The sequence below is a fragment of the Schistocerca gregaria genome, chromosome 4 (genome assembly GCF_023897955.1).
Source record: "Schistocerca gregaria isolate iqSchGreg1 chromosome 4, iqSchGreg1.2, whole genome shotgun sequence".
NCBI classification, from domain to species: domain Eukaryota; kingdom Metazoa; phylum Arthropoda; class Insecta; order Orthoptera; family Acrididae; genus Schistocerca; species Schistocerca gregaria.
Genome location: NC_064923.1, coordinates 733,308,211 through 733,452,389, shown reverse-complemented (window position 1 = coordinate 733,452,389; position 144,179 = coordinate 733,308,211).

Sequence of the window (144,179 nt, the reverse complement as noted above, 5' to 3'; positions counted from 1 at the left end):
ATGATGCCGGGTGTTGGCCCTGTGTGCCTCGGTCGTATGCAGTCCTGATTGTGGCGCTCACCTGCACGGCGCCAAACACGCATACGACCATCATTGGCACCAAGGCAGAAGCGACTCTCATCGCTGAAGACGACACGTCTCCATTCGTCCGTCCATTCACGCCTGTCGCGACACCACTGGAGGCGGGCTGCACGATGTTTGGGCGTGAGCGGAAGACGGCCTAACGGTGTGCGGGACCGTAGCCCAGCTTCATGGAGACGGTTGCGAATGGTCCTCGCCGATACCCCAGGAGCAACAGTGTCCCTAATTTGCTGGGAAGTGGCGGTGCGGTCCCCTACGGCACTGCTTAGGATCCTACGGTCTTGGAGTGCATCCGTGCGTCGCTGCGGTCCGGTCCCAGGTCGACGGGCACGTGCACCTTCCGCCGACCACTGGCGACAACATCGATGTACTGTGGAGACCTCACGCCCCACGTGTTGAGCAATTCGGCGGTACGTCCACCCGGCCTCCCGCATGCCCACTATACGCCCTCGCTCAAAGTCCGTCAACTGCACATACGGTTCACTTCCACGCTGTCGCGGCATGCTACCAGTGTTACAGACTGCGATGGAGCTCCGTATGCCACGACAAACTGGCTGACACTGACGGCGGCGGTGCACAAATGCTGCGCAGCTAGCGCCATTCGACGGCCAACACCTGGGTTCCTGGTGTGTCCGCTGTGCCGTGCGTGTGATCATTGCTTGTACAGCCCTCTCGTAGTGTCTGGAGCAAGTATGGTGGGTCTGACACACCGGTGTCAATGTGTTCTTTTTTCCATTTCCAGGAGTGTATGAGTGAAATATGAGAAGACAGAGATATTTACATGTGAAATGAAAGAATGTTATTTGCCATAATCCAGTGTATTGTTAATTGGTGAGAACATAAAAGTTTGTATATGTACTCCACATGTTCCATCGTCAAAAAGCATTAAGAGTGTGGCGACCAGTGAAAAGTCCTCAAAAAACGGGAATTTGGTGAAGACATCAAAGCAGAAGATATGATGTGTTGCTATAGCAACCAGATATAACAAGACAAGAGTACTGTTTCGTGTAATTGTATTAAGTCCAGAAATCAAATGGAAAAATTTGTGGATGCAACAAAAGGATGTAAGAAAGTAATAATGTTAAAAGAACAAAAAAGGGGACCTCGACGTTTTAGACTAAGAAGAGATACGATGAGAATAATTCAACTAAGAAGATTCAGTGGCGGGAGTATACAGCTCTCACACACATCGCGGCGATGAGACCGGCACTAGTTGCGGTTCTCCCGTGCCGACCTGCTCCCACAGCTGCCTATTAATACCGACGTCGACACCAACGTCTGACATTGCTGGCTAACTGTTCACCAGTACTGACTTGCCATCACATCCACTTACCTACGTTGCAAGAATTCTACAACAGGGGAGCGCAAAAGAGAGCTGTGGTACTTTAGCAATAAGTGATACAAACAGTAGAGTGACTTTTATTGGAGTAGTCTCTTTGGGTTTGCTGTCGGATCCTAAAATGAACTTGACTCGATATTTCGGCGATCCAGCTGGTCGTCATCTTAATGAAAATGCTGCTTCTGCTGATGAGTCCCGCTGAGAACTGACGCCAGATTACGAATCGACGTCCTATGTAGGCCACTTCTCAATACATGGCACATGCGCCGCCCATCACGGTTTCTGCCTTTCAAAACAGGGAGGTGGCGCCGCCCTTAGTGAAACACTGGTGGCAGTGATACATCGCAATCAAGGTCGCACTGAAGAACGTTCAATTTTAATGCGAAAATATACAGGATTCCACATTTTGGTAAGAGGAAACTCATTGTCTCTGTTGATTAAATTATCAGCCAATCTAATTTCAATCGCCACTTTATAGACACTGTTAGTAGATATTATACTTACAATTTTTTCAAAATGATTACTAGGTGTAAAGCTAATAAGAAATAAGAATATGGATAACTTAAGACAAATGGAAGAAGCTGAAGAACAGACTATGGTTGTAAGAGTCAGTAGAGAAATGCCAGACTGGACTGAGTTAGTAAATTTAACCTTTCGGCTTTGACCAATGACGTCATACGTTACTCATAGTTATTAATGTCTTCACTTTCAGCCATAGATAAAAAACAGTTCTGTGTTCTATATAAGTGCTATCATTGTACATTAAAATAATTGAATGTGATTTTAAAAGTGATTGCTACATATTGCTCAAATATTCTTCATGTTCATTTATTTAAATAATTGGTTGTTTGCATTTCATTCGGTACTTAATTCCACTCTTACTGATATTGCGGTAATTTGGACTATCTAGGATAATTTATAATTTCTCATTTTCGTTTGTAGGTATGGATTTATCTGTTCTGACGAACCTGGATGATTTGAGAGAGGCTATGGGCGTAGACATGTTGACCACGATTTTTTTTTCAAACGTGTGGTCTCGTTGCCGAGTATGTTTGATGTCGTGAGTGTGGCAAACATATGCTCTCACAAGTACATCTCCTCAATGTACTTACAACTTATTCACATTGCACTGCAGCAAAGAGCAGTTGTTGCAGTCCATTAGATGAGGGATGTGGTCCGAAAACTCTAAGTACGCCTTGAGAGACATTATGAAAATCACGTACTGTTGGTGTTTGAGGTATCCTGTGTGGCTGTGTGTCCATGAATGTCGTGTGAGTAAGCATACAGTTGTGGATTGTTACTCCTTTTGTAGGGAAGTTTGTGGGGAATACATGAAATATATGGGCTATTGGGGGGCCGGGTGTTATGGTCGAAATTGATGAGTCGCATTTTGGCAAAAGGAAGTACAACAGGGGGGAACTCCTGGTGGGATTATGGGTTTGTTGGGCTGTAGTTTCAGGTCAAGAGTGTGACGATGTAGTGTTTTAAAGTAGTACCTAATCGAAGGAAGAAAGTTATGGTCAGCTTAATTGAAGAACACGTTGCAGAGGGTTCCATTGTAATTTCACATGGTTTTTCTTCATATAGAGATTTAAGGAAAAGGGGTTATCAGCATCTCGTAGTAAATCACAATACTGAGTTCACATCATTATCCACAGGGCTTGCACAAATAGCATAGATGGCTATTGGTCAGCTGTGAAATCTCTTGTAGGGAAGGGTAAAGGCCAGATTTCCACACTTCAGAGTCACTTAGACGAATATTCATGGAGTTGTAGTATTCCTCAAACATAGTGCCCGTTTAAATGTTTTGTTAAACGCGGTGGATAGATTTACCTTCCAAAATATGTTGGCTAATTTCACATTAGGGTTGGGGGGACGGGGGTGTGGGTGGTAGGGTGGGTGAATGTGTGATGTGTGTGTGTGTTTCCATAATGTTTTGTTTGTTGTGTATGTGGGTATGTTATTTTTGTTGTTATCTTTCTAGGCGAGCTTCGGTTCTTTTAAGAAGTTCCCATGTGCTAAGTTCAGTTTTCAATTTTTTTCTTTTACTGCATTTGACTGTTTAGACGTATTTAATTGTTGTATTACACCAGTACATATATTTTCGTGTACTTCAGTACGCAATAGAAATTTCAGATCTATCGTTCATTCGTTTCCTGCACTAGTATCAGTACAATTTTTTCGAATCTGTACTAGCAGTATCAGATGCAAAATGCCCGACACAACTAAAATTTCTATCCCGTCCTTCACTTGACCTTTACAATGACACTACCTATTTGTAAAGAACGACATAAGTAAGATTGATGATATTTCCATACATATGTCAAGTGGAGAGCAGGATACAAATGTTCTATATAGATACATAGCTCAACTAAAGAATGTGATACTGCTGTGATCAAAACTATAACCTTCTGTCGATGCTATTAGCATCAAAGTCGATAAACAAAACTGTACCCCATAGTGAAGTACAGGATACAAATTGCATATGTGTCACCTTACTGCCTCTTTACGCAGTTCAACTGAGATACAGGTTGCAAATGTAATGTATGTCCATTTCCACATTTTCATTATATATATATATATATATATATATATATATATATATATATATATATATATATATATATATATCAATGGAAGTATTGGATACAAATATTATGTACGTAGCTCCTTCTGCCATTGGTAGTACTACTATCTATGAAAGAACAGACAATTAGTGGTAGCAGAGGCGAAAGAAACAACACATGCAAAATTTGTATCCCATGCTTCAGTGACCTATATGGTTCAACTGAACAACAGGATATTAATGCTAACGAAAACGAAGAAATCGACATATGCTAAACTTGTACCCCATACTGAATGTAACCAAAACAGTTCGAATGAAGTTCGAGATACAACCCATATATATGTGACATGAGGTATTATGTGCTACCAATATTTCCATCCATTTTTCCCCACCATTTTCCACAAAAATAATACGATACAAACACGCAATATCCTTAACGTGAAAATACTACATGCCTTGATATGTGTAAACAATTTTTTTTGCCTCTCATATTCCTTTGTTTCTGAACACTCTAGTCAGCTGTTACAACTGTGTAATAAATGATCTATGCAAATTCTGATGTCATTGTTCAAAGATGACAGGTTGTATCCCATGCTTCACTAGACCCCCAAATTTCATGAAAGCACAAAGGGCATCTTCAAATGCTTAAACTGCGACTTTAAGCGAAAAACTAGATGCCCAGAGTGCAGCTTTAACTGCTCAATTACATTTGTTAAATGCCAAAGTAGACTCGCAAAGCAAAGAATTTGGTATTCTATGTGAAAGCATGGGGTTTAAAGACTGAATTTGACGATTTAAATAATAAAGTAGAGGATTTGAAATTAGAATTAAAGAATGAAGTAACTAACTCCTTAAGCCTCCAGGTAAATGAACTGTTCACTGACTTTAGTCAGAAACAGAATGATCATATCCAGGATTTGATAAAAAAAGTTCGAATTTGATACTGAAGATAAATGTAATAATGTGGAATCTGAACTTAGTGGTAGGTTAGGATCATTTGAAAATGTATGTAATCTTAAGTTTGATGCTGTAAAACAGAGACTACATACTTTGAAAGGGTGCACCAATAAGAATAGCGAATTAATACCAGTAATCCAATAGCAAATTACAGGTATTAATACAGGAGTAGAAAATGTAGAAGAAAGCTTCCAAGAGAGAACACTTCTCTCTGATACAGTAAATATAAGTAGTCTGGAGGAACAATTTGAAGGAATTATATATCAAAAAGTCACTAATAGAATAACATCCTATTGGTTCTTCAGAACTTTCAGATACTGTACCTGAAAGGCTATAGATGAAATGTGGAAAGAATTTAAAATTATCCAGGATAAAGTAGAGTATAGGGTGACTTCTCCTAACACGATATTGACTAGTGAGGTAATGACAAATTTACAATGGGGAGCCAATTCAAGTTTACCTAGGCAATTCCCTAAGTTTATGCCGGATGGGGACGTACATCTCACTCACTTTCTGAAAAGATTTAACCAACCTCTGCCGAAGAACTGGGAAGATTCCAAAAAGCTTGAATTTGCTGTTGGGTACATTATAGGAAAAGCCTCAGAGTGGGGTACTGTAAATATCGAGAACTTTTCTTCTTGGAAAGACTTGTAGAAGAAATTTAAGGATTTGTAGGAACCAAAGTATTACAATAATACATGGGGAACAGTGAGAAAGTATTTCGAATGGCATGTAACAAGGGCGAAGTACTTACACAAGCCAATGGAAGAAGAGGGGTTACTGAGAATTTTAATAAGACAATTACCCATTTACACGAGAAAAGATATATTATGTAGTGGATGGAAATCAGTAGAAGAGCCGGTTGCAGTGACCATGCGGTTCTGGTGCTGCAGTCCGTAACTGCGGGGCTGCTATGGTCGCAGGTTCAAATCCTGCCTCGGGCATGATTGTGTGTTATGTTCTTAGGTTAGTTAGGTTTAAGTAGTTCGAAGTTCTAGGGGACTTATGACCTAAGATGTTGAGTCCCATAGTGCTCAGAGCCATTTGAACCATCAGTAGAAGACTTGTTGTTCTTTGTTGACACATTGGACACTCTAAATAAAGATCACAATCAAACTTTACATCAAGGAGAAAAAGTGAATTACAAAAAAAAATAGTAGTAATAATTTAAAAAAGCATGAAGTCAACAACATTGCTAAAGTGTATTAGTATAATAAACAAAGTTGTAATGACCATTACCAAAAGAAGCATCCACCTTCGAATTTATGTCCAGTAACTTTGCAGGAATTTCTGCCAAGTAATAATAGAGCACAAAGCGGTAACATAGTACCCCAATTTCGTAACCAGTCAGTGATTGCAAATAATGAGGAAAATACCATGGTTTCTGGATCCAGGGCCAGGGTCCAGGTTATAGAGATGCACTAGGGCGCCTGATTCATAATAAGTGTGTTAATTTTATGTACAAAATTCCTACAAAAGAATGGTTGTTATTGGAAGAATCTAGCTTGACTACCAGTAATCCACAACCAATAGTAACAGGAACTGTGGAGACTTCTGAAGTTAACATTTGTAGACTAAGAGAGTGAGGTGTCACTCATTTCAATTGTGTTCTTTAACACATTACAGACTAAACATTACTTACCACAGTTACCCGTAACTGGATTTTGCGTAGTCGGTATAACTGGAACGTAAAGTAAGGTTGTGAAACACAAAATCAAGTGAACTACCACACTGGAAATACCTCATTTCGTCAAACACTTTTAATAGTAGAAAATATTAATAGGAATTTGTTATTTGGCTTAGATTGGTTATTATAATTTAACTTCTTATTGAATTTTGAGGAAAATCTTCTTTGTGTTGGTAAAGTTGCCAGAAGATGTTGGATAACATTTGTGACCAATAATTAGATTGTAAAACAAACAACTGAGAGTCAATGTTTACGATTAACTGCTACAGCACGAGTGTCACCAGAGATCTATAATATAGAGCATGTATCACATCAAGCTGATATAAAAAACAAAGTAAATGAGTCTCTGACATTGACCACTGAACAAAAACGGGATTTATATAGAATTCTAATGGAATATGAAGTAGTATTTTCCAGTTGTCCCAGTAATATCAGCGATTACATATTTAAGTTTAAAATCAAAGATGACACTCCATTTTTCTGTAAGCCATATCCAATACCAGTAAGTTTGAAAGAAGCAGTTAAGGACGATAGTAACAAAATGATTGACAATAATGTAATGGAATGTAGTTCTAGCGTCATGAATAACCCTTTAGTAGGGGTAAAAAAGGTTACAAGTGGTGTGTGATTAGTCCTAGATGCGCATATATTGAATGAAATAGACCAATTAACACCGATGAATAGCTATCCAAATTTGAGAAATCAAGGTTTTTAGCATGATGGGCCTGATGGGGGATATTGATAAATTAGTCTACATCCTGAATCAAAGAATAAAACAGCATTTCTGTTTGATGGTAAATCGCATCTTTCAATGTGTTACCATTCGGAATAAATATCTCAATATCCACATTTATACATGCCCTGTATAAGGCATTAGGAAGAAATTTATTGAAGGATTTAATAATACATGTAGATTATATCCTCATAATCCAAGGTACATGGGAAGAACATTGTCTGACCTTGAGTACGACCCTGAAAAAAAATTGAAGGAAAAGGTATTACAGTGAAATTGTCAAAATCGCGCTTTGTGCCACAAGAGCTTAAGTTTTCAGGGCATATTGTGTTGGTGCAGCGTGTTTGACTGGATCCTGAGCACATAAAAGCTATTAAGGAATATCCAGCCCCTAGAACCGTAAGACAGTTGAAGGGATTTATAGTAATGGCCAGATATTATAGACACTATATATGAGTTCAAGAACTGAATGACCCAAGAATTTTATGTTTATTAAGAAAGAGAATATCATGGGTTTGGGTTCAAGAAGCAAATGATGTGTTTGAAAATGTGAAAAGAGGACTGGTAGAATCACCTATATTACATCATCCGAGTATGGATGAGCCATTTAAAATTTCAACTGATGCATCTAATTCTGGTATCACAGCTGAACTTTTTCAAGGAGAGTGGGGTCTAGATAATGTAAATCAAAGATCCATAACTTTTGCTAGCCGTAGTCTTAATAGACATGAATTAAACTACACAGCTACTGAAAATAACTATTGGAATTAGTATATAGTATCCAAAAATTCCAAACACTGGTATGGGGGTCAGAAATCCATATCAATACAGATCATCAAGCTCTATCTTTTTTAATGAATAGTCAGTTATTACATAGTAGGTTACTGCAATGTATGTTGTTCCTACAGGAATATGACATTAAGATACATTATGTAAAAGGTTTGGAGAATATTGTACCAGTAGGCATGAAGAGTTAAAACTTATGGAAGAACCTGGTGTATTTTTTCAATTAATTTTATGGCAGTAGAAAATTTGCACATCAGGGCACAAGAGATGGCTCAAAGAATAACAGAAAACATCCATCATGATCCCTATGTTACACAAATGTTGGTATGTGTATCAGGAATTCCTTACCTCCTAATCAAGCAGGAAAGAGGAAAATTATAGGGCATAATTTGTTTTGGAGAGACAGAATAAAATCGCAACGTTGGCACATACGAATTCCGAAATTAATGGAAGACGAAATTGTGTGGTATATTCATACAAGGTATGGACACTTCAGGATAAAAAAGTGTGTAGCTCATGTGAATAAGTTCTATCATTTTAAGAAGCTAGGACATAACATTACAAACTTAATCACGAGATAGTTTCGATAAATTTCGTTGGAAAGGCACAACAAAGAGTGAGTAGGCATAATGAAAAAGCTCTAGAACCACAGTACAAGGTCAGTGACCTAGTCCTTGTAAAACAGCATCTTCAGAGCTCTCCCCTGAATAAAGATACAAACAAGTTTTTTTCAGAAATATGAAAGACCTTACCGAATACAAACGGTAATCCATCCCAAAACATTTATTTTAGTGAATCCTAAAACTGGGTCAGAAAAAGTAAAAATACCATGTGAAGGACATAAAGTTGTATATGACCCAGGGACATTAACACTCTGTGTTAACGGGCAGAGTGACGACCGTTGGATCTCGAGTTGTATTCGATGTTTCTTCAGTAATAAAATTTTCCTGCACCGAATTCCCTTCAGATCTTAAACTATTCTGTGATCTATTCCTAAAATCTTAAACTATCCTATAATGTTAGTACTTAGAAAACTGGATAAGACTATAAGATAAAGACTGGTTTAAAAGAATCATAGATAAACAGTGATCTCTAGATGAAAGAAATGGAATAATATTATGCCTGCGAAGTCTTTCACGATGGAATCCGTGCATAAAAAGTTCTCGGTTTACTTGCCACGTCAAATTTGAATAAAATCACGAGCTTTCGATGGCCGCCTCCATCATCTTCGTCAGGAGTAACACTGACTGTCGTGGACCGGTGAGGCTTCTGCTTTTATAAGCACTGGACGGGTTCTCATTGGCTGGATGACGTCATGGTGAAAACGGCGCATGTGGAGGTGGCGGCCTCTATGTCCATAGATTTTGTTTGCACGCTTTATCCAGCATTGCTTGCAACGCCATCCATCGCAACAGGCGGAGAACTCCGAGGAATGTAAGAAGTCGCCCTCTGCACTCTTTCTTTATCAATTGCGCGCTTCCATGCATTGCTGAGTGCATAACCGGAATCTCTGTTGAAATTATTTTCACAGATTCTAATTTTAACTGCTTACCTGATGACAGAGTCCCAATAGTTTGAAGCGTGAGCCAGTAGTCTTGTTTCATCGAACATAATCTTACGTTTATTTAACAACTGTGGTCAGCCAACGCAGATTTTTCAAGATACCTGTATTTCAGATGACGCTGATGTTCCACATGCGATCGGCAACAGTTCTTATAGACTGGCACACACAACTTTTGCCACACTCACAAGGAATGCTGTAAATTCCCGCTACTCTCAAGCCGAGATTATCTTTCACGGGTCGCAACATTTGCGTAATCTTTTTGGGTGGCCGGAAGACTGGTCTGATTCCCTGCCGACCAAGGACTCTACCGATCTTGCTGGTCGTTGCAGCACAGAATGGTAGCCACACGATGCGTTGGTCCTGTTGATCTGTTCGAACAGCGTCCTTCCTAGGTTTCTTCGCCAGAATAGATCTGATATCACGTTCAGAATATCCATTTTTTTCTGAACACCGCCGTCAGATGGTTAACCTCGGAGCCGAGATGATCCTTGTCTGAAACAGTTCTTGCTCTGTGTACCAAGGTATTCAGCATAGCTGTCTTCTGGGCTGGGTGGTGAAAACTACGCGCGTTTGGATATAAATCTGTATGCGTCGGTTTACTGTACACAGAATGTCCGGGACGTCCATCTGATTTTCGCTCCACCAGCACATCTAAGAAGGGTAACTTCCCATCCTTCTCCACCTCCACTGTAAATCTTATGTTCTGATGTATACCGTTCAAATGATCAACAAACTGGTGCAGTGCCTCTTTGCCATGTGGACAAATTAAAAATGTATCGTCAACATACCTGAAAAAGCAGGATGGACGTAAGGGAGCACTGTCCAACGCTCGTTCATCGAAATCCTACATGAAAAAGTTAGCTATGGCTGGTAACAGTGTCGAACCCATGACTGTTCCGTCAGTCATTTCATAATATTTTGCACCATACAAAAATAGGTGCTCATCAAAGTGTGTCGAAATAACTTCAGTATTTCAGGAGAGAAATGAGCAGCCAACAGTTTTTACGTACATCTACATCTACATCTACACCCATACTCCGCAAGCCACCTGACGGTGTATCTTCGAACGGTACCTTTGTAAACAAGGAGACCACATCTAGGCTGATCATGATGTCATATGGACCTATCCTCATCTGCTTTATGATGTCAATAAACATTTTTGAGTTATTAATATGATGGCTACAGCTATACATGCTAACAATTTGCTACGCAACAGTCGAGCCTCTTAAGTCCAATGTGAGCAAAAAGGAGAAACTGGCATTGAAATGATTGGGGAAGAATGAAGAGTTAGTTGTGCTACCAGCCGAGAAAGGGAATGCCACAGTTATACTCAATGCTGCCAATTATCATAAGAAAGGTGTCCTATTGTTGGAAGATACCATGTACCAGATTCTTAAATGGGCTCCCACAGCAGCACTTAGCAGGAAGACAGGGGAGCTACTGAAGAAGTCTGGCATAACAGAAGAACTAGTCAAGAATCTGTGACCAAGAGCACCACCCAGGTTATACATTCTACCCAAGGTCCATAACGATGGCATCCTGTTGAGACTGATTGTTAGTGCTATTGGGTCTCCTACATATCAGTTGGCAAAATACTTAACCACCACCTACTCCAGTCCAGTCACTAACATCACCTACCCCATCAAAGGCAGGGCTACCTGTAAAACCAGTCATGTGATTTACAAGCTAAGCTGCAATCTCTGTGATGCATTCTGTGTAGGCATAATAACCAACAAGCTGTCTGTCCACATGAATGGCCACTGACAAACTGTGGCCAAGAAACAAGTGGACCACCCTGTTGCTGAACACACTGCCAAACACGATATCCCTCATCTTAATCACTGCTTCACAGCCTATGCCACATGGATCCTTCCCACCAACACCAGCTTTGCTGAATTGCACAGGTAGGAACTTTCCCTGCAATACATCCTATGTTCCCGTAAACCTCCTCAACCTTCATTTGTCACTGTCCTCACCCATCCAGCCCTCTTCCTGTTCCCATTGCAGCACTACACAGCCGTCATTTCACCACCACACGCAGTCTTTTAATTTCTTTTATTTCTCTCCTTTCTGCTACTTACTCTCTCCCCCCTCCACACCTTCTAACTATCCCTTCCCCTTCCCTCCCCAGTCTCCTCCTTACCCCCACCCAGTCGCCACTCCCATCATGCACTGGTGCTGCTGTTTGCAGTGTGGTATCAGCTCTCCGAGACTGCTGATGTGTGTGCAAGTTGTGTTTATTGGAGTGTGTGTGTGTGTGTGTGTGTGTGTGTGTGTGTGTGTGTGTGTGTGTGTGTGTGTGTGTGTGTGCATGTGTGTATGTGTGTCTACTGCTGACAAAGGCCTTAATGGCCGAAAGCTTTAATTGTGTAAATCTTTTTATTGTGCCTATCGCGACTGAGCATCTCTGCTATATGATACTTTAATGAAAGCCACTTAAATGTAAGCAGTAGTAAAACATGTCTCATGGAGATTAACAACAGTAGTTTAAATGATGAAATTAAACTACACATAGGCAATGAATTAGTAAAAAAGAATTTAGTGTAAAATTCCTCAGTTTAACAATTCAAAGAAATCTAAACTGGGACACACATGTTGACACCCCAGCAATTAAGTTGTCTAAGAATATATTTGCAATTAATATGATTAGCAAGTTCCGCAAAGACACTGTTATCCTAAAGACAGCATTCCATGCTCTATTTTCCTCTCACCTGAATTATGAAATAGAAATATGGGGAGTAACAACCGAAGTAAATCTAAATAAGCTATTGCTACTTCAGAAAAGACCTATAAGAATCATATGTGGAGCAAAATATAAGGAATCATGCCATGGATTGTTTCCAAAAACTGGTGCACTTACCGTTTAAACATGTACATTTTAAAAGCCATATTACTTGTTAAAAGGCTGCAACCCAACATTTATTCCAATTTCTATCAGAACAATACCAGAAATAAAAAAAAATTTTACATTTGCAGCCACAGAACAGCAGTCTATGGAAAGGGTCTGTAATATGTACGTTTGAAGATAGCCAATGCACTGCCCAGTAAAGTTATGACCCTACCCACAATAAAGCTTAAATTTCATCATCATCATCGTCATTTAAGACTGATTATGCCTTTCAGCGTTCAGTCTGGAGCATATCCCCCTTATAAAATTCCTCCACAATCCCCTATTCAGTGCTAACTTTGGTGCCTCTTCTGATGTGAAACCTATTACTTCACAATCATTCTTAATCGAATTAAGAATTGTAACCAGTTTTCATACATAGGCAATTAATTATCGATGTTGGTTAAAATATTATTATTATTATTGTTTCTTTCTTATCTCAAACGTTATGTCTGGTCAGAAGTGGAAAGTGACGTGGACCTTGATCAAGTGTGACTTCCTTTTAACTGTACGGTATATGTTATATTGCATTTAGGAACTTTCGGGTAATTGAACATGTATCAATAATTACGGATTTCTGTAGTTGTATATATAAGTTTGGATGTAGCTGTATTGCATTGACTGGTGGATATTGTGTGGTATGACTCCTGTAGTTGATAGTATAATTGGTATAATGTCAACTTTATCCTGATGCCACATATCCTTGACTTCCTCAGCCAGTTGGATGTATTTTTCATTTTTTTCTCCTGTTTTCTTTTATATATTTGTTGTATTGGGTATGGATATTTCGATTAGTTGTGTTAATTTCTTCTTTTTATTGGTGTGTATGATGTCAGGTTTGTTATGTGGTGGTGTTTTATCTGTTATAATGGTTCTGTTCCAGTATAATTTGTATTCATCATTCTCCAGTACATTTTGTGGTGCATACTTGTATTTGGGAACGTGTTGTTTTATATGTAAGGGAAGCTGTTGATGTATTATTTTTGCTACATTGTCATGTCTTCTGGGGTATTCTGTATTTGCAAGTATTGTACATCCGCTTGTGATGTGATCTACGGTTTCTATTTGTTGTTTGCAAAAGTCTGCATTTATCTGTTGTGGTATTGGGATCTTTAATAATATGCTGGTGTTTATTGTTTGAGCCTGTATTGCAATCATGAATCCTTCCATCTCACTGTATATATTGCCTTTTCTTAGCCATGTGTTAGATGCGTCTTGATCGATGTGTGGCGGTGTTAGATGATACGGGTGTTTGCCATGTAGTGTTTTCTTTTTCCAATTTACTTTCTTAGTATCTGTTGATGTTGTGATCTAAAGGGTTGTAGAATTGGTTATGAAATTGCAGTGGTGTAGCCGATGTATTTATATGAGTGATTGTTTTGTGTATTTTGCTAGTTTCTGCTCGTTCTAGAAAGAATTTTCTTAAATTGTCTACCTGTCCATAATGTAGGTTTTTTATGTCGATAAATCCTCTTCCTCCTTCCTTTCTGCTTAATGTGAATCATTCTGTTGCTGAATGTATGTGATGTACTCTATATTTGTGACATTGTGATCGTGTAAGTGTATTGAGTGCTTCTAGGTCTGTGTTACTCCATTTCACTACTCCAAATGAGTAGGCCAATATTGGTATAGCAGAAGTATTTATAGCTTTTGTCTTGTTTCTTGCTGTCAATTCTGTTTTCAGTATTTTTGTTAGTCTTTGTCTATATTTTTCTTTTAGTTCTTCTTTAATATTTATATTATCTATTCCGATCTTTTGTCTGTATCCTAGATATTTATAGGCATCTGTTTTTTCAATCGCTTCTATGCAGTCGCTGTGGTTATCCAATATGTAATCTTCTTGTTTAGAGTGCTTTCCCTTGACTATGCTATTTTTCTTACATTTGTCTGTTCCAAAAGCCATATTTATATCATTGCTGAATACTTGTGTTATCTTTAGTAATTGGTTGAGTTGTTGATTTGTTGCTGCCAGTAGTTTTAGATCATCCATGTATAGCAAATGTGTGATTTTGTGTTGGTATGTTCCAGTAATATTATATCCATAATTTGTATTATTTATCATCTTTGATAGTGGGTTCAGATCAAGGCAGAACCAGAAAGGACTTAATGAGTCTCCTTGGTGTATTCCACACTTAATCTGTATTGGCTGTGATGTGATATTATTTGAATTTGTTTGGATATTAGATGTGGTTTTCCAGTTTTTCATTACTATGTTTAGGAACTGTATCAATTTAGGATCTACTTTGTATATTTCCAATATTTGTAGTAAACATGAGTGGGGTATACTATCAAAAGCTTTTCGGTAATCAATGTATGCGTAGTGTAGCGACCTTTGTTTGGTTTTAGCTTGATATGTCACCTCTGCATCTATTATCAGTTGCTCTTTACATCCTCGTGCTCCTTTGCAACAGCCTTTTTGTTCTTCATTTATAATTTTGTTCTGGCATGTATGTGTCATTAATTTCTGTGTAATGACTGAAGTTAATGTTTTGTATATTGTTGGTAGGCACGTTATGGGGCGGTATTTAGCTGGGTTTACTGTGTCTGCTTGATCTTTAGGTTTCATATAAGTTATTCCATGTGTAAGTGTATCAGGGAATGTGTATGGGTCTGCAATGTAACTGTTAAATAATTTAGTTAGATGTGAATGTGTTGAGGTGAACTGATTTAGCCAGAAATTTGCTATTTTATCTTTTCCAGGGGCTTTCCAATTGTGAGTAGAATTAAGTGCTTTGGTGACTTCGTGTTGCAAAATTATCACTTCAGGCATTTGTGGTATCATCTTGTACGTGTCTGTTTCTGCTTCTATCCACCGTGCACGACTGTTATGTTGTACCGGGTTTTACCATATGTTGCTCCAGAAGTGTTCCATGTCTGTTATGTTTGGTGGACTGTCTATTTTAATGTGTGTGTTATCTATTGTCTGGTAAAATTTCTTTTGATTTGTGTTGAATGTTTGGTTTTGTTTTATTCTCTTTTCACTTTTTTTGTATCTTCTAAGTCGTTTGGCCAATGCTTGTAATTTCTGCTTCTTTTCATCTAATTACTCTATTGCTTCTTGTTGTAAGATTTTACCTAACCTTTTTCGTTTTTTTCCTGACATTTGATGTGTTAGCTGTCCAATGTATTTTCTCAGTTTTTCTATTCTGATCTGTAGCCTGTGTTGCCATGCTGGTTTTGTGGGTTTCTTCTGTGTGTTGGTTGGTTCTGATCTCTGCCTAGTGTGTATATTTAGTGTAGTGAGTGCTCCTATATAAACCAGTAGTTGTAACTCTTCCATAGTTGTGTTTTCATTTATTTTGTTGTGTATGATTGTGTTGATAGTTTTTATTGTTGTTTCGGCTTGTGGGTTATTTGGCGGTCTATGCAAGAATGGTCTAATGTCTGTATTTGTGTCTTTGTATTCTATATATGTCAGCTGAAATTTTTCTTCTATATCTAACATGTGTGTCACTTCGTGTTCTATTTGTACTTGTTCTGGTGGCAGTCTTAACATTTCGTTTTCCTCTGATTGTTTAATTGATGTGTGTTGTTCTTTGTTTGTTTGCTCTGGGACGTTTGAGTCCATTACTGTATTCTCTTCTTCTTCTGATGGCACATTATTTTGTTCCAGTATTTGTTGTACTTGTTGTTTGATGTTTTCTAATTCTGACTGGGGTATCCTGTTATTTTTTATTATTACATGGATCTAATCAGCTAGTTGTTGTTCTGTTAAAAATTTTAATTCTGGGTATCTGGTAATAAATGTTGTGTATACTTGTGATCTGTATCCGGTTGTGTTGATTCCTAGGTTTGTTGCTTGGTAATAACAGAACATGAGGTGTTGATTAACTTCATCTGACCATCTCATCCTCTGTCTTTGTTGGTTACAGTATTATTATTATTATTATTATTATTATTATTATTAAGTAAGAAAGGTCAGTAAAATACAGGAACTGACAGACATGATTAATGCAAAAGATGATTGCATACAAACAAATGTGGTGTAACTGTATTTCATCTAAAGAAATTCCTGTTACAAAATCCATTTCACACATTAGAAGAATACCATACTCACATGCAAAATAAGAAATGCTTCAAAAAAATATGTAAATATTTTTAAGCACACCATGTTATTTGTAATTCAATCATTTGTTAATTCAGAAGAATGTATTATTGTGCTATGTATCAAGAATTGTAACCAGTTTTCATACATAGGCAATTAATTATCGATGCTGGTTAAATTATTATTATTATTATTATTATTATTATTATTATTATTATTATTATTAAGTAAGAAGAGTAAGTAAAATAAATGAACTGACAGACATGATTAATGCAAAAGATAACTGCATACAAACAAATGTGGTGTAACTGTATTGAGGATTTAATTGTGAACTAGACAACACTGGGTACTCTGTGTATTGCGCAATTCATGACACTGAAACTGGGAATGAGAACTTAACAGAAAGAACAGTATTTTAGGGAGGCACAAGTCATATAATGCTGCATTATCAGATCTGTACCTTAACTGAAAACTCATATTTGTGTTCTGAGGAACTATGAGCTTAAAGTGGTGATGCTGGAACAATTTTGCTGATTAAGTGATACCTGTGGTGCTAGACTGATGAGAATATTTCTGACAGGCCAATTATTTGGTAACATTTTGTGATTTTTGTGGAGATTTAATTTTCTTTTTGAATGAGAGTAGTGCTCAGAGTTGAGCAGAGAAGTGGGGTGGTGATTTGGTACAACTTCCATTCCCTTAATTTTGATTTGAATAGGAATTAAGATAAGCAATGCCGATTCTATTCTTTTTTTATAAAGTAATGATTAGTAAATCTATACTACTGTGCATCTTGAGTTTTTGCTGTTTTGCAAATGGGAAAGAGATCCAGTCTTCCTAGTTTAATCAGTTTAGACAGTTATGATTTTGAGTAATGTTATTGTATTGTAATGTAAACTTAACTTAATTTTTTTTAGTCCTCACCTATCGTACTATAGTTTACTGCTAATTGTTGTAATGTTATGAGAACTATATAATACATACGTTTACATCGTTTTTAGTGTGAAACTTTTTTCTTTGACTTAAAAGCAAAAGTAAGTGCACTAAAATAGAATATTTTGTCTAATTTTTTCATGTACTGCACTGGAGGAGAACCACCTCCAAGGGAACTGATAGCGGTGCATTTCCTTGTTAACTGCTACTTGGACTCGTTGAAGGTGTGGGCAACTTGGTGAGAAAATGTGTAAAAGCTCATTAAAAGTGTGAAAGATCTTGTGAAAAACATTGAGCAAGTGAATTTTTTTTAGAACAAAGAGAACTGCAATGTGCAGTGTAATTTAACTTATTGCAACCGATTAGGAGGGTTAAATTTTGTAAGAAAGAGAGGATATGTATCTTTAAATGTAATCTTCACTTGCGCAAAAAGGACATCACATATGATGAAAATGCATAATATTTGTTAAAAGTATAACTTGTGGATTTCTGGGACATCGTACAGTGCACTGTATGTAAATATTTTGTGTGCAGATTTTCGTTTTACTTGTTCATATAAATTACAATTTGAAAAAAATACGTCCTACAGTTTTTGATATGATTTAGAATGTAATATTTTCTGGTGTGCCCAGTTACCTACTTGCAATATCTATCTGGTCAATCCTGTGAGAGGGTGATGTGACAAAGTCATCACAAACTCCACCCTTAGACAAAAGCTCTTTAGGCTACAAGAATTGTAAGAATAATGGAAGGTGTAAAATGGAACAAAACATGTAGACCACTCTTTAAAAAACTAGAAATCGTCCCACTTCCATGTACATATGTGTATGAGATAACCATGTTTCTGAAAAAATACTCAATGGAAAATCCCACTCTCTTCCAGAAAAATGAAAATGTCCACTCCTATAACACCAGTAAAAAAAACTTTCATTTAGACCCGCCAAAACCACCCTGAATAAAAAAGGAAGCCTGTATTATGGGCAAGTTATTTATAATAAACTTCTCTCACAAATTAAATCAATAAAGGACCTGGCTAATTTCATGTCAACTACTAAGACATACTTGACTCATCACTGCTTCTATAGCTTCCTCGATTTCCTTCAGAAAGTTCACTAACAATTTGTGTCTTTACCTTAGTGATGTATCATATAAATGTTACTAGAACTTTAATGATTCACCATGTAAATGTTGCTGTAATACAAATATTTATCTGCAAGTACAGTACATGCTCTTTCTGTTTTAAAATATCTTCTCTTAATTTTTGTACAATATTTGCTTTGTATATTGTAACTCAGTGATCATTTAATGTACAAATAATGAAATTAATGCAAATTTAGTAACATATTTTGTTATACATTGACTTGTCCTACATCAAAATGTACTGTTTGTGTACTGTATCATTACCAGGACCAATAAAACTCTACTCTATTCTACAAGACACTAGGAAAACTGAACACTGACCCAGGCAGAGTCTTCATTCCTGACCAAATCTTATACAACTAGGATGTGGCAGGTGCCCCAAAGGCTGCCTATCAGAGACTGCTTTACCTCAACAGCCTTTCACCTCATCAGCACATGGCATACTTTGAGGTTGCTGCATTTTTTACAGTGTTGTATACCTTTCTTATGGTCAAGATGTTGAAGCAAACGTCCCCATTCTCCAAAACACACAATATTCCAACACCAAGAAACATGATGGTCGGTGAAGCATGCCAAGAGCTTATGTGTAACAAATATCTGGCAGCACTTCCCAGTATCCATCTCAGGCCCCCAAGGTCTCCAAGCATGTACCCAACACACAAATGCTGGTATTCACAACAGAGTGACAAGGTTTGAAGGGCTCAAGAAAAGCAGTGAAGCTCACATAATTCTACGTGCATAAAGCTGGTTGAAACTTGAAAATGATAGCAGTGAGATTTTTGGGGAAAATCTAAGAGTATACCGAAAGTATAGGCAAATGGGAAATGCAGGTGGTGTATTTGTCTGAGTAGACAAGAAACTCAAATCCACCAAGATAGAAATTAAAGCTGCATGTGAGATTGTTTGGGTAACCCTCAATATTGAGGGTGGATGTAGAATGATAACTGAATCTATCTATCGCCCACCCGACTCATCTCCTTATGTAACTGAAAACTTTACAGGAATCCTCAGTTTACTTGTACATAAGTTCCTCAGTCATTGGTGGAGACTTTAATCATCCAACAATTAATTAGGAAAATTACAGTTTTGTTAGTGATTGGTATGATAAGGTATCCTGTTAAACTTTACTAAATGTAAAATATATTGGATCCAATGGCAACGAATAGATGTGGCCTCTTTAAGGATGTCCACATAGAAACTGGTATCAGTGACCATGACACAGGAGTGGCCACAATGACTACCAAATACAAAGGACAAATAAACCACGCATAAAGATATATGTGTTATGCAAACTAGATAAAAACTCAATAGTGTCATGTCTTAATGTGGAATTTGAAACATTCAGCACATGGCAGAAACATGTAGAGGGACTGTGGCTCAAGTTTAAAAGAATAGTTGAGCATGCACTGGACAGATATGTACCTAGTAGAACAGTCCATAATTGGAAGGAACATCCTTCGTATACAGTAACTGTAAGGAAAATTCTAAAAAAAGCAGAGATTACTGCATAACAGGTGTAAAACAAACTGTAGGGATATAGATAGAGAGATGCTGAGCTAAACTTATTTAGCTGTCAAGAGCAATGCATGCTACCTAGAACGGGTACCACAGCAGAATATTGTCAAGTGATTCTTCACAGAACCAAAAGAAATTCTAGTTAAATGTAAAGGGTGTTAGTGGTACCACAGATTATGTACAGTCACTAGAAAACGAGAAAGGAACTGAAACTGAGATTAGCAAAGCAAAAGCTGAGATGCTCAACTCCATTTTCAAGTGTCCCTTTACAAAGGAAAACTCAGGAGGAAATGCCCTATTTAATCTTCATACCACTGGAAAGATGAATGAAATAAATATCAATGTTAGTGGTCTAGAAAAACAGATGCATGTTAGTGGTCTCGAAAAACAGATGCAATCAATGAAACTGAAGGTAGCTCCATGGCATGATGGAATCGCTTGCAGATTCTATATTGAATTTGTGGCGGAGTTAGCCCCTCTTCTAACTATAATCTCTTCTAGAGTTCTTGAACAAAAAACCATGTCCAGTCCTTGGAAAAAAGCACATCATACCTGTGTCCAACAAGGCTAGTAGAAGGGATCCACAAAACTACTCTCCAGTAACCTTGACATAAATTTGTTGTATTATCTTAGAACATATTCTGAGTTCAAACATAATGAGTTATCTTGAGTTGAAGGGCCTCCTCAACGCCAGCAACCATGGTTTTCCAAAAAATCGAAACGTGAAACCCGACTTGCACTCTTGTCACATAACGTACTGAAAGCTTTGGATCAAGGCAATCAGGTAGATACAGCACTTCTTGATTTCCAAAAAAGCATTTGTCTCACTATCGCATCTTTGCTTACTGTCAAGAGTTTAATCATATGGGTTATCAATTGAAATTTGTGACTGGATTGAGGACTGTTTGGTAGAGAGGCACAGCATTTTGTCTTGGAAGGAGAGTCATTGTCAGATGTAGAAGTAACATCTGATGTACCACAAGGAAGTGTGTTGAGACCCTTGATGTTCATGTCGTATATTAATGACCTTGCATACATTATTAATAGTAACATCAGGTTTTCTGCAGGTGATGCAGTTAGCTACGACAAAGTAAAACCAGAAAGAAACTGTGTAAATATAGAGTTAGAGCTTGATAAGATTTCAAAGTGGTGCAGGGATTGGCAACTTGCTCTACATGTTCAGAAATGTTAAACTGTACACTTCACAAAATGAAAAAAAAGTAGTATTTTGTGACTATAATATTAATGAGTCATGTTGGAATTAGCCAACTCATAAAAATCAATACATGAAACACTTTCTATGGACATGAAATGGAACAGGTTCAGTCATGGGTAATGCAGGCTGTAGACTTCAGTTTATTGGTAGAATACTGGTGAAGTCCAAACAGTCTTCAAAGGAGATCGCTTACAAATCACTCATGCGATCCATCCTACACTATTGCTCAAGTGTATGTAACTTGTATTAAGTAGAACTAACAGAGGATATTGAACATATACAGAGAAGGTCAATATGGTTTGTCACAGGTTTTTTTTTAATCTGTGGGAGGGTGTCACAGAGATACTGAAAGAACTGAACTGGAAGACTCTTCAAGACAGACATGAACTGTCCCAAGAAGGTCTATTAACTAACTTTCAAGAACTGGCTTTAAATGGTGACTCTAGGAATATACTATAATCCCCTATGTATCACTCACATTGGGATCATGAGACTAAGATAAGTGTATTTATTGCATCCACAGAGACATTCAAACAATCATTCTTTCCACACTCCATACATTAATGGAACAGGAAGAAACCATAATAACTGATACACTGGAATGTACCCTCTACCACGCACCTAATGGTGGTTGCACAGTAGAGATGTACATGTATATGTAGATGCAACGCAGTTGAAAATATATTGGGTAGATATAGTCAGAACTCCTACCTTGGAAAAAAATGTGTTTGCGCTGGTCAGTCTTTTTGCTTGGCGTTATGATCTTCATTGCTTTCTTTTGTAATAAAAGCACATACTTGCAGCCTGCAGATTGGCCCCACAGTAACAGCCATAGATGATGTGACTGTGGAACATTGTGTAGTACACTGATAATAGGTGCTGGTGACATACAACACTTTTTAGTTTCCTCAACAGGTATGGGGCTCATCATGGTTTGGAACATAACATGATTAGTTTGCTTTTGCCGGTTCACTTGCATCAATAAAAAGCCCAGAAGCTTAACAGGTGCTGTGTCACCCAGTGCTCCAGTATCATCCTGTGTGTTTTGCCTTCATCAATTTTCATCTTTTTAATGATGAACCAGGCCTTGGCCTCACAGAAAAGGACTTCTGCCTGTTGGATAGCTTGAAGTACATTCTCCCCTTTTGAGAACAAAGCGGTGTCATCTGAAAACCGCAAGGTGTACCCATTGGAGCCTACGTCATTAATAAAAATGAAGAACAGCAGGGGCCCTATTATAGATCCCTGTGGCACACCATGTTTTAACTTCATTTCAGCTGAGTCTGCTCCTTGCACTTACACAGTGTGCCATCTGTTATTTAGGTTCTATTTGAGAGCTTGTAGAGCAGCTCTCCCAGTACCATATAATTTTAGCTTGATGAGCAGGGCCTGATGTACAATCAAATGCCTTAATTAGATAACAGAGCAGTAGTGCAATAGACTCCTTGTCTTGAAAACCCTGACTTATATTTGTAACTAAGTCAAGTATTGCTGTTGTAGTTGACTTGCCCTTACAAAAGCCATGCTGTGTATCATAATTTCCATCAAAACAGTTTAATACTTGAACTTTCATTATGGGTTCCATCACCTTAGCTAGACATTGGTATTATGGATATAGGACTGTAGCTTGACACTGCATGTGGATTACCTTTTTTGTAAAGTGGTACTGTGTTTGTTACTTTCAGGAAGTCTCAAAATTCCCTGGCATGGAGGCATTTATTTAGTAATACTGACAGTGGGTGGCAATTTAGCAGACTATACTATTAAATATCGTACAGGACACGCTGTAAACATCAGGGTTCCCTGAATGTTTAGTCTTTTACTATTTTTATTATGTCTTTTGGATGCACTCTCTTCTGCATTACCATGCTGCATTGTAGTGCCTTGAGAATTTCGGGCTTAATTCTATAGACACTCGGCCTTCCATCGCCTTCAACACTCCACAATTTAAGTATGATTGTGGGAGAGTGGAGATGTGTCTACTACACCAGCAGGTTTTTGTGTGTGAAGGATGGACGTGTATCAGGAGAATACTGCAACCGTGGTGGTCGATCGGTGCAGACAAGTTTTTGCCGCTCGTGCCACAGAAGGTGTATGTGACGTACAAGGAGCAAGTACATGTTATTCCTTGATGGTGTAAAGATTGTAATTGTTATAAACAAATGAAATATGATTTGACAAGAGACCCTTAATTCAGGTGTTAGACTTGCTACAAGGAAGAACTGTCTTTGAATTTCTGGTGGTTATTTAACTCGCCATATTGTAAATACAGTTAATTGTATTTGACAGTTAAAGATGCAGTTGACTTGGAAGAATTTGTATACTTATGTGACACTTGTGGAACTGGAAATATACCAGCAATGAATTGAAAGTATAATTAGAGTACCTAGTTGTTTCAAGACCAGAGAGAGAGAGAGAGCGAGAAAGTTTTTGTTTAATCCCTCTAACCAGCATTATTTCTTCAAAGAAGAAGTTGTGGAGATCAACGCAGCCATGTATCCAGAGAAGAGGATTTGCTGAATGTTTCAAGTAAGTCAATTGTAATAAGAGAAAAGGAAAGCGTGCAATTCAGTTTTGCCCCACTTCTCTTGTCACCAAACCTTCATAACGTGGCGACCGACGTGATCAGGACTCAAATAAAGAGGAATTATGAAATGAAATCATGATAACATGAGACTGCGAGTGGCCATAGCAACCAATAGCAACAAGGCAGAGAAATTATTTCGGAGAGTTGGATTCTGCATAAACAGCAAAAAGGGTGGAAGTTGATGAATACCAGACAAAAGAAGAAGTAAGGAAAATCTCAACAGTTTAGACTAAGAAGAGTTACGACGAGATCTATTCGAAGACGAGGATCTAGTGTGGAGAGTAAGCAGCCCTCATACACATCATGGGGGCGTGGACGCAGTAACCAGCAACCTACACCAATGGCGGCAGCTGCTGCTCACCAGTAGTGACTACAAATCTGTTCACTGACACTGACACTGACGCTGAAACTAACCTTCAATGCTGCCAGCACCCGTATTGTTCACTGGCGCAGATTCCACACCTGGTCACCGAAGCAGCTTAAGACTCTACGCCGGGTGAACAAAAGACAATAATTATTTTAATGCAAAGTAAAGGACACTGGTCAATAACAGACTGTTAGCATAGTTATTATACTGACAGGTGAATTTTTTTAATGATCACTAGATCTAAAAGAAGGAAGAATAACGATCAAGAACAGCAACTAGTAGAATCAGTCACAGCTGTTAAAGTGACTAGGGAAATGCCAGACTGGTCTGAAGTAGTGAATTTAATTAAAGCCCCATGGGCAGATTCAGCAACTGCAAACGCTCAAACTGCTTCTTTAAGAAAAGTGCTGAATGATAAGTTAGACGACCAGAGAACAAAGTCAAATGCTCAAAATGCTTCTTTGAGAAATGATCTGAGTACGAGTTTAAGTGAAACACTAGAAGCACCAAGTGCCACTATAAGTGAAAAGCTTGATGAACAGAGTGCAAGTTTAAGAGTAGTAGCTTTATTCATCTGTAGAACTCTTTTTACAAGGATATAGGACATGTCAAAGTATTTACAAATTTAGATCAATTTAAAATAAGCTAATTCGTGTACACCTACATTTACAGACTTCTAGTTAGAGACAATCATTAGATTTACTCCTGGTATAAAATACTTTTTTTTACAAATAACTTATTGAATAATGTAATGCCACACTGTGCACTCATAACTTATTAAATAATGTAATGCCACACTGTTCATTTATACCTCACTATCAGTCACTGTACACACTATACACACATTGATACACACACACACACACACACACACACACACACACACACACACACACACACACACACACACACACACACACACAAACTGGTGATCTCTGGGCCATTTTGTGTACCTCAACTTCCCATTTGCTATACTGAAAAACTGAGTCAGCATCCCTCCATAATGAGTGAGGTGTTGAGCTCAGAAAGAGGTGTTAGTATTGCGCTGCACATAGCTTGTGGGTAAGTATTTCTAGAAAGGAAAAAAGAAGGGAAAAACATAAAGTGTATCTGTTACATGGAATGTTGGATTTTTTATAATCATTATTATTATTATTATTATTATTATTAATTTGTATAACACTTTTTATCAAATCCCCACACTGTTTTGGCTAAGTAATCCTTCAATGTATATAAAATGTATTGCATAACAGGTACTTTTTAGCTGTCTTTTTAAATAAGTGTATTTTTGCAGTTTTTTTAATCTTGTTTGGTAATTTATTGTACAATTTTATTCCATGGTAGAAAATGCTATTTTGAGTTTTATGTTTATTTTTTCTTGGTAAATGTAAGTTGTTGCATGGTCATGGACAAAGCAATGTTCTTTTTGGTGTGTACAACTGGCTGGTGAATGTATTGACATGGAGCAGTTAAAATACAAAGTGTTTTGAACAGATTTTTACAATGAGCTCGACTAGTATTTTTGGTTATTATTCCTATGGCTCTTTCCTGGAGTTTGAAAATTGTGTTCATATTTTGTGCATTTGTTCCCCAGAGAAGGTTGCCATAGCTAAGAATTGAGTGTACATATGAATAATAAGTAACTAAAAGACACTGCATGTTACACACTAATGACAGGATTCTAAGGGCATAACATGCTGATGACATTCTGTTTACAAGTATCTTTGTGTGTTCACACCACTTCAACTGAGAATCAATATTCATTCCTAGAAATTTTACATTTCTTACACAGTTATAGAGGCGCCATCTACATTTAATTTAACATTGTCATTTTTCCTCTTCAAACTGAAGTTCATGTCATCAGGTTATTGACCAATCATAAACTTCCTTGAGAGTTTTATTTGCTTTCTTGGCAAGAAGTTCTCTTCTTTTCTCAATGGCTATAATGTTGTTGTCATCATCAAAGAGAATTTTTTCATCATGAGTAACACAACTGGGAAAGTCATTGATGTAAATCAGGAACAGTATTGGTCCTAATATGCTACCTTGTGGAACCCCTATATTAATGTATTTTGGTTCTGATAAGTGTTTTATTAAATGTTTGGATCTATTTGAAGTATATGTTATCCCTACTCTTTGTACCCTATCTGTTAGTTAAGATCGAATCCAGTCATTAGCTACCTGTCTTATTCCTGTTGTTGTTGTTGTCTTCAGTCCTGAGACTGGTTTGATGCAGCTCTCCATGCTACTCTATCCTGTGCAAGCTGCTTCATCTCCCAGTACCTACTGCAACCTACATCCTTCTGAATCTGCTTAGTGTACTCATCTCTCGGTCTCCCTCTACGATTTTTACCCTCCACGCTGCCCTCCAATGCTAAATTTGTGATCCCTTGATGCCTCAAAACATGTCCTACCAACCGATCCCTTCTTCTAGTCAAGTTGTGCCACAAACTTCTCTTCTCCCCAATCCTATTCAATACCTCCTCATTAGTTACGTGATCTATCCACCTTATCTTCAGTATTCTTCTGTAGCACCACATTTCGAAAGCTTCTATTCTCTTCTTGTCCAAACTAGTTATCGTCCATGTTTCACTTCCATACATGGCTACACTCCAAACAAATACTTTCAGAAACGACTTCCTGATACATAAATCTATATTCGATGTTAACAAATTTCTCTTCTTCAGAAACGCCTTCCTTGCCATTGCCAGTCTACATTTTATATCCTCTCTACTTCGACCATCATCAGTTATTTTACTTCCTAAATAGCAAAACTCCTTTACTACTTTAAGCGTCTCATTTCCTAATCTAATTCCCTCAGCATCACCCGATTTAATTTGACTACATTCCATTATCCTCGTTTTGCTTTTGTTAATGTTCATCTTATATCCTCCTTTCAAGACACTGTCCATTCCGTTCAACTGCTCTTCCAAGTCCTTTGCCGTCTCTGACAGAATTACAATGTCATCGGCGAACCTCAAAGTTTTTACTTCGTCTCCATGAATTTTAATACCTACTCCAAATTTTTCTTTTGTTTCCTTTACTGCTTGCTCAATATACAGATTGAATAACATCGGGGAGAGGCTACAACCCTGTCTCACTCCTTTCCCAACCACTGCTTCCCTTTCATGCCCCTCGACTCTTATTACTGCCATCTGGTTTCTGTACAAATTATAAATAGCCTTTCGCTCCCTGTATTTTTACCCCTGCCCCCTTTAGAATTTGAAAAAGAGTATTCCAGTCAACATTGTCAAAAGCTTTCTCTAAGTCTACAAATGCTAGAAACGTAGGTTTGCCTTTTCTTAATCTTTCTTCTAAGATAAGTCGTAAGGTCAGTATTGCCTCACGTGTTCCAACATTTCGACGAAATCCAAACTGATCTTCCCCGAGGTCTGCATCTACCAGTTTTTCCATTCGTCTGTAAAGAATTCGCGTTAGTATTTTGCAGCCGTGGCTTATTAAACTGATAGTTCGGTAATTTTCACATCTGTCAACACCTGCTTTCTTTGGGATTGGAATTATTATATTCTTCTTGAAGTCTGAGGGTATTTCGCCTGTCTCATACATCTTGCTCACCAGCTGGTAGAGTTTTGTCATGACTGGCTCTCCCAAGGCCGTCAGTAGTTCTAATGGAATGTTGTCTACTCCGGGGGCCTTGTTTCGACTCAGGTCTTTCAGTGCTCTGTCAAACTCTTCACGCAGTATCGTATCACCCATTTCGTCTTCATCTACATCCTCTTCTATTTCCATAATATTGTCCTCAAGTACATTGCCCTTGTATAAACCTTCTATATACTCCTTCCACCTTTCTGCCTTCCCTTCTTTGCTTAGAACTGGGCTGCCATCTGAGCTCTTGATATTCATACACGTGGTTCTCTTCTCTCCGAAGGTCTCTTTAATTTTCCTGTAGGCAGTATCTACTTTACCCCTAGTGAGATAAGCTTCTACATCCTTACATTTGTCCTCGAGCCATCCCTGTTTAGCCATTTTGCACTTCCTGTCGATCTCATTTTTGAGACGTTTGTATTCCTTTTTGCCTGCTTCATTTACTGCATTTTTATATTTTCTCCGTTCATCAATTAAATTCAATATTTCTTCTGTTACCCAAGGATTTCTAGCAGCCCTCGTCTTTGTACCCACTTTATCCTCTGCTGCCTTCACTACTACATCCCTCAGAGCTACCCATTCTTCTTCTACTGTATTTCTTTCCCCTATTCCTGTCAATTGTTCCCTTATGCTCTCCCTGAAACTCTGTACAACCCCTGGTTCTTTCAGTTTATCCAGGTCCCATCTCCTTAATTTCCCACATTTTTGCAGTTTCTTCAGTTTTAATCTACAGGTCATAACCAATAGATTGTGGTCAGAGTCCACATCTGCCCCTGGAAATGTCTTACAACTTAAAACCTGGTTCCTAAATCTCTGTCTTACCATTATATAATCTATCTGATACCTTTTAGTATCTCCAGGGTTCTTCCACGTATACAACCTTCTTTCATGATTCTTAAACCAAGTGTTAGCTATGATTAAGTTGTGCTCTGTGCAAAATTCTACTAGGCGGCTTCCTCTTTCATTTCTTAGCCCCAATCCATATTCACCTACTATGTTTCCTTCTCTCCCTTTTCCTACACTCGAATTCCAGTCACCCATTACTATTAAATTTTCGTCTCCCTTCACTGTCTGAATAATTTCTTTTATTTCATCGTACATTTTTTCAATTTCTTCATCATCTGCAGAGCTAGTTGGCATATAAACTTGTACTACTGTAGTAGGTGTGGGCTTCGTATCTATCTTGGCCACAATAATGCGTTCACTATGCTGTTTGTAGTAGCTTACCCGCATTCCTATTTTCCTATTCATTATTAAACATACTCCTGCATTACCCCTATTTGATTTTGTGTTTATAACTCTGTAGTCACCTGACCAGAAGTCTTGTTCCTCCTGCCACCGAACTTCACTAATTCCCACTATATCTAACTTTAACCTATCCATTTCCCTTTTTAAATTTTCTAACCTACCTGCCCGATTAAGGGATCTGACATTCCACGCTCCGATCCGTAGAACGCCAGTTTTCTTTCTCCTGATAACGACATCCTCCTGAGTAGTCCCCGCCCGGAGATCCGAATGGGGGACTATTTTACCTCCGGAATATTTTACCCAAGAGGATGCCATCATCATTTAATCATACAGTAAAGCTGCATGTCCTCGGGAAAAATTACGGCTGTAGTTTCCCCTTGCTTTCAGCCGTTCACAGTACCAGCACAGCAAGGCCGTTTTGGTTAATGTTGCAAGGCCAGATCAGTCAATCATCCAGACTGTTGCCCCTGCCACTACTGAAAAGGCTGCTGCCCCTCTTCAGGAACCACACGTTTGTCTGGCCTCTCAACAGATACCCCTCCGTTGTGGTTGCACCTACGGTACGGCCATCTGTATCGCTGAGGCACGCAAGCCTCCCCACCAACGGCAAGGTCCATGGTTCAATTCATTTAATAGAATGTTGTGGTCGACAGTATCAAACGCCTAAGAATAATCCAAATGCCTTTGACACACTCATCTTCATCAAGAGCATCAAGTACAACTTTTGTGAATTCTGCTATGGCTGCTCTGTATTTTCCCTTAGGAATTTATAAGTATTTGAACATTTTTTGAACATTTGAACTCTGTATTTTTGCCACTTCAGAAACTAATCTGTGATTCGCTTAAAAGTTTGTATTTATTCAGGTAATTCATTAATCTGTGTTTCATAATTGCTTCTATTATTTTTAGAATAGTGACAGCAGAGAAATGGGCTGGTAATTTTCTATTTCTTCTGCATTACCTTTCTTAAGAAAAGGTACAACTTCTGCCTGTTTTTACTGTTCTGGAAATGTCCCTGATGTGAAGGATTCATTTATTATATTTTTAAGGGGCCTTGTATAATCCCTATGCACTGTTTCAGTAAACACCAGGTACTTCATCTAAGCCTACTGACTCTTTATTTTTTAGATTTAGTTTTATTGACTTCCTTCTCTGTGGTTGATAGTAATATCATCATATTTAGTGCAACAGTATTTAGAGATGTTACATTTGTTTTGGGGAATATTCGCTGTAACTTCTCTGCAACACTTGAAAAATGCTTGTTTACATAGTTTACAAAGTGTTGTGGATCATTTATTACCTTATCCCCCTCCCTCCCTTAGCAGAATGCTATTCTCAATTTGTGTGCCCCTCTCTGTTTCCTTTTTTATAACATCCGAGACTGTTTTGCTTTTATTCTCTGCGTTATATATTATTTAGACGTTAAATGACTTTTTTGCAGCAGTCAGCACCTATCTATAGATCTTTTTGTATCTATGATAGAAATTTAAGAATTCTGGATCAATGCAAATCTTTTTCAAGGAACTGAGGTGTTTAAGTGTTTGGGAGGACTTTTTAATACTTGCTGTTATCCATCTGTTGTGAGATGTTGACACACATATGGATACTTTTGGAAATGCCTTTCGAAAGTTCAATGTAAACAATGTGGGGTATTTAGAGAATTTCATATTCACATTGGTTTCCTTATACACTTCATCCCAACTTTCTTTTGTTAGTTCTTTTCAAAAATCTTTTATTTTGATTTCTGATTGATGTCGTTTGTAGGCTTGTAGTTCAGGGAATGATTTGATGCCTGATATTACTGTTTTTATTTGACAGAGATGGTCTGATAATTCAGATCTTTTACAGCTACATCACATTTTTTCCTCTCCATATTTGCGGCCACATGGTCAATTACTGATGAAGTTCATGCAGTAACACTTGTTACACGATTGACCAATAGGGGCATGCCAAAACGTTGAAGGATGTTTATAAAGGTGTTGCTGGATTCATTTATGATAATAGTGTGGATGTTAATGTCCCTACACAGAATTATGTTGATCTTTGTACTTGAGACTTTATTTAGAACTTCTGTTAACTTATTGAAAAGAAATAGACACAGTAGAGAAAAAGACACAGTAGAGAAATAGACACAGTGGATACTCAAGTAAATAATAAATTGGACGTTCAGAATAAAACTTTTAAGGTTGTTAAGTGCGAAAGTTTAAGAACAAAATAGGGAATTTAGCCACTTGTGTGAAGGCATAGGAAATTTGAAGACTGAATTTGACATTTTAACAACTAAAGTGGAACATTTTAAAATAGATTTGAAGGGTGAATTAACTAGCTCTTTAAGTAGTCACATCAATCAGCTGTTCAGTATCTTCAGTCAGACACAGAGTAAACAGTTTCAGGATTTGGCAAAGAAACTACAATTTGATATTGAAGACAAGTGTAATAGTGTAGAGACTGAATTGAGCGAAAAACTAGGATCATTTCAAAGTGTATGTAATGTTACCATTGATGTAAAACAAAGATTACACACGTTAAAGGAAAGTGCTGAATAGCAGGACAAACTAATTTCTATAATTCAATCACAAATTGCAGACATTAATACGCAAGTTGATAATGTGGAAAGAAATTGTAAAGAGAAATTGGCCACTTTAGACATAATAAATATCACTAATGATAATTAAATCGAAACTTTTCTCTGCTGACAAGTGTTGATATACATCAATGAGGGCAGCTGAAAATGTGTGCCTAGACCGGGACTTGAACCCACAACTCCTGCTTACATGGCAGACGCTCTGTCCACCTGAGCCACAGAGGTCAAAGAAGATAGTGCGACTGCAGGGACGTGTCCCTTGCATGCTTCCCGTAAGACCCACATTCCCAACTGTCCACAAACTACATTCGTAGTGTCCCTAATAGATATTTGCCCATTCACTCATTACTGTGGGCAGACTACGCTGACGAGTCCCGTAAGAATTTGGGCAAAGTGTGCACATTCGCACAGAAGAAGGTCAATGCCCAGCCATTGTCCTTCTTCTGTGCGAATGTGCACCCTTTGCCCGAACTCTTACATGACTCGTAAGCTTAGTTTGTTGTGAGTAATGAGTGAATGGGCAAATATCTGTTAGGAATACTATAAATGTAGGTTGTGGACAGTTGGGAATGTGGGTCTCACGGGAAGCATGCAAGGTACAAATCCCTGCAGTCGCACTATGCTATGTGCCCTTGATGGCTCAGATGGATAGAGCATCTGCCATGTAAGCAGGAGATCCCGAGTTCGAGTCCTGTTCGGAGTACATATTCTCAGCTGCCCCTATTGATGTACATCAACACCTGTCGGCAGCCAAGGGTTTCAATTTAATTATCAACTATATTACACCATCCTGTTATGGGTGAGCCATCTAAAATATCAACAAATACGTCTGACTGTGTTATAGCAGCAGAACTTTTCCAAAGAGAGTGGGCTCTAGGAAGTAAAAATCGCATATCTATAGCTTTTGTTAGGTGTAGTCTTACTAAACATGAATTAAACATCACAGCTACTGAAAAAGAGTTATTGGCAATAGTCTCGAGTATCTAAAAATTCCAAACACTAGTATGGGGGTCAGACATCCATGTCTATACAGATCATCAAGCTCTATCTTTTTTAATGAGTAGTCGGTTATTACAAAGTAGATTAATTCGGTGGATGTTGTTCCTACAGGAATATGACATTAAAATACAGTATGTAAAATGTTCTGAAAATATTGTACCTGACACATTGTCTGGACTACCTGTAGACATGAAAGAGTCGGCTCCGCTTGCACGAGTCTGCCCGCGGCAGCGGCCACCGACATACAGAAGGACCCGGTGTAATTTTTGCGATTAATATTATGACAACAGGGTACAAGAATCAAACAGGAAAATGGAAAATTATAGGGCATAATTTGTTTTGGAGAGACAGTATTACATTGCAACGTTGTCACATGTGCATTCCGAAATTAATGGAAGATGAAATTGTGTGGTATATTCATACAGGATATGGACACTTTGAAATAAAAAAATGTATAGCCTACATGAACAAGCTCTATTATTTTAAGAAATTAGGACATAAGGTAGGATCTTTAATTATAACTTATGAAACCTGTCTGAAAGTAAAAGAGAGTAACACTCATGTTAAATACAAAATGTATCCAATCATTCCTAAGGCACACGATCTTACAGCAGCGGATTTCTTCGGACAAATTCTGAAAGGGAAGGAGGAGTATCATGCATTTTTGTTCTCATAGGGTGTTGGTCGAAGTATGTTAAATTATATCCTGTTAAGAAAGCAAATACACCAACAGTGACTCACTGTCTGCACCCATACTTTATGGAAGTAAGCAAACCATAACGATTTATTACAGACAAGGGGCCACAATTTGTCAGTAATGAATTTAAAGAATTTTTATTGTGGGAAGACGTTTGTCAAGTACTAATATCTAACTATAACCATCTTTCAATCCTTGTGAAAGGGTTATGAAAGAAATTGGAAAATTATGCTGCACCTATTTCCATGAAAAACATATGTCATGGGCGTCGAAAGTTAAAGACTTTGACCTTATCTTAAATGAATTACCATATTTGTCAACTGGATTAACACCTCTGGAAGTAATAGGCAAACCTTTTGTGGGAGAATCCCTTATTAAATGTTTTACTTGGCTGGAACAAACTATTGATGATGAAAAATTTAATCAAACAATAGTTTCTAAGAACTTGGTTGAAAAGGCACAACAAAGAATAAGTAGACATAGTGAGAAAGCTATCGAAATTCAATACAAGGTCAATGACCTGGTTCTAGTAAACAGCATCTTCAGAGCTCTGCCCTGAAGAAGGAGACCCATATTTTTTTCCAAAAATATGAATTACCTTACCGAGTACAATTGGTGATGCATCCAAAAGCCTTAGCCTTAGTAGATCGTATGACAGGATCAGAAAAAGGAAAATACAATAGTAAAGACGTAAAGTTGTATATCCCCAGGGACATCAACATTCTATGTTACCGGGCGGAGTGACAACCGTTGGATCCCGAGTTGTCTTCAGTGTTCCTTTGTATCATTTTTCCTGCCCCAAATTCCCTTCTAAACTTAAACTATTCTGTAATCTATTCTTGAATTCTTATACTATCCTATTATCCACATTTAGAGAAATGTACCTGTGTGGAAGTGTGATAACATCACCCAAAACTGCTCCTTGTATGTGATCGAGTCGTCCTCAGTTTTTAGAGGATTGTGCACCGCTCTATTAAGCCTGTGGGGTGCCAGGAGCCGTCCTGTTACCACCAAAAATTATTTCTTAATTCTTGACCACTCTTGTTGTGAGTTCTACTGTTGATGGCTCCAAATTAAGACCCCAGCCCTCTAACAAAGACTTAACTCGATCATTTGACATTATTCTGTTGATAAAAATTTTCAGCAATGCCTGTCTTTGATTTGGTGTTACACATGTGTATGTTACAATATCTTTCATCACTCTAAAATCATTTCTCATTTCATCAGTAAGTCCAGTCATGAAGCACAACTCAGTTATGAGACATATAAGCTGTTCAGTTTTCTCTGGGTTCTGTATCCTTTTCTTTACTTGGCTGAGAAGCAATGACTGTTGCAAGTCATTGATATCAAGGCCTAACTGCTTCTTGTAGTAATTGCGATAAGTGATTGTTTCAGCACTGGTTGTCTCAAATGTGTTACATGGGCTTCTATTCCATGCTATGTCATCAACTCGATAAATTTTGTTGTTATATCGAGTCAGGACTGACACAGCTATTATTGTTTTCGCAATATGCTCCCTAAAAGCAGTTGGATTCAGATTTTATATATTTGCAATTACATCCAGAACAGTCTGTGTTCTCAGTACTCGGTTGTTAGAGGATCGTGCCCACTAAGTATTTAAGTCACCTTCATGGTCCACTCTAGCCATTGGTGGTCTCGATTGCCTAGCCAGTCAGTCTCTCTTGCCATCCACTTATACTGAGGTCTTATGTTTGCTAGCCAGCCAGTCTTTCCTGCCATCCATGTATAGTTAGGTCTTATTTTTGCCTAAGCTATTCTTTGAAAGTAATCTCTTATCCAGTTGGTCTATAAAATCCTGGGTGCAGATTAATAAACTGCGAAGAATATTACATTAATAGAAAATGGAATTTTTTTATAAATTACTATATAATTATGATAACATGGGGCATGCTTTTACCTTCTTTGAGATGTGATGATAAGGGGAGGGTTTATATTAGTTTTTGGAGGGGTGGGTAGTGTAAATACAAACATGGCTAACACAGAACACACACTACACATTCCAAACAACTCTCACAAACAAGTGTGACTGATTCTTAACCATTTGCCATTCCATAGTGATTGCTAAGAGCTTTCTTTGGGGATTTAAAAGGTGAAGGTGAGAATGTCTCTTCTGTAGGAGACGTGTAACATCATGCCTCCTCCGGTTGTCACTCAAGTGCCGGAGAAGTAGAGATCCTGGGGAAGGGGGTGGGCAGGATAGGAAGGGTTTCCTGTCTTTAGGACTATCTTCTATCTCTTCTTTGAACATAGCAACCACTTCTACTTTTTCCTTCTTACTTCTCATCTGAGTACCAGCCAATCTTTCCCTCTTTACATATTCATATACTTATATCGTGTAAGTCCTTCTTATTTTTCGTGGTTTCAAATATCATTCAACTTATTTCATATAAGTAGGCCGAATAATTAGGCTACACAAACACATTTACGCACACACACAACGAAACATGTAGATGCAAACAGTGAAAGTACAAATAAAAATTATGTAAGAACTGTCAAGTGTAGTAGGGGGAAAGAATGTGCACATAGTGAAATATGCACGTGTGGCTGTTTATTGTGACGGTTCTACATTGCATAGTTACTTGAGAAAACTGTTATGTAGATATTTATTAATATGTATATATAGGAAATATATGTAGAAGAACAATGACGATTCTACATTGCATATGTACATAAGGACATAAAAACTATGATAATTCCACATCAGTGGTACAAAAGAACAAAGTGTGAGTAAGTACATTACAAGGAAGTGTGAGAAGTTATGGAGAGCATAAGCCAAGAAGGAACTAATGAGCATAAGCCAAGGAGGAACTAATGGGTATAAGCCTGGGAGGAACTAATTGTGATAATTAATCTGGAATGTCAGTCGAACATTTGTTCTGACAATTTGTAGGATAGTGGGACAAGTAAGTAAATGTATGATATATTGAATAATATATATGTGGTGGAGTGTAGGCGTGGAAGAGTAATGGAGGACTCTAGAAGTATTAAGAAGTGAGTGTTAAGTGTGAAACAGATCTAGTTTCGAATTAGAGTATACATAAAGATGTATACTAGGGTAATGAACCATGAGGCCTATTCAGGAAGGATAAGGAGGGCCCACCCACCATTTATCGGATATAAAAGGGCAGGTTGGCAGAGCTAAGATAGGCTGACCTATACTGTATGGGCAGGGGCACAAAGAAGGGGATTGACCTGTACCATAGTAAAACAAGAATTGGAAAGGGGTGTACCTGGCAAAACAGAAGGAAATAGGGCACTCATAGGATCAACCCGTATGTAAGGTTAGGTACTGTTCCTAGAGGGGAAAGGACGGTATTGTGAAAAAAGTCATAAAATTTTGTAGAGATTGTTCTGGTAAGACTGGTTTCTCTATTCCATTAGTATTGTTATGTTTTATGTTTCTGAATGTTGGAAAGATTACTTTCATTTTCCCAGAGTTCCTCCAGACTACAAGTTACAGTAGATAATGAAACTAATACATACTGGTACTAAAGAAAAAAAACAGTACAGAGAAGTAGAGTAAAGAATGACATAATTGGCTATGACACCTGGAGTTTGTGACTGTAAATCAAGAATGTTATCTGCACGATTCCTAGATATAAAAGTACTAACTTCAAGAGTAAGTGAAATGCTCAGATAGGTATTATCAAAACAAAGAAAAAAGAGCTAGATATTAAGTACACGATTACTAGAGAAAATATAATGTGTACTGATTAAAATGTGAATTAGCATTATGGGAGACATTACTGTACATAATGAATATGTATAAAGTATAGTTTGTTCGAGCTAAAGGGAGGGTTCTACATCTACATCTACATTTATACTCCGTAAGCCACCCATCGGTGTGTGGTGGAGGGCACTTTACGTGCCACTGACATTACCTCCCTTTTCTGTTCCAGTCACGTATGGTTCGTGGGAAGAACGACTGTCTGAAAGCGTCCGTGCACGCTCGAATCTCTCTATTTTTACATTCGTGATCTCCTCAGGAGATATAAGTAGGGCGAAGCAATATATTCGTTACCTCATTCAGACACACACTCTTGTAACCTGGCCAGCAAGCTACACCACGATGCAGAGTGCCTCTCTTGCAGAGTCCGTCACTTGAGTTTGCTAAACATCTCCTTAACGATATCACAGTTACCAAATAACCCTGTGAGGAAACGCGCCGCTCTTCTTTGGATCTTCTCTATCTCCTCCATCAACCCAATCTGGTACGGATCCCACACTGATGAGCAATACTCAAGTATCGGTCGAACGAGTGTTTTGTGAGCCACCTCCTTTGTTGATGGACTACATCTTCTAAGGACTCTCCCAATGAATCTCAACCTGGTACCCTCCTTACCAACAATTAATTTTATATTATCATTCCACTTCAAACCGTTCTCCACGTATACTCCCAGATATTTTACAGAAGTAACTGGTACCAGTGTTCATTCCGCTAGCATATAATCATTCTTTCTATGTATTCGTGATACATTACATTTGTCTATGTTAAGGGTCAGTTGCCACTTCCTGCACCAAGTGCCTACCCGCTGCAGATCTTCCTGCATTTTGCTACAATTTGCATATGTGCGGGATGGACGTGTATCAGAAGAATACTGCAATCGTGGCAGTCGATCGGTCCAGACAAGTGTTTGCCGCTCGCACCACAGAATCTGTATGTGACGTACAAGGAGCAAGCATGGGTTATTCCTTGACGGTGTAAAGATTGTAACTGTTATGAACAAAGAAACAGGAATTGACAAGGGATTCGTAATTCGTGTGTTAGAATTGCTAGAAGCAAGAACTGTCTTTGAATTTCTGGCGATTCCTAAACTCACCATATTGTAAATACACTTAATTGTATCTGAAGCAGAGAGGAAGTCCCACTGCTTATGCTTGCCAATGAGTAGATCGGCCTGTCACTAGCGCCAACCATATTACTTTTAAGGAGCAATGCTACATCTCATAATGAAGTACACAGAATCAAATATTCACAAAGCACTAAAAAAAAAAGAACTGGACTGTGCCACTTGAGGCACTGGAGGATCTGGTAGCCATCATGAATGCTCAGTATAATAAAACTGGTTATGGTGAGACAAAATGCACTAACCAATCTTTAATAATATGAAATGAGTGATGCCCAAGGTAAAGACTCAAAACGCAGAAACCCACTGTCAAATACTTATACATAAGTGTATAAACGTCAACATATATAATAACTTTCTTATTACTATGATTTTTATGAATTTCTTAAAAAGACAGGCATCATAAACAATTATTTGTATTTTGTTTTCGTAATGTATGTTCCCAAGACAATATTGCCAAATATATTACAGGCATTTATTTTTTTATACTTCATGACTGTGGCTGCACTCCTTTCAAAGATATACTTTGGCTGAAATATCTGGCAGAGGCCATACTGGATTTTTTCAAGCTCATATTTGGTGTATTTTACATTATAAACACAGTATAACTTATGTCCTATAAATTAATGCTGCACATTGAGGATCTCTCGAAATGATATAGTTTATTGATATTAAATGTCAGATATTGAGTTATCAGCTTATAAAGATTTCAGGAGGCATATGGCACAGGATGAAGCTACAAGCTATACAGCATTAACATGGTGTAACAGTTAATATTTGTGGACAACAGAGATACGATGAGATAATTTTGGTTCACTTTCTGACTCACTGTCAGAACAAAAAACATAAAAAGAGCTGGCATGTGTCACAAAGAAATGTATTTCTTTACAGAATTACTGTCAGGTGCCTAAAAATATAAAAGAAAATGTACAAGTAAGTTATTTGAGGAAATTACTTTTCTCTCTCTCTCTCTCTCTCTCTCTGTGTGTGTGTGTGTGTGTGTGTGTGTGTGTATTTTGTCTGTCTACAATAAAGGCCTTGATGGACAAAAGCTTACTCTGTGACAGTCTTTTTGCTGTGCCTACATGCTACTCAATATCGGCCGGCCTATGTGACTGAGCAGTTCTAGGTGCTTCAGTCTGGTACCGCGTGACCGCTATGGTCACAGGTTCGACCCTGCCTCGGCCATGGATGTGTGTGATGTCCTGAGGTTAGTTAGGTTTAAGTAGTTCTAAGTCTAGGGGACTGATGACCTCAGATGTTAAGTCCCATAGTGCTCAGAGCCATTTCAACCATTTGACTCACTATCTCTGTTATACAGGGTGAGCACGAAGTTCTGCCTTGATTATAAAAATTTATAAGAGAATAACCATTTGACAGTAAGTTACATTTCATGCTGTTACATGGGTTAGTGTTACTAGCTGTTGTGACCAATAAATGCCACTAGTGCTCCACAACACCGACGTGGTCTGTTAGGTCACATTAGTTGCTGGAGAAATGGAGTCGAAGCAGGAGAAAGTTCAATGTAAGCTTTGGTTTCACGAAACGAAATAGCCCATCAGTGTTCAGCATGAATTTTGGGCTTCTTATGGACGCAGCCTTCTGACATTAAATCAATAAAGCTATGGTATGCAAAGTTTAATGAAACAGGCAGTATTGAAGATCATCCTTGAAGTGTCAGGCCTTGTGTGAGTGATGCAACTGTTGATTGTGTTTGGGAATCGTTTCAATGGAATCTGTCTAAATCAATTCATCAAGCATCACATGAACTTCAAATACTGCAAGCAAGTGTGGTGAAGATGAAAGAATTAGGTTGCATGCTTACAAAGTGCAAACCGTGCAGGACTTGCCACCGAATGATTTGCTGACACATGCTCAATTTGCAATTGAGATTCTCAACAGGATTGATGGTGCTAACGATTACTTTAATCACATATGCTGTACTGATGAATCCATCTTTCATGTGAATGGAATTGTAAATAGGCATAATGTCCATATGCGGGTTCAGAGTCTCCACATGCTACTACACACTTACAGTGAGAGATCAAAAAAGTGAATGTTTGGTGTGGCCTCATGCATAACACGGTTTTTGGACCATTTTTCTTTGCAGAAAAATCCATTACCACTAACATTTAGTTAGGCATTTTGCAACAGTTCATTGCCCCACAGTTAGAAGAATATCAATCATGGATAATTTTCCAGCAAGATGGAGCATCCCCGCACTGGGCTTTGATGGTGCATGATTTTCTGGATGAAACATATCTGGATCAGTGGACTGGAAGAAACAGTCCAACACCCTGGCCACCCCACTCTCCAGACATTATGCCCCTTGACGTTTTTTTCTGGGGCTATATCAAGGACAGACACCAGTTGTTGACATCGATGAACTGAAGGCTAGGATACAAGCTGCTGCGGGTACTGTGACAGAACACATGCTACGAAACACCTACCTGGAGCTGGAATACTGCCTCAACATTCTCTGAGCTACCAAGGGAGCCCATGTTGAGGTTTACTAACGTAAGTGGTCTTAAAATAAACTGGTAACACTAACCTATGTAACAGCATCAAATGTAAATTATTGTGCCAAACGGTTATCTGTAATAAATTATTATAATCAGGACAAGACTTTGTGCTCACCCTGAGTACTTAGTAGCAACTATCCATATCATAAGATAAATAATAAAATTTTTGCCTATAGTAAGATGTGAACCCAAATTATTGTATAACCATATCATTCTCCTCACATGTGATCTCTTACACAATAGTGATGCCACACAGCTTGCAACTTTGTCCTGTCTCATATGCCTCCTGAAGCCCTTATATGCCTATAACTAATTGCCTAACATTTAATGTCAATAAACTGTGTCTCTTCAAGAGATCCTCTATCTACTAGTGTATTATAATAGCATTTATTTATAAGACATTAGTTATCATGTGGTGGAAATGTAAATCACACCAAATATGGGCTTGACAAAATCCAATATGGCCTCTGTTAGGTGTTTCAGCCCAAGTGTATCTTTCAAAGGATTGCAGCATATATGCAAATAAAGTCATGTATCTGCAAAACACTGGGCTAGGATTGCAATGGCTTAAAAGCTTCGTTTTACTAACTTTTAAAAGTCTGCAACTGTCAAGTAATTATGTAATATCTATGTATCTTCAAAACTTGGGTATAATAGTAAGATGACTATATATGTGTGTGTGATGGTTTCATGAAACCAACTAACCAGATATTTGAATAACGTTGTCGACATCACCTGTGACAATAATGTGAGCACTGTTTTTGTTATGATGTATGGCAGTCCGAAAAAAATTGTTTCACTGCTTTAAAACCTAGTTACTGTACCGTGTGGAACTTTATAAAAGGCTGATTAGTAAGTTAGTTTCATATTCCATGTGTCACTTTACATGATAAATCGCAACTATGTGGAACACATCATTTTTAACTCACATTACAAATTAATTTTGTGGATATGGCTACATGCTGACATTCACGAGATTCACAAGTGTAGAGTTTTTGTTTATTATTCCTATGCACCAAACCTCACATGTTACAATAACAGAAATTCTTGTACAATATAGAAGTTATCAAGGAGTATCTCTTTCAGCTTCCTTTTCAGAAGTCCAGTTTTCTCTCTCTGTAAATATTGTGTATTGTACAACTGAAACTGGCTACTTAAATTTAATCAAGTGCAGATAAAGTGGGAAGGAACAACTTAATTTTAACTAATGTGTGGCAAGAATCACTTGGCACTATCTTTTCTAAATTCAGAAATGTCAGAAATATCAAAGTATTAAACTTCAAGATGTGTTGAATCAACTACAAAACAGGTAAGATGTGCGACACAAACTGACCTTTCTGAAATACAATCCAGGTATAAATAATTCTAAGCACTTTCATAACTGAATAGCATAAAGCCATCACATTTGATTTTAAAAACTATGAAAGAAGTAATAATACAGAACTGTATCATTAACTTACAGATAAAAAATGATTTTAGATAAAATAGATAAATCTTTCAACTCACCTCACAGTAACCATGTACAATGACATACATTTCTTTCGGAACCTCTCCAGGATGAATAACAATTTCGTTAGGCGGTATTAGGTGCAATTGTGAAACACTGGCTAGTTTCAAAATAAGATCTCTGCTGCAGCCCTACATAAGGATATAAAAATCATTTAATTTTCAGATATTCCTTACATAATTCAAATATATAAATTACTGTGAAATGTAAAACTCTCCCATCACTTAGGTTGTTACATGAAATCTTGCATCAACTACTGAACGTCAATAACTTTCCGCTATGATATCTGAGTATCAATTCTTCAGGCCACCTTCAGGTGTCTATGATGGTGAAAGTACACTGAGCTATATTGTTTAGAGCTGTACCATTGCATGACTGGAGTAACCATTTGTCAGTGTAGCTGCTTTTCTTGAGCAGATGATTGTCTTCTGGATGTCAGTATGCTGCTGTGAGCATCGTCAGTCTTCAGATGGCAAAATCACCGAATCATGCCAGCAATGCAGAACACAAACTTTTTCTACTACAGAATTCCATACATTATCTAACCGAAAACTGCCCTCCCAATTGATAAGGGTCTCAGACAGCCATTAATCTACTTATTCATTGATGACAGAATTTTAAAAGTTTGAAACCTTGGCCACGATTTTTGTTTCATTGAGGCCCTTATCAGTTTGGATCCGGTTTAATTTTGTTTCATTGCAGCCAATACTGCAAACTTTTGGAACTCTGTTATCAATTAATCATCAGAAATATGGCTTTCTGAGGGAACTATCAATTAAGACATGGGTTTCTATTTATATAATTCATTGAATCGTGCTGTATAAAATCTTTATGCCTGGTGTCATTCAGTGTGAAGATTAAGGGCACTCACAGCAGTGAAAAGGCTTGCAGCATACTTATGCATATTTTAGAAACATATGGCTGGAAAGAAGTGTCTACACCACAAGTGCTTTGGAGCAGTTTTAAACAGAGATGCTCAGTGTACTTTCACCAGTAATATTGTACATCAGAAAGAGGCCAGAAGATCCTGTCTCAAAATTTTGTGTCAGTTTAGTCACATCTGCCCGTTCACTCAGATTTTTGAGGAACAATTTTTTTTTTTTTTTACTGCTTGTGAAAGTGCTTCGAAGACTTTAATTAAATAAAGCAAAATTTCTTACTAAAGTATTAAAACTACTATTTCTTCTTATTTTACTAAACATGCTAGGTATTCTACAGTTGATGATAATCTTCATCTACTAACTTTGGATTTGAGGATTCTTGCTACTGTGCATTTTACTATCCATTTCAGAAGCAGGCGTTTTTACCTTTTTACGAAATAACCAATTTACAGCCATTTCATTGTTTTGAGGTGGTGTACAGCAGTTTTATTACTTAATAAATGACTAAATAAATTAATAGAATCCAGTATGTTCTCCTCAAAGGCAAGTGTTTGTCAGAGACAAGGGTATCATCAGGAGTGCCTCAGCAAAGCGTGATAGAACTGTTTTTATTCTCTGTATACATAAATTATCTGATGGACAGGGTTAGCAACAATCTGCCGCTGTATGCTGATGATGCTGTGGAGTATGGGAAGGTGTCACCAATGTGTGAGTGTAGGACGATACAGGGTTACCTTAGACAAAATTTCTAGCTGGCATAAAATGTAAGTTAATGCCGATGAGCAGGAAAAACAATCCTGTAATGTTTGAATGCATTATTAGTAATGTGCTGCTTGACACAACTATTGCAAAGCGATATGAAATGGTATGAACCTGTAGGGACAGTACTAGGGAAGGCAAATGGTCAACTTTGGAATAGTCAGGAATTTTAGGAAATTGTAGTTCATCTACAAAGGAGATTGTGTATAAAATACTAGTGCAACCCATTCTCAAGTACCACTTGAGTGTTTGAGATCCCATTAGGGCAGGTTAAAGGAAAACATTCAAACAAGTATGAGGCAGGCTTGTATTTTGTAACTGGTAGGTTTGATAACACGTGAATATTATATTGATGTTTTGTAAACTCAATGGGGAACCCCCTGGAAGGAAGACAGTGTTATTTGTTTTTGCTACTCAATTTTAAATGCAAAAAAAACATATGTTCCTATTAATATTTTTAATGCTGATAATACTGATATATAAACAACATAACAATTTGACAAGAAGCTTACAAAATGATTGTTGTTAACATTTTATATTATCAACAACTGTAATTCTGCAAAATCTCTAGAGAGGTAAATATTCATAACTTTTATTTATATATTTATTTGTTTATTAAATTTAAAACTATGTTCAATAAAATATCTGTACTGTAAAGACCATAGCAATTATAACTTTTAAAATGTTCTAAAAAGATGTGGAACAAAATATGTGTGTTAGATTACGCTTGACTGACACCATTTGCAATATACTGTTTTTGACATGGCTTGAGTGAACCCCTAAAAAAGCAACTAGGTAATGTTTTATATTTTGATGTTTATCTGTGGAAATGTGAAAATACATGTGAAATGTTATCTATAATGGTGAACAGACCATAATTTGTGACAGGATAACTGTTATCTCTATGCCACGTCATTTAACACTCTGGACCTTAAATAAGATATTATGCAACATTGCAATGCCTCTAGAAACCGATATCATTTTGAAAAGCCAAGGAAAAGTTGTAAAATAGTTTTACATCACTTTTCTTGCACATTAATATATTGCTTATTGAACAGTATATGCTTTTATGCAATGTCGATGTGAACTATGACCATAAAATTGTTTAGGTATAGCAAAGAAGGGCATTATAACTTTCCAGGTATTCTCTTTTACTTCTTGCTTCTATGTAGAGACCTTAGCTCATCTTGTGTTGGTTTGGACTCCATAGTTTTGCTGCATAATTCCAGAAAACCGTGCACAATATTATTCCACATACAATAAACTGTGCAAAATGGAAAATGTACAAATAGGTATCTGTATTTCTTTTTACATATAATCTTCAGTATTCTGACATGGCACCACTATCATATCAGATGCTGCAGTGTCTGAATTTGAACAGAACTAAGTGCAGCAGTTAGTTCCTCTCATCACCAACTATGGAGAACAAGTTGTGAACTACAGTCATGCAATATACTTATTTGGGTGTGGTGTCTGTTCTTTCGGACATGTCCAAAAGAACAGACTCTATATCCATATAAGTATATAGTCCTGGAAATACCAGATATGACCTTCTTCTTCTGGGTGGATGCTCACATATTTCCTGAACTCTTACGGAACTTCGTAAAAATGTCTTCCATGAATACTGAGTGTGTTGTGGTGGGACACTACCAATGTAGTGTGCGGACATACAAGGTGAGAATGTGGGTCTCGTGGGAGGCGTGCTATCCTCTGTGCCCTCGGTGACTCAGATGGATACAGTATCAGCATAAAAGCAGGAGATCCCAGGTTCGAGTCCCAGTCAGGTAACACTTTTTCACCTGTCCTCACTGATATATATCAACATCTGTCAGCAGCTGAAGCTATTAATGTAATTCTAACAGACATACAAAGCTGCCACAGCTACTTCCTTCTTTCACCAGTTGATTGGTCTGCCAGGAAAATACGCTAACCAGTGTATAACTCATTTTGCCCAACAATACCTGATGGTGAAGCCTGCCTGAACAATTAGAATGTGGAAATAAATTTATTATTTCATGTTCAAGGCAACCTGAATGGGTAAGAGAACCTTCTCAAAACTGCACAGAAAAATCCCTGCCCTGGACGACATCCTCCACACAGTGCAGATTGAATGCCTCATTGGGCTGTAGGCACACTCAGGAATTTGCACCACTTGAAATGAGGCAAATACAAAACATGTTGTTCCACATTGTATGATTTCAGCCATCTACCATCAAATTTCTGTCTGCTTTGGCCTATTGATGGTGTGCAGCTTCATATGCCACAGTGATCAGTGATCCTTTGTGAGACATCCACCTGAAAATATCCATGACACACAGTTCTCTTCATATTTGTTGCTCAGAAACTGTTTGAGGTGGACTTGTACTCTGTGACAGTAGCATTTGAATCTGATTATCAGTAAACATGAGTGATGCAAAAAACCATGCATCAAATCTGAGTCAAATTAAAACTGATATATGTTTTCTTCTGAAACATAGTTTCTCGTCCTTCCTGGATTTTTGAAAATCAGCAACAGTATAAGATTTGTCCCAGATGAATATCTTCACCATACTTTATTACAGTCCTGTGTTTACAGCAGATTTCCTTTTCAACATACTTTTTAACTAGAACAAGTTAATTATTCTCTGTCATTATTTGCTACCAAGAACATCCACCATTTTCGAATGATAATAAAATTTAAATACATGAGTGAATACATATAAGTGGTTTGAGTAGTTGCTAGAATTGTGCTTCTAACTGTTTTATATTAATTTCTATTTCAGTACTTCTTTATTGTTGTTTTACACATCCATGGGATAGAGTACCCTGAGGTCCCCCATGGCACTCTGTGTGGTGTTGGTAGCACCATGCAGCACCAGCTGTGATGTCGGGATGTCTGCTGTCAAACTCCATTCACTTCACTCCAACCAAGAAGTACATCAAACTATATAGTAAAGAACTAGAAAACAAATATTTGAACAAATATAGGATATTACTTGCTTATGAGAAAAGAGTTGTTGCCACATTCAGTCATTATTAAAATTAAAACAGACAAATTGTTCACACATCCTCCCACCCATCCACACACCCACCCACCCACCCACCCACCCATCCTCACAAACACACACACACACACACACACACACACACACACACACACACACACACACACATTTGTTTGTAGATGTTAAGGGAACAGAAAATTTCACATGTGTAATGCTTAGGAAAATTTTGCATTTCACTCAACCTCATTCTGTACTCTCACACATCCTGCCCCATATACATGAATAAGCATGTTTCTATTTTCTACACTATCTGATTGGTATAACAGGAATCACTTCGTAATGACGCAGAGCTAGTCCAGATGGCATGACACCAGAGAGAGTGCCACTTGCAGCAATACTCTGGCATGGGCTGTGTACCTCCACGTGCCTACTGGTCAGTGCCCATCTAACTACTGAAATACTTCAGCATTTGGTAGCAGAAACACCACAAAAACCACTGGTCTACTGGCCAACCAGGTCACTGAATCACTGAGTCAGCATCCACCACAATGATGACTTTCGCTTGAGGCCAATCTGCTTCATTATCTACATGACAGGACCACCTAACAGGGCATCCTCACAGCACCTGATGGCCTGGGTTTGAACTGAGATGCACCTAGCCATTGAGCTGTAGGGCAGCAGAGCTTGCCACATTGATCCTGACGTAACTCAGCTGCTGGCCATTCATGGACCGTGCTGAACCACAGCAACTGCCAGTGGCTGCATTGAGGCAGGTTTCCAGATCTGCCAGATGTTGGCCTGAAATTGTTAGTTTTTATATGGTTTACTGCGGTTCTTTCTATGGATGTAAGGTTAGTTTGCATGTAAGAAATTCTGGAAAGTTAACAGGGGGCTATTTGGGGGCAGCAGGAGTGGATCACAGTTAGATGGAGGAATGAATTGAGTTAGGCCATCTTCAATATTGGTCTTTGGTTGAGTCTGATTGTTGGGGTTGGTGGCAAAAAAGTGTTTCCGCTATAGAGACTGGGAGAAGGAGAGAAGGTCTTTAACAAATCCTACAAGATTGAATTTGGGAGTGGGGAAAGGACTGATATTTCTGTTGGGCTAAGGCTTCTGGAGGAAAGTTTCATGACTGTGTTGCGAGTCTGTTTCGGGTCTGGATTCTGTGTGGTGGTGGGAGGGAGATTTTGAGGATGGAGTAAATGTAGTAGTGCTGAAGTTATAAAGCACCCACCCCTTCAGTACTGTTTCCAGAACCATGGATCTGTTAAAAGCTACAAAACATTTACACAAATTGTCTAAAACACCCAGAACAAAATATTTATTTAAAATGAAGATCAAAAACATTTGAATATATCTAAAAGTGTTTTCCCAAATAAGTATATAATATAAAGTTTTATCACTGTGATTAAACTGCGAGTGTGAAAGAAGGGACAGAGAAGTACTGGGAAAGTGGGAAAAATTCACCTACAGTATGCACACCTAGTCAGGACTGGCTCACATCCACAGTGCACTACTCAACTAACACAACACCAGCATGACATGGTTACAGAAAGGCAAAACTACGTTATTAGCATTTGTAAACTAAGAGAAAGCTTTGACTGTAATACTCTCTGAAATTCCAAAGATAGCAGGGGTAAAATGCAGGGAGTGAAAGGCTGTTTTGGAATATCTATTGTGTTCATATATTATGAATTACCTCGAAGAAAATGGTCGACTGACACACAGTCAACACGGATTCAGAAAACATCATTCTTTTGAAAGATAACGAGCTCTTTACTCGGATGAAGTGTTAAGTGCTATTGACAAGGGATTTCAAATTGATTCCGCATTTCTAAATCTCCAGAAGGCTTTTGACACTGTATCACATAAGCTGCTTGTGGTGAAATGGCGTGCTTGTGTGATATCATCTCAGTTATGTGACTGGAATCGTGATTTCCTCTCAGAGAGGTCACACTTCGTAATAACTGATGGAAAGTCATCAAGTAAAACAGAGGTGATTTCCTGTGTTCTCCAAGATATTGTTATAAGCTCTTTGCTGCTCCTTATTTATATAAAAGATTTGGGAGACAATCTGAGGAGCTGTTTTAGGTTGTTTACAGATGACACTGTCGTTTGTCGACAAGTAAAGTCATCAGAAGATCTAAACAAATTGTAAAACGATTTAGAAAAGATATCTGTATGGTGGAAAAATAGACAATTGACCCTAAATAAAGAAAAGTGTGAGACCATCCAGATGAGTCCTATAAGGAATCCGTTAAACTTCAGTTACAGGATAAATCAGTCAAATATAAAGGCCATAAATGGTACTAAATAACTCGGAATTACAATTATGAACAACTTAAATTGGAAAGAACACAGAAAATAATGTGGGGAAGGCTAACAGAAGACTGTTTTTTATTGGCAGGACACTTAGAAATGTAACAGATCTATTAAAGGTACTGCCTGCACTACTGTCGTCCATCCTCTTTTAGAATACTGCTGCAAGTTGTGGGATCCCTATGTGATAGAATGGATGGAGTACATCGAAACAGTTTAAAGAAATTGTCAGGAAGTCTTTCTGAAAGTATTTTTATGGGTGTAGCCATAAATGAAAGTGTAACAAGGATGATAAACAGTTTAGACAAGAATATAACACAGGCTTTTAAAGTTGCTGAAGATTAGATGGGTATATCCTGTAACTAATGAGGAGGCACTGAATAGAGGACATTCTGTGACATCTAGGGATCGCCAGTTTGGTACTGGAGCGTGTGGGAGTAAAAAACCAGACAGGGAGACCAAGAGACGAATACAGTGAGCAGAATCAGAAAAATGTAGGTTGCAATAGTTATTTGGAGATGAAGAGGCTTGCACAGGATAGAGCGGTATAGAGAGCTGCATCAGTCTAATCTCTGGACTGAAGATCATGACAAAGCGAACTTCAAATGGATTCTTAATCAACAAGATATCCACACCAGAAGGCACTCACATCTTCTAAAGATTGTGTCAGAAGTACTGAGGGAGACTGAAATGGTGGTGTGACTTTCACAGCAACAAAGGGTAACAATGACAGCAAAAGCAGGAAAAAAGAAGTAATTGCTGACATACTGTTTTGTATGGGTCTGTACGGTGCGTTCTGGAATGTTCCAGACCAGTTAAGTGTTTTATATTACGTTTGTTTGGCGCCAATTGTATCACTCTAGCTTCCAATATGCTTTAGACTCGTTCAGGCTATTTTTAGACTCCTATACAGTGTTTTTAACTTAATGTGAGTTAATTTTTGGAGTTGTTTGAGAATCTATCTTTGAGATGGACAATAATAGGAACTAGATTTCTTGTGTTTTGATGTTATAGTTTGGATTTTGTGAAAGCAATTGTGAGATAATGTGAAAGGATAATTAAACAAACATTTTTAACAACTGACTCCAAGCTGTGTCATCTAATGACCTGTACCTCGTACAGAACATTGCACAACATCTTTTCGCTTCTTTCCCAAAGTTAAGTGAACCTGCCTATACGTATTTTTTATGCATTATCTCCCAGATTTACGAGTGCCTTGTCGCGCAACAGTTTTTCTTTTTATACAATGTCTACAAGATTTCAGTCTTAATCCTTGACAGGTACACTGCTTGAAAAAGTACAGCAACAGAGGTTCTTCTGCTTAATCGATGTTTTAACCTTGAGCTACTGCGACAATGCTCCATGTGTCCCATAGTTTTCACAACTATGTTTAGCAGCTTCAGTTCCTTTGGTCAGCTTTCTGTTTACTTTTTGGATTTTAAACAACATGTGTCGAATGTTGTAAAAATTACTGTGGGTGCGTGCTGGTGTGACAGTTGAAAGGTTTGTTCCAGCTGTCAATATGCAGAGGTAAATGTAATAAAAAATTAATTATAGTTATTCATTGTTTGTTATTTTATTAGATGCACATTAAATGTTTATATGGTTATATTGCCATTGAATGTTCTTATTGATTTCATTCCTTCTGATGTTTTGTTTCAGTTCAAAGGGTTTAACAGACAAGGAAATTCACAAACTATTCGATGAAAGTGATGACGAAGTCCATCCAGACGTTTCAGACCTTAAGAAAAGTGAAGTGCACCTGAGTGATGAAAACATTGAATATGAAGTCCATGATAGTGAAACTGAACTTGAAAGTGTGGATAGTGATGATCTTGAAGAGATAGCAAATTTGTGGGAGTTCCTTATTGGAAAAGAAAAAGTTACACATCAGTGTAAAAGTGATTGTGCTAAAATGTCCAAAAAAAGCAGAAAAAAACAATGTGTAAATTCTGCCAGGTCCAAAGACAAATATGATAGACATAACTGCTGAATTTAGTGCTTTCCTGAAAATAGGTGACCTTGATGTTACTTATGAAATTGTAAAATATACCAATATATACATAAACAGACAGCGAGAAACACCAATTTCTGCATAATAAAGTAACACCAAGATACGAAATGAATGACAAAAGGCCATCATGCTGCAGCTCTGGAAATCTTGGTGGAAGATGGAACAGAAATGTTATGGGTGCAATGAGTTTCTGTATCTTCTGCACTGTATGCGATTTGATGGCATGAAAATGAGGAAAGACAGGAGAAAAACTGACGAGCAAGCTACAATTTGTACTGTACTGGATGCTTTTTGTTGCTAATTGTCGAAGTTATTTCAGCCTGAGTGAATTTATCACAACAGATGAAATGCTTCCCCTTTCCAGAGGCTGCTGTAGACGGATTCAGTACACACCCAGGAAACCAGCTAAACATGGGATAAAAATGTTTGCACTATGAGATGCAAAAAAATTTTATTGCAGCAAATCGGAGGTTTACTGAGGCATGGAATTGGAAGGACAATATCGGGTACCTGATGCTCCTGAGGACACAGCAAAAATACTTGTAGTGCCTATAAAAAATTCTAACAGGTATCTTACAAATGACAGTTGGTACATGAGCTACACCCTTTATGAATATTTGCCACTGAAGGAAATTACTTGCATTGGTGCATTAAGGATGAACAGACGTAAAATTCCTTCAGAATTTCTCCCAAACAAAATAAGATAAATTGGAAGTGTGGAATTTCAGCAGAATCAGACCTTAGTTTCCTACGTTCCTCATAAAACTGTTGCTGTCATACATTTGTCTGCTATGCATTACACAGTGAAACTTGAAGAAGAAAGACACAAGCCTGAAATCACAATTGACTACAACATGACAAAAGGTAGAATTGATATTATAGATGAACTGTGTGCCTATTATTCCATATCAAAAATTGCAGAAAGAGATGGACATTGGCTATTTTGTTAATTTTTTGGAATTATTTCACAAATATTATTTTCCTTCACAGCTTTGTGCAGAAGTATTTATCTTGAGAAGCTAGCAGAAGGTCTCATGAAAGAACAACTTCTACCTACAACACAACTCAAATCATAGCTAACTGATCTCATAATATTTCTTACACAGTTTCTTGCTGAAGTATCGACTTCCAAAGATCAGCACCATGAAACTTCAACGAAAAAACGCAAGACATGTTACCTCTATGTATATCAAAAAATTTCATCCTCACCAATTAAATGTGATAGATGTAATACCTTTTCTTATAAACAGCATAATAATAGACAAACTGTCTGTGAAAAGTGTTACAAAAGTGAATTCGTTATTAAAAGAAAATTTTGTTGTTGTAAATGTTGAAGTTAGTAAATATGAACTGCTTTCTACAATAAGTACAATACGAAGATGGTTTGAAAAGTTCTCGGAATGGAATAGAAAAAAAGTACTTACATCACTGAAACTTTTTTTTTATTTTTCAATGTAGTCTCCTTATAGATTAATGCACTTGGTCCAACGGTGTTCCAGTGCCTTGATCCCATCACGGAAATGAATTTCTTCCAGGCCTGCAAAATAGTTGTCAACTTCATCTATCAATTCTTCATTTGAAGTGAATCTTCGTCCATCAAGAAAAAGTTTCAGTTTTGGAAAACATGGAAGTGTGACGGAGTCATATCAGGTGAATAAGGCAGGTGTAACAACAATTCGTACCTTAATTGTGTAATTTTGTCATAGCAACGGCACGTGTGAGGGCACGCATTGTCTTGATGGAAGACGACTTTCTTCCTTCCTAAGCCTGGCCTTTTTTCGCGTATCTTTTGTTGCAATTTGTCCAGGAGGTTATCATAGTATTCTCTAGGACTATTCGCCCAGTGGGGAGACAATCTACAAACCGAATCCCATTTGCATCCCAGAACACTGGTGCCATGACCTTCCCTGGCAAAGGAATTGTCTTTGCTTTCGTTGGTAGCGGAGAATCAGCATGTTTTTAATGCTTTGCCTGTTGTTTTGTCTGTGGGGTATAGTAATGCACCCAAGTTTCATCTGTGGTCATAAACCAGCGCAGACAATCTTGTTCGCTTCTCCTAAAATGGACAAAACATTCTTCCAATATGTCCATTCTCATGCGCTTTTAGTACAGCGTCAAGGGTCACGGCACCCATTTTACAAATAATTTTTGTTTTCTAATTCTTCAGTTAAAACGTAATATACTCTTTCAGATGATGTCTGATAAGGTGAGCAATTTCACGCACTTTCAATTGGCGACCTTCCATGACCATTTTGTGCCCTTTTCCAATGATTTCTGGAGTAGTGACACAACTTGGCCGACCACTCCGCGGAACATCATCTAACCTCTCTCGACCAAATTTAAATTCATTTCTCCACTTGGCCAGCTGAATATGAAGGAGCGCAGCCCCACAATGTATTCTGGAGGTTGGCATGAATGTCCTTAGTTTTCATACCTTTCTTTATGAAGTATTTAATCACTGCTCAAACCTCGCTTTTTTGCCATCTTCACAAATCAATATGTGGGAACAACAACAGAGGCACTTTATGCCATAGCTCTCTTCCAAGAGCACTGACGTGGCACGTGTTTACAGGCAACAGTCCAATGAATATCATGTGGACACGTCATTGCGCTAGTGCTGACTCCTCATCGTGATTCCGAGAACTTTTCAAACCGCACTCGTAGTTTGTCCAGCAGAGGCTTGCTTTTATTGACAAATTTCCATGCTGTAAATTTTACAACATACATCTGCTCACTTAACAACAATAGGTGCCAAAGTGTTAAAAGCTAAATGAAGGACAGTGCATCATAATATGCAGGAGTAAGGGAATAGAAATTTTTATTGGATATTGAATCACAAGTATCTATAGCAAATCACGATATTCTTGTTGTGAAGTTGGCCTGCCTTATTAGTGTAGATTACATAGCTTAGGTGAAAGTAGTAGTCATTCACTAAGTTTGTAATGGATGAGCTGCTGAGTGGGTGTGAAAAATTTCCAGGCAGCGCCTCCAAGATTGGCAGATGGTACAATGTCATATTTGGACTGGATTTCCTAAGTAAACATCACACTGAGGTCAATGTGGGACAGAATATAACGGAGCTGAGGATCTACAGTTGGAAAAATCATAATGGCACAAGGTACACTCCAGACATGAAATAAGCCAGCTGAAAGGCATTTATGGCCCCTTAACCTCAATTCATAGGATAAAGTATCGAAAGATACAGTGAAGTTAGAGAGAGTGATGTAGGAGCAGACCTACCAGATAATACTACAGGCATAGTTGAATTCTTGTCAGAAAATGAGAAATTGGGCAAAACACAATGCTTTGTACTCTATAGTTTAATATACAAGGTGCTGACTGTAACCGAGTAGTGGTCATCAGCCTAGATAATTTAGATAAATTTGAAGTGGTGCACTTATAGCCAATTTGGAAATGGCAGTGGAAGAATTGGCTATAGATTTCAGTGTGAAGTGTTCTAAGACCTGTCAGAGGCTAATTTAGCTACACTGTGGAGGATAGTATTGCCTTTGCACGGGAAGGATACAGAGGTAATAGAAAAATTGTGAGTGGAATATGCGTAGCTATTCAATTATCCCAGCCCATTTCCAACTGCGACAATAACACAATGCAGGATTCTCACTGGCAATGAGCTGTTGGTGTATAGGAAGCCATATTTAGTCCAGCAACACCTCAGACCAATGATGGAGAAATTTACAAATGTCAACCCCATGACAGAATAACATAAAAAGTATCAGATCATGGAGAGCATGGTAGTTATTGTACCAAAGAACAGCTCAGATGGCAGTAGGGCTAATAGGTTATGTTGTGACTATTAATGTCTAGATCAGCATATGATCACAGATACATATCATATGCCAAACATCATGGAAATCTTTGACAACCTATGGCAATGTTATTATTTTATGACTATGGATTTGCAAAGTGGGTATCATCAGTTGCAGGGAGCAACAAAGGACAGGTCTAAGACCACACTCACGGTTCCATCTTGTCATTATCAATACTGCCGAATGCCATTTTGTTTGATGAATGCACTGTCGACATTCCAACACATACTGGATGGGGTATTATGACCCCTGATTCTGAAATACTGGATGGTTTACTTGAAACGCTGGATGGCAGAGCAGAATAGGATGGGCTAGAATACTATCAACAAAGATATAAACGAAAGCTTTTCTGTATTCATATACAATATAAAAATTACATTAGAGAATAACTACCCTCTTATTACTAAGAGATGTAAACCTAGAATAATGCATAAATCACAACATACAAAAGAGTCTCTCACAAATCAAAACACTCTCGAGTAGTAAGGACCACGATCTGTGTTCTTACATGAGTGTACTTTCAGCCTGAGCTCACAGTAGTAAATATTATAGAGGAAATCAGTTCATTCTAAGATATTACTACTCAGGACGACCCAGCCATATTGGAACGATACCTGAATTGCAGTGTGCCCACCCCATCACGGAAAATGACTACTTGGAAGAGGAAGGCTTTGCACTTGTCAATAACAAAGCTACCTACACTTATTTCTGTCATAACGGTGCAAGCACAATTGACTTCATATTCATAAACTCCAAACTTAAACCATCATCCTGGAAGTCGAAAGGAAACACCTACCAGTGGAAACATCGCTACTACTAGAGAGCACAGTGAAAACAAGAGGCCGAAAACTCCAGTCAAGCGAACCAGGAAGGCAGACATATCAACACTGGCAGTGTCGACACCCGTACAATACCAACATTGCTACAAGGAAAGGATCTCAATGAAGCAGCCTCATGGATGGAAGGACTCATCCTAAAGACAACTCATACAGCAGACATCGAAAAAGCCATCAACGCCATGCATATAGCCAAAAGAACTCAATCATGGGATGACTTGGACCGCTATGGTAAGCTGAGGAGAGAGTATAGAATGAAAATTAAGGGAGAGGAAAGGGTATTTTGGGAGGAAGAGGAAAAACGTCTAATAGAATCAGTGAGACAGAGACCATACAAGGCTCTTCAGCAAAAGCAACCAAAATTCCCAGGGAACATGGGAAAGACATTTAAGCTCAATCCTTCAGGCTAACGACATACCCGCCAGCAAGAAGCCCCACAGCGATTCCAGCCCCTAGGCAGGATACTGAATTTTTCACAGAAGGAGAAATAATCCACACAATTATGAGCACAAGAACAATAAAGAATGTGGTCCAGACACCATCTGTAATGAGCACCTGAAAACTACGCTCCCTGCACTAGTGATTCCACTCACAGCACTCCTCAAAGATTGCCTGAAATGAGGAATTGTGCTGGATCAGTGGAAACACTCAAAGTTGATAATGCAGTACAAGGGAAAAGGTAACATGGCTGACCCAAGTGCGTACAGGGGCATTGCACTAGAGAATTCAAGATCCTTATAACACTACTGTGCAAGTATCTTAGAGATTTCATTGATGAGAAACTCTCCAACTCACAGTTTGGTTTCAGATATGGGAGATCAATGACACAAACTGTACACTGCCCCCAGACAGATATAGAATTGGCCTTAGCGAACCGAGGGGAAAGCTTATTGCAATTTTCACAGACTGCAACAAAGGGTTCAACACAATCAATAGATTCATTTTAATGAAGAAATTGTAAACTGCCTTAGGTCCTAGATATTAACTGTGGCCAATCTTTAGAGATCTTCTCACTAACAACTGGGTGGACTTCTTAAGTAATAGAACCCAGTACGTTGTCCTCGATGTTGAGTGTTCATCGGAGGTGATGGTAGCATCTGGAGTGCCCCAGGGAAGTGTGGTAGGTCCGTTGTTGTATTCTATCTACATAAGTGATCTTTTGGATAAGGTGGATAGCAATGTGCGGCTGTTTGCTGATGATGACTTGGACCGGATTTGTGATTGGTGTAAAGAATGGCAGCTAAATCTAAATACAGATAAATGTAAATTAATGTAGATAAATAGGAAAACGAATCCTGTAATGTTTGAATACTCCATTACTAGTGTAGTACTTGACACACTCAAGTCGATTAAATATTTGGGCGTAACATTGCAGAGAAATAGGAAGTGGGACAAGCATGTAAAGGCAGTTGTGCGGAAGGTTGATAGTCGTCTTCAGTTCATTGGTAAAATTTGGGAAGATGTGGTTCATCTGCAAAGGAGACCACTTATAGAACACTAATACGACTTATTCTTGAGTACCGCTCGAGTGTTTGGGATCCCTATCAGGTCGGATTGAGGGAGGACATAGAAGCAATTCAGAGGCAGGCTGCTAGATTTGTCACTGGTAGGACTGATCATCACGAGAGTGTTATTGAAATGTTTCAGAAGCTCGGGTGGGAGTCTCTAGAGGAAAGGAGGCGTTCTTTTCGTGAATCACTACTGAGGAAATTTAGAGAACCAGCATTTGAGGCTGACTGCAGTACAATTTTACTGGGGCCAACTTATATATCGCGGATAGACCACAAAGATAAGAGAGATTAGGGCCCGTACAGAGGCATATAGGCAGTCATTTTTCCCTCGTTCTGTTTGGGAGTGGAACAGGGAGAGAAGATGCTAGTTGTGGTACGAGGGATCCTCCGCCACGCACCGTATGGTGGACTGTGGAGTATGTATGTAGATGTAGACGTAGAAATATATGGTGGTATGGATAAGCCCAGCTTGATACAGCAAACAGTTGGAGTGTTGCAAGATGACCCACTGAGGCCCTTACTCTTCATCTTAGCTACATCAGACATCACTGAGACAATAACCAGAAAATGTAAATCTACTCACGTTTGAAGACTACATGGCATTAATCTCTGCTTCTGAGGATGATCTGCAGAAAACCTTAAACCAATAGTGTTCTGGGCAAGAAAAAGTGGCCTATCCTTGAATGAAGAGGAGACAGTTTCCGTGGCCTTCAGAAGAAGAGGAAGACGAGGCACTTTCTATCTTGGAGAGACACCACTAAAGTCAGTAGCCAGTTTTACGTACCTAGGAGTTACGCTTCAGTCACAAGGAGCAGTATTCACACGCTACATGAACTGCAGAGCCAGCTCAAACTCTCTCTGGAAACAGCCCTACGACTGTTTGAACTCAAAGTTGAACTTGTTGCAATTTATGGACTGGAAAACACATGAATTCATCTGAAGAAGACAGATCTCGAAAAAATGGAGAAGCAGAGGGCTACTCATTCAAAAAGGGTGCTATGTCTCTCCAAATACACACTCTCGCAGCTTGCATATGAATAGGCAAGAAAGCCCATCTTCATAGAAGAACTGTGACTGAAGCACTTACTACCAGCGTCAATAGCCTACCAGGACTTATTGACGGAACTGTTTGAGAAGAAACACAAGATATGAAGCGATTTCTGTTGCAGACGCCATGAGAAACCATGAATGCACGCAGGGAGGATACGAACTCCGCCACATAGTGACAAGACTCACTGTGCATAGATTTCACCACAAACTGTGCAACATCCAGAGTTTTCATGAGCCCAGCATGAGTTGCAAATGTGCGAGGTTCAGGTGACCAGTATGAGAGATATCATGTGTTAATCTGTAGGATGAGAACAGAATCGCTGGTGAAATTCTGTTGTGACTAAGAATAACAATAATAATGAATAGAGAACGATTACTGTACTTCACACACTAAATGGCCAGTTTGGCTGCAATAAATCTATTATTATTAAAAAGTGTTACACCCCACACCTCAATAAAACTAGAATCCTTTTCTCATGCTGAAGGACAACACTGAAGGCAGTAAACATAGTTAAAAGTGAGATGAACAAGGGAAAGGAGGAAATCAGCAACCAAATTAATTATGACACTCTCAACCAACACTCCACAAATTCAGTAAATGCCCATGTACCGAAAAGTGTTGATTTAACTGATGCGAAAGCTTTTCTTTTGTAATCACAGAATATAACAGATAAAAGATTTAACTGGAGTAGAATAACTGCAACAGATATAAATCATAGTGTAAACAAGCTGAAGAACTCTAGAACAGAAGACTAGTATGGATTCAGTAACTTTGTAATAAAGACAATAATTAAGGAAATTAGAGCTACTCTCTTCCACCTTGCAAATGAAATCCTTGATGATAATGTTTTGCCTGATCGCCTTAAAATTACCATTACGCTCCCCATATACACAAAGGGTGACAGAGCAAGACCAGACAACTGTAGATCAATATCAATTGTCCCTATACTAGCCAAAATCATAAAGATCTGTTCACACACAGTTTTACATGTATTTTGAGAGCAATAAATTAGTTAATCACTAAGCAATTAACCACAAAAGGTACTGAAAGACTGATGACTGAAATTCACAATGATTTTTAAAGGAAACTGACCACTTGTGCAACACTCATAGATTTAAGCAAATCATTTGATTAGTATCACATGAGATAATTGTTAAAAAAATAGAATACTATGCTACTGCAGACAGACCACTTAGTTTAATTAAATCATACGTAAATAACAGGCAACAGTTAGTGTATCTGAACAGTGAAACGTCAGAACTAATGAAAATTAAGAGAGAAATTCAGCAGGGCACCTTTTTTTGGACTTTTCTTCTTTACTGTATATGTTAGTGACTTCACAATCTATATAAATGGTAAAAATGCCTTATATTCTAATGATATGACCATGAACTCCACAGGTGAGAGTGTGCAAGAGGTGGTAAACAAAAATAGCGAATGTTTTGAAAAAATTAGGGTCTGGTGTATAGCTAACCAGCATATAAGCTACATGACAGGCAAACTTGCTTGTCTAATATTCGTGCTGTATAAACTAAGATATTCTGTCAGTAAAAGTTCATTGATGCTCTCCTGCTATGCATTCTTTCAGTCGCAGCTACAATATAGTATTCTTGTATGGTGTAATTCAAAAGGCACAAAATGTGTTTTCCAGTAGCAAATAAATAAATAAATAAATAAAAATAGATGTATACAAGGATTGGGTCCAAAAGAAACCTGTAAAGAGCTCTTCAGTCTATTAAACATAAAGACCCTCTCTATATGTATAACTGCTTAATATACATAAAAGAAATATACAATAATTTACATAGAGAATGACTTTACATTTTTACAACAATAGAAACAACTGGATGCTTGATATAGTGTATTTTAGGCTGTCACTAACACACAACAGTCACAGACTCCTAAGTCTAAAGTTATACAATAAACTGTAACAATCAATTAAAACCCTCACCCTCTATAAATCTGAGGAGATGTTAGAAACATGGTTTAAAAATAAAGCATACTGCTCACTGAAAAATATCTTGAAAGTGATTTGGAATGAACATATAAACAATGGAATAATGTAACTATCATTAAATAAATGCATTAAACTGTAAAATTAATTCTTGAATGAAATAAATAAAAAATAGTGTAACTATTATTAGCTAAATGTGTAAAACTGTATAATTAATTCTTGAATGTAAATTATATAATCATTACACAGGTCAACAAAAATATTTTTGGAAAACTCTTTTTACTTTGATAGCTAATCTTTGTAGATTCTTATGAGTTGAATCTAAATCTAGCCTTAGGTTTTTCTGTATCAACCGTAGTTTTCAAGCAATATGCTTTTTATTATATAGTATAAAAATCCTATTCTACATGGTAAATAGGGAAATTAATGAAACCCTTGTTATAACATAAGCATGGTTTGTATTTACAGTAAACTACTTAAAACAATGATATGTGTTAATAGAGGTTTCACTTGTCAGCTGGAATTGGTTTGTATTTTCTTTCTCTTCTTTCTTTGAAGCTCTTTGTGTAACTTTTTCTACAATGAGTTGCTGAACTTCTCGGTGAAGTGCCCAACAGTAGTCCCCCCATCATGTTGGTGCTACAGCTGCTTTGGTAGCGTTTTTCCATCACCTTAATGTCCTGGTGAAAACGCTCTCCCTACTCCTCACTAACATCTCCCATATTATCCAGGAAGTAGTCGAGGTGACTGTTCCAAAAGTGAACTTTCAAGGTCATTAAACATCCTAAAGTTTTAAACTTCATCAACATTTTAGCTATAATAAAAACATATTCTGGGTATTTTTCATGTACTAAGAACTTTGTAACAACGTGCTTGAATGATACCCATGTTTCTTTCTGATTTAAGGTCATTGTGGATTCAAAGTTAACATCAAACATCAATTTTCTAACGTCAGGTCCGACAAAGACGCCTTCTTTTAGTTTAGCTTCTGAAAGGGGTGGAAACTTTTGGCACAGATACTTTAAACATTGTCCATCTTTAGGAAAAGCCTTCACAAACTGTTTCAGTAGGCTTAACTTTATATTTAGAGGTGTTGGGAGCACGTTTTTTGGATCGACAATGTTACCTGCATTCCTATTTTTCTATTCATTATTAAACCTACTCCTGCATTACCCCTATTTCATTTTGTGTTTATAACCCTGTAGTCACCAGACCAAAAGTCTTGTTCCTCCTGCCACCGAACTTCACTAATTCCCACTATATCTAACTTTAACCTATCCATTTCCCTTTTTAAATTTTCTAACCTACCTGCCCAGTTAAGGGATCTGACATTCCACGCTCCGATTCGTAGAACGCCAGTTTTCTTTCTCCTAATAACGACATCCTCTTGAGTAGTCCCTGCCCGGAGATCCAAATGTGGGACTATTTTACCTCTGGAATATTTTACCCAAGAGGACGCCATCATCATTTAATCATACAGTAAAGCTGCATGCCCTCGGGAAAAAGTACGGCTGTAGTTTCCCCTTGCTTTCAGCCGTTCGCAGTACCAGCACAGCAAGGCCGTTTTGGTTATTGTTACAAAGCCACATCAGTCAATCATCCAGACTGTTGCCCCTGTAACTACTGAAAAGGCTGCTGCCCCTCTTCAGGAACCACACGTTTGTCTGGTCTCTTAACAGATACCCCTCCATTGTGGTTGCACCTACGGTACGGCTATCTGTATCGCTGAGGCATGCAAGCCTCCCCACCAACGGCAAGGTCCATGGTTCGTGGGGGGAGATCTTGTTTATGGATTAAGATCCGTTGAGCCTGATAAATATATTGTTAAATTACCACTAGCACTCAGTGGTGGAGAAATTAAAAGTTTTTGTTAAAGAATGTGAACGAACAGATGGATTAATGAAACTTTTAAGAACAAGACAAGTAGCTATGGATGAATTAAGAACAGAACTTGACTCTCTTTACTTATTATTATTAAATTCAAATGCTCTATATAACGAAAGTAATGTAAATAAAATAAAATCTGGTACAGGAAATAAAAATAAATATTTGATAAAGACAATTGTTGATGAATATTTTCCTACTTTTAGAAAAAGAAAGCTTGGTGGTTCATTTGGAAAAGTTTGTGAAGGTTAAGTACAAGTAGATACAGAAAAACCGCTTGAGAATATTTTAGTGAATGACATTAGAGATATAATTGATATATTGACAGAAATTCACTATGAATCATTAGCAGGAACTAAAAATTTTCAGAATGAAAAAGTTGGAATAAATCAAATATAATCTAATAACTTTAGTGCTTTATTATTAACCATCCAAAATGAATTTCTTCTTTCATTAGATTTTTGACTAATTCATCACATACATTTTGGAAATGTGAAAAATATTTAAAAGATTCTGTTAATACCTTAATTATCTAATTATTTTTTGACATACATCTACCAGGCTACCAATTTTTTGGTCTGTGAAACAAATTAGAAGGTAGATCAGCTAGAGGAGAACAGTTAATTTTCTATTTTAGCAACTGATCAAAGATTTTCTGAAGTTTTATATTTTAGTTCTTTCTTCTTTATTTCTTTATTCACTTCTCTCCTATTAAAATAATCAATAAATTCCCATACCTCTTCTCTAGTTACATTTGTGTAATGATTTCTTTACAATAATTTTCTAAGTCTCAATAACGCAGTCTTTACTCTCCTTTACTTTAATTTTCAAAATTCGTATACAGTGCAGACTTGTTTGCAATTCAATTTTTGTTTTCATTCTATTTATATCGAATGAAATTGATTTATATTTATATTTAAACTCTTTTGATTAAAATTTACCTCTGAAATTTTAAGTTTTATGGTTCAAGAAAACAGCAAAATTAGATTCTTGGTATTCAGCCTGGAATTCTTACGTGGAAATACTCTTTGGTCCAGAACTCTCGTCAGTGTACTACTAATCCCACTAGTGAGAAACATTTAATAAAGATACTATTTGGCCATATGGCTGCCTATGTCAGCGAGAAAAATGATTGGTGGAGGGTGGTTAGAGTAAATGTATTGTAAAATTATTTCTAGCAATTAGACATATTAAAATATGGGAAGGTGAATGTTCTAGATTTTTTGTTTTTTATTTTATTTTATTTGTAACCATTTACAATTGACCTGCCCAAATATTTAGTAAGATTGGTCATATTTTTACAATTTGAAAGTTGACCTGTATTGAATGAGAAACTTACTTGGTATTCCTTACTTTAGTAAAGGTTAATAATATTAGAGTCTTAAACAATTATAGACCAAAAAGTAATTAAGAAATGAAGATCATGAAATTAACTGTTTATTAATAGAATATAGGAATCAAGGGAGACAGAAGAAGGTTATGAGTTATTATTGTCTTATGACATATTATAAATTTGAAATAATTTTCTAGTTTAATAGAGATGATTAGAAAAGGAGGACAAGTAAAGTGGAATAAAGGGAAGAATAAGGAATAGTCAGTACTGCCAAGTCAAATTGTCATGTACAGCAATGATGAGAGAAAAAAACTGAAAATCCATGGGTTACATGGCAATCATGTCCAGTAAAATGGTGGTTGTCCAGTAGGCTCAAAATGCTGAAAACACAATAGGTATCTCTGCAGCAGCCACTCCAAGAGACCTCTAAGGGTAGCCTAAGAGTATAAAACATTTTGGTTGATTAATACACAGCAGGTAACATTACTCAGAAATGACGCATTGGAGGAGAAGGTGATTTTTAAGAAACAGTCATTACCAAGGGAAAATTCAGAAAGAAATCGTTCATAAAATTCTAGATTCTAGCAGTGAAGTGACCTTTATTCAAATATTAATGGTTATATTATGATAGCAAGCACTTCTTACACAAAACTTTCAGCTTTCTGTAAACAGAAATTCCCATCAAAACCATATATTCATGCATGCTATTGACTGTTATGATTGTATTGTAATAATTAGTTTCACTAGGTATATTGTAGTTCAAAAGTTAACAGTAATTATAAAATTTCATGGTGTTAGCTATTCATAGAAAACATTGTGAGCTAATAAGTTAAATCTAAAGGAAAGACCCACTCAACGCAAAGAGTAATTTCCCCTGATTTCAGTAATGTAATTATATTTGGCCAAAATTAATTCGTTTATCAGATACTTGTCCTTAAATATTTCAGCTAATCCAAACTTTCAGAACATATTATGATCAAAATACTGTTAATTTTCCAGGACTTAGTGAAGTAACTTTCGTTAATCAGAAGTTTGTGCACCAAATGAAACCCATGTTATTAAGTGACAAACAATCACTGACAAAGAATTACATATTTTTTAATAACTAAATTTCATCAATCATTATGGATGCCACACTTGTAATCCAAAGAATCCCAGTGCACCTTTTCGTTCTGTACATTGCAAGAGTTATTGCCCAGATCCAGTATTTGTTAAAATAAACTTGACCATAGTTTGAAACACAAGTTAGGAATGTATATTTTATCCTAAGGGATTTTAAAACTATAACTTAAAAATAGAAACTGCTTTAATATTCTAGAGAAAGTCTTCTGAAGATGTCTTTGTAACTTTTGGCTTCAATCCAGTCAGTACATGTTAATCGAGTCATTGGAATATTTTTTTTTATTCCTTTGGCTCTTCGTTTCGGTTACAGAAGAGTATGCAATGCATTTCATATTTGTGTTTATTTATATTTTTTGTTTTGCTAACTGCTATATTGCAATATAATGTCGCATAAACAATACTTTGTGAATTCATCTGCAGTTTATGAGCAGTATCTGCTAGAATGCTAGTAAAACTCTTTGAGTATACATGCAATTATTGCCACTGTATGTTGTGGAAAGATTACTGATATTTCGAGTACCTGTAATAGAGTTTGGAACTGCTTAGATGGTTGATAATTAACTGCTATGGCCACTATAAGTAACGATTTGCAATAGTCACTAGTGTAAAGACTAGCAGAAAAAACGACCTTTAATATTCTTTTGCGTGATTTACCAATGTCCCTTTCTCTTACCAGTTAGAAACATTTAAACTGTGTGAGATATAGGCGTTATCTATACAGTGACTTAAATAAAAATACAAAGAAGGAACTATAAAGCAATTGTTTGTCCTTTCATTTAGTTGGACATAGAATTCTGTCACATAGGTTTTCATATGGTGACCCACAATGTGTGCTGCTACCAAGTTCACATACTTATGCAGGTAAATGAAGGAACATGACACATCATAGATGAGAACTATTTCGAGAGGAAAAGAAAACACTGGGAATGTCCTGCTTTGCCAGACTCTGTTGTCCAGATAGTGAGAGTAACAGGGTGTAAACGAAAAACGGTCAGTGAAGTAGTTTATTATTTCTTACTAGTTATCCATTATACATCCTGCTGTTATTAGGCTTTCGGCAGCAAACTTTAATCTGCCAGGTCTGGAGACAACAAATCTCTGTGCACTCTGTAAATGGAGAAGCAGGTGATAACAAAGCAACAGAGCAGTTAAATCTGTGCAACTAAAAACTTCTCAGTGGGAAGGGGGTTATGTAGCCGGTAATAAGTCAGTCAAAACACTATTTGAAGGCCAAATATCTAGCAAACTAAAGGAATATCATAAGCTGTCACAGGAGGAAAGGACTGATCTACTGAAGCTATTGAAACAGGAGAAGTAAATTTTTGCAGACTAACCAATGTGCATAGTAGGTTTTGAAAGTTAACTTAAAATTCAAAACAATAAACCATTTTTAAAAAAGTCATATCCTGTAACCATGTCTTTCAAGCTATCCACAGCTGTCACAGTGAGAAAATGAAAGACGATATATGCCTCCTTAATGTGTAGCACAGTATTATTTTTTGTGCAGGTTTGTGGAAAAGGGGATCTGAACTGCATTAGTTTAAGAGACGATAACCAGCAGGCAAGGTGTTGGCATGCCAGTTGCAGCAATAGGGTTGTCGAAACATTGTGAGATAGACCAGGCTGGGCACTGAAATCCTGTCGATGCAGCAGAAAGATGGGTCTCTTGCAGGATGGGCTAAGTAATTTCTACCTTGTAGAGCCATAAGTTTGTTAATTCTGTAGAAAGTTGGATGAAGTGGGCTGACACAACCAATGACTCTCTAACCAGCATAAATAACTACCAATTCTGGCACAGGCATTCATAGTCTTGCAGCACCTACTACAACGAGACAACTGTGCTGCTACCTGAAGCACTATATGTCAGCAAATGGCTGCCACAAGTTTGGTCTTTGCCACTGTCAGACCATCTGCAGTTGGCAGCACTGGCGCATATCGCACATACTTGAATATTAAGCTCGTCAAAATAAGTAATCAATTCTATAACAACTGTCAATTAAGTTAATATTACACAGTAACGAAGTTAATTTAAGTCTGTTTTATATTATCTATTGAAGCTTTCACGCGTTTCAAAGTATTTCTCGGAAAAAACCAACATAAGGGCCCGTTTCCACGTACTTTAGACGTAGGTTTACATGCAAATTTAAGACATTTCTTTAAGTACTATAACATATTACATAACATTAAACATATATTTAGTAGTACCGTACCTACTTAGGGAATTAAAAGTTTTAAGGTCTATCTTTTACTTCCTTTCAAAACGCGTAAAGCCGGCCGCTGTGATCTCGCGGTTCTAGGCGCTCAGTCCGGAACCGCGCGACTGCTACGGTCGCAGGTTCGAATCCTGCCTCGGGCGTGGATGTGAGTAATGTCCTTAGGTTAGTTAGGTTTAAGTAGTTGTAAGTTCTAGGGGACTGATGACCTAAGATGTTAAGTCCCATAGTGCTCAGAGCCAGCCAAAACGCGTAAATTACGTACCACGCATACACGATCTTATGCCTAATTTTTCTGTTATACAAGTTTAGATTGTTAACGTTAGTTTAACTGCATTAGTAGCTTTCGTGATCTGTAGTTAATAGGATATTATTGTTACTGCCTAGATCAATTTTGTAAAAAATATTGTAAACAACCATGTACGAGAAGTGTGTGAGCTGTCATAGGAAAGTCAGTTCTGGGGTTCAGTGCAGCTGTTGTGGCAGGTGGTTACATTGGGTTGAATGTACTGGCATGGGTCTCTTCCATGGTATTGCAGATTATGTTCAAGGAATAGGAAAACAGCGGAGCATAAAGGAAAGATTAGAGCCCTTCAGGCTGAACTGGATAGTATTAGGGAGGAACTGATGAGGTTAAGGGGGGAGGAGGGTGAAGACAGGTGGGAAGTGGTGGCAAGGAACAGGGGCCACAGAAAGAGAACAGTATGAGACAGTTTCATCATTGGCACAAACAATAGATTTAAATTACTACCTCAGTCAGCTAAGGAAGAGGCTCAAGTAGATGTAAGTGTAGTCAGCAGTCAACAGACTTTCGCCAGGAAACCAAGTGTTGCAAAAAAGGTAGAATGAGGAAAGTTATGTTGGTAGGTAGCATACATGGAAGAGGTGTGGGCCAGATTTTGCAGGAAAAATTGAGTGACAGGTACCAAGTCACAAATAATTTCGAGTCCAGTGCATGTCTTAGCCAAGTGATACAGGAGGTAGGATCATTGAGCAAAGGTTTCACAAAGCAGGATCATTTGTGGTAGTGGGAGGAGTTGGAAACAGTATTGATAGGGATCAGGGCTACAATATTGAGTGTGACCTGGCAAAAATAACATCTGCTACGAACCATACAAATGTTGCCTTGGTTCCTGTGTTCATGCGGTATGACCGGCTCCAATTAAACAGCTTTGTCAGGAGGGTAAATATGGAGCTAGATCAGCTGCTTTGGGTGGCTACTTTGTCAAGCATAGGTTTGGTTCTTGTTGGTGGATACTGGTAGGAGGAACTTCACAAGATAAGGACTGCATCTCCATAGGAAAGTGTAGGGTAAAGTGGCTGGAATGATGCAAAATCTTTAAGGAGGGGTGGGGGGGGCACTGAAGCTCATGGGAGTACTTTTTTAAGCTGAGATCAGTATACAATCATCCTACATTGATTGAAATTAAGCTTAATGAGAAGTTCAGAAAGGCAAGAAATAGAGATGTGAAATAATCAAAGATTTTCTTAACAGTACAGTGAAAAATAACGTTAGTTTGTCACAAGATTCACATAAAAGCACAGTAAACAATAATGTTAATGCATTGCATCAGAAAATCAGGGGATTAAAAAACAAAGTAGATGAGCTTCTTGTTTGTATAGAAGATTTAGAAACTGAGGGTGGAATAGATGTACTATGCCTGTCTGAACATCATATAGTCACAGGTATGGAAATGGTAAATGTAGCTGGGTATAAGCATTCAGCACATGTAAGTAGAGACTCTAAGGAGAGAGGAGGAGTTGCCTGATATGTTAAAATCAGTCATAGTGTGAAAAATTTGGAAACTAAAAAAATTTGAATAGAGCAACACATAGAAGCACGTGCATGTGAGCTTAAACTAAATAAGGGCGCTTTTATAATTGTAGCCGTGTATAGGTCACCACTGGGAAATTTTCTTCTATTTTTGAAAACTTGGATTCTTTGTTGTGCTACCTGTCAGTCATAGGAAAGCAAATTATTATTTGTGGGGATTTCAACGTGGATTTTCTGAAATAGTCAGATAGAATGCTTGACCTTGAAGTATTCGTTAGTTCTTTCAATTTGACATCAGTTATTGATTTTCCTACTCAGGTGGTACAGGAAAGCAGCACACTAATAGATAACATTTTAATAGATCAAGATAAATTTGATCAAATAAAAACTTTTCCTGTTAAGAATGGTCTGCCTGACCATGATAAATAGCTAGTTACAGTATATGATACAGGTCCATACAGTAATGCAAAACAGTCCTCCAAAACAGTGCATTCCATTGAGAATTTAACCATTCAAAATTTTAGGGAAAGCTTGCAACAGTTAGACTCGGATGAGGTGTATAGGGAACATGATGCTAATTTAAAATTTAACCTTTGTGAGTATATTTGAAAACAGTTCCTCAAGAAAACAGTGAAATATAATTGTATGAAACCATGTAAAAATCCATTGCTTACTAAAGGGATAAAAATGTTTTGTAGACAGAAAAGGGAAATGTATCTTATAGCTAGGAGGAGTAATGATCTTGAAACAATGAAACATCATAAAAACTCCTGCACTGTATTAATATAAGTTAATAAAAAGTCCAGAAGCATGTGCATTATATTTGAGATTAGCACATCTGATAATAAAACAATTTGGAATATTGTGAAAAAGGAAACAGAGCAACTGAGACTACAGGAAGACTGTATTTCTATGAAACACAATGAAAAGTATGTTAACAAGAAGCCAGAAGTAGAAAACATTTTAATCATCACTTTTTAAGTGTTGTAGAGAGTATAGGTTCCAATTATTCATTAGAAATTGCAAGGCAGTATATGGAAGAGGCAGTATCTACACAATTTGATAAAATTGAAATTCATCACACCTCTCCTACTGAAATTAGGAAAACTATAACTTCACTCAAAAGTAAGAGCTCACATGTAATTGATGGCATTTCCAACAGAGTACTGAAAGCTTGTTCCCAACAAATAAGTAGGATTCTCAGCCACATACGTGTTAGCTCACGGAAACAGGGAATTTTTCCAGATAGACTGAAATATGCTATTGTTAAGCCATTGCATAAAAAAGGTTATAGATATGATGCTAACAACTACCACCCTTTCTCACTTCTGACAGCTTTATCCAGAATTCTTGAAAAAGTAACGTATTCAAGAGTAGCAACATGACTTTGTAAAAATGAAGTACTAACAAAGTTTTGTTTTCAGAAAGGCTTTTCAAAAGAAAATGCTATACATGTTTTCACTGATCAAACCGAACATCACCCATTGGGATATTTGTGATCTCTCAAAGGCTTTTGATTGTGTGAATCATGAAATTCTTCTAGATAAGCTTAACTATTGTGATATGAGTGGGACAGTGCACAAATAGTTTAATTCATACTTCACTGGAAGAATGCAGAAGGTTGAAATTAACAGTACAGATAGTCTACAAAAACCAGCAGAGTACTCTAACTTAGAAAGTATTAAGAATGATGTCCCACAGGGTTCAGTCTTGGGTCCCTTACTGTTCTTAATATATGTTAACGACTTGCCACTCTGTATTCATGATTCTGCAAATTTAGTCCTTTTTGATGATACAAGTATAGTAATCACACCCAAGAAGCAAAAATCAGCTGAGGAAATTGCAAATAATGTCTTTTGGAAAATTGTTAAGTGTTTCTCTGCAAATGGACTCTCACTAAATTTTGTGAAAACACAGTTTATACAATTCTGTACAGTAAATGGCATAACACCATTGATAAATATAGACTATGAACGGAAGTCTGTTACTAAGGTAGAATACTCAAAATTCCTGGGTGTGTGCATTGATGAGAAATTGAATTGGAAGAAACACATTTATGATCAGCTGAAACGTTTAGGTTCAGCTACTTATGCTATTAGTGTTATTGCAAATTTTGGTGATAAACATATCAGTAAATTAGCCTGCTACGCCTATTTTCATATTTTGGGGCAATTCGTCATTAAGAGAGAAAGTATTCATTGCACAAAAGTGTGTAATCAGAATAATAGCTGGGGCCCACCTAAGATCACCTTACATACATATATTTAAGGAACTCAGGATAAACACAGTACCTTTGGAGTACATATATTCACTTATGAAATTTGTCATTAATAACCCATCACACTTCAAAAATAACAGCGAAGTGCATAGCTACAACACTAGAAGAAAGGATGATATTCACTATTCTGGATTAAATCTCACTTTGACACAGAAAGGGGTGAATTAGGCTGCCACAAAAATCTGATGCAGTGTCTAGGTTACCTGTAGGCATGGAAGAATGAAAACATATGGAAGGACCCAGCGTAATTATTTCAATTAATTTTATGACAGTAGAATATCCACACACAAGGGTACTAGAGATGGCTAAAAGAATAACTGAAAACGTACAATATGATCCCTACATTACAAAAAACGTTTGCTATGTGTATTAGAATAACTGTATCTCCTAATCAACGGGGAAATGGAAGGTTATATAGCATAATTTGTTTTGGAGAGGCAATATAACACTGCAACGTTGGCATTTATGCATCATGTAGTTAATGGAGGACGAGATAGTATGGTATGTTCATACAGGATATGGACACTTCAGAATAAAGAAATGTATAGCTCTTATGAATAAGTTATTAAGAAGCTAAGATATAAGGTAGTATCTTTAATTAGGACTTGTGAGGCCTGTCAAAAGGTGAAAGAAAGTAACACTCATGTTATATACAAAATGTATCCTATCATTCCGAAGGTATTACAAGATCTTACACCAGCGGATTTCTTTGGGCCAATTCCGAAGGAAAGGGAGGAATGTCGTCCATTTTTGTCCTCCTAGAATGTCTGTCGAAGTATGTTAAGTTGTATCCTATTAAGAAAGCAAATACACCAACTGTGATACACTGTCTGCAACACTACTTTCTTGGGGTAGGCAAAACAAAACGATTTCTTTCCGATAATGGGCAACAGTTTGTAAGTACCGATTTTAAAGAATGTTTAGAATGGGAAGATATTCGTGAAGTATTAATACCTATCTTCGAATTTGTGTGAAAGGGGTATGAAAATTGGTAAATTATGCCCCACCTAATGCCATGAAAAATATAATCTAAGGACAACGAAGATCAAAAACTTTGAACTTATTTTAATTGAATTACCACATTCATCAAAAGGAGTAATACCTTTAGAAATAATAGGCAAAACCTTTGTAGGAGAACCTCTTATTAAATGTTTCATTTGGCCTGAGAACTTACTGACGATTACCAACTTAAACAGGAAATAGGATCTAAAATCTATTTGACAAAGCACAACAACGAGTGAGTAACCATAATGAGAAGGCTATCGAACCTCAATGAAAAGGTAGATGACCTAGTTCTCGTAAAATAGCATCTTCGGAGCTCTGCCCTGAAGAAGCAGACACACAAATTTCCCCAAAAGTATGAAGGACCTTACCGAGTAAAGACTTCTGGTAGATCCTACAACAGGATCAGAAAAAGGAAAATACAATGTAAAAGACAAAAGTTGTATATTCCCCATGGATGTTAACATTCTCTGTGTTAATGGGCAGAGTCACGAGTGTCGGATCCCGAGTTAAAACATTTAAGTGTCAATGACACCAGGAATTTACGATTGGAGATGAAGAGAAAGTCCTCACAATTTATAAGTAAGAGTAATGCGGAATGAAATCATAAATAGAGACTTATGTTCTAAAAACAGAGTAGAGTAAGGAATTAGTGGAAAGACAACAATCGGAAGCCTCCTCTATAGAGTACAAGGAGCTATGAAAAAAAAGGAATTGTATATATAAACTTATCTAGCAAAAGATTACTACTGAAATGTGGATTGTTACTATGTTATGTATAAAATACAGCTTGTTCGATCTGAGGAGGGGGATATGTAGTGCTTCGAGAATGTACACGTAAATTCTCGAACCACTCGACCTTCTGTCGCCTCGGACACACGATATATTAAAGAAAAGTGTGAGAGAGAACCTATTTACTGCGCAACACATATCTGTGTGTGCATGATGGACGTTGGTCCGGGAAGAACAGGAACTGCGTCAGACGAGTGACGCCGACAAGTGTGTGCCGCTCGCGCCATAGAACCTGTACGCAGGGTGCAAGGAGCAATTACATTTTATTCCATGGTGGCCGAATAATTGTAATTGTTACAGACAACTGGAACGCAATTTGTCTAGAGACTCAACTTAATCTTGGTGTTACACTTTCTAGAATCAGGACCTGTTTTTCAATTTCTGGTGGTTATTAAACCCACAACATTGTAATTATATTTAATAGTATCTAATGGTTGACGACGCAGTTGACTTTCAAGAGTCTATATGCTTATGTGAAACTTGTGGAAATGAAAATATACCTGAACTGAAATGAAAGTATGAGGGTACTGCGTTATTTCTGGTGAGAGAGAGAGCATTTTTTAGTTCCTCTATCCAGCATTATTTCTTTGGAGAAGAAGTTGTGGAGATCGACACAGCCGCATATCCAAATAAGAGGATCGGCTAAACGTTTCAAGTGCGTCAACCATAGCAAGAGAAGTGTGAAATTCGCTATCTAATTTTGCACCGCTTCTCTGTCACCAAAACTGTTAGAAAGTATTAGTTTCCTAACTTCTACTTGCTGTTCTTTAGACAAGCACTTTGATTCACTTACCTTTGTGTTTATTGTGTCGACATTTACTTCCTGTGTTGTGGACTGTTCGTTATTGTATGTTAACAAACAGAACTATGGGATTTACCAACTAAACTTAAAAGTCGTGAATAACTTCAGCTATACATCTATTAGTACCTCCGCTGATTAGGTCTATAACAAATAATTGGTTATTCCTAGTGAAACGATTCTATATCAATTTGTACTTGGTATGTCTTAAATGTATCCATACTAATTAAACAATTAACCATCAATTTCTCTACCATTAAAAAATGGCATCATACAGAAAACTGTCCTACTTTTATGGGAATTAAGGCTTGTATCTTGATTTCTTTCGATTTCTGACCTGTGGCAGTTTGTAATTCTGCAATGGCTTTGTGGGCAGACGCCACATTTCTTCAGTTCTTGGAAAAATCCCTGTGACACCAAATTAGTTGGAGCCCTTTGTCAAGCACAAAGGGAACATCAAGGTCAAATATTTTGGATTTAATACTAGCTTGTACCTTGTCCTCTGTTTTTCTGTGCACCCTTTTACCAATGCCTCTTCTATTAGTCTTCTTCCTGTTTCGTCTTGTTTGCCCCGACTTCTTGAGTTCTCTTAATGAAGAGACATGATATAACAAGTTCCAGAGAGACACAATGTAGTTACGCAACAGTTAGTGATTTAACTTTTGAAACTGCCACTTTATTGGGATTTATGGAAAGAAAAACACTCTCATACCCTCATGTAGTCAACTATAACATTATTGTGTGTGTAATGGGACTTACTGCGACCCCAATCGTTCTGTTAAATCAATTAAACTGCATTAAAGTGTTGCTAGGCAACGTAATCAACACGGTGATGCGTGTATCAATTAAATCTGAACCTCGTAATTTTAAATAAACTTTCGTTCATTTTTGTCAAAATCAGTAATTGTCTCAAAATTACCTTCAACTTAGTGCATTAAGTCAGAGCGAATATGCCACTATTGTATGCGATTTACAGGACAGCTCGATCATGCACTGGTGTGTAATGTATATCAAATCGAGCACGCGAATTTCAGTTTTCACTAATGAGCTAAACGACTCGTTTGTGATAACGTAATCCCAGGTAAAGTCTAACTGGAACTGGATTTGTCTCCATCCGAGTCAAAATCATAAAATAAATTCACCACACAGGTCAGTGAAGTATACACGCGCACTTTTGCACTTCAATTGATAACTCGCCTCAGAGTAAAATACACACATAAAGTCACACTTTTTTATGCATATAAAAATCGAAATACCTTTATATTAAACAGAAAAATTTGGGATTCAATTACTAATTAAACAGTTCCGATTCTGAATAAACTTCAAGAACTTGTATTTCATAATCAATAAAATTTATCGCCTGAGAGAAACTATTAGTCAGATTACAGTCAACTTGTGTCTTTTCGGTGACGTCACGAATCGACACTTGCTTTGAATAAACGAAATACCTGTACTGAAAAATATTGTGCGTTGAGTGTGTGGTGTGTGGTATTTGTACTTAGAAATCGATTTAATTTGCAGAACAAACTTTCAATAGGATTCGTGTGGGATAAAATGTGAGACGTACATATGTTTAATATTGTATTCCTTCATAGTCTCTCTGAAGATACTGCTGGTATAGTAGGCAACAGTGTCTGTCATTATCATCTTCGGTTTTCCAGACTCTGTCATGAAATCATTGACAAATGTCTTTAACATAGGACACACATGTAGATTCCCCCAAGGATACAATTGCACATACTTCCAAAAAATATCGTGGAATGAAAGAATATACTTATATCTTCCATGAGTAGTAGGACATGGTCCACACACAATATATCAATGTCAAAGGTTGATGTGGTATGATAGGATGTAATTTAGTTTTTTGGCAAATCTCACATTTCTTTAGAATGTAACTAGCCAAGCGTTCTAATTTCAGATGGTAGCAATATTGGGCTAACTTGGCTTTTCATTTTAAAGATCCAAAGCATCCCCACTTCAGGTATGTATAACACAGTAAAGATTCCAGATGTGCCTTTTGAACGCATACTTTCCAGGGTTTGGCATGAGTTTTTCAACGAAATAATATATTAGATTGTAAAGTATATAGACTACAAGAATGATTCATAGCTCCTTGGCTGATTATATCTTGAATAGGTTTCCAATAAGAATCTTGTTCTTACAGCTGCGACATATTGTGACACAACTTTGAAATTTGTTTGCAATAGACAGATTCATTACTTTGAAATCTAAACTCTGTTCCTCAAATTCTTCATTATCCTGTCTTCTAGGCAAACCAGACAGAGCATCAGCTACAACATTGTCTTTCTCTTTTATATATTGCACTGGAATGTTATAGTCTTGAAGTAACAAGGACCATCTGGTTAACCTTGAGTAAAAACACCTTCCCGTTAAAATATAAGACATAGCTTTATGGTCAAAAATATAGTTATCCTTTTTCCATAGACAAAATATCTGCACTTTTTAAGCGTCCATACTACATCTAGTACCTCTAACTCTGTGGTACAGTATGCTCTTTCACATTTAGTGTGTGTTCTACTTGTAGTCCTATACTCTTAATGGTATTCATATCTTGTGGATCATCGATTTGGAACAGCATAGCAACTAGGCCTGTTTCGGAAGCATCAGTGGCAATGTAAAAATCTTGTCCAAGTTTCTGATGGTGTAACAGTTGGGCCTTAACTAAAATATCTCGGATTTTGTCAAATGCTCGACTACATTCAGGGGTCCACTTCCACATGATGTTCTTTCCTAATAACTGTAATAAAAACTCTTGGCTGCTTAATTGATTAGGCCGAAATCGTCGGAAAAATGAGGCTAACCCTATGAAAGATTTTAATTCCTTTTTATTTTTTGGCTAGGTACACTCTTTGATAGCACTCATTTTATTAGGATTCGGCATAATACCTATTGGCATAATTATATCTCCTAGGAACTTCACTTAACTTCTGGCGAATATAAATTTCATCAAATTTACTGTTACTCCATACTCTAAAAATTTCGCAAGTACTTTTTCAAGAAGATTGAGATGCTGCTCTCATGTTTTGGTAGACATCAATAAGTCATTTATATACAAGGTGTAATGTAATTAAATAAACATATATATATATATATATATATATATATATATATATATATATATATATATATATTAAATGGAATTGCATATGTACACACACTCCTGGAAATGGAAAAAAGAACACATTGACACCGGTGTGTCAGACCCACCATACTTGCTCCGGACGCTGCGAGAGGGCTGTACAAGCAATGATCACACGCATGGCACAGCGGACACACCAGGAACCGCGGTGTTGGCCGTCGAATGGCGCTAGCTGCGCAGCATTTGTGCACCGCCGCCGTCAGTGTCAGCCAGTTTGCCGTGGCATATGGAGCTCCATCGCAGTCTTTAACACTGCTAGCATGCCCCGACAGCGTGGACGTGAACCGTCTGTGCTGTTGAAGGACTTTGAGCGAGGGCGTATAGTGGCCATGCGGGAGGCCGGGTGGACGTACCGCCGAATTGCTCAACACGTGGGGCGTGAGGTCTCCACAGTACATCGATGTTGTCGCCAGGGGTCGGCGGAAGGTGCGCGTGCCCGTCGACCTGGGACTGGACCACAGCGACGCACGGATGCACGCCAAGACCATAGGATCCTACGCAGTGCCGTAGGGGACCGCACCGCCACTTCCCAGCAAATTAGGGACACTGTTGCTCCTGGGGTATCGGCGAGGACCATTCGCAACCGTCTCCATGAAGCTGGGCTACGGTCCCGCACACCGTTAGGCCGTCTTCCGCTCACGCCCCAACATCGTGCAGCCCGCCTCCAGTGGTGTCGCGACAGGCGTGAATGGAGGGACGAATGGAGACGTGTCGTCTTCAGCGATGAGAGTCGCTTCTGCCTTGTTGCCAATGATGGTTGTATGCGTGTTTGGCGCCGTGCAGGTGAGCGCCACAATCAGGACTGCATACGACTGAGGCACACAGGGCCAACACCCGGCATCATGGTGTGGGGAGCGATCTCCTACACTGGCCGTACACCTCTGGTGATATTCGAGGGGACACTGAATAGTGCACAGTACATCCAAACCGTCATCGAACCCATCGTTCTACCATTCCTAGACCGGCAAGGGAACTTGCTGTTCCAACAGGACAATGCACGTCCGCATGTATCCCGTGCCACCCAACGTGCTCTAGAAGGTGTAAGTCAACTACCCTGGCCAGCAAGATCTCCGGATCTGTTCCCCATTGAGCATGTTTGGGACTGGATGAAGCGTCGTCTGACGTGGTCTGCACGTCCAGCACGAACGCTGGTCCAACTGAGGCGCCAGGTGGAAATGGCATGGCAAGCCATTCCACAGGACTACATCCAGCATCTCTACGATCGTCTCCATGGGAGAATAGCAGCCTGCATTGCTGCGAAAGGTGGATATACACTGTAATGGTGCCGACATTGTGCATGCTCTGTTGCCTGTGTCTATGTGCCTGTGGTTCTGTCAGTGTGATCATGTGATGTATCTGACCCCAGGAATGTGTCAATAAAGTTTCCCCTTCCTGGGACAATGAATTCACGGTGTTCTTATTTCAATTTCCAGGAGTGTAGTTTCCCTCAATTCCTTTCTTGATATTCATGGCTGTTGCATTTTTAATGGCATATATTTTGACATGTTTCGAAAAAATGTGGTATAGTGTTACTATTTACTTTACTCCTCCTTTACTTTTTGGATATAGACCAGGTATGTCCAGGGATACCATACCTAGAAGGTTTTTTGTGAGTATTGATTGTAGCTCAGTATATTTTGACACATTTGACTGTTTTGATTTTTGACATATTGCACACTTTCTTAATATCTGTAGGACCCGTCTTCTCAAATTTGGAAAATAACAAAGAGATGCAATTTTTTCAGTTCATTTGCCTACTCCATAATGTCTCTATACTCCATGTGTGTCTTATAAATTCGTCGATATAATCTTCAGGAATACACACACAACATTGACCAGACTTTTCATGTTTCCTATGAAACAAAACGCCCTTTTACTCCTGATACCATTTACTTATCCTTCCACCTTCGTCTTGCTTAAGGTTCTCATGACCTTACTCCATCTGAGATCTTGCTGTTGTATAATTTTCATCTGCTTATAAAACTTACGGTAATCACACTGTTGTGTTGTACCTTGCATTAGTTGCTTTTTGATTTTTCTTGCTCTGTTAATTCACCATATTCCTCTAAACCTAGTGATAGCCTAGACAAGGCATATGCAATAACGTTCTGATTTCCTTTGATATAAATGATCTGAAAATGGAATTCCTGTAAATATAGCCACCACCTAGTGCAATAGTCGAAAGAAATGACAGTGACTGGTGGCCACAGTACACTTTGGTATTCTTGCCCCACAAAAAATATTAATATTTCTTAAATGCCCATATCACCGCTAAACTTTCCAATTCTGACACAGAGTAAGATCTTTCTGCTCCTGATAATGTGCGACTAACAAAACTGATGAAATGTCATGTGACGAGGGCCTCCCCTTGGGTAGACCGCTCACCTTGTGCAAGTCTTTCGATTTGACGCCACTTCGGCTACTTGCGCGGCGGTGGGGATGAAATGATGATGATGAGGACAACACAACACCCAGTCCCTGAGCGGAGAAAATTCCGACCCAGCTGGGAATCGAACCCGGGCCCTTAGGATTGATAGTCTATCGCACTGACCACTCAGTTACCACTGGCGGACAACAAAACTGATGATCTTGGGTACTTCCTTACCTTCTTCCTCTCGTATCTTAAGTAAGTATGCCCCCAGCCCTTGAGATAAGGCATCTGTGCATAGACAAAAATCCTTGGAGATATCAGGGTGGCTAAGAATGTTTGCATTTACCAATGTCTGCTTAATGTTTTTAAAGTCGTCTTGGCACTTATTGTCCCATAATCAAAGCCTATTTTTTCGCAACAATTTCAGCAATGCATCACTGTTCATTAGTTGTCGTGGTACAAATTTACGAAAAAAACGAAACTAGCCCTAAAAAGGCCTTGTTGTTTTTTCTTCCTTGGAGCTGGGCAATTGCGTATGGCATCAAGTTTTTTCGGATCAGGTAATATCCCTTGTTCTGACACAACAAGTCCAAAAAATTTGACTTGCTCCTTACCAATTCTAGGCTTTTTAAATTGGCTGATATGTAATCTGCAAATCGTTGAAGCACCTGTTTAATGAGCCTCATATGTTATAACCAAGTGGGTGTGGCTATTAGCAGGTGGTCTATATAGATAGTGACTTTGCTAAGCAATTCTGGTCCTAAAACCTTGTCCAAGATAGAACACGGAATCTGTAACTTCTGCCCCCATAAACAAATGGAGTATATTTTCGACTTTCTTCGTGGAGCTTCATTTGTCAGTAGGACATTTTGACAGCAAGTGTACTGAAATATTTCGTATTGTAAAACTTTAGAAGCTGTTCGCCCAAATTGTCTGGTCTTACGTGTACTGCTACTATAATTTTATTGATACCTTTAGCATCAAGAACTAATCTTACAGAACCATCTGGTTTGCTTACTGGTAATATTGGACTACAAAAGGGTGAAAACGAAGGCTGTATATTTCCCATTTAATCGTGTAATTGATCTCTTCCCTTATTGCCTCTCGTTTTGCCCATCGAATAGGATATGACATTACACAAAATGTTTCATGTGGATGGACTTCAAATTTACATTCATAGCCTTTGATAACTCCTGGCTCCTAACTGAAAACATTGGCATACTTAATCTATAAGTTAGAAAGTTCTCGTCGTTGCACCTCTTTTAGTACCTGTGATTCACTTAGTTTCTGCTCTACCAACTCGTAACTAACCTCAGTGTTCGCTTCTTGTTCAGTATCAATTTGGTTTGTGAAATACACAGCTGGAAAGGAATACTGTACTACAACATTTGACTCTGGTTTGTTTTTGTTACTTACATCCGGTGTTTTGACTAAATTAATAGAAAAGATCTTATCCTTTACATAAAAGTGGTATTTGCCATTACCTATGTCAGTCTGTGTTTTGTACATTCTAAATGTGTTCATCCCAATAAGACAACTAACAATTAGTTTGTCAATTATAAGGAAGTTGCACTTCATTGCAAAATATTCCATTTGTACTAGAATAAGCGCTTCCTCAATTCACAAAAAATTGCATTTGACATTAGGTTGGTAGATGATACTGTAACTAAAATTAACTGTGTGTCAATGCCAGATATTTTTACCTTAATGATTGCTTGTACTTGATCTTCCTTGACGTTATCTACTCTATCAAACTCATGCTGATACAAATCGTCCTTGATGTCACCTCATTCGTCAAAACTTATGAAACATGTTTGTAATTCTGCCATGCCACTACTTCCTGAGACGTCAATAGTCTGGGGCTGTAGTACGACTGGTTGGTATTTTCCGACAGTGTAGTGTGACTTAATTCATAACCTGGAGAAATTTCAGTGAGTTGCATTGTGTGTGCAGTTAGTCAATTTGTGTCGTTAGCTGCTGTGCAGTTATTTTGCTGCCCAAAAGTTGGCTGTGGTACACCATAAGGCATGTTTTGTATGCAAGTGCTCTACCAACTGAGCTACCGAAGCACGACTCACGCCCCGTCCTCACAGCTTTACTTCCACCAGTACCTCGTCTCCTACTTTCCAAACTTCACAGAAGCTCTCCTGCGAATGTTGCAGAACTAGCACTTCTGGAGGCAAGCATATTGCGGAGACATAACTTAGCCACAGCCTGTGGGATGTTTCCAGAATGAGATTTTCACTCTGCAGCGGAGTGAGTGCTGACATGAAACTTTCTGGCAGATTAAAACTGTATGCTGGACCGAGACTCGAACTCAGGACCTTTGCCTTTCGTGGGTGAGGAGAGCTTCTGTGAAGCTTGGAAAGTAGTAAACGAGATACTGGCGGAAGTAAAGGTGTGAGGACGGGGCGCGAGTCGTGCTTGCGTAGCTCAGATGGTAAAGCACATACCCACGAAAGGCAAAGGTCCCAAGTTCGAGTCTCTGTCCAACACACAGTTTTAATCTGCCAGAAAATTTCATGTCAGCACACACTCCGCTACAGAGTGAAAATCTCATTCTTTTTGTTATTGTTTCTGTAAAGAATATTTGCTACAGGTATCTAGATCTAGAATTCAGCTGTCTGTGGGATTAGAGACTATATTAACTTCATTCCAATTCTGTAGCCAGGAGATCCTTCAGGATTAGAATATATCAGAAAAACAATAATACATGACAAATATTTACAACTAAACCAAATAAGTTAATGTACCTTCCACAGGTCCCAAGTGAAATGATCATCGTTATTATTAATGAACATTATATGAAACGGTCATTTTACAACACTAATTTACTAAGATAGCATTAATGCACTGAATTTAAAATTTAAAAAATATATGTATATATATATTTTATTTATAAGGTAACAAACATATAATAGAACTACTACAATACTTATATACAATGAACACATTACTGCATTGAAATGATGAAGAATTCAGGTTGTACTTCACAGACAGACATACACACACACACACACACACACACACACACACACACACACACACACACACACACACACACACACATACACAGAAAATCAGTTGGTCATGCTGAGAAATTCATCAATAGAGTTGAAGGAGTTGGTCACCAATACATCCTTTAGGCTTCTCTTAAACTGAATTTCATTGGTTGTTAACCTTTTTATGGAAGCTGGCAAGTTATGGAAAATGTGTCTTCTTGAATAATGTGCACCTTTTTGTACAAGAGTTAGTGACTTTAAATCTTTGTGAAGATTATTCCCATTTCTAATATTGATTTCATGAACTGAGATGTTGGCTTGAAAAAAGTGATATATTTTTAATAACAAATTTCACTATGGAATGATTATTTTGGGAAGCAGTAGTCAGTATTCCTAGTTCTCTGAACAGGCATCTGCAGGATGTTCCTGAGTTCACACCACATATAACTCTTATTGCATGTTTTTGTGCCCAGAAAATGTTAGCTTGGCTTGTTGCATTTCCCCAAAAAATAATCCCATATGACATTATGGAATGAAAGTAAGCATAGTGTGCCAGCTTTTTCATTTCTATATCCCCTATGTCTGACACAATTCTAATGCACAACACAGATTCCTTAAGATGCTTCAGTAGTTCTATGGTGTGCTCCTCCCAGTTGAATTTACTATCAATCTGTAATTCCACTTCTTCTATCTGCTTGTCATCATATGTGAGGTATATACTCATGGGACACCCCTTACAATTTCTGAACTGCATTTAGTGGGTTTTTTCAAAGTTTAGTGACATGGAATTGGCTAGTAACCTGTGATTACTGTCCATAAATATTTTACTAGCCGATCTTTCTAAGACAACACTTGATTTGCTATTTATTGCAATGTTTGTATCATTGGCAAACAAAACATATTTGGCATCTGGTAATGTTACTGATGGAAGGTCATTGATATACAAAAGAAAAAGTAAGGGCCCTAAGATCAAACCTTCTGGGACATTACATGTAATTAGTTCCTAGCTGGATGATGTGTGATAGCTTAATACATGTCTCTCTCCTAGTAACACCCTTTCTTTCCTGCCAGAGATATAAGATCTGTGCCATTTTGCAGCAGTTTGTGTTACCCCATAATATTCTAATTTACTTAAATGGATACTGTGATTTTCACAGTCAGGTGCCTTTGACAGATCACAAAATATATCAGTTGCCTGCAATATTTTGTCTAATGAATTAAGTAAATTTTCACTGTAAGTGAAGATATCCTTCTTAATATCAGAACATTTTAGAAATCTGAACTGCAACTTTGACACTATGTTATTTATGATAAGATGGTTATAAAGCAGATTGTACATTACATTTTCTAAAATTTTTGAGAATGCTGGCAAAAATGAAATTGGACAGAAATTTGATGGTATTTCTTTATCTCCATTCCTAAACAGTGGCTTAACTTCAGCATATTTCAACTACTCTGGAAATATTCCTCTGATAAACGACTGGTTACACAGATAGCGTAGTATGTTACTTGACTCAGTATCACATTCTTGAACTAACTTTGTTGATATTTCATCATACCCAGTAGTTGCTTTCGATTTAAAAATTTTATGACAGCCATTACTTCTGCTGGGTTAGCGAGCCTCAAATTCATATTATGGAAGTTACTTGAAATGTCTGGTCTGAGGTATCTCATGCCAGCATCTACAGAAACTAATAACCCTATCTTTTCAGTAACAGTTATAAAAGTTTTGTTAAAAAGTTCTGCAATACTATGCAAATTTGTCACCATCAGTGTATCATTTACTCTTAATGCTCTTTGCCCCTCTACTTGTCTGGTTCTAACAGTCTCCTCCTTCACCAAATCTCATATTGCCTTTATTTTGTTATCTGATATGACTCTTTCCTTTACAATATATTTGATTTCATGTCCGTATTACGGTCCTTAATATTTTACATTATTTCCCGTAATGTGCTATAACACCAACATCAGAACTATTTCGGATTGACAGAGTTTTCTTTGTTTCACAAGATACCTCAAGTCCTTGAGTAATCCATGGCTTCTTTGTAGACTTTAATCTTGGTTAATTTTGGTGGAAAACAGTGTTCAAATAAGGTAAGCACTATTAGCAAAAGTGTTATACTTTTCATTCATGCAATGAGCATTGTAAACATCACTCCAGTGAATGTCTCTGAGGAGTGTCCTAAAATAATTAATTTTTAGCTTATTGATTACCCTCTTGAGTTCAGATTTAACAGATTTTATATCCTGTTCAGTATTAACATTTAACAGAAGGAACTGCATGTCATGCTATGTGAGGACATTGACTCTTGGTTTTGTAATATAATTTTGTTCATTGGACTTTTCTGTAAAGATATTATCAATGGCTGTTTGTGAGAAATTGACTACCCTAGTTGGAAACTTTACACTGGGAATTAAGTTGAATGACAATGTTACTAACTCATTTAAGTTCTTATTAGGAGAGTCTTTAAGGAAATTTACACTGAAGTCAGCAGCAGCCATTATTTCTTTGTTTTTATTTGTTAAATGCACCAGTACAGCTTCAAAGTGGTCTATGAACAGATTAAAGTTATCTGTAGGTGTTAGTTATACACTTTATATTATGAAGGATTTTTTATGAAATTCTACTTCTGTTGCACATACTTCCATTTGCTGTTGTAGGCAAAATTTATGAATGTCTATGTTCTTAAATTTATGACAGTTTCTGATGAATGTGGCAACTATTCCTCTCTCTACTTCTGCTCTGCAAAAGAGAGAGGCTGACCTAAATCCTGCAAAACCTAAAACTCCTATACCAGTGGTCACATGATGTTCAGAGAGGCAGATTATGTCAGTTGGCTGTGAGGACTATAATTCATTTATGCAGGTAATTAATTCATTAATTTTATTTCTCAGTCCTCGAATATTTTGATGCAATAAAGAAAGCTGACATTTCACACTGACTGAGTTAAAACTGGATAGAGTTAAAATTTCTGATGATTGTTGAAAATTCTTAACCAACAGCTATGTATGCTGATACAATAAGATAGAATTATGTTTTTGGTTTCTTTCTCAAACTGAAGGTTTGTCTCAATCCTAAACTCTCTTAAAACGTGGTTTATTTCTGTCCTCCCTACCCTAAAAAAGTGTCTTTTCTGAACCCTATAACCACTGGTATCTTATCACTCATGACAGTGCCTCCTCCATTTAACTTTCCTGCTATTTTCCCAACCAGTATATCCTTCCCTTTCCTGTTGAGGTGAAGGCCATGCCTCATATAATCCCACCTACTGAGAGAATCAACAGGAACCACACCCACATGTGACCCTGCACCTGACCTAAGCAGCTGTTCCAACTCCAAATTAACTCTCCTGACAGAGTTCAAATGAGGTCAGTCATGGCACCCAAGAAAAGATACAAACTCAACACCAGTATGCTTCAATGCTAATGCAATCTTTGCCAGGTCACACTCTATACTGTACCCAGGATCTCTGTCAATACTATAACCAGGCCTACCCGCTATAACCAGTGTGTGTTCTTTAGTGAAATCTTTGCAAAGTGATCGTAAATCCTCTGCTCCAGACCAGCATCAGGTCTAAAAAACTGTTGTGGCCTGGTATTCTTATCCTAGTTCATCATGCAAAAGTTGGCCAACACCTCTTCCATGTGAACTACCTAACAGTGACACTTTATTTCTCTTTACTGATTTTCCTACATTCATCCTTTTCAATTTGCTGCTGAAAGTTTTTTGTGCCCTGTCTACACCTGCAACTGCTTGAGGCTCACCAGCTTCAACTGAAGCAACAGGTGGGATGTGGCACCAGTAGAAATTGATCATTCCTAGTAATCTATGTAACTGGTTGTAGGTAGTAGACTCAAGAGTGAGTTGTATGTGTTCCATTTACGCTTTTGTTGGCCTGATCTGTACTGATGAAATGGAAGGCTCCACAAATATTATACTATGCTTATATAAGTGGAATTTTTCAGTAGTGACAATAATGCCTAGATGCTCTAAAGTATGGAAAACAGTTAAATGTAGTCTTCATGCTCTTTGTGCACCGGAAAAAATATCAGCATATTGTCCAAGTATGGGAAATAAACGGGAATTTGTGTGGGGCTGAGTCAATGAATCGCTGCAATGTTTGAGCCGCCTTTTTTAAAAACCTAAATGGCATGAATAGGTATTCAGGTAACCAAAAGCGTTTGATAATGGCAGTTTTAGTGAAGTTTTCATTCACTACTGGTATTTGCAAATATGTCTTTCGGTAGTCTATGATGCTGAAGATCGTTACCCCCAATACTGAGTGTATAATGTCGTGAATATTAAGTGCTGGGTACAGGTCAGGGATTGTCTGAGTGCGCTATTGTTAGTTCACATCTCGAATATACTGTCATTTTTGACAGGCAGATGATAGCCTTGTCAAGCAGCTCGTTTATTGTAGCTCTGACGATTTGCAGTTTGTCAGGGGGAAGGGAGCACAATTTGCGAGGGATATGGGTCCCTCTGTTTTGATTATGTGTAATGTGTCACCCTTAATGCCATCGTGGGTGTGGGTGTGTGTGTGTGTGGGTGGGGGGGGGGGGGGGAGGTTGGGTGATACTGGAGTGGAAAACTTGGGTATCACAATGACATGTAGCACAAACGCTGGTTACACTATTACTTGTTTCACTGACAGTAGTTTCCAAAGGAAGGTGTTTGCTGATGGCAAGAGGCAATGTCTGTAAAGATTCTAGAAGGTCGATGTAATGGTATCCACTGTTTCGTCATGATAGTGATCTGCATGCATGCTACCATTAATATTGGTGGAGCCCAAGGTGAATTATGTCTGGGTCAAAAGCTCATCGACGTTATGGCATTTCTTGTTGCTGCTGGGGATGAGGCGAACTTTTCCAGTCTGCTATAAGGTCCCCTGCCATACGTCCACAGGGTATGTGTCCTATGGTGGTAGTTGTTCCATGTTGATGACAGGTGAAGCTTGAAGTGACCTAAGTTGCTTTTTTACCCCAGCGAACTGATTTTGTCACTTGTGCAGTAACCTCTAAAGGGATGAATTTTCCTCTTGTTTGCGAACCATTTGTTTCTGGTTTCGATGGGTGGTTGATTGGCAGCTGTCGATTGATTCTTGGTGGAGGAGCATAGCAGTTGGAGCCTGTGTACCAATGAAAGTTTATTATCTTATCACACCCCTGATGGTGACATTATATGACCTTCACATAAATCCGAGAAACTGGTGGAAATAGCGTAGAAAATCAGCCACAATAAAGGTTCTTTGATGATGGCATGAAAAAATGTGCATGTGTACTTTTGGTCATTACAAAATCCATTTTACACATTAGGAGAATACCATACTTACATGTAGAATAGTAGTAATATGGTATTCTGCCTTATGGCAGGTCTTGTCATGGGTTAAGACTTTTCCTCTGTTGTCTGTCCATAGCCAGTCTTTTTATTTCTTTCTTCTCCAACTCTTATCAATACTTCTTCATTCCTTACTTTGTCTTCTCATTTCGTTTTTCCCATTCTTCTCCATATCCACATCTCTAGTGCCTCCAGTCTTCTTTCATCTTCCTTCCTCAGTGTCCAGGTCTCTGCTCTATACAGCGTAAGGCTCCAGATGCAACATTCGGCAAGTCCTTTCCTCAGATCTTTGTTTAGCGGTCTACAAAATAATTTCTGTTTCCTCTTGAATCCTTCTTTTTCCATTGTAATTCTTTTCCTAATTTCTGTTGAGCTTGACATATAATCCATTCTTATACTTCCCAAGTAATTGAAGTTATTCACTTACTCTATTTCCTCTCACCTTCTTACCATGCTATTCGTTTTCTTCTTCTTAATCTTCATTCCACATTCTTCTAATTTTGTATTTAGATCATCTAACATCTGTTCCATCTCTCTTGCACTCTCTCCCATCACAACCATGTCGTCTGCAAATCTTATACACTCCACTCTCTGTTCCCCTATACAAACTCCACTCCTTCCATCAAAGCTTTCATTAATACACTCCTGGAAATGGAAAAAAGAGCACATTGACACCGGTGTGTCAGACCCACCATACTTGCTCCGGACACTGCGAGAGGGCTGTACAAGCAATGATCACACTCACAGCACAGCGGACACACCAGGAACCGCGGCGTTGGCCGTCGAATGGCGCTAGCTGCGCAGCATTTGTGCACCGCCGCCGTCAGTGTCAGCCAGTTTGCCGTGGCATACGGAGCTCCATCGCAGTCTTTAACACTGGTAGCATGCCACGACAGCGTAGACGTGAACCGTATGTGCAGTTGACGTACTTTGAGCGAGGGCATATAGTGGGCATGCGGGAGGCCGGGTGGACGTACCGCCTAATTGCTCAACACGTGGGGCGTGAGGTCTCCACAGTACATCGATGTTGTCGCCAGTGGTCGGCGGAAGGTGCACGTGCCCGTCGACCTGGGACTGGACCGCAGCGATGCACGGATGCACGCCAAGACCGTAGGATCCTATGCAGTGCCGTAGGGGACCGCACCGCCACTTCCCAGCAAATTAGGGACACTGTTGCTCCTGGGGTATCGGCGTGGACCATTCGCAACCGTCTCCATGAAGCTGGGCTACGGACCCGCACACCGTTAGGCCGTCTTCCGCTCACGCCCCAGCATCGTGCAGCCCGCCTCCAGTGGTGTCGCGACAGGCGTGAATGGAGGGACGAATGGAGACGTGCCTTGGTGCCAATGATGGTCGTAAGCGTGTTTGGCGCCGTGCAGGTGAGCGCCACAGTCAGGACTGCATACGACCGAGGCACACAGGGCCAACACCCGGCATCATGGTGTGGGGAGCGATCTCCTACACTGGTCGTACACCTCTGGTGATCGTCGAGGGGACACTGAATAGTGCACGGTACATCCAAACCGTCATCGAACCATCATTCTACCATTCCTAGACTGGCAAGGGAACTTGCTGTTCCAACAGGACAATGCACGTCCGCATGTATCCCGTGCCACCCAACGTGCTCTAGAAGGTGTAAGTCAACTACCCTGGCCAGCAAGATCTCCGGATCTGTTCCCCATTGAGCATGTTTGGGACTGGATGAAGCGTCGTCTGACGCGGTCTGCACGTCCAGCACGAACGCTGGTCCAACTGAGGCGCCAGGTGGAAATGGCATGTTAAGCCGTTCCACAGGACTACATCCAGCATCTCTACGATCGTCTCCATGGGAGAATAGCAGCCTGCATTGCTGCGAAAGGTGGATATACACTGTACTAGTGCCGACATTGTGCATGCTCTGTTGCCTGTGTCTATGTGCCTGTGGTTCTCTCAGTGTGATCATGTGATGTATCTGACCCCAGGAATGTGTCAATAAAGTTTCCCCTTCCTGGGACAATGAATTCACGGTGTTCTTATTTCAATTTCCAGGAGTGTAATTTCCTCCAGATAGATATTGAAAAGTGTTGCTGATAAACAACAACCTTGTCTTATACCTCTTTTCAGTTCAATTTATCCACTCATCACACCTCCTATTCTTACTCTTGCTCTCTGGTTCAAAAACAAATAATATAAGAAGTGCTTCAAAAAATTATATAAATTGTGTTAAGCAAACCATTTTACTTGCAGTTTGATCATTTCGTTAATCAGTGACATATTCAGAAGGATGTATTATTGTGCTATGTATCAAGAATTGTAACCTGCTTTTATACATCTGCAATGAATCATTCGATGTTGAATGAAGTATTATTATTATTATACTGTGGGTGACTGTTCTGTATGTTGTGATGATTGATCAATGTGCCATCTCTAGAATAGTTATGTTGTTGAAACCTAAGAGGAGAAAGAACTATTCAGAACTGCGTTGATTTCGGATCAGAAGTGCATCCAATGTGCTGTATGGTGTGACGCTCATGCCCGTAGAGCTGGGAGTTGTTGCCAGTGGGTGTGTGAGACAAACTGGTTTGGTTCACAGGGTAATGTGTGGCAAACTTTGGTGATTACATGGCATCTGACATCTTCTGAAAGAAGTGGTAGGCATTTCGGTATTGACAGGGATGGAAGCACTTGCATGCAGCACTGCCAAAGTGGGTGTGGAACCAGGACAAATGCATAATGTGTTGGCTGATTTCGTATCGCGCAGCGAGGGTGACATGATGCCATCTGTTATCATCAGTCGGATCTTCTGTCGATTCATCAGTCCCCAATGCCTAAGTCCAGAAGCATTTGGTTGTAGCCTACTGGGTAAGGAGACATGATGGCGGCGGCTGCACTGAGTGTGGCACGTCAGGCCACCTCGGATGAGACTGGTGTCATTTGGTAGCCATCTGTAATCTCAGCAAGCAACATTGCTGCCCACAATATGTGGCGCTGGAGGCTTCTGAGTAGTGACAGTGGCCATTACACAAAATATCTATGTAATCTGCCAACTGCAAGTTCACTTCAGTAGAGGTTCTTCACTGCATATTACCACAGCTTTGATGTTGTGCGGAAATTTGCTTGACAGACGGACCACAGTGAAACATTGTAATTTTATGAGGTATCCATTGTGGTTTGTAAAAAGGACAACAACTGCAATGGCATAGGCAGAGACATAGGGAATGGCACAGGGATTGCTAGTAGGGCACCACCTGGTAGATCAGAGGTTCAACATGTGGAACACTATTGATTTTCTGGCATTGGTTTAGCTGGCTGAGCTCTGCAGGTAAGTAGGAGGTGATTTGATCAGGTCCTTTGCAGTGTGTTACATGGAGGCAACACTTCTGTGTGCACATGTGGAAGTGTGGAAAAATTTGCCTTTGCTCCCATTTTTGGGTTTGATATGTTCGAAATTGTTCATTGCACTGTGTAATCTCTGCGGAACACTTTAAGCCTGACAGAAGGCTCAAAAAGTGTCTGGTGATCACTGGTATCCATTTTTCTGGTGGTGGCTTGGGTGTCTGTTAAATACATGGATAATGTATTGAGGTCTGGGATCACCAATGTGGCAATCCTTGGTAGCCAGAGGTGAGCAGAATGACATAATGTACTGGTACGGGAACTACAGCTAAGAGTTCCGTATTTAGCTGTCACTATTATACATCAGTCAGTTACAGAGCATTTTATCATAAAACACACAACTCAAGAAGCTAGTGGGATCTGTCAAAGAAAGACTCTTATTTCCAGTTACAGATAAAACTACATTAGCAGCTGCTACAGTCAGTATGTTGGGTGGAGTCTATGCTGATGATCAGTACCACCACAAGTTCAATTATTCAAAATTCTCTCAGTAATCAAAGGTGAAACCATTCAATTCAGAGAATCTTTCAGCATAAATCTAAAGCAACCTGCCATTGGTAATATTCATGTGCTGTACCATAGTTTGGTCACATGATCTGTACTGAAAACAAGAGTGGGATAGGGAATAGCCCTTAGTGTGGCATACGAGATACAGTGTTGTTCAAGCAAATGGCTGTGAATGCTTTCAAAGTGTATCCCAAACTGTTATGAATTCAACAGAGAATCAAATATGAAGCTTAACAGATATGACTGCCTAACTTTTGTGTATGGTTTTAGTTAGTTTTCACTGCAAAATGTAGTGAATTTTACTTCTTCAATATTTCTATCCACTAACAGTCAAACGAAACCATTTTTCGTTTTTGGAAGCGTTTAAAACAAGTGTATCATCTAATTCTGTACACTAACTTTATAGTGCTACTACTAAAGGTAGCAACATTAAAAATTTTACAGTTGGAAAATATAGAAACACTTTACCTTCAAAAGTGGTATATTCCTCAAAACTTCTGCATGTATTTCTTCTGTTAACTGTGAATACATTACTTCTGAAGTGTCATAAAATGTTGAGACACCAAAGAGGACTGTTAGCCCCTCATTGAAATACCACTGAGCCTTTAAATGTTCTACCAGACGCTGTTTTATAAGTCTGTCTACTGATGTTGATTCTGCTAATGACACCAAACTCACCACTCCTTCATAGTATCTCAATCTGTGAACAGTGACATGTTCATGATTTGTTTATTTCAAGACATCAATTGCAGTACATTCTATGTTCAGTATTTTTGGATGGTTTGGTTCTTATGTTGCTACTTGTTAACAATGGAAACACAAATTGAGATTATTCTCCCTTACTGTGAAATATATATGGTGTGTGTTTTTGTTGATGGTATTTGAGAGCACATTTATGGTAAAATACATCAATATATATAAATTACTAATTTGAATGCAGCATGTGTAAATTAGCATACTGACAGCAAAAGTTTGTAAGTGTAGAGAGCTTATGTGCATGTAAGCTCAGGAATGTTGTCTATTATGTAACTGGAAAAGTAGGTGTAACATAAGCACAGATAGTTAACAGACAACAAACAAAGTGGTAATGTAGAAGAAATTACCAAAATGACTGTCTAAAAAAAAGGGCCCAATATTAATAACTGAATGAGTTTGAACATACACATATATTTTCAGACATTAATACTTGTTCCATAGATCATGAATACAACATTTCATAATGATGTGGATCATGTCATTTGATGTGTAACAGTGATCAATTGCTAGAAAAGGATTGTTATACAATGAAGTCTGACTAGTGTAGAGCATATTGCATTGTGAATTATGTATGTGCCTGAAATGTTCCCAGGTAGAATGGAACAGTTCATTATTTAACTTGATATCCACCATCAAAATAAATGGTAGCGAAACTCAATTTGACTTACAGTTCCTCCATTACATATATTGTCTCTGGTCAACTTCCTTGCAAAGTCACATGATTTGTTATATGCAAATGTAGAACTATTTACATGAAATAAGGAATTCAACTTCAGAACATTGATTACAATATTTTAGACTGACATAACACAGTACTGACACCATAAAGTCTGTCACAACAAGCACCCCTCTGACTGATTGACCACTCATAGCTACTGCTACTGGTGCTTACATCAAATTACAATAACAGAATTCGTTTAAATACATTGCTATTTGAGAGCATTTCACAAGTTACAGTTAAGGTTCTCCAATTTTGGGTAACCTATTAGAAAATCCAGTCACATTTCTCTAGAACATTTTGTGTTTGATAATAATTTAACTAGAATACACTTGCTAAATCATTTAAAAATAAAATTTGTATTTGTCCAAACAATGCTCCACACCAAATTGTTAATTACTTCAGTAGTACATAATAGTAATTGTCCCTAGCATATTTTTTCTGTAATTCTGACTGTCTGTTTTATTGGAATAACATTGTTACCAAACACAGAAAACTGAATGTATTTCACATATGCTGTATGCTATATGAGTTTTGCAATCTCTAATGCAGCTTCAATCTGTTCATAATGTACTGTCCCACTCAGCTGCATTATATGTTGAATCAGCAGATAGAATATTGTACATAGTGGCAAACAGGTACTGGACAATTTAAGATGTCGAAGTAGAGGATGAATATTGGCTCATCTAATCAGTGAAAATGTAAGGGAAAGATTGAAATAGTATGAAGATCTGCTACAAGGTAAAGGAGCAACTGATAGCTTCTGCATTATTGTGGAATAATTTCCAACTACCCCTCTCCATGCTCATTTTCAGTGCCATCATCTGAAATGATGTAGCCCACGATAGCGAATGGATAGTCTTCAGATGCAGTTTACTTTGATACAATACAATCCTAACAGGAATCCTTCTTAAACATATCTCCAAACTTTTTCCAGCTAATGGAACAGGATACTGCCACAAAGACCCCATGGTGTGACCCCTTCTTGTTTCTTATGAATGATAATTGGTCCGTTGTCCTCACAAACAAAAAGACAGTGAAATTTTCATCATATTGTGAATACTGAAATCTGTACAGAGCCAGATGCCAGACTATAAATGTGCAATGACATACACTGCCCCTTGTGGCAATAAAAGATCAGAGGGTATCACAAAGTGTAGCTGTATCATCAGGAACAGCACCTCCTGTAAGCTTAACTGAGCTAGAACCGTCCACATTCAACTACTTGTAGTGAAAATATTCTGATCTGCACATAAATTTAGCATGTCCAGAAATTTTAAGTTAACTAGAAACAGGTATACTCTACTTTCCTTCCATCTGGCTGAACATTACATTCACACATGCAAATAAATACCCAAGATCTATAATATTGTGAATGGTCCCCATTAGCTCCAAATTAAACAGATTACCACTGATAAAAATATTTCCCTAAACAAAATGAACAATCATGATATGTTTCTACCTACTGATGCATCAGCGGATAATGCTTAGCGCACTAAATCCATCGCCAGAGCACAATAATTCATCTGAGATTAAATGTAGAACAATAAAACATGAAAATGTAGGTAAAAATTTACAGACCACATAAATAGAGAAATACTGGCAGTTAAAAGCAAATGAAAAGAAACCAAAACTGTTTGACTCTAATCTCATTCGTATTAATAACACAGCCCAACGAAAAACGTTGCACCAGTGTTGATCACTGGCCCCACTCTCCCATTCACAGAAGAGACATGGAAATTTGGTAAAGCCGCCTTGCTGACCAAGGAGCTTACATATTACTTTTAGATCGCCACATATCATCCAACCATGAGCAGAATATCCTATTTTATTTAGCACTTTCATATGTACAGAAGGTAATCATCCAACCATGAGCAGAATAACCTATTTTATTTAGCACTTTCATATGTACAGAAGGTACAACAGGTATGCTTTTAAAAAACCGTTTTATACTTTGATAGCTGATCTTTATAGACTTTTATGAGCTGAATCCAAATCTAGCCTTATTTTTTTTGTATCACGCATAGTTTTTGAGTAATATGCTTTTTATTATATTTTATAAAAATCCTGTGCTACATGATAAATCAGGAAATCTATTAAACAATATATAAGATACTAACAGCCTCAGTTCCTGTAATGAAACCAACAGACTGATAGGGGTAGACCAGACTGTTTTAGTTTTATTTCTAGACCATACCCACTTAAACAAATTATATTATCTGAAGAAGGCTCAATTATTTGGGCTGAAACCAAGTAAAGGTTGGTTTCATTATCGCAATCGAGGCTGATAGTTTCTTATATATTAGATTATCATGATTGCTGACTGTGCTGCAATGTTGAGAGTACAAAAATTAATGAAACGCTTTGTTACAACATAAGCATGGTTTATATCTTCTTTTTCTTTTTTCTTTGAAGCTTCTTGTATAGCTTTTACTGTGATGAGTCGCTGAACATCTCGGTTAAGTGACCAACAGTAGTCCCCCCATCATGTTGGTGTTCCGGCTGCGTCGGTAGCGTTTTTCCATTACTTTAATTTCCTGGTGAAAACACTCTCCTTGCTCCTGACTAAAATGTCCCATAATGTCTGGGAAATAAGCAAGGTGACTGTTCAGGAAGTGAACTTTCAGGCTCATTATACATTATAAAGGTTTAAACTTCTTAACATTGTAGCTATTATAGAAACATATTCTGAATCTTTTTCATGTCCTAAAACTTTGTAACAACTTGCTTGAATGTTACCCATGTTTCTATCTCATTTAATATTATTGTGGGTTCGAAGTTAACGTCAAAAGCAATTTTCTAATGACAGGTCCGACAAAGACGCCTTCTTTTAGTTTAGCTTTGAAAGGTGTGGAAACTTTTGGCAGAGATACTTAAAAAATAGTCCATCTGTAGGCAAAGCCCTTAGAAACTGTTTATTAGGCCTGACTATATATGTAGAGGTGGTGGGAGTACGTCTTTTGGACCTAAAAGTTTTTCTGTGTAGAATGTTCTTCTCACCAGGTTTTAAAGACTCTCTCCCAGGCCAGTTCTTTCTGCACCAGTGTTGATCACTAGCCCCACTGTCCCATTCACACAAGAAACATGTAAGTAAGGTAACGCCGCCTTGCTGGCCGAGGAGCATACATATTACTTTTAGGTAGCCACATATCATTCAACCATGAGCAGAATATCCTATTTTATTTAGCACTTTCATATGTACAGAAGGTACAACAGGTGTAGATACATACATGTTACCATTGTGTAATAAAACAGCCTTTAAACTAGTTTTGTATGACTCACTAAACAGCCTCCAGTCTTTCTTTTTGTATTCAGTACCAAACTCATTCGTCTGATTGGGAATGTTTGAGCAGTACACTAAATAACCTTCTCGTTGAAAAAACCTGGAAAACTGCTGCTCCCTTTTTCTACAAATGTATATGCTGGTTCCAACTGCCAATAAATTCTTTTCTTTTAATCTAGAGCCAAGCAATTCAAGTTTTTTCTTTCGTTAAGCCCAGATTCCTAACCAAATCGTTAAGCTCGGTCTGAGAAACCAATTTGGACTCTAGACTTTCTGTATTACAATGGAATTCAACATCATCTGGTTCATCTAAATCAGACTGTACATCAGAAAATACTTTTGAAGGAATAGAATTTAAATCATCTGGTGGTTCAGGAACTGGCAAATCTACACCATACCCTACTGGTCGGCTGGCGGACCGAAGGTTAGCATAGCTTATTACCTTCTTGTTTTTCGAAATATGGCCAGTAATATCAACACTGCAAAAGTAGCAATCATCTGAAAGATTTCTTGGCTCCCACCATATCACAGGAACAGTAAATTTAAAGGCTTTTTTCTCCTTTCTGAACCACTTTCTCAGGTTTTCAACACACATATAACATACTTTATTCGGTGCCCAAGGTTTATCTTCATCACCAAGTTTACACCTGAAGTATGACAGATAAACTTTCTTCACTAATTCTTTAATATTTCTTTGGTGTTTTTAATCACAGACTGACCACAAATATAACAAAAACTGACAGCAGAGTTTTTACAACCACGATTAGACATTCTACTGAGCACATATATCATAGACCTTGCTGTTGGTGGGGAAACTTGTGTGCCTCAGCGATACAGATAGCCGTACCGTAGGTGCAACGATAACGGAGGGGTATCTGTTGACAGGCCAGACAAATGTATGGTTCCTCAAGATGTGCAGCAGCCTTTTCAGTAGTTGCAGGGCAACAGTCTGAATGATTGACTGATCTGGCCTTGTAACACTAACCAAAACAGCCTTGCTGTGCTGCTACTGTGAACGGTTGAAAGCAAGGGAAACTAATTTTTCCTGAGGACATGGAGCTTTTCTGTATTATTAAATGATGATGGCGTCATCTTGGGTAACATATTCCGGAGGTAAAATAGTCTCCCATTTGGATTACTCAAGACGACGTCGTTATCAGGAGAAAGAAAACTGTAATTCTACGGATTGGAGCGTGGAATGTCAGATCCATTAATTGGGCAGGTAGGTTAGAAACTTTAAAAAGGGAATTGGATAGGTTAAAGTCAGATATAGTGGGAGTAAGCAAAGTTCAGTGGCAGGAGGTAACGAGACTTTTGGTCAGGAGCATACAGGGTTATAAATACAAAATGAAATAGGGGTAATGCAGGAGAAGGTTTAATGATGAATAAAAAAAACAGGAGTTTGGGTAAGCTACTACAAACAGCATAGTGAATGCATTATTGTGGCCAAGATAGACACGAAGCCCATGTCTACTACAGTAGTACAAGTTTATATGTCAACTAGTTCTGCAGATGACGAAGAAATTGAAGAAATTTATGACGAGAAAAAGAAATTATTCAGATAGTGAAGGGAGACGAAAATTTAATAGTCATGGGGGACTGGAATTCAATAGTAGGAAAAGGAAGAGAAGGAAACGTAGTAGGTGAATATGGATTGGGTGTAAGAAATGAAAGAGGAAGCCGCCTGGTATTATTTTGCACAGAGCATAACTTAATCATAGCTAACACTTGGTTCAAGAATCATAAAAGAAAGTTGTATACATGGAATAAGCCTGGAGATACTGTCAGGTTTCAGATAGATTATATAACGGTAAGACATAGATTCAGGAACCAGGTTTTAAATTGTAAGAAGTTTCCAGGGTCAGATGTGGACTCTGACACAGTTCATTTGTTATGACCTGTAGATTAAAACTGAAGAAACTGCAAAAAGATTGGAATTTAAGGAGATGGGACCTGGATAAACTGACTAAACCAGAGGTTGTACAGAGTTTCAGGGAGAGCATAAGGGAACAATTGACAGGGATGGGGGATAGAAATACAGTAGAAGAAGAATGGATAGCTCTGATGGATGAAGTAGTGAAGGCAGCAGAGGATCAAGTAGGTTAAAAGATGAGGGCTAGTGGAAATCCTTGTGAGCCAGAAGAAATATTGAGTTTAATTGATGAAAGGAGAAAACATAAAAATGCCTTAAATGAAGCAGGCAAAAAGGAATACAATCGTCTCAAAAATGAGATCGACAGGTAGTGCAAAATGGGTAAGCAGGCATGGTTAGAGGACAAATGTAAGGATGTAGAGGCTTATCTCACTAGGGGTAAGATAGATACTGCCTACAGGAAAATTAAAGAGGCCTTTGGAGAAAGGAGAACCACTTGCATTAATATCAAGAGCTTTGATGGAAGCTCAGTTCTAAGGAAAGAAGGGAAAGCAGAAAGGTGGAAGTAGTATATAGAGGTTCTATACTTGAGGACAATATTATGGAAATGAAATGGGAGATATGATACTGCGTGAAGAGTTTGACAGAGCACTGAAAGACCTAAGTGAAAAGAGGGCCCTGGAGGTAGACAACGTTGTATTAGAACTACTGACAGCCTTGGGAGAGCCAGTCCTGACAGAACTCTACCACCTGCTGAGCAAAATGTGTGAGATAGGCAAAATACCCTCAGACTTCAAGAAAAGTGTAATAATTCCAATCCCGAAGGAAGCAGGTATTGACAGTTGTGAAAATTACCGAACTATCAGTTTAATAAGTCACAACTGCAAAATACTAACCCGAATTCTTTACAGACGAATGGAAAAACTGGCAGAAGCCGACCTTGGAAAAAATCAGTTTCGGTTCTGTAGAAATATTGAAAGACGTAAGGCAATACTGACCCTACGACTTATCTTAGAAGGTAGATTAAGAAAAGGCAAATATACGTATCTAGCATTTGTAGACTTAGAGAAAGCTTTTGACAATGTTGACTGAAATACTCTCTTTCAAATTCTGAAAGTGGCAGTTGTAAAATACAGGGAGCGAAAGGCTATTTACAATTTGTACAGAAACCAGATGGCAGTTATAAGAGTCGAGGGACATGAAAGGGAGGCAGTGGTGGGAAGGGAGTGAAACAGGGTTGTAGCCTCTCCCCTATGTTATTCAATCTGTATATTGAACAAGCAATACAGAAAACAAAAGAAAATTTGGAGTAGGTATTAAAATCCATGGAGAAGAAATAGACAGCTTAAGGTTCGCCGATGACATTGTAATTCTGTCAGAGACAGCAAAGGACTTGGAAGAGCAGTTGAACAGAATGGACAGTGTCTTGGAAGGAGGATATAAGATGAACATCAACAAAAGCAAAACTAGTATAATGGAATGTACTCGAATTAAGGCTTGTGATGCTGAGGGAATTAAATTAGGATATGAGACACTTAAAGTAGTAAAGGAGTTTCGCTATCTGGGTAGCAAAATAAGTGATAATGGTCGAAGTAGAGAGGATATAAAATTTAGACTGGCAATGGCAAGGATAGCGTTTCTGGATACCTTCCAGTATCTGCAGGCTTCTTCCATGTATACAACCTTCTTTTATGGTTCTTGAACCAAGTGTTAGCTATGATTAAGTTATGCTCTGTGCAAAATTCTATCAGGCGGCTTCCTCTTTCATTCCTTAGCCCCATTCCATATTCACCTACTACGTCTCCTTCTCTTCCTTTTCCTACTGTCAAGTTCAAGAAATCCATGACTATTAAATTTTCGTCTCCCTTCACTATCTGAATAATTTCTTTTATCTCATCATACATTTCATCAATCTCTTCGTCATCTGCGGAGCTAGTTGGCATATAAACTTGTACTACTGTGATAGGTGCAGGCTTCATATCTACCTTGACCATAATAATGCTTTCACTGTGCTGTTTGTAGTGGCTTACTCGCATTCTTATTTTTTTATTCATTATTAAACCTACTCTTACATTACCCCTATTTGAATTTGTATTTGTAACCCTGTATTCACCTGACCAAAAGTCTTGTTCCTCCTGCCACCAAACTTCACTAATTCCCACTATATCTAACTTTAACCTATCCATTTTCCTTTTTAAATTTTCTAACCTACCTGATCGATTAAGGGATCTGACATTCCACTCTCCAATCCGTAGAATGCCAGTTTTCTTTTTTCAGATAACGACATCCTCTTGAGCAGTCCCCACCCGGAGATCCGAATGGGGGACTATTTTACCTCTGGAATATTATACCCAAGAGGACGCCATCATCATTTAATCATACAGTAAAGCTGCACGGCCTTGGGAATAATTACGGCAGCCGTTCACAGTACCAGCATAGCAAGGCCGCTTTTGTTATTCTTACATGACCAAATCAGTCACTCATCCAGACTGTTGCCCCTGCAACTACTGAATAGGCTGCAGCCCCTCTTCAAGAACCACACGTTTGTCTGAGCTCTCAACAGATATCCCTTAATTGTGGTTACACCTACGATACGGCTTTCTGTATCGCTGAGGCATGCAAGCCTCTCCACCAATGGCAAGGTCCATGGTTCATATTCCAAGATGATAATTTACAACTATGCAAAATAAATGATCAAGAAAAGTAATTGTTGTTTCTACATAAAGAGTTCTTACATCACTGATCTGAATGATGTAGTTCAAAGAGTCTCTTTGTCAATTCTCTTTCAAAGAAATTTCTGTCTAGCTCATGATGCCGATGACACATTGATATTGTGTCATCAGTCTATGATCCTTGAGCATATCATCCAGTAGCTGCTCTCACCTTGTTGATGTTCTTGATCATTAATTGCCCTCTGCATATCTGAATACAACAAAAACAAGTCACACTTCTTTCCAGTAATGTGTAATGTAACCTGACATCATAATGTTTGTCACACATTTTAGCTATGGTTTTGAGATTTAGGGTTTACAATCACAGTGTGGCAGTTTTCGCAGTATATCCACCTGCACTCTGAAACTAAATCTGGTTTATTGTGTCGTAGATCATGAGTCCATGGTTTAAACCAAGCAATAAGTGCCACACACAGTTGTCTATGCAATCATTTCAACCACACAGTGATCAGCACACTGTACATTCACAGTTAAAGTTCTTCATATCAGTATATGACATGTAAATGTGTTACCATATTTTCGGTTTCACTCTACAGCCCATGGTATGCACTAAACAGTTTGTGCTGTATACAGTTAAAAGCAGTATCTTTATAGTGAGCACACAGTTTACCAGTCTGCACATCAAAGTTTTATGCCGTCTCCCATGATGTCGATGCACTAGTCATGACATTCGCGCCATGTTCCTTGATAATTGGTCACAACACCTGCATTACCGACACAACAACAATGTCTACCACATTCGGGAAGACGACGGTTCAATCACGCATCCGGCCATCCTGATTTAGGTTTTACATGATTTCCGTAAATCGCTCCAGGTAAATGTGGGGATGGTTCCTTTGAAAGGGCATGGCTGACTTCCTTTCCCGTCCTTCCCTAATCCAATGGGACCGATGACCTCGCTGTCTGGTCTCCTCTCCTAAACAACCCAACTTCCACGTCTACCGCGCCATGACGCCAGCTACCGCCTCTGTCACAGCCACCGCCACCAGATGGTGCTCACAAACTCACATCATGTACTTCGCATTACAACCATCTCATATCGGTCCTGGCTCCACACCAAGTTACGCCTGCCGGCCGGCCACAGTGACCGAGCAGTTCTAGGCGCTACAGTCTGGAACCACGCGACCGCTACCGTCGCAAGTTCGAATTCTGCCTCGGGCATAGATGTGTGTGATGTCATTAGATTAGTTAGGTTTAAGTAGTTCTAAGTTCTAGAGGACAGATGACCTCAGAGCCATTTGAACCATTTGAACATCTGTCACTGCTACAAGTTGACTTTCTGCAAGTATGGTTCACACTCTGTAAGTGCATGGTGCAGTCGGTTGGGATCACAGACGATTGCGACAAGCCAACTCCACACCAACACTGATGTTATTAGTGACCTCCTACTGCATGCTCCAACCACTGACAGATACAAGACAGAAAAGACACTCATAATAGGGCACCTTTCGCGTTCACCTGAACAACAATTCCACCTAGCCATCACTGAGACATTGCTGGGCCACGATGCCAGTCAGTGCCCTGGCACAGGTTAGGCCTCTGAATTGACACAAACCTCTTACCAGATCATGCTCTCTGGTCACTATGGCTTCTCAAGCTGCCTGACAGACGGCCACACTAATGCATGAAGACAAACTGTTGGAAACCCGGTTGCATATCGCCAACCAGATATTTGGCCGCACACATCACACCTTGATAAATACATGCGTTGGCTCTGGTATTGACATCAACACCTGTTACATCTACAACCAGCCTGCACACTGGCTGTGCTCATGGAGACCACAGTACAGTGGTCACTGCCCAGCACCCAGGCAACCAACAGTTGCTGAGCTACTTCAACTTCAGCCAAGCCCTTCCACTCTGTGCGCAGAGGAGCCTCACAAAACTGTGCTCCAGCAAGCCAACAACAACCAGTCTCATGACAGCCCCAGGCGCCATATTTGTAGCGGAGTCTAAACAACCACCTGCCGTATTCACGCCCAGCCAGGCAGTCACAATAACTCACCCAGCCAGGATGCTGTGCATATTTGGCCTCATCACCCCTACTGGTTCCACACACACTTCAGTGCTGATGCGTACAGCTGTTGACGACTCGGCAGCTACCCAAACAAGTATAGCAGCCTGACACAGGCCCATCAGGTCACTCCCCTGCTTCAAGCTGCCTTGCTACGAAGCATGACAACACTCATCACATCCCATGTCTGTATTCTAATGGCGTGTGGCTCTTTGTCTGTAACAACCGTCTCCAAGCATACTTCCGAGTCAACACTTGCGCAAACATTATCATGCTGCCACCTCAGCTGGCACCTGGAAAACGAACACCATCCGCTATACAACTGTGTGCTGCAAATGATTCAGTGTTTCCTGTGATAGGCACGGCCTCTATCATAATTCTACTGGACAAACACATCCCACCCACACCCATGGACGTTTCTCGTGGTGACACTGTAGAGACAGTGCTGGGAACAAATTTTTTGAGGATTTATAATCTTCTGCCAGACCTGGGTAGGGCCACACGACTACATTGTGACAGCCGCATGCCAATCAGTGGAGTAAACAGGGACCGCTTGCCAATGTAAAAGATTCTGTTGCCCACTCCTCCTACCTCTAAAAGAGTTCTGGACCTCATGCTAAAGTTCCATGCATTGTTTGAGGAGTTTAAAGTCACAACCAACTGCATGCACCAACCTCCACCCCACCAATGGCAGCTAACGAACTCCTCCACAACTGCTGCTCCAAGCTTATGGCACAACAGCACAACACACAGCAACAGCTGTCAATATACCAGCAACAATGAGAGCCATCTGCTCAAGATGCCGCCAGGACTTCAGAACAAAATGTCAGTCCAAGAGCCTCTTACTTCTGGTGACAACGCTCCCATGTGTGGGTTGCGTGAAAATGGTGATATTGCTCCCACGAGTGGGTCAGGTGTAAGCAGGAATATCACCTCCACAGGTGGATCATGTGCCTCATGTGCTACTCCACATTAGTGCCATAAAAAGATTAACACCATACACAATGGTACTGTATACAGAATTAATATTACCAATGGTCCACAGGTCTGATGCCAGCACCACTGTCTCACCCCTCACAAACTGATGGTGGACAAGGCTGCAATTGAGGAACTGCTACGTGAGGGTACCATCAGGCCATCAGACAGTGTGTAAACCTCACCGATTACTATGTGAATTAAAAAGATAAGACGAAGCGCCTTTGTGGGGGGCTATAGACATTTTAATGCACACACTATCATTGATAATTACCCCATGGCCCACATTCAGGCCTTCTCCCAGGAACTGACTGGTGCAATCACCTTTAGCGTGGTCGACTGCAAAAGACCTTATTCATAGATCCCAATGATCAATGAGGACATGCCAAATACAGCAATAATTACACTGTTTGGCCTATTTCAATTCCTCTTTATGCCCTTCAGGTTAAATAACACAGATGAGACTTGGCAGCAGTTCATTGATGGCTTGTTTTTTTCACCATGTCCTTTTGGTATTGTTTCTTGGACAATTTGATTATCTTCTCACAAACAGCTCAAGATCATGAGAAACAACTCCAAGCATAATTCAGTAAACTAGCAGAGCAAGGTGTTGTGGTCAACGAGGACAAATGCCAACTCCAGCAAAATTGTGTTGCATTTTCAGGTCACTTCATCGATCCTTCAGGCATCTGCCACACCAAATCCATAACCTACCACCCCGATTGACTATCAAGAGTTGCGCCGTTTTTAGGGGTAATTAATTTTTACCAACAGCTCCTCCCCCATGCTGCAGAAACACTTCTGCCACTCACAAAGTCAGTCTGCAGCAAGAACATGTCAGGCAAACGTATCGTGACTTGGACTCCTGATATGCAAGCAGCTTTCAAGAAGATCAAAACTGAGCTCACTCAGATCACTTCCCTGGCACTCCCATCGCCGGACACCTATATGGTTATAACAGCTAACGCTAGCAATCAGGCAATTGAGGCAGTGCTACAATAGCAAGTCAATGGCGCAACCCAACCCACATGGTTTTTCTCTTAGAAACTTACAGATGTCCAGAACATGTTGTCAGCTTTCGAGCATGAGCTTTTGCTGATGTACAAGGCAGTTCAGTACTTCCAAGTCGGCATTGAGGGCCAGCCACTTACTATTGACACAAACCACCGTATTCTGGCTGACACTATTATAAACCCATCAGCCAACACGCCCCCTAGACAATCCTCCGCTACCTGGACTTGATTTAACAATATACTCTGGAAGTCAAGACGAGAAAATACGATGGCTAACTACCTCTCATGACCCACCAACTCACCACCATATTGGCACACCTTGACTTTGACCAACTGGTAGAGGCACAAGCAACACACACTGACCTTCAAACCCTGCTATCTGGTCACACACCTCCTCCACAACTTGTCTCATCCTGGAGTGTGCCCAACACTGAAACTCATAACGGAACTTTTGTTTGGACTAACATTAAATGGGAGTGCACTGTGTGGATGATAGCCTGCATCCAATGTCAATGGGCCAAGACAGGACGACATGGCCAAGCACCATTTGGGAAATCCCCCATTCCAAAGGGCCATTTCCAACATGTCCATGTAGCCGTGGTGGAGCTGCTCCCAGATTCAAATGGACACAAGTACATCTTGTCAGCTATACACAGGAAAATTCGATGGGTGGAAGCCACACCTCTGTCTGATATCTCGTGCAATACCATCTCCTGATCTTTCAACACACTATGGAATGCACACTTCGACTGCTCAGAGTCCCTGGCAACTGATCACGGCCGGCAGTTCGAGTTAGCCCAGGTCTCTGAGCACTCTCATCTCTGTGGGTGCCACCAGTTCCACATGATCGTCTCGCATCCTCAGTGGAATGGTGGCATCACACCCTCAAGTTAGCGTTCATATACCATGTCCAGGAGTGTGGAATGGGACACCCACCTCAAACAGTACCTTTTTATATAGAAATAATCAATACCATTTATACTATCGATTCTTGTATAGCTGAATGTTCTCAGCTGTTTCACTTAAAGAATTTCATACGATTTGGATATGATGTGTTATGTTTCAGACTTAAATGTATAAAATAAATTAATTTGCCACACTTTGTATGTTCACTTAAAGCTATTATTCTTTTAGAAATGTTTAAAATTACAAAATAACATGCATACTTCTTATTATTAATTACACTATGCAAACTGTTAATTTGTTACTGGATTCGTGTATGAAATAATGTTATATTTTGGAGATGAATCTTCTTTTGTGAAGAAGGTTTGCAAACTCTTTTCCTTTGTAAACTCTTTGGAATGTTGTGGGTGCCATGGAATGTAAGTAGTAGTGGGTATGCCTTTGATGGATGCAGACGAATTTGTAATCTAGTCAGCAACAATGTAAATTTATGTTCTGAATTGGAAATTGTTAAGTAAGTGTGATACAGAAGAATGGGATAAAATAAAAGAAAATCGTAGCAACAGATAATACTTCATCAGTTTTTGGTCTTCTGCAACAGAGTTAGTCAAAATTTCAGCCACAAGGATGTATCCCTACATGCAAGACTTGGAGCCAAAAACAAGAGAAAATGAAGATAAGTAAAAAGTTTTTCTTTTGTATATCTTATGCCTTTCAAAGCTTTCGAAACTAATGAACACACTAAGAAAAATTTAACAGCGATGTGTGGCAGGGTAACGTTACAAGCGGATGGAGACCCTCCTCTGGCCGCTGCTGGGCATACGAGCTGCCTACAAAGAGTATCTGGATGCCTCGCTGGCAGAGGTACTCTATGGGGAACCGATCACCCTGCCAGCAGAGTTTGTATCACAAACCACCTACCCAATGGATGTCAACCTCCCGGACCTAGTAATGTGTGTCTGGGACCAAGTCCAACATGTTTGCATCAGACCACTCCAGACCAACCATTTTTGTGCACAAGGATTTCCAATTGTGTACACACGCAATGCTCAGGACTGACGACATGAAACCATCCACCACCATGCATACAGTAGCCCATACAAAGTGTTGCAATTAGAGCCAAACCTTTTTTTGAAATATTGCAAGCTGGAAAAACGACAACAGTGTCACTAAAACGCATAAAACCAGCGTGCAATTTAGCGGACACACCCATTGTTTACCTTCCATTGGCCACAGTTCCAGGCCCCTTAAGCTAATTTACAGTCAGTCTAGTCCTGTTTCAAATGGTTCAAATGGCTCTGAGCACTATGGGACTCAACTGCTGTGGTCATCAGTCCCCTAGAACTTAGAACTACTTAAACCTAACTAACCTAAGGACATCACACGCATCCATGCCCAAGGCAGGATTCAAACCTGCGACCGTAGCAGTCGCACGGTTCCGGACTGCGCGTCTAGAACCACGAGACCACAGTCTAGTCCTCCCAGAAGATATTTCCGTAATACTGCAGGACTCACTACTTATAGTTGTGTCAAAATTCGACAATAGACAGTCAGGCTACACCATGTCTCGAGGTTGTTAGAGCACTCCAAGCCCCTTCTGCCTATGATCAACACAGCATGTCTGGAATCCACTCTTTCTTTGGGTGGCTACCTGCTCGCGTTGGCCCAGAGCACTTCATAACGACGACTGACATCCCAGACACCAGTGAACCGTCAGCCTCACCAACGCCAGACCACACACTACCAGCCACCATCACCTCAACAAAGACCCCACCACCCCATCGGGCAGCCACTGACATAATGGGCTGGCTGCCCTTTATGGCTGCCCAGGCACCTGGTGGATGTTGCTATGGCCAACGGGACAACACATTACCACGTACCCCAGTCACCGTACTCCACACTTGTGAGGGGGGGGGGGGCACTGGCCTCTACTCCCAATTTCATTTCATTTCTTTTCATTTATTATCATTCTTTACTTCATTTACATGATATAGGAATTGGCATATTACTGTCCAGAATATGCACAGCAGAATATTACAAATTTCTATTAAACTCATAAAATTAACAATTAAATAATATGCTGAAAATTAAAAGATTGAATTAATGGGTTGTTCTTTTACATGCTCTTTTAACATGTACCGGATGTGATGAATTTATATATATTTAGTACATTTTGTAAAACTCATATTACACATAATTTAGAGTTAAAAGAGTATCAACTATACATAGAACTGACAATGAGAACAACATGATATTGACAGTACAACTGTCAGTTAGTGATCTAAGGATTCAAAATATTCCTCTATGCTGTAAAAACATTTATTTATCAGATACTTTTTGATAATGCTCCCTTCTGCCGTTGGATAAGCAGCTGCTAGTAGCAAGTCGTATACTCTTAGCTCACTCATTTCTTAGATAGTTTTATTCTTAATTTCTTTGCGTGTTTTTGGGTACTTGCATTGTTTAATTAATAAATTTCGGGCGTATTATAGTATTTGAGAGTGGTAGCATCGTGTTTTAGTACCTGAAATAGTGTAAAATCACATAGTCTACTTCTGCTGCCGAGCAGTGTGTCAGCAGTGCGCAAATAGCAGCATTACTGCATTTACTAGGCAATCTTGTATTTTAATAACCGTTTAAATTTTGTGTAAAATTGTTTGTGCTCTCTGTAGATAAGTTCCGACGTTCTTTGCACAACAGTATTGAGCATGGATAGGGACTGCAATTGCTGTGTTCGGATGCAGGCTGAGTTGGCATCCCTTCACTCCCAGCTTCAGGCAGTGTTGGCTTCGGTCACACAGCTTGAGGCTGTTGCCAATGGGCAACAGTGTGGGGGTCCGGATGGGGGTTTGTCAGGACGGCCAGCTCGTCCCACGAATCCTCCGATTGGACTACGGCTGTGGCTGCTCGGGATACGGCCCATTTTGAGGCTGCCCCTCACCCATTGTAGAATGGGAGGTCGTTTCGAGGTGCGGCAGGGGGTGAAATACATTCCAGAGGGCTGAATGGAAGACCTCTCCACTTTGTCTGACGAACAGGTTTCAGGCTCTGTCTCTAGCTGATACTGATCTTCGGCCAGACATGGTTGCTTGTGCTGTTCCAGAGGTTGCCCCTCAGTCTGCAAGATTCGTGTGTTAGCAGAGGGTGGGCTTATTGGTAGTTGGGAGCTCCAACATCAGGTGTGTAATGGGGCCCCTTAGGGATATGGCAGCAAGAGAGGGGAAGAAAACCAATGTGCACTCCGTGTGCATACTGGGGGGAGTCATTCCAGATCTGGAAAGGGTCCTTCCAGTTGCCATGAAGGGTGGTCGCTCATGTCAGCACCAATGATGTGTGTCGCTATGGATCAGAGGAAATCCTCTCTGGCTTCCGGCGGCTATCTGATTTGGTGAAGACTGCCAGTCTCGCTAGCGGGATGAAAGCAGAGCTCACCATCTGCAGCATCGTCGACAGGACTGACTGCGGACCTTTGGTACAGAGCCGAGTGGAGGGTCTGAATCAGAGGCTGAGATGGTTCTGTGACCATGTGGGCTGCAGATTCCTCGAATTACGCCATACGGTGGTGGAGGTTCGGTTTCCGCTGGATAGGTCAGGAGTCCACTAGACACAGCAGGCGGCTACACGGGTAGCAGGGGTTGCGTGGCGTGGACTGGGCGGTTTTTTAGGTTAGATTGCCTCGGGCAAGTACAGAAAGGGCAACAGCCTCAAAGGGTGAGGGGCAAAGTCAGGACATGCGGGGACCAAGCAGCAATCGGTATTGTAATTGTAAACTGTCGAAGCTCCGTTGGTAAATTATCGGAACTTCAAGCGCTAATAGAAAGCGTCGAATCTGAAATCGTTGTAGGTACGGAAAGCTGGCTGAAGCCAGAGATAAATTCTGCCGAAATTTTTACAAAGGCACAGACAGTGTTTAGAAAGGATTGATTGCATGCAATGGGTGGTGGCGTTTTGTCGCTGTTAGTAGTAGATTATCCTGTAGTGAAATAGAAGTGGATACTTCCTGTGAATTATTATGGGTGGAGGCTATACTCAACAACCGAGCTAGGTTAATAATTGGCTCCTTTTATCGACCTCCCGACTCAGCAGCATTAGTGGCAGAACAACTGAGAGACAATCTGGAATATATTTCACATAAATTTTCTCAGCATGTTATAGTCTTTGGTGGAGATTTCAATTTACCAGATATAGACTGGGACACTCAGATGTTTTAGGACAGCTGGTAGGGACAGAGCATCGAGTGACATTATACTGAATGTACTATCCGAAAATTACCTCGACCAACTAAACAGAGAACCGACTCGTGGAGATAACATCTTGGACCTACTGATAACAAACAGACCTGAACTTTTCGACTCTGTGAGCGTAGAACAGGGAATCAGTGATCATAAGGCCGTTTCAGCATCCCTGAATATGGAAGTAAATAGGAATATAAAAAAACGGAGGAAGGTTTATCTGTTTAGCAAGAGTAATAGAAGGCACATTTCAGACTACCTAACAGATGAAAACGAAAATTTCTGTTCCGACACTGACAATGTTGAGTGTTTATGGAAAAAGTTCAAGGCAATCGTAAAATGCGTTTTAGACAGGTACGTGCCGAGTAAAACTGTGAAGGACGGGAAAAAAAAAAACCACTGTGGTTCAACAACAAAGTTAGGAAACTGCTGCGAAAGCAAAGAGAGCTTCACTGCAAGTTTAAACGCAGCCAAAATCTACAAAAGCTAAACGATGTCAAAATTAGCGTAAGGATGGCTATGTGTGAAGCGTTCTGTGAATTCGAAAGTAAAATTATATGTACTGACTTGACAGAAAATCATAGGAACTTCTGGTGTCACGTTAAATCAGTAAGTGGCTCGAAACAGCATATCCAGACATTGGGATGATAATGGCATTGAAACAGAGGAAGACACGCGTAAAGCTGAAATACGAGGTTTGTCCGAAAAATACGTATAAAGTTGAATAATGTCTTTATGTTACAAGTTGCAGTCACCACCAGGTGGGACTACTGCTGTAATCAATCCCATCAACGCTCAGTTCGAGTCAGAGCACTCTGCGTGAAGGTGGGAGTGCGCGGCAGCTTGTTGACAGTTACCCTTTTCCACCTGCCGTCGGCATGGAGCTCTCTCTGATTGAGGAAAAGCGCGTCAACATCAAGTTTCTTGCAAAGCTAGGCAAGATTGGCCGGGAGATTTTTGAGTGTTTGAAACAGGTTTACGGAGACAATTCTCTGAAGGAACCAACTGTGAACAAGTGGTTAAAAAAGTTCCGGGATGGCCGAGAACAAGTGAATGATGTCCCTTGCGCACGACGCCCGTCGACATCGAGTTCCGATGCAAATGTTGAACAAATTCGGGCTTGTGTTCTTACAGACTGTAGGTTGACAGTCAGAATGATTGCTTATGAGCTGTCAGTCTCCCAAACAATCATTCACGAAATCCTGACACAAAAGCTTGAAATAAAGACATTGTGTGAGAAAATCGTATGGAAGCTCTTGACGCCAGAACAGAAAGCAAAGAGGGTTGAGTGCTGCGAGGATTGGTTGGTAGCAGAGGAACGAGGGGACTTTCTCAACGGAGTCATCACTGGAGACGAGTACTGGTTTTACGAATTAGACGTGGAACTCATATCTCAAAGCAAGGAATGGAAACTCGCAGGAGTACCGAGAACAAAAAAGTCGCGAAAATCAAGGTCCAATGGGAAGACAATGTTTATTGTTTTCTTTGATTCTAGGGGCATTGTTCACAAGGAATTTGTCCCTCCCAGCCAGAGAGTGAACGGAAATTTTTACGTTGAAATTCTGACACGCCTCAGAGTTCGTGTGGCCCGAGTTCGACCGGAGTTGGTAAAAGGGGGCAGGCGGATCCTTCATCATGACAATGCGACCGCTCACACGTCGCTCGTTGTGCGCGAGTTTTTGGCCCGAAGCTCGATCACCGTGACAGACCACACGCCTCATTCACCCGATTTATCCCCATGTGACTTCTTCATGTTCCCGAAATGCAAAATGGTGCTTCAGGGGCGGCACTTGGGAGATGTGGAAGCCATCAAGGCGGAAACGACACGGCAACAGAACAACACAACTGAAGACTTTCGTCAATGTTATAAACAGTGGAAACGGCGTTGGCAAAGGTGTATCGCGTCTCAGTGCGACTACTTTGAAGGAGACCATATTGTAATACCTGAATAATTGTAAACTAAAGTTATTATTCAACTTTTATACGTATTTTACGGACAAACCTAGTACTAAACACCTTTTATCAAAGCTGTTTCACAGAGGAAGACCGCACTGCAGTTCCTTCACTAAATTCTCGCACAAACCAAAAAATGGCAGATATCGAAATAAGTGTCCAAGGAATAGAAAAGCAACTGAAATCACTCAACAGAGGAAAGTCCACTGGACCTGACGGAATACCAATTCGATTCTACACAGAATACGGGAAAAAACTCCCGCCCCCCCCCCCCTTCTAACAGACATCTACCGCAAGTCTCTAGAGGAACAGAAAGTTCCAAATGATTGGAAAAGAGCACAGGTAGTCCCAGTCTTCAAAAAGGGTAGTCGAGCAAATGCGCAAAACTATAGACCTATATCTCTGACATAGATTTGCAGCGGATAGGCACTTGGTGCAGGGAGTGGCAGCTGACCCTTAACATAGACAAATGTAATGTACACTCCTGGAAATTGAAATAAGAACACCGAGAATTCATTGTCCCAGGAAGGGGAAACTTTATTGACACATTCCTGGGGTCAGATACATCACATGATCACACTGACACAACCACAGGCACATAGACACAGGCAACAGAGCATGCACAATGTCGGCACTAGTACAGTGTATATCCACCTTTCGCAGCAATGCAGGCTGCTATTCTCCCATGGAGACGATCGTAGAGATGCTGGATGTAGTCCTGTGGAACGGCTTGCCATGCCATTTCCACCTGGCGCCTCAGTTGGACCAGCGTACGTGCTGGACGTGCAGACCGCGTCAGGTGACGCTTCATTCAGTCCCAAACATGCTCAATGGGGGACAGATCCGGAGATCTTGCTGGCCAGGGTAGTTGACTTACACCTTCTAGAGCACGTTGGGTGGCACGGGATACATACGGACGTGCATTGTCCTGTTGGAACAGCAAGTTCCCTTGCCGGTCTAGGAATGGTAGAACGATGGGTTCGATGACGGTTTGGATGTACCGTGCACTATTCAGTGTCCCCTCGACGATCACCAGAGGTGTACGGCCAGTGTAGGAGATCGCTCCCCACACCATGATGCCGGGTGTTGGCCCTGTGTGCCTCGGTCGTATGCAGTCCTGATTGTGGCGCTCACCTGCACGGCGCCAAACACGCTTACGACCATCATTGGCACCAAGGCACGTCTCCATTCGTCCCTCCATTCACGCCTGTCGCGACACCACTGGAGGCGGGCTGCACGATGCTGGGGCGTGAGCGGAAGACGGCCTAACGGTGTGCGGGACTGTAGCCCAGCTTCATGGAGACGGTTGCGAATGGTCCTCGCCGATACCCCAGGAGCAACAGTGTCACTAATTTGCTGGGAAGTGGCGGCGCGGTCCCCTACGGCACTGCATAGTATCCTACGGTCTTGGCGTGCATCCGTGCGTCGCTGCGGTCCGGTCCCAGGTCGACGGGCACGTGCACCTTCTGCCGACTACTGGCGACAACATCGATGTACTGTGGAGACCTCACGCCCCACGTGCTGAGCAATTCGGCGGTACGTCCACCCGGCCTCCCGCATGCCCACTATACGCCCTCGCTCAAAGTCCGTCAACTGCACATACGGTTCATGTCCACGCTGTCGCGGCATGCTACCAGTGTTAAAGACTGCGATGGAGCTTCGTATGCCACGGCAAACTGGCTGACACTGACGGCGGCGGTGCACAAATGCTGCGCAGCTAGCGCCATTCGACGGCCAACACCGCGGTTCCTGGTGTGTCCGCTGTGCGCTGCGTGTGATCATTGCTTGTACAGCCCTCTCGTAGTGTCCGGAGCAAGTATGGTGGGTCTGACACACCGGTGTCAATGTGTTCTTTTTTTCCATTTCCAGGAGTGTATAACGATGTAACGACATTACTTACCTCAGGCTCAGTACAGGTTATGGTGACCCCATCTCCTTCTCTACGTTTTCTGTGGACGTTCTACATTGCCGACATCGATGAACCAATCCTCAGTATGGATTTTTGTCTCATTACGAACTATCTCCAAACATCGTACAGGGTTCAGTGCTCCACCATGCAATGAACACTCACATATCATGCACCCGCACCTATGTCCAACACTCTGTTTCCACTGCAATATACGATATCATACGCGAGTGCTCTGACCTTGCAGGCAACATTGTGGCCTGCGTTACTGACATATTGTCAGAATACGACTCGGGGACGCAACTCCACCAGGACAACGAGAAGCTGAAACAACACGTCGCATCCACTTACAGCGAGCTCATCATGTCTCATACCTCGCTTCTGCAACTGCAGTCCACGGCGCCGCCACCTAAACAAGATTGCTGGGCCAAGTCTAGCTCGAACTCCCACCAAGTTAGTTGAGGAACTTTACGCGCATGTGACATTCCAACTCACCCCCCCCCTCCTCCCCATCGCGCTCGCCTCATCCAGTGCTGTGTTTCAAACAGTGCTTCTAATGACAGCCGCACACATGTTGCAACCACACCCACCTCTTGGACAGCTACCGTCCGTGGTGATAAACATTCCCCCTCTCTCACTCACCGATCATATGACCCAGCGGCCATTGTGGTCCCACATGACACCAGCGCTGCTCTCGCCTTCGCCGGTTGTCCAGTGCAAGGTTAACAGTGGACAGTCGACGACCATTCCCCTTCACTCGGCCCCTTGTTCCGTCACTGATGGAATGACACACAAGACAGTTACCACTGCCAGCCCTCCTATTAGGCAAAGGTCCGACACCTCAACCCTGTCAAGTTGCGGGTGGCCCAGCAGCAAATTAATGAACTTTTGGCGGCAGGTGTTCTGCAACTTTCAGACAGCAACTGGTCTTCGCCAATCCACCTCATCCACAAACACGACGGATCTTTTTGAATATGCAGTGATTACAGACGCTTAAATGCTTGTACCGTCATGGACAATTACCCAGTGGCAAACATCAATGACTTCACTCATATGTTATCAGACGCCACAATTTTCAGTGTTATTGACTGTAAACGCGCCTACCACCAGATTCCCGTGGTGCCAGAAGACATTCCTAAGACGGCCATTATCACGCCGCTCGGATTATTCCAACATCACTTCATGCCATTCGGCCTAAAGTATGCGGCGCAAACGTGGCAATATTTCATTGACTCTATCTTACGACAGTTTGAGTTTGGCTTTGCTTATCTGGACGACATTCTCGTTTTCAGCACCTCAGCGAAGGAACATGAAATCATCTGTCTATGATCCTCCAGACCTTGAACTCTAACAGTGTTGAGGTCAACAAAGAGAAGTTTCAGTTGTGCCAGGCATCAGTCTCCTTCCTAGGTTATACTATCTCCACTGATGGGATACAGCCTTCCAAATCTCGTGTGCAGGCTATCATGTCTCTGCCACCGCTGTCTACTTACAAAGAGCTACGCCGTTTCCTCGGCACCATCAATTACTATCGTCGCCATCTGCCTTCCGCCGCCGCTGTTCAGCCACCCCTGACAGATGCGCTATCATGCAATCAAACTTCCAGTATCAAACCCATCTCTTGGACTGCTTCGATGTTAGAGGCCTTCAAGGCCCTGAAGACTTCTTTAGCGCGCCCACCCAGACCCATTGACCGAGTTATTCATCACTATGGACGCCAGCGATATTGTGGTGGGGGCAGTGTTGCAACAATGCAAGAGCAACACTGTTTCTCCCGTTCATTTCTCTCTAAGGAACTGTCTTCGGCTCATAGAAAATATTCTGCATTCAATAGAGAGCTCCTTGCTGTTTACAAGGCAATCAAACATTTCTGCCCCAACGTCAAGGGACGTTCGTTTTCCGTCCTCACAGATTACAAACCACTGGCAGAAGTCACTGATCACAAACCACTGGCAGAAGCGTTCTGCAACCCACCTGAGGACCCACCGCCTCGACGTTACCGCCACTTTGACCTGGCTCCTCAGTTCACAACAGATATCTGTTACATCAAGGGTGAAGATAGCGTCACTGCAGATTTCTTCTCGCGGATCAGTGCTGTTTCCTGCATCATTGATCTTTCCAGTTTGGCCTCCCTCCAAGCTTCTGACGAAGATCCTCAGGTTCGCCTAGGAGACCCACAAACATCACTAAATTTCCTGGCGTTTCCGACGAGATGTGGTGTGATTCTTCGACTGGCACCCTAAGCCCTTTGCTCCCACACAGGCTGCGCCGACAGGTTTTCGATGCTCTGCATAACATAGCCCACATGGGCGTTCGAGCCACCACACATCTAGTGTCAGCATGTTTTGTTTGGAATAATATCAAATGGGACTGTAAAACCTAGTCACGCAGCTGCATCACTTGCCAGTGCGACGAGATCAGCTGCCACACCTCCCCGCCTCTGGGCAAGTTCGACATTCCCACAAGACGATTCCGTCATGTACATATTGATCTCATCGGGCCTCTTCCTCCTTCGGGGGGCCATAGATATATCTTATCAACTATTGACCATTTGTCTCGTTGGGTCAAGGCTGCCCCTCTCTCTAACATTACTGCCCAGATGGTAGCCAAGTCTTTCATTGGCTTGTGGATCGCTCGTTTTGGGTACCTGACCACTATAACCACCGATCAGAGTCGACAGTTCAAATCCTCCCTTTAAACCATCCTCTGCAATATCTTCGGAATTAAAAGATACACAATACTGCCTATCACCCACAAAGCAATGGGTTGGTGGAGAGATGGCACTGCACTCTCAGGATGGCCCTTTGATGCCATGATTGTCTCTGGTCAGAAGCTCTCCCATGGGTGCTACTTGGTAGACCTATAAATCTGATCTACAGGGGACTATATCCGAATTTGTTTTTCGCGACAATCCAGTCCTACCAGGGGAACTTGTTCTTGCCCAGATTTCATTAGCCAAAGGCGCACGCATTTTCAACAAATGCGTTTGCACCTACTCATCAGTCACTCACCACTTCAGACTTATGTTCCCTCCACACTCTCTGACTGCTCCCACGTCATGCTGTGTGACGATGCAGTTAGGCAGCCTTTTCAACTTCCTTATCTTGGCCCCTACAAGGTCCTGCGGCGGGGGGACGAGACTTTTGATTTCATGATTCAAGGCCGCACACAGGCATTTTCTCTGCATCACCTGAAACCGGTTTTTGTTGACCCTGATGGTCTCACACCGCCTCAGTCGGACTCTGTAGATGATCCACCCTTGATCGAGAACGAAGACATGCACCCATCAACCTCACGGCACACCTCTTCCGACGAACACTGTTCACCGCCATTCACTGGTTTCCCGAACTCGCCCCCTGCTTTTACCGTGCACAGGTTTCTCATCCTCTCCTCCAACGTCGGAGACACACACAACTACTATCAGTTTGTCCTGCACCAAGTGAACGATGTTTCTATAGTGATGTTCGACGACCGAGTGCTCACGCTTTTGACAGATACTGAGGTCCCGCCATCGGACGGTCCCTTACACGTCAACAATGCACACAACCTCACACTCCCATGCAAGTGTGACCGAGCATCTCTACATGCTTTCATTTCTACAGGCGGCTCGATCCACTTAAGGGCCACACACATCTCCACCACACTGCCGATTGCCCCACCCACTTACTCCCAGGACGGCCACCGTCTCGTCCAGCCACGGTGGTGGACTGACTATGAAGTGGAGTTGCCTGTCACTGCTCTGCCTGTACAACCCACCTCATTCGAGATAGAAGTACCTGTGGTGCACCTGCCTACGCGCACAGTTTGTCCACCAATGTCGAAGCCTGAATGCCCTCAGCCTTGGACATCTGCAGCACTCCGTACTGTGGGGAGGGGGAGGCGGCAGGCGGGCTGTGTGGCGTCTATAGTTCGTATCGACAACGAAATTTAATATCTGTGAGCTCTGTCGAGCCTTCATCATAACTTTACTTTAGTCAGTTCTTTATTATACTTCATTCTGTATGGACACAGTGTCAAGTGTAAATATATACAAGCTATGACATATATGGGAATTAAGTATTCTATATACCAATTACCGTTACCATTCCCGTAACAATATTTTACGTACTAAACATATACAATTTAGGCAAACATCGAACTTTTGTACTATTTCATAAGCATTGAATTTGTATTTTACATTATGAATTTAATGTTAGACATTATGAACATATGAAATTTTATAGTGTATTTAAATTTTACCATCATTTATTTGTTAGTATATGATTTTTAGTGTAATTTAAAAATGAAAAATACTGTAACAACCATACCTGTGAGCTTGTAGTAAAATATTTGCAGCACAGATACCAGACAAGGCATAAATATATATAAAGGCATTAATAATGTATATAAAGATCACTAAAATTTCTTCTTGGGTATTTACAACCCTAATATCACTGTATGTCATGCCAATTGATACCATGTAAGCAAAATATAACGATAGGATTAGATGATCCTCTGTTCCCACATCATTTTCCAGTGCTGTCGTCAACCAGCCCTCTTCAACACACACCCTGTGAAGGAATGAAAATTTATTTAACAGGTTTGAAGGATATAGCTATAATGAACATATATACAAACATTTAACTGACTTGATATTGGGAACATGTTAATGAAAGTAAACGTAGTAAATGTATTTCAAAAGAATGTATCAGGAATTTTGTAGCTTATGTGAACAAGCTTTACCTACAATACTGGAATATTGTGGAAATGAAACTCACCCGTCAAAACAGGATTTTATATATAGGACAATTGCAGTTAAATATATGCAAAAATAAATATAACAGGTACATTTAATGAGTCTTATATATGCAGTGGCATTCACAAATGACAGTTCCAATTTTGTGAAAAAACTTTCAACCTGTGAACAGTGAAAGAACAATGTCAGTTATTAGCACTCTAGCTTGAATTAGCAGCTTTTTTTTAACACATATCACTTAACGTTTATTTTTTTTATTACATTCTTGTGAAGCAGCCATATTTAAAATACAGGAATATCAATTATCAGCTTTGCATCATCACTACCCTAAGTAAGCTTTTCTCAACAAAGTATCTTGGTGGAACACTATGACTAACTAAAATAATGGGATGAAGTTAACTGAGCTAATATTTATTTTTTGATTTTTTTGGTATTTCTTTTGTGGAAGTGGTGTTGTGACTCCTATGTAAGCTTTTCTCAGCAAAGTAACTTGGTGGAACACTATGACCAACTAAAATAATGGGATGAAGTTAACTGAGCTAATGTTTATTTTTTGATTTTTCTATTTCTTTTATGGAAGTAGTGTTGTGTGGATTTAATAAATATTAAGAACTCCATTACATATTACACAGTTGCACCAGATGATCAATTCCTGTCCATGGTCAGACCATCTTCAGGTCCATTGTACCAAAGAAGAATAGAAACACTTGTAACCAAGTGTGTAACATTAAGCTATGCAGCTATTACATGAAAAGACATTAAAGGCATCACATCTTATATTACTGTAATAAAGTACTCAAAATATCTCAGCTATACATTCGTATAATTAGAACAACAATTATCAAATTGCATGGTTCCATGACTAACGGTAGCTTTATAAACATAAAGTATATGTCCGTTTAACCTTATAGACATATGAGAACTGAACAGAGTAGGACACATATTATTCAGTGGAGCATTTAAGGCACTGCAAAGATATACCTGTGCATTTCTGCTCTTAAGGTGATGATAAACACAGAAAACCAGCAGAATATCTCAATACAAACATTTATTGATACTGATGTATAATACCAAGCTACACAAGTAGTAAACAGTGGATCTGAACTGGTCAAGTCAAAGACCTTGTGTCACAAAGCTTAAAGTTCATTTTCCTGGATCAGTAGTGCTTTGTGGGTGGTAAGCAGTGATATGGAACTTGTTGTTGTTGCGGTCCTTAGTCCCGAGACTGGTTTGATGCAGCTCTCCATGCTACTGTATCCTGTGCATGCTTCTTCATCTCCCAGTACCTACTGCAACCTACATCCTTCTGAATCTGCTTAGTGTAGTCATCTCTTGGTCTCCTTCTACGATTTTTACCCTCCACACTGCCCTCCAGTACTAAATTGGTGATCCCTTGATGCCTCAGAACATGTGCAACCAATCAATCCCTTATTTTGGTCAATTTGTGACACAAACTTCTCTTCTCACCAATCCGATTTAATACTTCCTCATTAGTTATGTGATCTACCCATCTAATCTTCAGCATTCTTCTGTAGCACCACATTTCGAAAGCTTCTATTCTCTTCTTGTCCAAACTATTTATCGTCCATGATTTACATCCATACATGGCTACACTCCATACAAATACTTTCAGAAACGACTTCCTGACACTTAAATCTATACTTGATGTTAACAAATTTCTCTTCTTCAGAAACACTTTCCTTGCCATTGCCAGTCTACATTTTATATCCTCTCTACTTCGACCATCATCAGTTATTTTGCTCCACAAATAGCAAAACTCCTTTACTACTTTAAGTGTCTCATGTCCTAATCTAATTACCTCAGCATCACCCGACTTCATTCGACTATATTCCATTATTGTCGTTTTACTTTTGTTGTTGTTCATCGTATATCCTCCTTTCAACACACAGTCCATTCCGTTAAACTGCTCTTCCAAGTCCTTTGCTGTCTCTGACAGAATTACGATGTCATCGGCGAACCACAAAGTTTTTATTTCTTCTCCATGAATTTTAATACCTACTCCAAATTTTTCTTTTGCTTCCTTTACTGCTTGCTCAATATACAGATTGAATAACATCGGGGAGAGGCTACAACCCTGTCTCACTCCTTTCCCAACCACTGCTTCCCTTTCATGCTCCTCGACTCTTATGACTGCCATCTGGTTTCTGTACAAATTATAAATAGCCTTTCGCTCCCTGTATTTTACCCCTGCCCCCTTTAGAATTTGAAAAAGAGTATTCCAGTCAACATTGTCAAAAGCTTTCTCTAAGTCTACAAATGCTAGAAACGTAGGTTTGCCTTTTCTTAATCTTTCTTCTAAGATAAGTCGTAAGGTCAGTATTGCCTCACGTGTTCCAACATTTCTATGGAATCCAAACTGATCTTCCCCGAGGTCAGCTTCTACTAGTTTTTCCATTCGTCTGTAAAGAATTCGCGTTAGTATTTTCCAGCTATGACTTATTAAACTGATAGTTCAGTAATTTTCATATCTGTCAACACCTGCTTTCTATGGGATTGGAATTATTATATTCTTCTTGAAGTCTGCGAGTATTTCGCCTCTCTCATACATCTTGCTCACCAGATGGTAGTGTTTTGTCAGGACTGGCTCTCCCAAAGCCCTCGTAGTTCCAATGGAATGTTGTCTACTCCGGGGGCCTTATTTCGACTCAGGTCTTTCAGTGCTCTGTCAAACTCTTCACACAGTATCGTATCTCCCATTTCATATTCATCTACATCCTCTTCCATTTCCATAATATTGTCCTCAAATACATCGCCCTTGTATAGACGCTCTATATACTCCTTCCACCTTTCTGCTTTCCCTTCTTTGCTTAGAACTGGGTTTCCATCAGAGCTCTTTATGTTCATACAAGTGGTTCTCTTATCTCCAAACGTCTCTTTAATTTTCCTGTAGGCAGTATCTATCTTACCCCTAGTGAGATAAGCCTCTACATCTTTACATATGTCCTCTAGCCATGCCTGCTTACCCATTTTGCACTACCTGTCGATCTCATTTGTGAGACTTCTGTATTCCTTTTTGCCTGCTTCATTTACTGCATTTTTATATTTTCTCCTTTCATCAATTAAACTCAATATTTCTTCTGGCACCCAAGGATTTCCACTAGCCCTCATCTTTTTAACCTACTTGATCCTGTGCTGCCTTCACTACTTCATCCATCAGAGCTATCCATTCTTCTTCTACTGTATTTCTATACCCCATTCCTGTCAATTGTTCCCTTAAGCTCGACCTGAAACTCTGTACAACCTCTGGTTTAGTCAGTTTATCCAGGTCCCATCTCCTTAAATTCCCACCTTTTTGCAGTTTCTTCAGTTTTAATCTACAGGTCATAACCAATAGACTGTGGTCAGAGTCCACATCTGACCCTGGAAACTTCTTACAATTTAAAGCCTGGTTCCTAAATCTCTGTCTTGCCATTATATAATCTATCTGAAACCTGACAGTATCTCCAGGCTTCTTCCATGTATACAGCCTTCTTTTATGATTCTTGAACCAAGTGTTAGCTATGATTAAGTTGTGCTCTGTGCAAAATTCTACCAGGCGGCTTCCTCTTTCATTTCTTTGCCCAGTCCATATTCACCTACCACGTTTCCTTCTCTCCCTTTTCCTACTACCGAATTCCAGTCCCCCATGACTATTAAATTTTCGTCACCCTTCACTATCTGAATAATTTCTTTTATTTGTTCATACATTTCTTCAGTTTCTTCGTCATCTGCAGAGCTAGTTGGCATATAAACTTGTACTACTGTAGTAGGTGTGGGCTTCGTATCTATCTTGGCCACAATAATTCGTTCACTATGCTGGTTGTAGTAGCTTACCCGCACTCCTATTTTCCTATTCATTATTAAACCTACTCCTGCATTACCCCTATTTGATTTTGTGTTTATAACCCTGTATTCACCTGACCAAAAGTCTTGTTCCTCCTGCCACCGCACTTCACAAATTCCCACTATATCTAACTTTAACCTATCCATTTCCCTTTTTAAATTTTCTAACCTGCCTGCCCGATTAAGAGATCTGACATTCCACACTCCGATCCGTAGAACGCCAGTTTTCCTTCTCCTGATAACGACATCCTCTTGAGTAGTCCCCGCCCGGAGATCCGAATGGGGGACTATTTTACCTCCGGAATATTTTACCCAAGAGGACGCCATCATCATTTAACCATACAGTAAAGCTGCATGCCCTCGGGAAAAATTACGGCTGTAGTTTCCCCTTGCTTTCAGCCGTCTGCAGTACCAGCACAGCAAGGCCGTTTTGGTTATTGTTACAGGGCCAGATCAGTCAATCATCCAGACTGTTGCCCCTGATACTACTGAAAAGGCTGCTGCCTCTCTTCAGGAATCACATGTTTGTCTGGCCTCTCAACAGATACCCCTCCATTGTGGTTGCACCTACGGTACAGCTATCTGTATTGCTGAGGCATGCAAGCCTCACCACCAACGGCAATGTCCGTGGTTCATGGGGGAGGATATGGAACTTATTCATGCCAAATGTGGCACACAACTTGGCAAAGAGGGAGCTGTGAAAGTGGTGCCTTTGATGAGTTGTTATTAAGGAGGGAGGAGGGGCAGGTGAGGTGGGGCAGGTGGCTATGCTGCTTAAGCTATCTTTTGAGCTCTATCAGAAGTCTGTCACATGTTCAGAAGAGGCTTTGGCCAGAGTATAGATGCCCAGAGAGTCAGCATCAACAATGCTTGTAGCTGAGCACCAGGGAGCATTGTCGTTCTATGAAATGCTGTGCAGGTTGTAATTAAACTATTTATGGTGACTAACTGATCTTGGAGAACCCAAAAACTCCAGTACTACACAGCTATGCAAAAATGTTTAAATGTTAACATAACACTTAATGTAATTACAATGATGATTATGAACTTGTCAAGAAAGATAACCAATTATTTGTATTTTATTTATGAAATCTATGTGCCTAAGACGATTTTTTGTAAACAGATCAATATATAGTAGTAATTTCTTTGCTACATGTTAGAAGTAAATCTTTGTTTTCGTTCAGTTAGTTGAACGAGTTACAAGTGCGAAGAGGGAGTAGAAGTTGTGTGTGTCATATTGAATGTATTGTGAAGTGAAATAACGGAAAATATATGCATCATTCACCAGAAAATCCACCAGCATTCACGTGATTTTGTAAGAGCAACTCAGACATCCTCTACACGATCATAAAAATTTATACCAAAGAAAGAAAATGGAAAACGAATTGACAACTTACAACAAAGAAGAAGAATAGAAGACGAGTGCAGTTAATAAAACTGGTTATTCAAATTCTGTCATTGCTGTGTCTCACTGTAGAGTGTCAGTATCTCAACGTGGTAAGTGCTGTGAAAATGTGACCCGCCGTCCAAATTAGTACCCCACTTTAAAAAATTTATAAATCAACTCTAGGGAACAAACGGGTGGTAAAGGTCAGAAAATGGGGGCTCATCAAGGATTTTCTGCAAGTGAAATTCTGGCGGTTTCCGGTGATTATGGGTGGCAGTGTGACACTGGTGTGCAAGACTCGCACTCTTCCTTGGCTGTCGAACTTGCTTCGCCGATCTTCTTTCAGGACAGTCAGCTGCGATATTCTGCCCAGCTTCTTCTCCGAAGAATAGATGCTGCTCTGGAGCAATTTTCTATACTTTTAAATAACGCGGCACACTCGAGAATACTTTGAACTCAATCTCACTGTACTTCATAACACATAACCGCTTTCATACACTAAACAATTTCCGTAAGCTCGGCACCTTCCAGTCCGACAGAAGCTATTACAATCATTTTTCTATAAATATAGTCTCTCCGTGTCTAACAAGACAACTCTCCAACTGTCACTTACGACAGTAAGTGAGAAAATGAATGAATAAAAGTCCCTTTTTTCTTTCAACAACCTTCAAATGTTCACACAATAATGTTTTACCGTTGCACAGAGAACGACGTGTTTATTCCTTGAGTGGGATGTGTAACTTCTTAGGTGGGCTCGGCAACAACTTTTTCGCGCCGGTCATCCGTCCAATACACGTCCGTTCTGCACACACATAGTTGTGGGGCAGTAGGCATAATTCTACTTTATCACACTTACCTCTAAAATAATGTGTGTACGAGACAGTGGAAATATGAGTGTCTCTAGAATTTACCCCGAAATTCTAGAGGCACTGTATATCCCCCTCCTTATCTGGAACACATCATATTTTATACTTGTTCATCATGTATACCAATATCGTATTTGTATAACATTACTTTATGGTTCCAAGAGTTTTCCTTTTACCAGTTGTGTACTTAATACATAACTCCCATTCTTTTTCCATTTTAATACTATTATTATCATAGACCGTCTGATCAATTTAAACTTTGTAAGGACAAGGATCTTTCTGTTCCCTTTCCAATCGTAAATTCCAAGTGTGCATTTCCCAAGGGTATGCTGTTATTTGCTCTTACTTTGCGTACTATTTTCTCTAGGTATCGATTTATGCACTATTTATTACAATCTGGAGGAACTCTGGGTCATTAAAGGTGTTCCTTTCAAACCGTGTAATTTCACACAAACATAAAAATGCGAGTGGGAACAAGAATTCAAACTTACCAGAATAATCTGTACAAAATATGTGACTTTTTCCATGATACTATCCTTTTCCTTTAGGCACAGTACCTATACCTTACCCAGTGGTCGACACTATGAATGTGCTACATCCTTTCGTTTTGGTAGGTGTGCCCCTTTAAACAAATTCCTAATAGACTACAGGACAGGTCAATCCTTTTCTTGGTGCCCTACCCACACAGTATAGATCAGCCTTCCTTGGGTCTGCCTACCTGCCCTTTTCCGTACAAACAATTCTGGGTGCACCCTCCTTATCCTTCGTGAGTAGGCTTCATAGTCTGTTGCCCTAGTATACATCTTTATGTACAGTATGCCTGGAAAAATTAATACCCTACTTCTTTACCCCACACACTCGCTTCACAATACTTCCTTTAACCCCTTTGAGTCCTCCATTTCTCTTCCAGTCCTAAGTTTCCAATAGATACCGTATGTGGGATTATATATATATATATATATATATATATATATATATATATATCTGCACACACATAGTTGTGGGGCAGTAGACACACACACACACACACACACACACACACATATATATATATATATATATATTTGTGTGTGTGTGTGTGTGTGTGTGTGTGTGTGTGTGTGTGTGTGTGTGTGTGTGTCTACTGCCCCACAACTATGTGTGTGCAGAATATATATATATATATATATATATATATATATATATATATATATATAAAATAATCCCACATACGGTATCTATTGGAAACTTAGGACTGGAAGAGAAATATATATATATATATATATATATCACTTAAAATATTTCAGTACACTTAGTTTTATGTTTGCAGTAGTTATCACAGTTGGACATATTATTTAATACATCTATATCCTCATCTATACTCTAATTGTCCCACAATCATATAGTTGTTATACTGAATTCAAAACAACCAAACATATTTCCATTATCCTACGATTCGTTAGAATAGTTGTTAGACTGACACCGATTCTGTCCACTTAAATATATGCTGTAACATGCTCTCCTTCAACATACACCTACTATGATGTATTACTGTCAAAATAACCATGAATACTCTCAGTTCTTACCTATATAAATATCCCTGTACATGACCATGAAAACTCTTAGTTCTTACATGTATAAACATGTCGTCATAATAACCACAAATACTCTTCTGTACATTCCTTGATGTGATGTGGAACCATCAACTCACAAAACCATGTGTGCATACCTATCACTAAGCGCATGATTTTCCCCCTCCAAAACCAGATGGCTCTCACATTACCTTAAACTTTACTCTTTCTATTTGTGTCTTTGTGTTTCACTGTGTGTGTGCGTATGGGTAGTCGTGTAGCCAAATTCTTCGCCCAGCTTATGTAAAATAAGTTGAAGGTTATAGAAAACCACAGAAATTGAGAAGAACTTCAGCAATAGGAGTGTATGCATATGGACAGAGGGAAATATAGATTGGTACCTAAAAGAGAAGCAAGAAAGGAAAAAGTAGAAATGGTTGCTAAGATTGCAGGAGAGAAAGTAGATAGCCCCAAAGACAGGAAACCCTTCCCACCCCCCTTCCCCAGGATCCCCAATTCGCCGGTACTTGAGTGAGAAGCTGGAGGAGGTATCATGTTAAACATCTCCTGCAGAACAGATATTCACACCTTCACCTTTGAAGTCCCTGAAGGAAGATCTTAGTAACGCCTATGGAATGGCAAATGGTGAAGAATCAGTCACACTTGTCTGCGAGGGTCATATGAAAGGTGTGGTGTGTTTGTGTAATGTTAACCTTGTGTACCCTCACTGCCCACCCCTTTCGAAACTGATACAAATCCTCCCCATTCATATCATGCCTTACCAAAAGGTATAAAATAATCTAAATAGAAAATTATACACGATAATCAAATAGTTGTTCAGCTAGTTACATCACACTATATAGTTCTTAAATATACTACTCATATTCATTTTATGTCATCTAGGTATCATTCTTCTTAAATAGTACCATCATATTATATCTTCTCCTAGAATGTTATTCTGTTTGTTTTACCTCATGCTTAGAGGTCACTGTTTACTGTGACTCCTTAAATTAGCCGTAACATAATTCATCACTTAAATACTAATATGATAGGATAGTTTAGGAGGTTGTAAATAGCTTAGAGAATAGTCGAAGATTTGAAAGGCATTCGGTGTAGGAAAACTAATGTGGAAGTTACACTGAACCCACTCAGGAACTGACGGTCGTCACTCCCCCTGTTAATGTCCCTGGGGTATATACCACTTTATACCTTTAACATTATATTTTCCTTTCTCTTCTCCAGTTGTAGGGTCCACTAAAAAAAGGTTTTTGGGTGGATTACTAAATGTACGCAGTAAGGCCACACATACTTTTGAAAAAATTTATGCATTTCTTTCTTCAGATTAGAGCTCTGAAGATGTTGTTTCACTAAGACTAGATCATCTACCTTATATTGAGGTTCTATAGCCTTCTCATTATGTCTGCTTACTCGTTGTGCTCTCTTAACTAAATTCTTAGAAACTACCATTTGATTTCAGTTGGTCATGAGTAGTAGGTTGTTCTGACCATATACAATATTTAAGAAGTGGTTCACTTATAAAGAGTTTACCTGTCACTTCCAAAGGTGATAGTCCAGTCGATAAATGTGGCAATTCATTTATAATAAGCTCCAAATCTTTAATTTTTGTCCCCCATGAAGTGTGGTTTTCATGGCACTAAGTGCAGCATAATATCTCAGTTTCCTCTATAATTCTCTCACATGGGCTAGAAGAAGGATTATGGTTGGATATTAGTATTTGACGAATCCCTTCCCATGCTAAACATTCTTTAAACTCGTTACTAGTAAACTGAGGTCCATTGTCAGAAAGAAATCGTTTTAGTTTGCCTACTTCAAGAAAGTATTGTTGTAGACAATTTATTACTGTTTGTGTTTTGTGTTTTAATGGGATAGAATTTAACATACTTCGACCAATACTCTATGAGGACGAAAATGTAGGCCATTCCTCCTCTTCCTTTTGGAATTGGTCCAAAGAAATCTGCAGCAGTTAGATTGTGTAACACTTTGTGAATAATTGGATATATCTTATATTTAACGTGAGAGTTATCATCTTTTACTTTCTGACAATTCTCACAAGTCTTAATGATTAATGCCACTTTATGTCCCACCTTTTTAAAGTAATAGAACCTATTCATATGTGTAGTGCATTTCTTTAGACCAAAATGTCCATAACCCTTATGAATGTACCACACTAACTCGGCTTCCACTAGACTTGGTATACATAAACGCCAAAATTGAATTGTCTTACTGTCTCTCCAGAACAGATTATATCGCACAATCTGCCATCTTTCCTCTTGACTATCATGTTGGATGTTCTCTGTAATTTTCTGAGCTATCTCTTGTACTTTGTTGCATGAATATTCTAATGTTAGAAAATTAATCGCAAATATTACGCCAGGTCCTTCTGAACGCTTTAGTTTTTTCATGCCTACTGGTAGCTGAGACAAAGCATTCGGTACAACATTCTCCGAACCCTTTACATAATGGACCTTAATTTCATACTCTTGAAGAAACACCATCCACCACATCAGTCTACTTTTGAGTAATTAGCTATTCATTAGAAACGACCGAGCTTGGTGATTTGTATAGACATATATCTCGGACCCCCATATCAGTGTTTGGAATTTTTATATACTCCATATTATGGCTAATAATTCCTTTACCATTGCCATATAATTTAATTCATGTTTGTTGAGACTACGTCTGGCAAAAGATATTGGCCTATGGTCTATACTGTTTAACCCCCATTCACCTTGGAAGAACTCTGCAGATATACCATAGTCTGATGCATTGGCTGAAATCTTAAATGGTTCACCCATTACCAGATGGTGCAGTATCGGTGATTCTGTTAAGAGCTCGCTTTGCCTTTTCAAATGCTGCCTGTACCTCTTGGCCCCAACACCATGGTATCCCTTTCGTAATAAACGCAAAAGTCCAGGGTCATTCAACTCTTGACTTCGCACATAATGTCCATAATACCCTGCCATTCCAAGAAATCCTTTCAATTGTCTTATATTTCTAGATAGTGGACGCTCCTTAATAGACTTTATACATTCGGGATCAGGCTTAATTTCTGGAAGACCTATGGTATGTCCCAAATATTTTAGTTTTGCCTTGCAAAGTGTGACTTAGACAACTTTACTGTAATACCTTTTTCTTTAAATTTTTTCCAAGGTTAGGCAATGCTCTTTCCAGGTGGATGATATTGTCAATATATCATCTACATATATAATTAAATCCTGTAATAAATCTCTACCTATCGCTTTGTCCAGCACGTGTATAAGCACTGATACCAAGATATTTAACCCAAATGGTAACATATTAAAATGATATGTTTTTCCATCAAAAAGGAATGCTGTACATTTCCTTGAATCTGGATGTAACCATATCTGCCAGTATCCAGGAGTAAGGCCATTGAGCTAAAGTAGTGTGCTTTCTCGAATTTGGATAATAACACATCGATGTTCACGGGTCTGTCTCTTTCAGTTTCTAAATATTTATTCAGGGTGGGCACATCCAGTACAAGCCACACTCCACCTGTAGCCTTTTTCACAACTACCAAGGGATTATTTATAATGCTTGTACTGCATTTTATTATTTCATTATCTACCATTTTATTTATTTCCTCCTTAACCGCTTCTTTTAAACTCACTGCTATTGGGTACGGTTTACAGAAAAATGGTGTATCATCTTTGATCTTAAATTTACATATGTAGTCACTAATACATACTTGGAGTATCCGAAAATATCATATTCTAATAGAATTTTGGCTAAATCTGCTTTCTAGTCCTTGGAGGTTCATTTGCTTTATTTTGTATGTCAGCTCATTGTGATACATGACTTATGTTTTCCATCTCTGGTGACAATTGAGCTGTCATGGTTAATGATAAACTCTGGTGTTCAGTTGTTTGTTTATCAACATAACTGTCGGCTAGAAACTTAATACAATATTTATCTTCCGTGAGTCCAAAATAAATGCAGCTGTCTTCAAAATTCAATATAACGTTAAACTCTGACAGCCAATATAAGCCAAATAACACCTCTCTATTAATATTTTCTACCACCAGCTATGTTTGCCATGACGTAATCTCACCAATTTTACAGGTTACTTGGGTTTCGTGTTTAACAACCTTTCTTTTAGTTTCAGTTATACCGATCATATATATACTCCAGTTACTGTTAATGCTGGTAAGTTATTGCCAGTTCTTAACATTAAAGAATCCACTAGAAATAAGCGATACTCAACTACCAAAATCAATAAATATGTCCACTTCATTATCATCTACTTTTCCAACTATAATAGGTTGTGGATTAATTGTAGCTACGCTAGGTTCTTCTAGTAGCAACCATTCTTTTGTTGGTACTTTATGGGTAAAGGAAACATACTCATTATGAGGTGGGCCTCTTTAGGTATTTCTACATCCGGGGTCCCAGCCCTGGGTCCATATCGTCCTACGTTTACCTCACTATTTGTAATTACTGGCTGGTTACCAAACCTTGGTATGACATTTCTATTTTGAACCCTATTATGGCCAGGTACAAATTCTTCTGTAGCTGCTGGGCCTATATTCGAAGGTGGATGGCCTTTCTTATAATTTCCATTACCCCCATTCCACTTATAATTTAGATTCTCATTCTGATGCACATTCTCATTTCGGTCTTTATCGCATCAAGTGCGTCAACAAATGATAATAGCTCTTCTACTATCTTTCACCCACTACATCATATATCTTTCCTAGTGTAAGTGGGTAATCGGGTTATCAAAATTTGTACCAATCCCTCTTCTTCCATTGGTTTATCTAAATATTTAGGTCTTGTTAAATGCCAGTCAAAATATCTGGATCTTTTTTGCATCTTCCCAATTTTTTGGTAAGGTCTGATCAAATCGCTTTAAAAAATGGGTTGGGTGCACATCTCCATCTGGTTTAAATTTGGGCAATTGTCTGACAAGTCCAGAATTTGCTCCCCATTATAAATTACTACTTCACTAGTCAACACAAAATGCTGTGAAGCTACCCCTTACTCTACTTTATTCTGGATAAGTTTAAATTCCTTCAACAAATCGTCTATGCCTTTCATAGTATCGTCATGATCTGATGCTAAACGTGATGGAATGTTATCTGAATTTACCCCCTCAGCCACTTTGTGGTTGATTAATTCTTCTACTTATTCCTCCAGACTGCTTATATTTATGGTGTTTGAGGTTCTAGCTTTTCCTTGAAATTTCTACCGCATCTACATGAGTGTTGGCCCCTGCAATTTGCTATTAGACAATAGGGATCAGTTTGTCTCATCTTTCGATGGAATCATTTAAAGTGTGTAACCTTTGTTTCACTGAATCGAATGTAACGTTACACACATTTTTAAATGATCCTAATTTTTCATTAAACTCCGACTCTACGCAACTACACTTGTCTTCAATGTGAAATTCTAGTTTCTTGGTCAAATTCTGTAATTATTCCTCCTGTCTTTGGTTAAAGTCCGTAAACATTTGATTCATTTGTACTGTTAAAGAATTACTTTATTCATTCTTTAAATCTACTCGTAAATTTTCCACTTCATCATTTACCACCTCAAATTTAGAAATTAAAGCTTCACCCTATGCTTCTGATTTTTAAAAGCTTCACCCTGTGCTTCGAGTTTTTCATTTAACGATGCATTCTGAGCATCTAATTTGGTGTTCATTTGTGTATTTAATGCATTTAATTTAATACTTTGAGCTTTGACTAAGTGTATTACTTCAGACAAATCTGGCATGTCTTTGTTCACCGTCATGGCCATGGCTGGTTCTGCAGTTGGTGTAGGTTGTAGTTCCTTCTCCATAGTTTTAATTTTTTTATTCTTGTGATCATCAAAAAACTCACCTCTGTAAATAATGACCACCCTAGTTTACATTCAAATAGTTATTATCTTGAGCTCACCCAGCATAGGAGTGCGGCGTCGATGAGGTGTAGGAACAGCACTGGCAAACCGTATGGGCACTGGCAGCTCACACATTGGTCACAAGGTCAGTGTCAGCATCGGTAGGTACAAAGTCAGCAACTCAAACAGCAACAAGCAACGATGGCATGATACTACGTCGGCGTCGGCTGGTTACTGCATTTGTGTGAAGATTGTTTCCTCCTCACAACCAAATCTTCTTGATCGAATCTTGCAGACCAATTTTTTCATCTCATTATTATGTGCTGCTGTGGCAACTCTCAACTTTTTCTTATCTCAATCTTCTTCAAAAAAATTCCTCCTTTTCGTGTTATGCTCACTTTGGTCGTCACGTTCTGGCATTTCTGGTGATTAAGGGTGGCAGTGTGGTACTGGTGTGCAGGACTCACTCTCCCCCTTGGCTGTCTAACTTACTTGGAGTTGTTTCACCAATCTTCTTTCAGGATGGCCGGCTGTGATATTCAGCCTAGCTTATTCTCCGAAGAATAGATGCTACTCTGAAGAAATTTTCTATACTTTTAAATAACTTGGTACACTTGAGAATATTTTGAACTCAATCTCACTGTATTTTCATAACACATAATAGTTTTCATACACAAAACATTTCCCGTAAGCTCGAAAACTTCCTGTCCGACAGAAGCTCTTACAATCATCTTTCTATATATGCAGTCTATAAATCTCTCCGAGTTTAACAAATTAAGTAATAGAACACAGTACGTTGTCCTCGATGGTGAGTGTTCATCAGAGGTGAAGGTATCATCTGGAGTGCCCCAGGGAAGTGTGGTAGGTCCGCTGTTGTTTTCTATCTACATAAATAATCTTTTGGGTAGAGTGGATAGCAACATGCGGCTGTTTGCTGATGATGCTGTGGTGTACGGGAAGGTGTCGTCGTTGAGTGACTGTAGGAGGATACAAGATGACTTGGACAGGATTTGTGAATGGTGTAAAGAATGGCAGCTAACTCTAAATATAGATAAATGTAAATTAATGCAGATGAATAGGAAAAAGAATCCCGTAATGTTTGAATACTCCATTAGTAGTGTAGCTCTTGACACAGTGACGTCGATTAAATATTTGGGCGTAACATTGCAGAGCGATATGAAGTGGGACAAACATGTAATGGCAGTTGTGGGGAAGGTGGATAGTCGTCTTCGGTTCATTGGTAGAATTTTGGGAAGATGTGGTTCATCTGCAAAGGAGACCGCTTATAAAACACTAATACGACCTATTCTTGAGTACTGCTTGAGCGTTTGGGATCCCTATCAGGTCGGATTGAGGGAGGACAAAGAAGCAATTCAGAAGCGGGCTGCTAGATTTGTTACTGGTAAGTACAATTTTACTGCCGCCAACTTATATTTCGCGGAAAGACCACAAAGATAAGATAAAAGAGATTGGGACCCCTGCAGAGGCATATAGGCAGTCATTTTTCCCTCGTTGTGTTTGGTAGTGGACCAGGGAGAGAAGATGCTAGTTGTGGTACGAGGTACCCTTCGCCACGCACCATATGGTGGTTTTTGGAGTCTGTATGTAGATGTAGATGTAACACGACAATTGTCCATACATTACGACAGTAAGTGAGAGAATGAATGAATCAAAATCCCTTCCTTTCTTTCAACAACCTTCAAATATTCACACAATAATGTTTTGCTGTCGCACAGAGTACAAAGCGTTTATTCCTTGAACGGGACATGTAACTTTTTAGGCAGGCTTGTCGACTACCTGCTCGCGCCTATCAGCCATCTGATACATGTCTGTCCTCCACACACATAATTGTGGGGCAGTAGACATATGAGGGGCATTTGAAAAGTCCGTGCAAAAATAAAAACTACTTACGTTTTTGGGGTAAACCTTTTTATTTTTCAACATAGACTCCTTTTAGACTTACACACTTCGTCAAATGCTGTTCTAATTTGTTGATCCTTTCTGAATAATGGGAATTGTCCAAGTCTGCAAAATAGCAGTTAGTTGCTGCAATCACCTCCTCGTTTCAATAAAATCTTTGTCCCACCAGCCATTTCTTCAAATTGGCGATCAAATAGTAGTCCAAGGGAGCCACGTCTGGAGAATAGGGGGGATGTGAAACAAGCAGGAATCTTATTTCCAATAATTTTGCGACCACAACTGCTGAAGTGTTTGCTGTTGCATTCTCATGATTTAAAAGGACTTTTTTGCGGTCCAATCGCCGGCGTTTTTCTTGCAGCTTGGTTTTCATACGATCCAATAACAATGAAAAATATGCACCTGTAATAGTTTTACCCTTTTCCAGATAGTCGATGAGGATTACCCCTTCTGAATTCCAAAAGACAGTTGCCCATAACTTTTCCAGCTGAAGGAACGATCTTCGCCCTTTTTGGTGCAGATTCTCCGTTGGTAACCCATTGTTTAGATTGTTATTTGGTCTCAGGAGTAAAGTAATGTATTCATGTTTCATCCTCGGTGACGAAACGATGCTTAAAGTCCTGTGGATTCTTACTGAACAGCCGCAAACCACCTTTGCAACACTTGGCACGATTCCATTTTTGGTGAAGTGTGAGCAATCGTGGAACCCATCTTCCGGATCGGTTTTTTCATGTCCAAATGTTTATACAAAATATTATGTACCCATTCATTCGAGATGCCCACAGCACTAGCAATCTCATGCACCTTAACTCTTCTGTCATCCATCACAATATCACGGATTTTATCAATGATTTCTGGAGTCGTAACCTCCACAGGGCATCCAGAACGTTCAGCATCACTTGTGCCCATATGGCCACCTTGAAAATTTTGGAACCACTTATAAACTGTTCTAATCAAAGGTGCAGATTCACCGTAATGTTTATCAAGCTTCTCTTTAGCTTCTGAGACGTTTTGCCTTTTATATAGTAATTTTTAATCACCACACAAAATTCTTTTTCATCCATTTTTTGACAATTACTCGACTTCCTTGATTCAAATGAATGCCAAACACAAAGAAATAGACCAATATGGGTGCAACGTGGTGTGCATTCTTTCCAGAGCTGCTACTAACTAAACATGAGCTCGATACGCGCCGGTGGTGCCATCTCTCAGACTTTGCGCAGGCTTCTCAAACGCCTATGGTAGTTCCACTTTACCACACTTATCTCTAAATTAACTTGTGTTCGAGATGGTGGAAATACAAATTTACTCCGAAATTCTTGAGGCACTAAAAAATGTAAATACTGCAACAGGGTGGTCCAGTTGTTTCTTGGCCACAGTTTGTCAGTCATTCATGTGGACAGACGACTTGTTAGATGTGATGCCCACACAGAATGCACCATAGTGGTTGCAACTTAGCTTGCAGATCACATGACTGGTTTCATAGGCAGCCCTGCCTTTGATGAGATAGGTGATGTTTGGGACGGGACTGGAGTAGGTGGTGGTGGGAGGATGTATGGGACAAGTCTTGCATCTGGGTCTATGACAGGAATACGAGCCAAGTGGCAAGGGGTTGGGAGCAGGGGTCGTGTAGGGATGGACGAGGATATTGTGTAGGTCCCATGGTTGTCAGAATAGCACTGGGGCAGGAAGGAGGAAGGATATCAGGGTGGGTGTGGGACATGCTAACGTGTTGCTGGGAGTGTGCAGAGACGATTTGGAGAGTAGGGCAGCTAGGTGCAACCGGGACGTTAAGCACAGAGTGGGGGAGAGGGGGTGATGGTGGGTTGGGGAGGCGGAGGAATAGTAGCATAGGACTGGCAGAACAGTAAAGTGTTGCTGTGCGAGTGCAGGGACAAAGTGGGATGCATCAGAAGGTTAGACAAAAGGCAGGAGGGGGGGGCAGAGGAAGAGGGATAGCAGTTTAGGGGTGGTGGAACAGTAAGTGCTGCTGGTAGTCTGCAGGGACGAGTTGGAGACTAGGGCAGCTAGATGCAACCAGGAGGTTAAATAGAGGGTGGGGCAGAGGGGAGAGGGGTGGTGTCACGAGGTGGAGGGATAGCAGCTCCCAACATGATGTTCTTCATTTCAATGACTGCTTCATAGCCTGTGCCATCTGGATCCTTCCCACCAACACCAGCTTTTCCAAACTACACAGGTGGGAACTCTCCCTGCAATTTGCATGAGTATGTCTGTGTGTGTGTGTGTGTGTGTGTGTGTGTGTGTATTGTCTATTTTTGACAAATGCCTTATTGGTCGAAAGCTAACTTTCTGACGTCTTTGGCTGTGCCTTTCAGCATCTCCTCCATATGGTGAGTAGCAATTATCCTTTTCATGATAGTGTTACATTTCATCCTGGATTTTCCATTGTTCTATTTCTATACAATCTTTATGTAAATTTTTGTACAATATTTATGCAATGAAATGTAAATGCCACATGAAACTGTATGTTTACTGTGTTAGAAATGCACAAAACTGCCGTTTCAATATATTTTAAAATCTAAACAGTTAGATTATCATAACAATGATGAAATGTAAAAACTATCTGTGTGATGCAATGTAGAGATGAATATGTTTTCCAGGACTGCATATGTAGACTAATAATTCTAAATGTGCTACAAACATTTTGTGAAGGAATGTAACCCATAATTCTATGTGTTCGCATAAAAGCTTGGGCCACAGATGGGCTGTATTAAACACTTATATCCTCAGTGTGCTTGGATATCGACAAGACATTCTACCACAGAGAGGGTATGGAAACGAATAAAGACATTGGAGACTTATCTTGAACTCATTCAAGTGCCTTTGGGATGCTGATGGCGTGAGCCTGGTTCAACCATTGAAACGAGGATTATGACAGGAACATATGCCTGGGTCATAAATGATGAACCTCCTTGCCAGAGCTTGGGTGGTTCCACTATGCACAAGCCCCAGCACCCCAAATTGCACCAACATGTGACCACTTTGAAACTTCCTGGCGGATTAAAACTGTGTGCCGCACCCAGTCTCGAACTCGGGTCATGGCTCCTTTCTTTCAAAAGTTCTAGTCCTGCATGGTTTGCAGGAGAGCTTCTGTAAAGTTTGGAAGATAGGAGACGAGGTACTGGCAGAAGTGAAGCTGTAAGGACGGGGCGTGAGTAGTGCTTGGGTAGCTCAGTTGGCAGAGCACTTGCCCACGAAAGGCGAAAGTCCCGAGATTGAGTCTCGGTCCAGCACACAGTTTTAATCTGCCAGGAAATTTCATATCAGCGCATATTCCACTGCAGAGTGAAAATCTCATTCTGGAAACATCCCCTGGGCTGTGGCTAAGCCATGTCTCCGCAATATCCTTTCTTTCAGGAGTGCTAGTCCTGCATGGTTTGCAGGAGAGCTGCTGTAAAGTTTGGGAGGTAAGAGTCGAGGTACTGGCGGAAGTAAAGCTGTGAGGACGGGGCGTGAGTAGTGCTTGGGTAGCTCAGTTGGTAGAGCACTTGCCCGAGAAAGGCAAAGATCCCAAATTCGAGTGTCGGTCCAGCACCCAGTTTTAATCTGCCAGGAAGTTTCATATCAGTGCACACTCCGCTGCAGAGTGAAAATCTCATTCTAGATTACCACTTTTATTGGCTTTGGGTGAATAAGTGAAATTCTAGCACACTCATGGACAGCTCAACTTAACTACAGCGTTAACAAACTCAAGTACACATGCAGCATACGTCTCATAAGGTACACGCTCCGGACAATGGTGCAGTAGCAGCAGTTACCTTAAAAATTTTGTAAATAGTAGTAGTAATAATTTATGTAGTGTACATTAAACTAAATTAGGTATCTATATTATGTAATGACATGTTATGTGAGTAAGCAAGATAAACTTGGCCAAAAATAAAGGCCTCTGTACCCTAACATAATGAGTTTAATGTCCAAAAAAGGTGAGAATAGTGTAATGCACCACCACTGTGAACTGACATCCAGTGATATAGATCATGCAGTACAGAGTGGGGAGGGGTAGGGGACATTTCCTTAGGTTCTTTAAGTGGCCTACACATATAAAGAAATAAATTTGTAACGGTTCTTATTTGAGCCAAAGATATCGTAGTGAGTCATGATTATATCTGAGTAAGGTGACAGAAAATTAAAAGCTGTGATATCAATATTTTATGTACCTCAATCACGTTTTCTTTTTTCTTCTTTTTTTTCTCCTATCTCAGTGCCTGTCGGTCTTTTGAGCTGATATGATGGAGATGTATGTACTTGTGTGTACTTGCACTCTCCTAATACTGAGTTACATCTACATCTACATCTACATGACTACTCTGCAATTCACATTTAAGTGCTTGGCAGAGGGTTCATCGAACCACAATCATACTATCTCTCTACTATTCCACTCCCGAACAGCGCGCGGGAAAAACGAATACCTAAACCTTTCTGTTCGAGCTCTGATTTCTCTTATTTTATTTTGATGATCATTCCTACATATGTAGGTTGGGCTCAGCAAATATTTTCGCATTCGGAAGAGAAAGTTGGTGACTGTAATTTCGTAAAAAGGTCTCACCGTGACGAAAAACGTCTTTGCTTTAATGACTTCCACCCCAACTCGCGTATCATATCTGCCACATTCTCTCCCCTATTACGTGATAATACAAAACGAGCTGCCCTTTTTTGCACCTTTTCGATGTCCTCTGTCAATCCCACCTGGTAAGGATCCCACACCGCACAGCAATATTCTAACAGAGGACGAACGAGAGTAGTGTAAGCTGTCTCTTTAGTGGACTTTTGCATCTTCTGCCAATGAAAGGAACCTTTGGCTCGCCTTTCTCACAATATTATCTATGTGGTCTTTCCAACTGAAGTTGTTCGTGATTTTAACACCCAGGTACTTTGTTGAATTGACAGCTTTGTGGATCACCTCACACTTCTCGTTATTTACAGTCAGCTGCCACCTGCCACACCATATAGCAATCTTTTCTAAATCGCTTTGCAACTGATACTGGTCTTTGGATGACCTTACTAGACGGTAAATTACAGCATCATCTGTGAACAACCTAAGAGGACTGCTCAGATTGTCACCCAGGTCATTTATACAGATCAGGAACAGCAGAGGTCCCAGAACGCTTCCCTGGGGAACACCTGATATCACTTCAGTTTTACTCGATGATTTGCCATCTATTACTACGAACTGCGACCTTCCTAACAAGTTCGGGAGTGGAATGGTAGAGAGATAGTATGATTGTGGATCGGTGTACCTTCTGCCAAGCGCTTAAATGTAAATTGCAGAGTACAGTAGTCATGTAGATGTAAATGTAGATGGCCAGAAGTCAAAAGAACAACTAAGATACAGATAAGCTTGCATATATCGACACAACGTAAAACAGACAATTACAAATGAGATTTACTGAAGTCATCACAAAATATCACATCTTTGGAACTGTCAGCTGCCCTATGTACACAATCAAATGGCAAAAATGCAGACTGCCTCACTCACTCAATCTCCAATGGCTGTATGACGGAATTAGTCCCATGGATATTGCGAAAATCATCAAGCTGAATTTCTCAATGCACAAAAAGATCCAGAACTGTATGACATTTTAGTGAAAAACATGATTCATGGACCATGAACCACAATTTGCCATGTATGGGTGATGGAAAATGTACACAAAAATAGTCAAAACCATTCTTGGATGATACACAAAAAGGAGTGGGTGGCTATCACAAATGCAGAAAGCTATTCCCCAAAAACAGTTGCTTCACAACAAAAATACGAATACAGGAGAGCAACAAACTGACAACAGGTAATCAATAGGTAGTAACATTTATTTATTTGTTTATTTATTTACACATCTATTTCCATGGGACCAAATTGAAGATCAAATCTCCAAGGTCATGGAACATGTCAGTGCATGAAATTCCAGCATAGAAGTGATAACAGAAGAAATGAAATGTTTAAGAACACAAAAAACGTCAGGCCATAAATTTAAGAAGACGCAATCAACAATATAACATAAGAATCAGCTTAATTTTTCAAGGGACTCCTCAACAGAATAGGAGTGACCCACAAGGAAACTCTTCAGTTTTTATTTCAAAGTACAAGGATTACCGCTACAATATTTTGAATTCTTGTGGTAGCTTACTGAAAATGGATGCAGCAGTATACTCCACACCTTCCTGCACAAGAGTTAAGAAAGTGTGATCTAAATTCAGATCGGATTTCTGCCGAGTATTAACTGAGTGAAAGCTGCTAATTTTTGCGAATAAGTTGATATTGTTGACAATTAACAAGAGAAAAGAATATATATATTGAGATGGCAATGTCAAAATATCCAGACTAATGAACATGGTTTGTGAACTTACACCACTTATTACCAAATCGCCCATTACTGAGACAAAAATAGCCTTTTAGAGTGGGAAGAGTAACCCCAAAATATTATACCAAATGACACAAGCAACTGAAAATAACCAAAGTAGACTAATTTTCATGTGAAATGATCACTTACTTCAGATAGTGTTTGAATAGTAAAGATGCTAACATTAAGTCTTTGAACAAGATCCTGAACATGGGCCTTTCATGAAAGTGTACTATCTATCTGAACACTTAGAAATTGAAACCGTTCAGTTCCATTAATCATTTGGCCATTCTGTGAAACTAAACCGCCAGGTCATATTGAATAGTGTGCCAGAAACTGTAAAAACTGAGTCCACTGTGATTTCGCATTAGTGCCATCAACTGCACTATTTGAAATGGGGCCAATGTTGCACACAACATTCTTTACTACCAAGCTGGCGTCATAAAAAAAGAAATACATTAGAATTACCTGTAATACTAAAGTACATATCATTTTTATAAATAAGGAACAGGTGTGGACTCAACACTGATCCCTGAGGCATCCCCCCATTTGATCTTATGCCACTCAGTCCCCACATTGCAGCAACACTGCAAATATTGACCTTTTGCTGTTTGTTGTTAAAGTAAGAGGTAATCCAGTTGTGAGTTATTCCCCGCATCTCATTTGGTCTAACACTGGGGTAATATTTTGTGATCAACACAATCAAACGCCTTAGTTAAATTAAAAAATATGTCTAGCATTCGAAACCTTTTGTTTAATCAATTCAGTACATCACAGAGCAACGAGAATATAGCATTTTCAGTTGTTAAACGACTTCTAAAGCCAAACTGCACATTTGATATCAAATTATGTGATATAAAATGATCAATTGTCCTTACATACACAACCTTTTCTACAACTTTAGCAAACACTAATGGCATTGAAATAGGTCTAAAAACGTCTATGTTGTCCCTTTCTCCCTTTTTATAAAGTGGCTTTACTACTGAGTACTTTAATCATTCAGGTAACTGACCATACTTAAAGGAAAAATTACAAATATGGCTAAGTACAGGGCTAACATGTGCAGCACAGTGCTTTAATGTTCTGTTAGGCACTCTGTCATATCCATGAGAGTCCATAGTCTTCAGTGATTTAATTATTGACTCAATCTCCCCATTGTCTGTACCACAGAGAAGTATTTCAGACATCAGCCTTGGAAAGGCACTTCCCAAGAAAGTTATATGATTCCCTGTAGACACAAAGTTTTTATTTAATTCACCAGAAATTCTCAGAAAGTCATTGTTTAATACTTTGCATATATCTGACTTATTAGTAACAGAAATATTTTTACTATGAACTGACTTTACATCATCAACCTTTTGCTGCTGACCAAATGCTTCCTGCTTTTAACTTTGTCCTGTTGATTAGCTATGCTATTTGCATACCACATACTCTTTGTCTTACTAATAACATTTTTAAGCAGCTTATAATATTGTTTGTAATGGGCAACTGTAGCTCGATTATGGCTACTTCTGACATTTTGATACAATTCCCACTTTCTTCTACATGATATCCTTATCCCATTAGTCAACCACCCAGGCTGCCTTTTACTGCTAATACCTTGTTTAGCACATTTTAATGGAAAGCAACTTCCAAAGAGCATGAGAAATGTGTTAGGAAAGCATTATATTTGTCATCTATGTAATTGGCACTACAAAAATCCTGCCACTTTTGTTTCTTAGCAAGGTTTAAATAACTATCTATTGCCACTGGATTAGCTTTTCTACATAGTTTGTAATTAGATATAACAGTTGTTGGAGTACAAAAACCTTTAAGTGTTAAAATTTGTGCATCATGGTCTGATAGGCCAAGCATCATTTAACTACCAGAATGCCCATCTAGTAATGAATAATGAATAAAAATAATATCTATGGCTGTGCTTACTGTTCCTCTGCACTCTAGTTGGAAAAACCACCATCTGCATCAGATCATGTGAGTTTAGGAGATCTACCAACATCCTTTTTCTTTCACAAGCATATACAAAATTAATATCGAAGTCTTCACATATAACTAATTTCTGATACTTCCTATAAAGTGAAGGAAAACCCTCTCTACATCCAGCAGAAATGCTCTGAATAAGGAGTTAGAAGTTGTATAAACAACAACAGTTAGAAGGTCTATAAACAACAACAATTAGAAGTTTAGTTTCACAAAATTCAACTGAACCTGCATATCTGTTCAGAGCAGTGCCGTGATATCTCTATGGACTTAAATGGAATACTGTTTTTTACATACATGGCCATTCCCCCACTCTGCAAGGAACTCCTACAACAGAGTATTTTCAAGAATGTTCCAAGCACTCATAAACATAGAATACTGCAATTCAGTGAAATCCTTCATATATGTCTTTACGTATGTGAGAAAAGGCAGTGACACGGCAGTATTTCAAATAGGTAAAGACAGCGAACAACAAAACAGCACTGATGAGATCCTCATCTGCCAAATGAAAGAGACATCAATGCTAGTGAAGCAGCATTACAGATTTTAGGACTTCTCATACATGAACATGAACCAACTATGCAACGTTTAGCAGTATATTTGGAGCATCGAAGTGGAGCGCCTCAGAAGACAACATTCACAGCTTTTTACTAACCATATCAAATAGATTCATTCGTGAAAACATTACTATATGTCAACGTCCCTACTGTAGCGTCGCGAATTAATCCACTACCGCCATTTTGCAATAAGTTTTGTTACAATATGACAAACTGTATGTTTACAGTCCACTTATTCACCTCACCTAAGAAACTAAATAACTGTGTTAAATATTATCTGTTTTATTCCATAATGGTTTATATTTCTTTTGTTATTTGAAAACAGTAATAGTACTCTCAGTGTGCTCATTTATTTTATAAAAATTTACAATTCAATAATTTTCTTTCATAATGAAAATAACAGTTTAAAAGTTAATATTTATATTTCGTGTTAGGCTGAGAGTCAGTGCGATTGTATGTGAGTATGTACGGCAGACTTCCATCAAATTTCAAAGTTATACAGTAATATACCTTACATAACTAGCAAGTGTTACGCCACCAGGGTGCCATGAAAATTGTAAGTCCCCTAACTGTCTGATGCCATTGTTTATGAGTGTTTGCCTTTTGTAATAGAGCAGCCAGAAAGACGGTAATGATAAAATCAGTTTTCTAAAGTTATCTCAAGATTAATTTTCGTTTAGTTTCAATTAATAAACATTATAGTAATAATTTGCTTGTCGAAGTGACACCAATGAATCTGATGTATTGATTGGCTCAGACCAGTTTTGGCGTGAGTAAGATTTAGAAGATGTGTTTGGATTGGCTGGCCTTTTCGAATAGCCAATCGGAAGTCAGTATAGTTCCCATGCATTGCGAGATACTTAGGTTGCATCAGTAGCTGGAAGGGAGGAGTCATGGCCAAGCTTTGCAGATGCGAAGGTCATGTTAAATGCGACCGTCCATAAAATGTGGAATATGAAGGAATGTTCCTTCCTTCACATTCAGATGGATTCGAAATGGTAGCTTTTGTTGCTACAAACGTTTTCCAAAAGTTTGAGAGTCGTGGGGTATTTTGTTTAGGAGATATATGTGTGTGACTTGTTGGGTTAGAAAATTCCACGTGGTCATGTTCTTTGTTCTACTACAGAATATATTCATTGAGCAACCTCCGTAAAAGAAATCCACTGAATGACTCATGTAAGAAATCAACGTTATGTGTAGAAAGTGACTGTGTATTTGCGTCATTATTTTCGGAATGGACAGTTTTGCATACTA